Source organism: Barbus barbus, assembly GCF_936440315.1.
Source record: "Barbus barbus genome assembly, chromosome: 12".
Taxonomy (NCBI): Eukaryota; Metazoa; Chordata; class Actinopteri; order Cypriniformes; family Cyprinidae; genus Barbus; species Barbus barbus.
In genome coordinates, this window is record NC_136740.1 from 27,403,336 (window position 1) to 27,547,514 (window position 144,179).

The 144,179-nt window shown below is 36.7% G+C and overlaps 8 protein-coding genes across 19 annotated transcripts; 1 reads left to right on the plus strand and 7 right to left on the minus strand.

Moving 5' to 3' along the window:
* Nucleotides 1–2,154: 2,154 nt before the first annotated feature.
* Nucleotides 2,155–9,109, plus strand: upk1a (uroplakin 1a). Of its 2 annotated transcripts, none has more exons than XM_079430045.1 (8): nt 2,155–2,230; nt 5,820–5,940; nt 6,253–6,453; nt 6,599–6,673; nt 6,891–6,998; nt 7,510–7,683; nt 8,082–8,165; nt 8,423–9,109. In XM_079430045.1, the coding sequence occupies exons 2-8, from the start codon at nt 5,878–5,880 to the stop codon at nt 8,468–8,470; spliced, it is 753 nt and encodes a 250-aa protein (XP_079286171.1). In that variant the 5' UTR covers nt 2,155–2,230; nt 5,820–5,877; the 3' UTR covers nt 8,471–9,109. The 2 variants fall into 2 exon arrangements, with proteins under 2 accessions (XP_079286171.1, XP_079286170.1); XM_079430044.1 differs by lacking the exon at nt 2,155–2,230 and adding an exon at nt 4,293–4,472.
* A 757-nt stretch (nt 9,110–9,866) lies between these two features.
* On the minus strand, nt 9,867–63,718 carry LOC306877766 (uncharacterized protein). Its single transcript, XM_079429715.1, has 25 exons — nt 63,629–63,718; nt 44,902–44,970; nt 38,496–38,530; nt 36,684–36,775; nt 35,333–35,417; nt 33,208–33,294; nt 32,852–32,989; nt 32,022–32,114; nt 31,470–31,592; nt 30,319–30,396; nt 30,149–30,230; nt 29,858–29,923; nt 28,174–28,203; nt 26,477–26,626; nt 26,284–26,386; nt 25,935–26,079; nt 24,684–24,766; nt 24,480–24,587; nt 22,394–22,539; nt 18,090–18,246; nt 17,822–17,961; nt 17,645–17,719; nt 14,939–15,684; nt 14,613–14,793; nt 9,867–14,306 (listed from the first exon to the last, which is right to left on the minus strand). The coding sequence occupies exons 1-25, from the start codon at nt 63,705–63,707 to the stop codon at nt 11,581–11,583; spliced, it is 5,817 nt and encodes a 1,938-aa protein (XP_079285841.1). The 5' UTR covers nt 63,708–63,718; the 3' UTR covers nt 9,867–11,580.
* Nucleotides 63,719–64,021: 303 nt separating this feature from the next.
* Nucleotides 64,022–74,676, minus strand: rbm42 (RNA binding motif protein 42). 8 transcript variants are annotated; one of them, XM_079429542.1, is made up of 12 exons: nt 74,523–74,649; nt 74,159–74,291; nt 73,962–74,029; nt 73,707–73,830; nt 73,366–73,432; nt 73,201–73,269; nt 67,028–67,194; nt 66,753–66,911; nt 66,440–66,577; nt 65,583–65,700; nt 65,294–65,488; nt 64,022–64,534 (listed from the first exon to the last, which is right to left on the minus strand). In XM_079429542.1, the coding sequence occupies exons 2-12, from the start codon at nt 74,165–74,167 to the stop codon at nt 64,422–64,424; spliced, it is 1,227 nt and encodes a 408-aa protein (XP_079285668.1). In that variant the 5' UTR covers nt 74,168–74,291; nt 74,523–74,649; the 3' UTR covers nt 64,022–64,421. The 8 variants fall into 8 exon arrangements, with proteins under 8 accessions (XP_079285668.1, XP_079285669.1, XP_079285670.1 ...); XM_079429543.1 differs by having other exon boundaries at nt 74,159–74,252; nt 74,523–74,644; XM_079429544.1 differs by having other exon boundaries at nt 73,372–73,432; nt 74,523–74,644.
* Nucleotides 74,677–80,315: 5,639 nt separating this feature from the next.
* On the minus strand, nt 80,316–93,057 carry LOC306878387 (neural cell adhesion molecule 1-like). Of its 4 annotated transcripts, none has more exons than XM_079430716.1 (16): nt 92,843–93,057; nt 91,614–91,685; nt 90,607–90,804; nt 90,352–90,489; nt 88,311–88,454; nt 88,108–88,225; nt 87,235–87,389; nt 86,268–86,401; nt 85,915–86,032; nt 85,630–85,797; nt 85,425–85,544; nt 83,539–83,666; nt 83,258–83,423; nt 82,962–83,157; nt 81,791–81,916; nt 80,316–81,409 (listed from the first exon to the last, which is right to left on the minus strand). In XM_079430716.1, the coding sequence occupies exons 1-16, from the start codon at nt 92,913–92,915 to the stop codon at nt 81,370–81,372; spliced, it is 2,094 nt and encodes a 697-aa protein (XP_079286842.1). In that variant the 5' UTR covers nt 92,916–93,057; the 3' UTR covers nt 80,316–81,369. The 4 variants fall into 4 exon arrangements, with proteins under 4 accessions (XP_079286842.1, XP_079286841.1, XP_079286844.1 ...); XM_079430715.1 differs by having other exon boundaries at nt 88,093–88,225; nt 92,843–92,928; XM_079430718.1 differs by lacking the exon at nt 81,791–81,916 and having other exon boundaries at nt 92,843–92,928.
* Nucleotides 93,058–106,507: 13,450 nt separating this feature from the next.
* LOC306878043 (sulfotransferase 2B1-like) lies at nt 106,508–111,597 on the minus strand. Its single transcript, XM_079430137.1, has 6 exons — nt 111,263–111,597; nt 110,621–110,829; nt 108,225–108,351; nt 107,844–107,938; nt 107,591–107,771; nt 106,508–107,497 (listed from the first exon to the last, which is right to left on the minus strand). The coding sequence occupies exons 1-6, from the start codon at nt 111,399–111,401 to the stop codon at nt 107,382–107,384; spliced, it is 867 nt and encodes a 288-aa protein (XP_079286263.1). The 5' UTR covers nt 111,402–111,597; the 3' UTR covers nt 106,508–107,381.
* A 910-nt stretch (nt 111,598–112,507) lies between these two features.
* Nucleotides 112,508–118,403, minus strand: LOC306877582 (BOS complex subunit TMEM147). Its single transcript, XM_079429429.1, has 8 exons — nt 118,321–118,403; nt 117,971–118,082; nt 117,534–117,603; nt 117,366–117,431; nt 116,264–116,400; nt 115,998–116,082; nt 115,237–115,358; nt 112,508–114,043 (listed from the first exon to the last, which is right to left on the minus strand). Exons 2-8 carry the CDS (start codon nt 118,045–118,047, stop codon nt 113,923–113,925), a joined length of 678 nt encoding a protein of 225 aa, XP_079285555.1. The 5' UTR covers nt 118,048–118,082; nt 118,321–118,403; the 3' UTR covers nt 112,508–113,922.
* A 1,243-nt stretch (nt 118,404–119,646) lies between these two features.
* LOC306877770 (glyceraldehyde-3-phosphate dehydrogenase 2-like) lies at nt 119,647–131,576 on the minus strand. Its single transcript, XM_079429727.1, has 11 exons — nt 131,492–131,576; nt 125,071–125,130; nt 123,863–123,959; nt 123,237–123,343; nt 122,609–122,699; nt 122,399–122,517; nt 122,186–122,267; nt 121,337–121,488; nt 121,093–121,255; nt 120,895–120,992; nt 119,647–120,047 (listed from the first exon to the last, which is right to left on the minus strand). The coding sequence occupies exons 2-11, from the start codon at nt 125,097–125,099 to the stop codon at nt 119,978–119,980; spliced, it is 1,008 nt and encodes a 335-aa protein (XP_079285853.1). The 5' UTR covers nt 125,100–125,130; nt 131,492–131,576; the 3' UTR covers nt 119,647–119,977.
* A 6,382-nt stretch (nt 131,577–137,958) lies between these two features.
* LOC306878239 (dispanin subfamily A member 2b-like) lies at nt 137,959–141,964 on the minus strand. The gene is made up of 2 exons (XM_079430456.1): nt 141,570–141,964; nt 137,959–138,476 (listed from the first exon to the last, which is right to left on the minus strand). Exons 1-2 carry the CDS (start codon nt 141,885–141,887, stop codon nt 138,303–138,305), a joined length of 492 nt encoding a protein of 163 aa, XP_079286582.1. The 5' UTR covers nt 141,888–141,964; the 3' UTR covers nt 137,959–138,302.
* Between the last annotated feature and the right edge of the window lie 2,215 nt (nt 141,965–144,179).

Here is a 144,179-nt window from a genome sequence, read left to right on the forward strand (position 1 = left end):
TGCTTTCTGCAACAACTGTATGGCTCCGAATCTAAGCCTCAAAGGAGACACCAGTATGTATACATCACATAAAGAGAGTGTAGATGTTATGCGTTGAGCTTCAGAAGAGCTGGACACAGAGGACAGGCTGCCAAGATCACCTATTTTTCCAAGCCCAGGAAGGTCCCAAAGACGGACGTTGGGGGAAGGGTGGGGATACTTTACAGCCTCTTTTGTTGTTTCAATGACACCGGTTGAGGAAGCTTGTTCATCACCTTTCTCCAGGCCCAAGAGGGCATTGACCAAGCTGGAGCTGCCACAGCCCGTCTCACCCAACACACCGATATCCAGCCAGAAGTGATCGAGAGCTGCAAGGATGGCCTGAAGCTTGGAAGGATTGTCTGTGAGATCTCTCGGCTGCGAGAGCTTGGTGATCTGATCAAGATCATCCTGGTTTATCTTCCTGGACCGCAAAGCAGTAGAGACCACAAACCTGAGAGGCAAATGTAGCAAATTTTTTAGATAAATGTAGATGCTGTAAGAAATTATAGTCTGCCCCAACCCATATTCAAAGCCATAAAGCTTCATGAACAAATAATTTTTTAATGCTAGTTCAGACTGTTTTTATGCCAGATAGTGCTTGTTAACAACAAATCTATAAGCTAATGGACCAACATAGATTTCCTAATGAGCAAAATAACTAGTTAAATAACTAGCAATCAGCCAAGTAGGGACACAAGCAGACTGACATCCCATGTTGGGGACCAATGTCCAAAACACAACATGCTGCTCAAAAATTGAACCCTGATTTTGCAGAGTTATGCATGCTTCTGGCTTAACGTCCTTGTTGGTCTTAGAACATCATTACTATCTAATCAGATTTTAGGGTTAAGGGATTCTTATCAACCTATCTTTCCCCACTAGAATAAGGGTTGTCCAATCCTGCGTTTGACAGGCCATTGTTCTGCAGAATTTAGTCTACATTTTAACTAAACACAGTTAAACCAGCTAACCAAGGTCTTCAGGGTTTCTTCTAGAAATGTTCAGGCAGGTTTATTGGAGCAGGTTGCAGTTAATCTCTGCAGGACACTGGCCAGGAGCAGGACAGGACACCCCTGGGCTAGGTTATGGTTAGGTTTGAATTAATGGTAGGGATTGGATTACAATATATATTTTTGACAGTACAGTTGTTGCAGGATCTTGAACACCATTATTATCAGCCCAACTTTTACCTCTAGTTTAAGGGTTAGGTTAGGTTAGTTTAGGTTTAAAACTAAAACTAAACTACTGAACGTCTGACGCATATGACACACAAAATTGGAAATGCTTCAGGAGTTTCGAAGTCGTTATCGGATTGGTTGAATTAATTAATTAATTAGGTAACATAATTATTATAAAAGTAGCCTGCTTATATAATTTAATAAAAAATGCACAAAATAAATTTGAAATAATCGTGATGCATCGTGATATCGAATTGAATCGTTGACATGATAATTGTAATCGAATTGAATCGTGAAACCAGTGCTGTTTACTTTGCATTTAGCTGCATTTAGTCGCGAAACCTACTAACTAGCACATTATTAGAAAAGGCGAGTTGCCAAGATTCATAAAAAACCCTTATAATCACTTCATCTGGTGAAGCTGGATCACGAATGATTTGCGCGAACATAGATGCATTTAGGTAGATAGGAGGACGCAATCCCTTCAAAAACTAAAGTAATCCTCTGCGTCTTCAGCTATGTTCATTATTACATCCAACAACAAAACACCTCTATCGCTTAGGGGCCATTCTTGTCTACGTCCCTGCTCTGGCATCGAAACAATGGCGGTCGGACTGTTCACAGCTCACTCAGGGCGGGTCTAAGGTAAGACTGCAGTGTCAATCAACTATCGTGGGAGTGGCTTGGTCTGTGTGACGTCACACAGCCATGAAGCTGAGAATGGCTTGATTTGAAAAAGGGGATATTATTTATAGAGATTTAAAAAATACCACAGGGTGGATTTTTATCATTATAGGGTGGTTGTGTACACACACTGCCAACACCCATTTATGTTCAAACAACACGTTAAAGTGAGTTTTGCATCCGATGTCCCATTTAAGGGTTATGTTATGGTTGGGTTTGGATTAGGTGTAGGGATTGGGTTAGAATTTGACCAACAAACAAGTTGACCCCAAGAACTCCGGACATGTGTAACCAGCCATATTGTTATTTCAGTGAGGTTCAAATGGAAATCAAGTCTGTGTCACAAGGTAATATCAAGCATTTCAAAACACAATGAAGTTGACTTACTGTGTGTCATCAATCAGTAATTTAGGAATCCTAAGTTCCTTTGTAATCGCTACCAGAAACTGACTAAAAGCCTTGTTCCGAAGCTCAGGCAGGGCTTCAGCAAGCACCTTGGCGATATCCTTCATCTTCACTAACTCTGGATCTTGGGAAGCGTTTGAAGGATTCTGACTGTCTGCTTCTGAATCAGCCATCTCTCCAAATACTTCTTTACTTCTCTTTTGCAACTCCAGTTTGCGAACTCTCATTCGTTCCCAGGCGCAGGTCATGCACGGCCCTGTAGGCTTCTCCTCGACCACGTCCCAGTCCTGCTCAGCTTGAACCAGAAAAAAAGGCTGATCTCGGCCATGCAATTCCATTTTGAGCCACATGTGGTCCTCCTTGTGCTGTTCTGTAGTGAGAACCACCAGAACATCATAGCATGTGGAGGCATACTGCTGGTTGGTCTGCTTAATGATGGAATTTGAAGTTGGATGACCCTGAATTGTCCACACGCGAATATTTGGGATTTGATGGTGTAAAATCACAGAGTCAAAATCAGGAACGCCACCCCCTATATATTCTGCATGCTCTGCTATCCTAACACGTTTCCTCCTACTACTACGCTGATCATTAGTATTAAACTTAGACTTTATACTGCGTTCCTCATCTGCACTTCCATCTTCTTCAGAGTCTTCAGAGTCCTCATCTGTTTCTTCCTCCTCATCACCTTCATCATCAGTTTCCCATTCCTCCTCTTCGATTTCCTCACCAGGCCCACAGATTGCAGAAGCCAGCTGAGCATTAACCTCCGGTGTTCCTCCGGTCACAGCTATATCTAAAGGGAAACGTTCAAACAGTTGTAGAGCAGTCACCAGCCTGTTTTCAAATCCAGGTGCCCTGATGGAAAACCTCCAAGGGGCGAGCATACATTTAACTTTTTCATCCAAAAGTTTTTCTTCCATCTTCAGTTGTACCCTGAAACGAATAAAAAAACATTTAATAATATAGCTTACACTAGCTACCTACTGCTAACACCAGTGGTATACAGGCCTAATGACTGAAGTTGACACAGATAAAAATATGGTCAACAGAACATCAACTCTCACCGTTTTTGAACAACAAATAAGCTGCAAAAGTGCGTCCTCCGTCCTGAAGTTCTCCTGGATGAGTGTGTTTGCGGGACAGTCAGCTGTGCTAAAGTCAACACTTTGTTTGACAAGGCGTTTAAGTTTGTTACAGCATCACGGTGTACTTAATTCCGTTTAACCCATTTATCTCCACATTTCTTTTTTAAAATAAATTACTCCATTTGTGAAATTCTAATGGAATTTTGTTTGAAAACTAGAATACAGAAGAGTTTCAGGAGAAACACACCACAAGTTTTTATAACTCCACATATTATATTTCCCCACCAAATCTAAATATTAACTGTATTTTTACACTATTGTAGATTTTTTTAAATTGTGAGCGATGCTTGTCCATGCAAAGATTCCCACCATAATTAAGTTTTATAATTAAGTGTTTTCAAGCATATTGCTATGTGGTTGCCAAAGTGTTTAGAGCATTTTAGCACATTGTTAAATAGATACTTAGGTGTTTTTAGTATGATGCTATGTGCATTTCTTACTGGCCCAAGTTAAATGAGATCATTATAAAGTCTTAATCGTGCTTTGGTTCATTAGATGACTCGGATTTGTTCAACGCTATTTGAAGTATGATAAACAGTTTCAGTGATGCTTACCATAGTCATTACTACAAATAATAAGGGAAATAATGTGGTATTTATGAATGCACATTATATGGAGCTGTATGTGGTGTGAGTGTCCAGCAGAGGTCAGGATTTCTACTGTAAGTTTATTTTTAACTAAACTAATTTTTATATTAAATTAAATTTCCTTTATTAAAAGAGAACCAGTAGGTATCACTTTATACCAAGTAGCAGTATTTACTTTGTTCACATGCAAATTTAAATGTTCTGGAAATAGCAATGGCATCTGTCACAGCTTTAGACACTCCTAGATTCATTTCAATAAAATGTGATATGGATTAAGAGAAATTACTGGGTGGTGAAAACACAGGGAGTGAAGTTGTCCATCCCAATAACCCAAAAAAAAAAAAAAAATGATGACAAACAAGTTTGACGTCATAAAAGTTTCCACAAAAGTAGATGAACTGAATAGAAGCAGGTAGAGGACAAGCAGGTGCAATCTCAGACTGGAACAGGTGGGTCCCTGAGCAGCTACTGATTTCTATTTGTTTATTTTTTGAATGGGATTTTAGTCAAATTTGCTTTGTTTGTTTTCGGATTTATTATTGTAATCTATATATATATTTTCCGATTATATTGTCTACAATCAGTTTAAGAACTGTCCTACCATTTAGATTTATTTTTAGCATTGTGATTTTTTTGTTTACAGTTTTTATTAGTGTAGGCTCTGAAAAAAATGTATGTAAAGGCTTTGTAGACATCATGGTAATACCAGTGTATTCTCTGAAGTAAATAGCACGGTATAGGAATATGGAATTGCCATGGTATACCATCACTGTACCATCATACATCGAAAATACTTTATTTAATAATTCTAGTTATGGAGGAGTCACGTGATGTGCTCATGAACCTAGTAAGAGCTCCGTACGTTTGGCCCCTTTTTGCTGATTTTTTTCTGTTTTATTTAAAGTTTTATTCATTAATAATACTTTCCCTGAAATTGAAATATTGTATTTCTTTCAGTTTATGCCCCTTGTACTCCTGACCCTACTTTTTTTCTCTGTTTCGTCAACCTATCTCTTGAATCTTAATGAGGATATGCATATTTTATTTTCCGATCAGGTATGGGGTATGTTTAAATTATCTCTTAAAAACCCTAATCATCAAACGATTCATTGGAAATTGCCACATAGGGTTTCCTTGACTCCAATGAAATGTTTTTATACGAATCTGTCGTCTAATCTCTGTTCTCAAGGAGTTTTAGGCAGATTTATTTTATTTTATTATTATTGTTTTGGGGGGAGTGCCCCTCTCTCTCACGTTTTTGGACTCAGCTCTCACAGGAACTATCATATTTGTTGAGTACTGAGATATGTTTGACTCCTTGCCATTTTTTTTATGATTGACTTGTGGGACTTCACCTTGTCCGTCCAACAAAGATCTTTACTGTTATTAATATTTAATATTATAATATTTTATTTTACTTATTTATTTGTTTTATTATATTTTGGGGGTCGGCCTTGGGGGGGGTTCTGGATTTGCACAGCTGCTTTGTGTTTTGGGCTACTGTTCCCGGAATAAAAATCAATAAACAGTTGTTAACAAAAAAAGAAAAATTATAGTTATGCTCAAATACTTTCTAACTAGAAGTAGAACTAAAGTCTAACCAGGAATTGTATTCACCATAATAATTTCCTGATTTTCAATTTCCAGTTTTTGGCACGATTTGGCAGCTTTGATCAGTGGTACATTTTTAGCCCAACCTCAGTGACAACAGATCAGTGACACATAATCTTGAGTACTTTCCCTTGTGCTTGATATTCTGATCATTATTTCAGAATGATCTTTTACATATTTTTCAGGAAAAATAATAATTTCAGGAAAGTGTGACGAGGTCAAACAGAAAAACACACCACAGCCATGGGAGCAGAAGTCTTGACATGTTTGATGTTTCTAGTTGTTGGTCTGAATGCAATCGCTGCTGTAAGTCTGAAACGAAATCATGCAAAGATTATGTTTATGTTGTGAAATGTCATACACTGAAAAAAAGATACTACATTTTTTAAGGTAAGTGGTTGCAAACTATTTCTTTTAGCTACATTTAAATAAACTAATTTAGTTGAAAGTTAGTCATTTGTAGCTAAAATAAATGGATGGCAACCACATACCTTAAAAAAAATTTGTAAATTCAATGAATAATTTTCTTTCAGTGTATATTCCCCATTTTTTTTTTAAATTAATAGATACATACACAGTTAAAATGTTGTCACTTACTACTTTTTTATGCATCTTCAGGCAGCAGGACTGGCATTATTCGCAGTGGCCATTTGGGTAGCAGTGGACGGGTATAAACTCTACCCCATATCTGGTGTGTCTGGAAAAGATGACATCTTTGCTGGGGCCTGGATTGCCATTTTTACAGGCTTTGCATTCTTCCTCACATGCATCTTTGGCATCTTTGCTGCCCTGAAAAGGAGCCGTGCACTCATGCTGGTGGTAGGTTTTCACAGAGGACAATGACAAAGACAGCAATAATCTCACACAAATCACTATTATCCAATATTACCTTTAGCGAGACATTCAAATTTAAACAATCACTTTAATTTTGAACTAATCATCATCAACTGTCATCCTTCTACAGTACCTTATCATAATGTTCATCATCTTTCTGTTTGAATGCGCATCTGCCATCACAGCAGCAACCAACCGGGATTATGTGAGTACAATCACCAGCCTCTCTGTACTGTTAAAGACAAATTACACATCAGAGACGCTAGGCCCACAGGCATCTAGTCGTGGCCAATTCCTGCTCTCTCTTTCTAAATTTTTCTCTTGTTCGTATACTGTCCTATAAATTACAGTCTATAATCATATGTAATGGAACAACAGTTGGCCTTTTCTTCATTTTTTAAATCCTCTTTCCTTTATTATAGCTGGTTGGGAACAGTAACCTTGTAAAGAAACAGATGCTGCAATATTATGGGCAAAACAGCACACAAGGGATGCAGATTACACAGACATGGAACAGAGTGATGGAACAGGTAAGCTGAACACCAATGATGACCTCTTGGCTTTTATCGAACACAACTGCCTTACATCTGTCAAAGGATTGTGGCTAAAACGATAGCTGCATAATATTAGGAAAGAAAACCCTTCATTTTGACACAACATGCATCTGTTGCCTTTTTGTCCTCACATAAACCGCAGAGAATAACTGTTGCAAGAGATCTTCTTGATGGGTTGCTGGCTTAGGCCTATAACTAGTAGGGCTTGAGATATACTGAATTTCAGTGATTTTTTACCATATATGCTGAGGGAACCAGGATTGTTTTTAGCCACTATAACCACGGTTTAAACCGAACAACGTCGTCAAACAATTCTTCGAATTGCACACAACTTCATATAGAAGTCCACAAATGAAGCGCACTTCTGGTTTCCAAGCATCACAACAACTTGATAGATTAATATAGAATTCAACTGATGTACATGTGACTGGTATTTTCTCTTCACTACTGAGATCGATTGATTAATTGCACCTTTCTCCTCCATCAGGTCGAGTGCTGTGGAGCAGACGGTCCGAAAGATTGGTTAGAGTATAACTCCACCTTGAAACAGATCTATCCTACATTCAACTGGCCCCTCGGCTGCTGCAAGAGACTGAGTACCTTTGAGTTAGAAAATACAGCAAACTGTAAGCTTGGTCTGACCAGCACCCTATTCTCAAAGGTAACTTAATATTTAAGTCTCGTAACGTCACCTGACGTACAGACGACAAGAGACAAACTAATTATTTGGGAGTTAGTTTTCAACTGGTGTCACAAAACAAAGTGGTCTGTTCTGATAGGGTTCATTTGAATACAAATCATTTAATAACATAAATTTTGACAGTAAAAAAGAGAAAATCTTTCTTATTCACATGAATAATTCTTCATGGTCTAATCAGGTCATGGCAAGATTGATACATTTCCTTCTTTTTATTTTTAAGGTGCACAAATTTTAAAACTGTTTCCTGAGAACCACTGTGCAGAAGCACAACTTTGATGCTTATAAGTAATAAATATGTTACTTAATGGTGCTTCTGTGTCAATTATTGAGTTATGTTTTGTATTGTTTTGATATTTCAGGGTTGCTTCAGCTATATTGAATCTGTGTTAAGCCGTTACACATGGGCTGTGAGCTGGTACGGTTTCTCCGTTCTCATGTTGGTGGTAAGTCTAGATGTTTTCTAAATTACCTCTATACATTAATTTACAACAAAGATTTAGTGTGATGCATGTGTACATACACCAATAACCAAAAATAGCAGAGGGAATGTAAAAATGTGTCCTGATTGTTGACCTTTAAAGCTATTTTTATGTGCATTTATATTAATATGTAAGTATTGAAAGTACAGTTCTATTATAAGAAAAATTCAATTGCACTTTACTAGATATAGTCACTATTCTGATGCACTTCTGTCCTACAGTTTTTCACATTAGTGATCGCCATGATCTACTACATGTATCTTGAATAACTACGGACTCTGCATGATCCATCTACCAACTGCACAGATGTTTCCACTCTTGCCGTCACAGAACAATACAGATAACTGCAGATTGCACATGAATAACTGGTATTACAATTTCCATCCATTCCTGTATAATTATCATACATTTTTTTTAATGATGTCCTATAATTTGACCTCCATTTAGCACAAAAGGAATGTTCCAGGTTCAGTACAAGTTAATCTTGATCAAAAGCATTTATGGTATAATTTACCACGATAATGCTCAAAGTTAATTCAAAATTAAAGAGAGAACTAGTGAGCATCATCTCATTATGTTAGGTACAAATTTTAAGTAACTAATTCAAGTATAGCTTTCATATTACGTTTATAATTGATGCTTTTTTATTATTTTTTTTTGGGGTCCTTTTAAATTTTTATTAACAATATTGATGAAATAGTTTCTTCAAGTGATTGTATGTATTTTTCTTTTATGCCACAGACTACACTTGTATTTCTTCTTACATAAATATTTAATATCAAATTTGCTTTAAAATGCCTAAATACCAATGAACAGGACATTTGTTTTGTAAGATTCTTTGCTGCACGTTTGTATTTAAAACCTGCTTGACAAATGTTTCCTTTATCAAATAAATATACGTGACTGTGCTGATGACTCTTCATGTGTCATTCATTGACCGCTGATGGGAAAAAGTGACAAAACCTGTGGCCGGCTGCATGCTGATACAAGCCCTGGGAAATAAACTATCCTTAAGTGAGAACGAAAAAACAAAAGCCTGGCAGCTCTCTACTCCCTGAAACACCCAAACCGCTGCTGCTCGGGCTATTTATCTAATGCCAGTAGAGTTTGCACATGTATTAGCAGAGAACAGAGGAGGGCATGTTAGCTTGCATATGTCTGCTTTAATTTATACTCAACAGGGAGTGTCGCCTGATACTCAGAAACAGACTGGTTTTGCAGGATATCCAGCCAGGAAAGACATCAACTTCTCTCATATTACTGTCTACAAAAAATAAAGGCTCCCATCTCGGATGATGGAGACTGCAGCGCTGCATACCATGTGAATTAAAATCATCTCAAAATAACACAAACTAAAAAAGAAACACTTGCTTTAATAGCAACTTCAGAGATTCAGCCCCAGGACGTTTTGTCCAGGTTTGCCTCATCAACAGGAAGGTTATTTAGTCAAGTAAATATCATCACAATGTTAATTTTTTAAACACTGCAATTAGCATACAGATCTTTGCAAATTATTCATTTTAAAACTTCATTCCTGCATTCCAAGGAGATTTTCTGTAATACTTAGTTAAAAGTACATAATGCCCATCATTAGGCTAGCTCGTCTGACCTGTGTACAGAAATAATTATGTTCAAAAATAATCACCAAACTACAGGTTTCGTCACTGACGGCGTCCAAGGTTTTAATTCACATATTTGAAAATATTACAAAATAGGATGAACTGCCTTTCGCCAAATGCAAAAGGCTGAAGGGGAGATTGTTGAACATGTATATACCTTCAAAGCCACATGCATGACCTCTCTCACTGGAACATACACGCTCACAGGTCTGCTAACATACATAGGTAGCATTAATATTTAGTGTTTTTCAGGAACATATCCCCCTTGGTTATTCACTGCATAGATATGTATTAAAACAACAGAGATAACAGACATGCAAACACACAGTGTCATATTCTCACTCATACACACTCTTTTTTTTCCATTTTGAACTTACTAGTGTGGAACTTTGGGAAACTGTAAATAAGGGTAACTGGGCTAGGGACAGGGTTTGTATCTAGCTCTTCAATATTTGCTTTCTTAACGAAGGATTATTTAAAAGACGTTTAGTCATTTAAGAGAAGGCACGGATTACTAACCAAATTTTAGAGATTCCATCTCTGGTCAATTATGGAAGAAAATCCAGGACATTTTTAATGACCTGAAAGGTACTATAGTACGGAGTAAAAAACACTGGAACATTACTGAGCCCAGAAAGAGGTATCTGATAAAAATTACTTTTAAATTGGTAAAGTCATCCAAGACTAGTTTGTTGGGCATTGAAGGAATTTTCAGTGTTTTGTGGTGAATAGTACCAGGTATTCATTGTTGCTAGGTTGGGAGTCCTCCTTCACAGAAACCCAGGGATGTCTGGGAGTGACACATTGTGACATGACCTACCTGAAATACTTGCTTTGGATTAGAACGCCAATATTGATACACAAAATCATCTGACATTTGAGAATGAGCAGAAAACAATACCTCACAGAAGTATGCCAAAAAATCCTGCAATTACCGTTCCTTTTTATGTGCTTAACGTCAGACACTCTGCGCATGACACATTCATTCACACACAAATTCACACAGACTAAAAAAAAAAAAAAAAAAAAAAAAGTCCTAATCTTCACATTCTTTGAAACAAATTTAAGAAAGGCAAAATAAAACTATTTCACAATAACTTGTTTCAATGAAAACGTACAATAACTTAGGAAAAATAAGCATTTAAAATGGAAATAATATCACATTTTTGCCAAAAAATGAAGATAACAAAAACTAGCCATACTCATAAATTTTCATATAACCACCAGCATCTCTTGAGGTTATTTTTATCGTACTTTGTGGAGGAAGAAAGACATATCAAGCATGTGCCCCTGTACAGCATGACTTGGTGTCAAAAAGAACCTAAAACCAAACAAAACCCAAAGCAGAAAAACTAAAATTAGCCACTGAGCAACGTCCTGTCAGAGTAATAGCAGCTATGTACCCTCTCTGACTCCCTCTGCTGGACAGCACAGTGTGTTCTGGAATGTTTTCATATCTAAGCCACTTTATGGTTCACTTCTTTGATCCTTTCTGCTTCACGTCTTATTCTCGTACACTTTTTCCACTCCAATACACACATTAATCGCAGGACAGCAATGGGGTCTTTCTGAGACAGAAACACTAGTAAGGACATACCCCACTTAACTTTGTTTCTGTACATTCAGTCTCCCCTTGGGGAGGTTAACACAATTAGTTTCACAACGTGTTAACTTGTACAGGAAACATAAAAGTCTAGTGCTTATAACCGATCTACATCATATTCTCTAAACACACAGGATTTTTGTGGCAGTTGTGCTCTTTAGCAATAACTACGGGTCTGGCCCTCAGTTCGGATGGTCCAGTTGGGGCCCGGCAGGCTTCCCTGCCGGTTTAAGCCTCTCTGGTTCCGCAACCCTGGAGGTCGAAGAGAAGGATCCAGGACAACATCTCGTCGTGGTGTGTTGGGATACTGAGGAAGCATTGGCCCTGACTGGTGTGGGTACTGGTTAAACTGGTTGACCACGGTCTGAGGCCCATATCCTCTTGTCGATCCAAGCGCTAAGTTTGAGAAGGCCACTGTAGGTGGAGTGCTTGTGTGGGAAGAGTCTGGGAGGCCTTGAGGGCCCCAATTGGGGTATGGGGGGTCCTGAAAATATGGTCTTGGGAGATAAGGATTAGGGGTTGTGCTTTCTCCCTGGGCGCTTGGGATAAAGTCTTGGCTTCTGTAAAACTTAAGGACTTGGTTGCCAGATGGCATGACGTCAAAAGCTTGTCTATACTGGCCTCCGGAAGATCTCCGCAAGGGGTCTTGACGTTGGAAAGGTCCTGATCCCTCTCTAGGTGGCACCTGACCTTCAAAGCGCCCTCGAGAGGGTCCTGGAGTGTAGATATTATACGCAGGTGGAGGTTGTTGTTGCTGCTGGCTAGGGTAGGGATTTGGAGGGTGCTCAATGTGTGGAGAAGAGGATGAAGAGGAAGGCACAGAAGGACCCTCCCTTTCATCCTCTGCAAGCTTTTCAATTAGCAAGGAGGCAATTTCCTTCCCAGTCAGGACATGAGCAGGCTCCGAGCTGGTACTTTGGGGATCTGAGCGACTCCGGAAATGCATGGCATTGGATGCTGCTATATTGGTCACTGTGGAATCTGAGGACACATCATTCTGGGCAGGGCTGTCGAAACCAGCCGTGTGACTTTCTTGCTCTGAATGCTTCTGTTTGTCATCCGGTGGTGACTTGGAAGGTGGTTCCAGTGTCTCAGATGTTTGGTGATCATTTTCGTCGAGGTCTGTGGTGGCCCAGCCCTTTGAATTACCCCCAGATCCTGGAGGGTTTGTGAAAGGGTAATTGACGTAAATGTGTTCAAGCTGATCTTTTGAGATTCCTTGCACCGGTGAGGCCTGAGACAGCTTTAATACAGCATGCTGATGCTGATTCAGTGGCAAGTCTTCTGGTCTGGAAGCCTCAAAGTACCGGTAACACACCTTCCCGTTTTCAAAGTAGGGGTGAAGCTGGGAGGCTGTGTGGTCTGCAGAAGGGGAACGCTGGGAGCGATGCAAGCTACGTTGGTGCACAGACAGAGGCACCATGCCAGCAGCAGAGCCCACTCCAATGGATACGGTTACGGGATGCATTTCACTTCGAGGCAACCTGACGGATGACGATGTCTGACGCTGGGGACGGGGATTGGGAGGATGTCCTGATGATCCATCCTGAGAGCGATGGTGAGAATGAGAATGGGAAAAGGAGAAAGAGTGAGAGTGTGCTGCTCCCCAAGCTCGTGTGGCCTCAGATGACCAAAGCTGGGGAGCCCTTCCGCCCCCAGGTCCTTGGTGGTTGTAGGGAGGAGGGTAACCCCTGGAAATAGGCCTTTGATTGGCTGGATCAGTGAGACGGAGGTTTCCCTCCAGATCCAACTTCATATTTTGATAGCTGTGGCGTGCATAGCTGGGTGGCACTTGTGGATGCTCAGGTGCACCAATTTCGTAGTAGAAGTTCTCCATCTTGGAAGGGTCTTCAGAGGAGGGGACAACTGGTCTGATTGGTGTAGACTGGGCCAGTTGCTGTTGTTGGGAAAGGTGTGCAACCTGAGCAGCTTGGCTGGCCATCCTGGCTGCATGATAGCGAGACAGCATGTCAGAGGTATTGCTGATACGCTCAGAAAAAGCTCTGGAAAGTGGTGTGTTCCCTTGCGGTGGCCCTACCAAGCGTCGAATGCGACCGGCATCCAAGGAGCGACGCATGTAATCATGCCGGTCAGTCTGAGAGAGTGGAGCCCTCAAGGGAGCAAGATCAGGGGGCTTGGGTGGCACTTTAGGGCGAGTGGGCTGGAAGGCTCGTACCTGGGCCAGTGGAGAGCTCTCTGATTTAGAATGCAGAAGCTGAGTGTGTGGTTGGGCTGCAGGCTTGGACTGGCTGCTGGATTTCTCCTGCTGAAGCTGCGGAGCAGAAAACTGTCGCCCATAAGCTGGGGGTTTTCTTTGAGAAGAGATGGCTTCACTGGAAGAGGGTGGGCTGGATTTTAAAGGCTGTGCTGGAGAGGTTAGTTCTTCGTTCTTGTAAATGGGGCTTGGTGTTCGCTCATTGTCTTCAGAGGAACTGGCTGCTGACAACTCAGAATTGGATGTCCCAGAGTCAGAGACTGAGCTGTCAGAAGAGAGAGTCCCAGTGTCTCGCCCAGGTGGTGACCTTGACTCTGTACCATGCGATTTGTCTGCAGGCTTTTCAGCAACAGTTCCACCCTCATCATCATCATTATCGTCATTACCCTCAGTCTTCCACACAGACAAGGGGCGTACCGTGGAGTAAATCTGATTAGGATCAGAAGATAGCAGAGCACCTGCATCTGCAGAAAGGGACCTCTGGAAGCAGATGTCTGTTTCAGGGGAGGTTCCACTTTGACGGGGGTGGTATGGGGGTGAGGCACCTTGCCGCAGTGCCTTGTTGGCACTTTCAGCAAGAGCCAGAGCCATAAGGCGTGCAGGGTTCTTGGGGGGAGGAGGAGGGGGCTGCTGTGATGGAAGGGGAACACCAGTGGGACCCAAGATACCTGAAAAAAGGTTTGAGAGTAAGGAATTAGGAAAAAAGTAGGCACTTGAAAAAATTAACTATTTTTAACATTAAACCAGAGGTTCCCAAACTTGTGGTGCATGGAAAAATGTATTTATGGTAGAAAGTTCTCTCATTGCAAATGTATAGCAATCGAACAAAACCTGCATATGTTGGAAAATTACCCAAAATTATCAGGTTTTCTGACAGGGCAATGGTGGTACTTGACAACAGTCATAGATAAGGGTGTCCAGTCTGAAAAGTTTGGGAACCAATGCATTAGGCCATAATCAGAGTGTGTACTCACTAGGACCCTTGATTTTGGCGACGGGGCCCAACTTACTGTTGAGCTCTTGCTGGCAGCTCTCCGTGAGCTGAAAATCACATGACCTCAGGAGCATAGATATCATCTGGGGTGGCTGAGGTGGTCCACTACTTGCAAGTCCAGGTTGCAATTCGCCAGCTCGTCCACCAATCATTTCCAGAACCTTAAAATAGTTCAAATGGTTTACTCGCAGTTCTCTGCACATTAAATGAGGATAGACTTTATTTTAAAGTTATTAGTCCAAATAATACCACTACATTATGTTTGTGCCCCTACAAAAATACCAAATATGTTACGCTCAAATTCACCTTGGCAGGTACACTGATGGCGATCGGATCAGAGATGTCCAGAGGCGGGGATTTAGGCGCTTTAGGTGAAAGTGCATGAACCACTTTGCGTGTAAAAGAACGCTTCTCTTGGGGGGGCTGAGACGGGGGTGCAGAGGTCACTGGAGCTGGCGTCTGGCTATGGGATGGGCTTAAGTTTGATTCACCCTGCTGAGCTGTGCTTGCGGGAGCATTAGTGACAGCAGACGGCCTGTGCTGACAGAACACTTGCTGAGGTGGAGCTGCTGCAGCCAGGATCAAACTACGACGGGCTGCGACCTCTGATTGATTGAGAACGGAGTCTGGATCTTCTGTGATTGAGCGCTGACTAGTAGTCCGGCTGTGGGCTTGATGGCTCAGGCAGCGGTATGGAGGGGGTGCGGCCGCAGGAGGGGACTCCCTGCCGCTAGGATCGACAGCTGTGCTCCCCAACCCTATTGGCCCATCTTCCAGGAAGGTGGGGCTAAAGTCAATGACATCTTCTGCCATCCATGAGGCAGATGGTTCCTGGGAGAAATCAGGCAACATGTACACACCCTCCTCATCCTCTTCATCTTCATTTTCCTCCACATCACGGGTTTCCTCAGGCAGCAGGCTGTCGTAAGAGTGGCTTGGATGGATTCTAGATGGGGAGCGCTGGGGAAGGAGCTGCGGATCAACAGAGGCAGCCAGCGAGAGACCATCACTACTGGAGCGAGGTCTTCGTAAGCGTTGTATCTTTTCCTGACCTGAGAAGAAAACAAAGCATCACACATGACTCTTATTTTTAAATGATATAATTTCTAAAATTTCTATATTGAATTTTATTATATACAGGTGCATCTAAAAAAAAAAATAGAATATCGTGAAAAAGTTTTTTTATTGTAACATTTCAAAAAGTGAAACTTTCATATATTCAAGATTCATTACATGTAAAGTAAAACATTTCAAACTTTTTTTGTTTTAATTTAGATGATTAGAGCTTACAGCTGATGAAAGTCAAAAATCCAGTCTCTCAAAATGGAATAGTACTGCAAGTATATATAGTATACTTGCAGTATAGTACTGCAAGTATAGTCAGTAAGATTCTTTTTTTTTTATATTTTAAAAAAAGTCTATCACTTGACAAGGCTACATTTATTTGACCATTAACAGTACAAAAAATTATTATTGCAATTTAAAATAACTATTTTCTATTTTAATATACTTTAAAATGTAATTTATTCCTGTGATGGCAAAGCTGAATTTTCAGAAGCAATTACTCCTGTTTTCAGTGTCATATGATCCTTCCGAAATCATTCTCATATGCTGATTTGATGCTAAAAGAAACATTTATTTTTATTAGTAATGTTGAAAACAGACTCAAAAATCATTTTTGAGGTGACACTTTTTTCAGGACTCTTCAACTGAACAGCATTTGTGAAACAGAAATCACTTTTAATCAATTTAATGCATCCTTGCTGAATAGAAATATGTGACCCTGGACCACAAAACCAGTCTTAAGTTGCTGGGGTATATTTGTAGCAATAGCAAAAATACATTGTATGGGTCAAAATTATAAATTTTTCTTTTATGCCAAAAATCATTAGGATATTAAGTAAAGATCATGTTCCATGAAGATATTTTATAAATTTCCTACCGTAAATGTAATATGCATAGCTAAGAACTTCATTTGAAAGTGACGTGACATACGGCCAAGTATGGTGACCCATACTCGGAATTCGTGCTCTGCATTTAACTCATCCAAAGGGCACACAGCAGTGAACACACACACTATGAACAGTGGGCAGCCGTTGGGGGCGCCCGGGGAGCAGTTGGGGGTTCAGTGCCTTGCTCAAGGGCAGTCGTGGTATTGAGGGTGGAGAGAGCGCTGTACATACACTCCCCCACCTACAATCCTTGCCGGACCTGAGACTCGAACCCGCGACCTTTGGGTTACGAGTCTGACTCTCTAACCATTAGGCCACGACTTCCCCTTTTGGACATCTTTAAAGGCGATTTTCTCAGTATTTAGATTTTTTTGCACCCTCAGATTCCAGATTTTCAAATAGTTGTATCTCGGCCAAATATTATCCCATCATAACAAACCATACATCAATGGAAAGCTTATTTATTCAGCTTTCATGTGATGTAGAAATCTCAATTTCGAAAAATTGACACTTATGACTGGTTTTGTGGTCCAGGGTCACATAAATATTTCTTTAAAAAGAAGTCTTACTGACACCAAATCTTTGAACAGTATACATACACATTGTAAGAATCTATTAGACTGCCTCGTCCCAGCTTCCACTAGACAATATGTTTGATCATGCTCATTTCCCAAAATGGCTTAATTATTACAGAGAAGAAAAAAGTCAACAGTTATTGTTGTTTGTAGACCATTTGGGATGATCACATCCTGAGCAAATGGTGACCAATTGTAGAATGGGAGCAGGTGTGGGACACTGAGAACCACCTCAGGGTGTCAGAACTTAATTAACATACAGACTACAGCTGTTACAAAAGGAGCAACTTCATTTATATGAAGGGTAGTAAACTGTTGAACCCAAGGTACTACATGTACTTTGTCACTGCTATGCTGCGATAAACAAATTCATCAAGATCTTCAACGTCCTCATCACTTTTTCTTACAACATTTTAAAAGTACCAATCTTTTAGGTCTTTAATCTTATTTCATTGGTCCCTGTTGTTACCAAATGTCATTCATACCTGCTCCACTGTGCTGAGACGATAGGGACTCTTCACTCTTTGCTGACCTGAGTGTCACACTGTCCACCCTGCAACCTAAAGCACACATACAGCACTAAAAACTGCGCCAATTTCACATCAGCATGCAAATCTATTTAGAATGAAGTACGGTCTAAAGAAATGAGATATCTCTTATACCTGCATGAGAGGTAGCAGGCTGGAACAAAGAGGTGATCCTCGTGGGTTTGCGTCGCCCTGCCGCTGTAGGTTTCCCGAGGGCAAAAAAGGTCTTCCAGCTCCCACCCGCCGACTTCCGGACTTTCATCCCTCTTTTCCTCCTAAAAGAATAAAAATTTAGCACAAATGCTTGTATTTATATTTATAGTAATAGCTCATGAATCAAAAGAATTTAATCTGTTGGTTAACTATTCCTTTAAAAGTCATTAATTTGTTCAAAGAAACCCACTTGTCAGCAGGCAGGTCCAGTACAGTGTGAAACTGGCTGATAGCATGGTGAGGAGATCCCTGAAGGAGAAGTGGAGCTTGTGTGCGAGCCTGTGCCTCCTCCAAAGACAGAAGCCTGGTGGACACAAACGACTTGGGTCTGGTCAGAGACTGTCGTGCTGTGGAGCCAGAAAACCAAAAAAAAACTAAATCAGATTCAGATCCATTAATCCAAATCTCAAAAGCGAGTAAATACAATACTGCAGCGAAGAACACAGCGATTGACAACAAACAGGATTCAACATGATACACTGCAAAAAGAAGGACACCTAAGCATCAACAAAAAACATTAGCTCCTCCAAAATTTCCGTATTCCGTACAGCTCTACTGCAACAAGCTTTGTAGAAGAAATGCATGGGTTGGCCAACAGACTGGAAGTTCACAAAAACATAAGTGGTTGAGGCCAGAAACAAACTCTACGCAAGTACACAAATGCACATGCTTTGCTGGTGCTTACTCAGATTTAACATGCACAATTTGCAATATTGAGTCTAGTAAGGTAATGCGCCTTTTAGTGCCTCATTTAGCAATGTTGAGAATTCAGTACATAATAATACATGCATTAAGATTTGCAATTGAGCTAACATATCTAGGAAAGCTTGTACTTTGTACTTGCGTAGAACTTTTTTTGGGCCTCGGCAAGCCTGTAAAGTCTGGGACATCAGACAAGTAGAGAAATAAATCGAATACAAAGCCTGCAAAAGTATAACGTTTTTCACCTTGAGAAAGATTGTAACGCTTGTGCATAACATTTAAAAGCTGTTTGCTTAAAAGCAATATTTGGGGTTAATTTGTTGAAGAAACCTATGATTAACACAAAAACATAAGCTGACATACAGAAAAAAACTAAAAGACACTTTACCTGCTGTCAATATCTCAGAGTAGAGTCCACAAACACACTCTATAGTTCAGATTTTTACTTTAACGTCCATCCCATTTACCCATGTTACCTAATGATTTCCTCAATGTCCTACTTGAAATCAAATCGATCAATTAATAGGAACCATAAACATTTTGCCCAATATTAATACTTTCTCATACAAAAAATAATAAAAAGATTAAAAGAGATTAATAAATGTCAACAAAAGGATTTATTGCCTTATATGCTGTACAGTTTTGACATGTCATTTACATTTACACAGGCAAAATAGAAAGTAAAAAAAACAGCATTTATATGTATGAAATGGAAATCATATGTAATGTAAATTATAAACGTCTTTGCTGTCACTTTTGGTCACTTTAGTGTGTCCTTGCATAAAAGTATTAATTTCTTCCACAAAAAAAAATCTTATTGAGCCCAAACTCTTGTGTAAACATCCATCCATCCATTAATGAACATGTGAACATTGATAGTATCTTTTTGATTCCTGCTAAAAAAAAATAAAAAAAGATTTGCATGGTCTTTCATGGTCATTAGCTGGTTTAAATGGTTGATCAGCTGGTCAACCAACCGATGAACCTGATTTTGACCTGGTAGACCTTGGAATAGCAACAAACCAGATACCATATTCCAAGCTGAGCCATTCACACAGGACACACCTGAGTTTTTTTAATGGATGTCTATGCACAAATCTTACAGATTTTTCTAAAACAATACATGGGAGTTTTTAACTCTGCAGTATGTACTGTCTGTATGGCCCCTTAAGCTGACTTGACCAGGTTATTCCTGGTAGAGCAGACTGTGATTTGAGAGTCCACTGTAGAGGGTCAGTCTGGACCTCATAACACGGAGAAGCGTCGTAGCTCTGGGTCCAGATAGGAGGGGTCAGTCAAACAGGACTCCCCCCTCGCCTCATGAAGACTAACCAGGCGTGTTCGGGGCTGGCGTGAGATCTTGTGCTCCGCCCGTCTTGTCACTATGGAAACACACAGCTCGCTCTCAGTAAACCTCACTTACACATGGGTGAGGCTATTGTAAACATGTTCCACTGTGCTGTGTTAGCCAAGCTCATCACAAGAGGCTAACTTCTGAAAATAACTGGGCTGGGAGACATATTAAATATTTATAATTTATTTCCAATTATTTTAAAGGAAATTAATTTAACTTCACCTCCACCGTATTGCAATTTTCAATATTAAAGGGGTCATAGTTGATTTGATTCTTTAGGGTCTTAATGAAAAGTCTATAACATACTTTGGTTAAAAATTCTCAATGGGTGTGTAAAAAAAAAAAAACACCCTTTTTACCCTGTCAAAATCAACTCTATTTTTATCAAGTCATTCTAGTCAATGTTGCTTTAAATGTTAATGAGCTCTGCTGACCCCGCCCCTCTCTTCCGTGGGGTGACGACCAGACTGTAAAACTTGCAAACTAGCACATATTAGGAAAGGCGATTTGCAAAGATTCATAAAAAACCCTTATACTCACTTGCTGGATCACAAATGATTCGCGCGAACATAAACGCATTTAGGCGGATCGAGGATCGGCGCATTCCCTTCAAAAATGAAAGTAACGTTAATCCTCTGCATCTTCAGCGGCTCAGATGTCGGGAGTAAACGACGACTGCTATGTTCATTATTACATCCAACAACAAAACACCTCAATCTCTTAATCAGAGACATTCTTGTTTTCCCCTGCACCGGAGTCCACACAATGGCAGACAGCTCTAAGGTGAGACGGCCTTGTCAATCAACTATCGTAGGAGCGGCCTGTACAGAACTACGTCATTCTGACAGGAATCTCAGAACGACCTGATTTGAGAAAGGGGATTTCAAAATAGGGATTTAAAAAAAAAAAACACGGTGGATTTTTATCATTATAGGATGGATGTGTACAGACATTTCCAACACACATTTATGTTCAAACAACATGTAAAGTGAATTTTGCATCCGATAACCCCTTTAAAAAGATTTTAATAGGGTTTCTAAATTTAAAACTCACTAAATTGCAATAGAGTTTGGAAGTGTTTTGATCATTCATTTATAAAAAAAACGAAGAAAAAAAAACAAAAAAACGGATTTGGAGTTAAAAATATTCGCAGAAGTCCCCATGTGACATTTTACATAATTTAAAATGCTTTAATAAAACATATTCAAGTAAATATTACTGTAAGTATGCATACTCCATATTGGTGGATACAAATAAAAATTATTAACTGTTCATTTTTTTTTGTGCAAAACTGTGGGAAACATGCCTTGATAATTTTAACATAATCAACACTATGAATTTACATGTCAGCAGTGGCAGCTTGGTTGAAATGATTGTTCATTGTGCATAAAACATGACTATTTTAAAAACTTTTTCCGAGCAAATTCATTTACTGTTGCTCAAAAGTTTGAAGTCAGAAAGATTTTGAGTTTTTCCACCAAAATATAAATGTTCAAGAAACATTTCATATTATTATCAATGTTGAAAACAATTGTGCTGCTTAAATAGTTTTGTGGAAACTATTTAACTTTTTCAAGAGTCTTTGATAAATATACGTTAGGAAGAACAGAATTTATTTGAAATAGAAATCTTTTGTAACATTATAAATGTCTTTAGTGTCACTTTTGATCAATTTAATGCATCCTTGCTAAATAACAGTATTAATTTCTTAAAAAAAAAAAAAAAAATCATACGGGTCCAAAACTTCTGAACAGTAGTGTAAATATTAAGATAAATATAATTAAAATGCAAAAATATTACAAGAATATTGCAAAATAATTTAACTACATCGCCCAGCCCTAATATATTAAATTTATGTTGATTATGATAGGTATTTCATGTTGTGTCAAGGAATGGAAAAGAAAAGAGACGAGTGCACAGGCCTTGTTGTAAGAGTCACGTATCACTGTTAAATATGAAAACAAGCTGCAATTCAGAAGGGAAGAAAACACTGGAGAAATTAAGGCCCGAAGGTTGCATTAGATATCATTTTAAACCAAAGACTGGCAAAGGAAGTTATTAAATACATTCTCTATTCTACTATATATCGGTTTACCAGACAGCTCTGTTCCAAAACATTGTGTATTGTCTACATAAGCAGCATCCTTACTAAAGTTTGTCACTGAGATTGTCACATTACGGAATTGGTTTCTTCTTGAAGCATACAACATTGTTGCCAAAAGAAAGTACTGTATCTTTGAAGGCAGTATAATTAAAATGGCTACTTTTTTGGCTATGCATTACAATACTACCAAAGTAGGCAGCTCACTAGGTTTTGGAACAAAACCAACATCACTGACTGTTTAATGAAAGTGCTGTTTGAAGACACCGGACTGAATGAGTGGTTTACTGATGAATTTGAACATCTATAGAGAGACAGATGTGTTGGTTCAACATACCTGCACTGAAACGGCCAACAGAAGTGAAGGAGTCACTGAACAAAACTTCCACACTGCTGAGCAGAAACTCCACGACCACGGACTGGATGCGCACTTCTTTAAATGGATCAGCACCGCTTAAGCCCACTGCTTCAATTTCTTTGGATCTGAAACAAAACAACAGCAGATTCTGCTTCATAATCATGTACTTTAATTTGAACCCTGAGCCTGTACTAGTAAAACCCACAACAAAAATGCTTAAACTGCAGTGACAACGTCAATGATGACAATACAAATCTCAAACAAGTGTTTTCAGCAGTAAAAAATACAGATATTTTGGCTTAAAATATTATTTTAAAAGTAGGGATGCACAATATTATCGGACTGATATCGGAATCGGCCGATAATGGATTTAAATGTAAATATCGGCATCAGCCCGATTATGAAAAATTATGCCGATATGTCATGCCGATAAGAGGAATACATTAACTCACATGTGCTCAGGGTGTGTTAGCGATTAGATCATATCAGCAGTGTGGCTCATTCTTGAAGCAAAGATTTGTCTGAATGATGATTAGATTCACTGTTTTGGATCGCTGTATTTAATCTGTGAAAGCATGTACAGAATGATGCGATCGGTGTGTGATAGAGTAAACAGTAATAGCACATGCAGCGGCAGCCTCCTCTAGGTCCTAACGCCCGCTCTGTAAAGAGTTTTAATCTGTAGGGGGTGCTGTTGGCCTACTTCAAAAATAAATTAAAAGTAAAATAGCCTACACAGTAACATTTAGAGTGTGTTTCTGATTAAATAAAGCAGTAACTGATGTCATATAATAATGAGTATGTTTTGGTCAGAAGCTATAGCTTGCTTGAAAAAAACAAACAAAACAAAAAACAAATCACAAACATGACACTTGTAAATTAAATAATTTTATATATAGTAATTTATTAATTAATGTGTAATATGTTTTATTTTTTAAACAAATCATAAGCTCTAAAAGATTTTCAGAATTTTTACAACTCTTTTGCTTTAGACCATCTACAAATGTTAAATCTTATAAATAAAATAAAATATTACGGTTAACACTGCCTCTTTCTGGGGGGAAGAAATGCAGCGATTGATAAATAAAGTTTATTTATAGTTATTTTCAAAGCTTCAATGTGCTGTCAAAAAACCTTCATTGTGGTTTATTTAATTCTAACAAATAAGTTCTTGTTCAAACTAACCAAAATGATAAATATATTTTGCTTATAATTTCTGCACAGGAGAGACTTGGTGTTGTTTCCAAACAAAAAGAAAATATATCGGTATCGGACAAAATGAGTTGAAAATTATCGGCATATCGGCAAAATCCAATATCGAGCATCCCTATTTTAAAGTCTTGATAATCAATGAACATTCATATCACTTTTTCTGATATGACCAAAAACACTGCAAAAAATGCTTTTCTTAGATTTTTTTTGTCTTGTTTCCAGCCAAAATATCTAAAAATTCTTAAAATCAAGAAGGATTTTCTAGACAAGTAAAAATTGTCTTGTTTTCAGAAAAACATGTCAAAATGAAGTGAGCTTTTGCTTTGTTCTAAGCAAAAACTCTTCAAAAACTTTCTGAAAACAAGACAAAAAAAATCTAAAAAGAAAAGCAATTTTTCCAGTGAAGTGAAAATTCTGTCTTCATTTACTCACCCTTTAGTTGTTCCAAACCTGTATGAGTTTCCTCCTCCTGTTGAGCACAAAATAATATATTTTAAAGAATCTTGGTAACCAAAAAGTTAACTGTAGTCATTGACTTCCATAATATGGAAAACAACTCAATGGCTACGGTCAACTGATTGGTTACCAACATTCTTCAAAATATCTTCTTTTGGAACAACTTGAGGGTGAGTAAATGATGACAATTTTCATCTTTGGGTGAACTATCCCTTTAACTGTCTCCAATATCAACCTAAGCAGGCTGATGGTGATATATATAAAAAAATAAAATGTACAAAATAAAAATAAAATAAATGAAAATATACATCATAATATTGTTAACATTGGCTGAAATGGACACCACACTGTGTGTCACTGTGTGTTTATGTAGTTAAAATCCCAAGTTAGGGGTTACCTGAGCAGGTTGGGGGCCCAGACAATGGCCAGATTCTTAATGTGCATGTTTGTCTCTCCACTGCAGGTGGCCAAACGGGCCAGGTGTCTGATGAGGTACTCCAAAGTGCTGAGACAAACACAAAGATATCACAGCTCTTTCTGTCACACTTTCAATGACAGATCACGCTACTTGTGATCCATGTGTAGTGAGTATTGGGGTTACCGGTAGTGAGGAGGAGGAAGTTGCTGGATAACATCATGTACTTTCACCATTCTTTCTTCCTCCGTCATCTCTCCCATACATTCCTGGACAGACAGGAAATACAGCTTGCTTAGTAACTTTAGAAATTTGATCAAAAGTACAGTAAAAACAATCATTTCGAGAAATATTATAAATTTAAAATAAATGTTTTCTATTTGAATATTTTTTTTAAATGTAATTTATTCCTATGATGCAAAGCTGAATTTTAAGCATCATTTCACCAGTCTTCAGTGTCACATGATCCTTCAAAAATCATTCTAATATTCTAACATTTCTTATGATTATCAATGGTTGATGGCCTTCCATTTTTAACCAGAAATGTGCGCGCTGCTTTTCTGATGTACATTTAAGTTTTCCGTGTCACTTGAAATGTGTCCGTTTTGAATCATTGTGGTGAGACACGTGAGGAAAAAATAAACCATCGTTTGTGGGACTATTCTGTCATAAAATGCATACCATTCATATCTGAACTTTCTACTGTCCGTGACTGGAAATGAAATGACTGGTTGATATGTCCCAATCTCAATAAAGTTGGATCTCGCTCAGGACGTGCGCTGTCTGTGGAAGTTTGGCCAGGACTGGTTCCAGAATTAAATCCTTTTTGTCCCGTCCATTGCTTATCACTGCTATTTCGAGAATGAATCCAGCATCATCCCCAAAACTTTGCAGCATGTATGTGTCCGAAAAACGAAAGTTAATCTGAATGGATTATAGCCTAGAAAACAAAGCGCGCTCCCTTTATTATCACTAAAAGCATCACTCATCAAAGTTCATCGCGATCTCACAAAGTTCCATTACAATCAAGCTCTCTATACTAATGAATCTCTTATTTATCTTGCGTCTGCACTTAGTTAGTCATGAGATGATTCACGAGCGTGCAAAACTCTGGCGCTTTCAGCGGTGAGTGAATTCTAAAATACTACAACATTTCTGATTGGCCATTGCATTGAAGAAATCAACAGATGTCTTTGATTGGTTACATTGCTCAATGCCGCAAAAACACATTGGATAGTTTGCCAGATCTTTAATTTCTTGTGCTTTTGTTTGAGGGTATTTAGCAACGTCTAGTATCTCCGTACAACCGGGCTGGGGCTGACATCGGAATTCCATGACTGACGATATATGAGGGGGCAACTGGTTAAAAAGTTGCTTTAAAACCCTAATTTTCCAGAAGCTTTGAACAGAATTTATGCTAGAGCTAGAATTACTTACAGCAAACTTGTCGTAGAGTTGGTACGTGAGCAGAGGATTGGGCAGCTCTCTGAAGTAGAGTTTGCACAGCGAGCCAACGCAGTGAATATCCTGCATGTACATGTCTTTCGTCAGGTCTGGAACATTTTCACTGTCAAACTCATGCCTGATCAGGATGAGATGCAACAGCAGAACAGAACTCATGGTCATGCATATAAAGAGCATAAATGTACATAAATGATCGTTTTTAGTGTGCACAAAATAAAGGAGTGATCCATGACAACCTTTATATAAACTTCTAGAATGAAGTACATTGTTCAAAATCCTGAAAAGTAAATCAGGCCAGGATCTGGGACATTTTCGGACAGACCTGAGTTTCTGTATGTTGGAGGACACACCAGAGTGTCTGTAGATGCCATCCACCACACCATGCTTCTCTATGAACTCTGAGCAGCTCTTTAAGACCTGCGGCACTGAAGTTTGATCACACAAATATCACAAAATTAGACCTTCTGCAATGCTCCCATCTTAAAGCACATTAAAGAAATACTCTGTTTCTTTACCGTCTTGGCCTGAGTTGAGGAGATGCTCGCCAAGGTCACAGCCGAACACCCGTTCTTTCAGGATTCCCCTCTGCTTTAGCTTTTGTTTGGTGGGTCTGGACTTCATAAAGGTGCGCAGGAAGCCAATCAGCTTGCCGTGTTTCTTAGACACTGCCAAAAGGGGGCGACAGAGCTAATCAGGCAAATTAAAATATGGACTGCACACTTTCACACACCACATGTTGTTTACTGCTCCCTCCACACTCAGCAGGGAATATATGAAAAATACACTTCACTTGACAAAATGTGTTCATTCAACACCTGACGTACACAGAGGGGGGTTTAAGTATATAATAATAAATATATATATCCATCAAATTGAATTTATGTAAAATATATATTAGTACATTTTAAATTAATATAAAACATACACAATATACTTAAAACCCCAACAATTTATGATGTTTTCGACATTTAATATGTAAATAAATGGGATTGTAAATCTCTAAACTGCTTACTGGTTTACAACTCCTGAGGTATATTAGGCTGAATAAATGCTTCACAAATGCTACAAATTTCATATTTCAAAGCTGCTCATTTTCAAACTTTTTTAAAATTATTATTTAGAGAAACTAGGAGCGGTAATATTAAAATAAATAATTATAAATAACTAAAATAATTAAATTCTGTCATTTTAATAACAATTATCTTTAAATTAGGACTATACTTTTTGTTGCCAATGAATTTAAATGACTTTTCTAGTTTGTGATTACAGGGTTTTGACAATTATTTTAGCAATTTACACTCATTAAATTTTTTAATTGACAAAATAATTTAGGAAAAAAAAACTATGAATTCCAGGTCTAGAAATCATGCTTATATTCAGGTTTTAAAACCCAGTTTCTTAAACAAAAACGTAAGTAACTTCTTAAAGAAATAGGATTTTGCTGACATTTTTATTTTTAGTTTTAATCTATGTTTTGTCTTATTTGAAATCATTTTAATCTGCCTCGTGTCCCCTTGGAAGTGTGCTGAAGGCACCACTGCTATAGATACTTCACAAACCCCAGGGTCAATGACCTGGATGAAACAAATGTACAGTAGGTTAACAGTTAAACAGGTTAAATGAGGGCCCTTCAAAGCCTGTAGTGTAGACATCAACATGTCAGTTGTGCAAGTCATTAATGCAGTCTAATAAGCAGCACTTTTAGAAATTTAGCATCACTGTGGCTTAACCAGACGTGATCAAGACATCTCCGGAGAGTTTCTATTCTGTGATAAGCGAAACTACATTTAGACATTCCTTTCCACTGCCTTTGTCTAGTCATTTCCAGTGTTTGTTGTTGGAATCTTGTCGCATCGTGTCTGGTTAGGACACGGTGTTAAAGCGTTCAATATAACATGGATCAGGCACGACCAAAATCAATCCCCACAGCCTAACTAACAGATTCTCATTCATACAACAAGAGGCCTGTAATTCTTCAGCAGATGCTACAGAATTATGCCCAAATGAGCACTTGAATGAATTATACAACATTTTTGCTGCGTCTCCAACCTCCAACACCCAAGCTCATCCTCTCCGAACCTCCCACACTCTCTCTGCCTGCTGTATAAACAACCACAATCCGTGTTACAAATGCTTGTCTCAAAGGATAGAAGGCGTTAGAAAAAGGCGGATACAGAAATGTTAGTTTAGGTAAATCCTTTGAAGTTGTTACCAGCCAGGCTTAAGAACCAAGGATGAAGAACTGAGAGAAAAAGATAGAGAACACAATTGCCAGAAACATCAAATGCATCTAATACATTTACCATTAAAGCACTTCATTAGAAGATGCTGCTGTCATGTTTAGTAGACTAAACAACAACCTTAAAATCTTAAATCCAAATTTGTTTTGACTACAGTGCCTTTCAAGGCCATAAAAATGACCTTGAAAACAGCAGCCATGCTAATATCATCTGCACTAGAACGTCAAGTAACCAAAGCATGTGTTTTTGAGGAAAAAGACAACTAGGGCTGGGCGGGGATACATCTATGATATATCTAGCTATTCATGATTAATGGATGACCGATGTAAGGTTTTCAAGAACTGGTGCAAATAGTTTGGGGTCAGCAATATATAAAATTTTTAAAGAAACGTTTCTTCAGCAGGAAATTAGCATATTAGCATGATTTTTGAAGGATCTTGTGAGACTGAAGACTAGAGTAGATATTGAATTACACTTGAATATATTCAAATAAAAACTGCTCTTTTAAATGGTAATATTTCATTACTATTTTATGCTTGATTCTGATTGATTGACAATATTTTTCAGTAAATGCACAGCTAAAGTAGTTTTAGTAGTTTCTTGACCACAGTACAGTTCAATATGTATACTTAAACCAAATTATTTTAGTTATTTCAAAGACACTTGCAGCGAAAGAACTAAAAACCACAAAGGCATTGAAATAAATATGACAATTTCCTTTATTATCTATGGAATGCATGCTCTATCTCTGCTCTCACTCTCGTTTATGCACACACTTACAGACACTCGTGCACAAAACTTGTAACTTGATAAAAGAGTTTCACTATTAAGAGCTGTGGACATTTCTCAGTTGCGGTGGTAGTGTCATTATTTTTGAAGTAGTTAAATGTTCAGCTTCACTATTAGTAGAGGCGTTGCTGCTGAATGCAGCAGACAGCCACACAGACATTCAAAAGTGCCTTGAAATAAAACACCTGAAATGTCTTGTGGTGCATTAACAGTGTTATATTGTTATATAAGTAAAGTAACAGACTCCAGACTGTGAATTATACAAAAATATAGCATATCCAAGGTGGTAATGCAGCCACAACGTGGTACATATTGCCATTTAAACAGCCTGAAATTAAATCTATTTTCTAAATGCATTTTATAGATCTTACTGTGAACAATTCTTATATGACTAAGAAACCTAAAAAAAAATTTTTTTTTGAAATTGCACTGTTTAATTAAAATGCCTTAATCTTGCAGGCAAATGACAGGATTTCTCTTATGATGCATGCAGGACTTCAATCAGTTAATCTGCTTAAACCTGCTCCTGCAAGTTTGCCCTTATCTGGTTCCACATTTGAGTACAATCTAATCAACAACTGATGCACAGAATCACGTCCCTGTCGTATATTTTTTTATTTTTCGATAAACTGCACTGTAAAAATAAAAAAAGTTGAGCCAACTTAAGAGAACTCAAAAATCAGCTGAAGCTGGTTGCCTTAAAATTTTAAGTTGGCCCAATTTTATTTAATTTTTTTTACAGTGTGCTACACTCGGCTGTCACAATAGAGAAGAAAAGATCTGACTGTGGTTTTATTGTGACTTTAATACCATGCCCAGCCCTAATTGCAACTACTGAAAAGGAAAAAAAACATTATTTAGTGATACCTGACGTTGGAGAGGAAGGCCCAGTCGTGTTGTTAACGCCAGGTTTGGAGCCTGACGCATCCACCTCTGAAAAAGCCAATAAAGATGACCAACCCAATGATGTGTACCGAAGCATTGATAAACCAGCAAGAAGAGTTAAAAAAAATAAAAAAATGACAGCACACTTTTTCAGCAATACTGGTTCTGGTAGTACATTTCTCAATCAATTTTGCTATAGAGATTTTAAAAGGTATTTCTACTTCCAGAACCATCCTGATCTGTGGAAACTGAAGACGACCGTGTGCATGGTACCTTGTTTACTGACAGGAGCGCTGACCGACTGTGGCAACTTCTCATTGATTAATTCCACACACTCACTGGGAAAGAAGCCAACCTGAAGAAAAGAGAGGTGAAAGCTGGGCTCAAAGTTTACAGTGTTACTGAAGATGGCCCAGATCAGATCCTAAGGTTTAGATCGGTACCTGGAATCCATGCTTTCCTCTCCACCACGTGGTGTCCTCTTTGGGTGGCATGTCAATCACTGACAAAATATCACCAACCTTTAGAAAGAGGAACAAAGACACATGCAAGCGATTAGCATGCAAACACACACACACATCTAGTAACAAACATGCAAATTAATTGTGCATTAAAACCATCAAAAACTCTTCATAAAAGTATATTAGCATAGCATCGTTGATGATTGAGTTCATATTTTTCAACCACAAGCACGTCAACAGCTGCAATTACTGTTGTGTGTGCACTGCAGACTAAACATTTCATATCTTCTCAACAACATCCAGTCATAATCAGATTAACATCTCTATTCAAAAGCACTGTTGCGTGCCGAAATATACTTTGACCCAAATTGAAAAAAAGGAAAAGAAAAAATATCAGTTCCTATCTCTCAGTGGAGAGCAGAAAGAGAAAGCATTAAGCCTGAGATGAGAGAAAAGAGAAAAAGAACAAGAGAGAAACCAAAAAGGAAAAGTTGAATAAGGAAATAAATGTTGACGTTGGCTTAAAAAGCCTCGTCTAAATATAAAAATTCAACAAACACATCGATAAATACAGTGGTTGCTAAAGTGCTTGGCAAAGTCGTTAAGGCATTTCTAGGTGGTTGCAAAGGGTTTCGGAGCGGTTTTTATGGTCTCGCCATGTGGCTAGTTAGATAGATCAGTTTAAAAAATGATGTCATATGTATGCAAAGGAAGTGAAGTGTGATAGACAGACAGAAAGAAAGAGAGAGACAAAAAGAAATAGAGAGAGAAAGGGGGCCTCAATGTGTTCTAAGTTTGGGTCACCTCATTCTCTGGCCCAAAAAGTGTCGCTGTATATGGAGCAGCGTATAGGGAGGGGGGACAGGAATAGACATGACGGAGGAGGAAGAGCAGAGAGAACGAAACAGTGTCCCAGGACCAGGCAGGCTGTGCATGCATGTGCAGAATAAGGACAAGACGTGAAAAAGAGAGAACTCAAACTGGGTACAAGGTCTTCTGGAAGAGTTTGAAGTTTAATGTGCAACACTGAAAGGAGCTTTGAAAAAACTAGAAGCTTTCATATGTCTAATCTCAAAGTCCTGTTTTAAAAACAAATATCTCAACAGAGGGGAAAAAGTAAGTGGTCTGAGTACCTCAATAGAGATCTCATCGCTAGCCTGAGCAGTGTAGCGCTTGATGACGTGAGCAGCAGCGATGGCAGGGACGTTTAAAGATGCTTCTTCTTTCAGCAGGAACCTGTTGCCATGGTTGTCAATCTGTAGAGAGCATGCAAATCCATTAACTGTAATATTGCATGACTTCAGGTAGCCGAAATCTCAAAGCAAAAATCATGAAATGTATCTTAGCAAATCAGATTCTGCCATTTTTTTTTTTTTTTACAAAAAAGTGTGTGAGGGGGGAAATTGCCTGTACAATGTATAATTTCACATAATTTCATGCCAAAAAGAAGATATTTTGAGAAATATCGTTTTTTTTGGCCATACAACAGAAGTCAATGGGCTCCAATGTTTGGGTTCCAGCATTCTTCAAAATATCTTTTGTATTCCACAGAAGAAAGAACACAGGTTTGGAAAGTCATGAGGGTGAACTTTAAATAAGTTTAATTTGGACATACTTCCAAATTGCAGTTCTTATCTACTCTAATGTATGTTTGCATTCCCATCTTTGCTCTGTTTGCCTCTCACCTCCATCCAGGAGAGAACCGGCCCACAGTTCAGCTTATTGTCCACGATCATGGAGAGACGGTTGAGATACTCCGACAACAGTGGTGTGAAGATCTGCGTGAACAACATGCATGCTAAGCTCAATTGAAAGTCTCACTTATTTATCAAATGAAAATATTTTATGTAAGATTCAGGTCAGTTTGATTTTTTAGTAATGCAATAAATTTATTAAAAGTGTTAGTACATTAAAGACATTTATGTTTAAAAAGATTTAGAATGCTGTTCTTTTGAACTTTTGTATTTAAAGTAAAAGAATTCTGAGAAAACTATTAAGGACCGTTTTCAACATTCAAAAAATGTATCTTGAGCAGCAAATCGATATTAAAATGATTTCTGAAGGATCATATGACACTGAACACTGGAGTAATGGCTGCTGAAAATTCAGCTTTGTCATCACAGGAAAAATATGACATGAACATTTTAAAATAGAAAAGAGTTATTTTAAATTGTAATAGTATTTCTCAATACTATATTTCACTGTATTTTTGATCAAATAAACACAGACCTGCTCAGCAGACTTCTTTCAAAAACATTACAAAATCTTATTGAACCCAAACTTTTGTATCTAATAGTAATTAGAATCTACCAGATTGATGATAAATGAAAATACAAATAATAGTGACATGTGAAAGATTAAGTGTGGTAGCACTGTCCCTAAGGGTCCCGACAACAACCTACATAACTGGCCGACGACCTCAGTACAGAGCAGCTAACTCTGTTAGCGGTACGGCATGAGCTACGATGAAGCTAAATAAGAAAAAAACATTAGTGTCCAGCGGAGTTGAGCTCACCTCCAACCGGTCTCCGATCTCACATAGGGCAGGAAGGGCCAAGAGATGGGAGTAACGGCGGTCATAAATGCACTGATGCAGGTGGGCGTCCAGCGTCCGGAACTCTTCGTATGAACGCCGCACCATCCACATCTTACCCTAGATTTCAGCGAGAGAGAGAGATAGGGAAAGAGGGGCAGAGAGAGGAGGGGGAAGTCAACAAATGACATGCCAACAGAAGAGAGGAAGATGCACGATGCAAAACGATGTGTAGTGCACTGAATTCTTTCACGTTTGATACGGTCAGATGTGTTTTTATTTGAGGCAGGAGGGGGAGTTTATTATTAGCGCTGACAGGGGCGTGTGCACCCACTCACCTGACAGGCCACCTGCACAAGGAAAACCAGATCTTTGGCACTGCCCGAGGTCCAGCTGGCATCGCTCTGCTCGTCGGCATACTGAAGCTGAAGGTGTAAAGAGCAGACATTAATTCATGAAGGTGCGAAGAAGTTCAAGCACAGATAAACAAACGTTCAAGACTCATCATTTAAGACTGTATATTTTCACTATAACCACAAGGTATGTTGCAAGCCAAGAACAACTGGTTGGTTGATTGGTTGCATACATTAGCTGGTTGTGTGTTCACTGATCCTAATCTGACAAGTTTATCATTGGATAAGTGCATCTCAATGTGTGTGTACATTTATCGTGCATCTGCATCCCAACATAATTGTGCATTTATGTATGAGTTTACAGGGTGTAAATCCAATTTCAAGAGGCATTCGGTTGCACTTTCCATGTTTCATTTCTCTAACATTTTGAAATGAGTAGAACGGAACAACATAAAAATCAAAACATGTCCTGAATTGCGCTAACTGTAATAATCGCTTTCAGTCTGGACAGATGAATTACTAGAAAATTGCCCGTTACTCACATTTGATGAGATACAGCTACTTTCAAACACATGATTTTTTATGAGAAGCTGGGAACATCCCTTCACAATAATTCAGTCACCAAAATGCTGTTTCATATCCATGTAGCATGCAAACTTCCTCATTGCTTTGACAATGACTGTAATCAGTGAGACACTCACTTTTATCCAAAGCTGTTTTATACAAAACTCCTAAGTCTGGGAACAGTAAGTCATAATAATAATAATATAATAATAGTCTCTTCAGTAGCAAATCAATCTTAGAATGATTTCTGAAGGATTATGAGACATTGAAGAATGACTAAGATATATATATTTAAACAGAAAACATTTATTTTAAATTGTAAACAATCAACCAATCAAACAAATGTAGCCCTGGAGAGCATTTAAATAAATACAACCATAGTCATGTAGTGTACCATGGCATTTCAAAGCACCATGGTACTGGTATGGTACATGGCCAGAAATACTGTATTGCATTAGCAATTGCACAAAGAACAGAAGAACTGCAGAGACCTTTTCTGCTTCATAGGGTCAGAGTAAAAAAAAACATGTAAAGGTCTTTTATTTTTGTCTTCAGGGGGTTTAATCACTAATCAGACGGACTCACACTCCAGTCATGTTGTGCGGTCAGTGCGCTCCAGGTGCTCTCAAGTGTGTGTGTGTGTATACACAGAGTATAAACACAAAATGCAGCACAAACACACAAAACAATGCCACAGGGACACTGAATTACATTTTGAGAATGAATGTCTATCCTTATGGCTGGAAACGTTCTTAAATGGAACACAGATTTTAGACAAGCTTAAACAAAGCACTTTGTGGCTGGCGGTTTAAATGAGAAGAGCTCTGACATACTGCAGTGTATCTGCGAATCAAGTATAAGTAATTCTTTACTCTTCCCTATCAGACCACACAAATAGAATCGGAATGTGTGTGTGTGTGTGTGTTACTGAAGGTCACAAAGCAAGGGTCTGTATCAGCCCTGGAGATGATCTGGCTGTTTGCTGATATCTGCTTGTTTTTTTACTAGTACTAATTCCAGAAGTCGAACTCTAACTGTGGTGCACCTTGACAACTGATCTATTGCGCACACCTGATCAGTGACTGTTATCTTTCATCAAAATGTAAAAATGAAACCACATTTCTAAAGGTTATTTGGGTAGGGCAACATAATATTAATATTATAGCTTTAAATCTTGTTCTACTTCATTCTTGGTAAATAGTCTTTTTCCTAAACTCCTAAATACGGTATAAATATGTATTAATGCCTACATAGGCAATATTTTAAGGTATCATAATTGTGCTTCTGATGTAAAACACCTTCTTTTGGGCAAAACAATAATATGAATAATAATCAAAATTATAACAAGCGGAATAAATAAATGAAATAAATATAAAAATAAAAAAAATATATAATTATTACATATTTAATTATTATAAATCTACAGCAAATAACTAATTTTGCATACAAATGTGACCTATAGGGCTGGGTGATATAAAAAGTTTCCATTTTTATAATATTTTAGTGGAGAACTAACAAACGTCTGCTTAATTTGACAAGATCTTACCTCGATAGAACCGAAGTCCACATTTTCATAGTGAAAGTGGGCACAGTCAACAAGCTTGGGGAAGTGACCTTTCACAACAGAAAGCCTGGAACCACAATCAGTAGATGAAATGAGTTAACACATCTCATACTGTAGGTTTATCAGTGACAAGTAGAGAAAACTTTAAAACGATTGTTTAACTTATCTGGTTAATCAAATTAGTCATTATAATAAGTAGCACTATGACTATTTCTCAGCCTTAGAATTTTCATCTGGAAAACAATGAAATGAAACAAAAATCCTACAGACTTTTCAGTGCTCTGGCAAACACCAACACGTTAACACTGAGTTTTGCCCAGGACAGTAATGTACATTTTCTTTCAGCTTTAGTTTGTATTTTCAAGTTCCACAGAATGTAGAAGCTCTCTAGGGCAGCTTTCAGCTACTCATCGGCACCGCAGGGAAACTTTGCATCCCATTATCAGTTATTTCAGGGGGAAGTGAAACTCAGTTCTTCCTGTTTTACAGTGTGTTCAGAGCTTGACAAACCTGAAGCTGAACTCAGTTTCTGAGCTACAATACTGACAGTATCACGGCTCTTCACTTCATTAACTATTAAACCAAAATATAGTTCATCTCTTTTGTGTCTAAAACCTTTAAGGCTGTTTTACTCTTCATTTCAATTGCTTGGTCTACACCTGAGTTTGAGGGTCTTGGTTACAATTCAAGTGGGTGTGGTTGCTAGGTGGGAGAAATGTGCTTTATGATGTCCAATGCGAAAAAAAGAATCGTGGAATCCAGTCATAAATATGGAATTTACTGTGGAAAGTGGAATGTCAAGGAATTTGGCAAAGTTTGGATGAATAAATCAAAATGCTATACACTTAAACTGCTAAAAGACTGCTATTGAAATATAACGTATACATGTCGACTACGCAAGCTCAAGCATATGTGACGCTTGTGGTGTTTTCAGTGTCTGCCATCTTATATGACTTGAACTTCATCCCCAGAGCTGCTCTAGCTCACTCATTGAAACATTATTTTAAAATAAGATTATACACATTTTCATAATAAACATCTGTTGTGCAGCACATTATTTGTCAAAAAATTAAAGAAACTAATTAATTTCATTTGATTGCAATTTAAAAGATTTGCATTAAATCATAAAACAGAAACCAGAAAAATTAAAAGATAACAATTTCTTAAAAAATAAAACATCATAGGGCACTATTATTGTTACATTTTTTATATATTCTTAAATTAAATTAAGTTAAAAAAAAATCTAAATTAAAATAAAACACAGAGAATTAGGTAAAGAAATATATATATATATATTTCACAGGGCCTGATGGGGAGACATGCAGCTTCTCACCTTTTGCTCATCTTCCCCTTCAAGTTGGCAGTGGTTCCCACCGATCGGGTCCCAGGCTCCCCAGAACTGTCCAGATTATCAGTGCTTCGAGCCTGAAGGAGGGGGAATGAGAATACAGAAGAAACAGTTTTTATGATGGGTTCTGTTCATTCAATAACACAAAGATCAAAGCCATCCCTGTTTCAAGAGCAAAAGTATGCATCATCTGAATTCAATGAAAATCAACATACTTTGGAGAAAATCGATTAGAAATCCTAAATCAGCAGTGATATTACAGACATGATTCTCTATAAGGTCTCAAGCAGATCACTTTGATTTTAATGTTCAAATCAAATGTAGAAAATTACTAAGGGAGCAGCAAGCAGCTTGTGAAGTGACCGGGACAGTCGTCTGCTGACCTCTAGTCTCATTTAGAATATAAGCCAAGCTTTTATATCAAACGTCACACTTTGACCACTGGCGTGTGATCCAAGCGGCCATTTTCAACTCTATGCAAAATGAGTATCAGATATGAGATTTGTGACTGACCGTGCACAGCAAGCGATAAGAGCATCAAAATATGAATCTTCTAATAATACATTTCGGTAACACTTTATTTTGATAGTCCACTTTAGACATTCTACTAACAGTAAGTAACTTTGCAACTACATGTCAACTAGCAGTCATTAGAGTATTAGTAGACTCTCTGCTTAACACTATCTTCTCACGCTTTATTTTGATAGGTCCACGACATACAACATTTGAGAAAATCTGCAAGTATATGTCAACTTATTTTCTAACCCTAAACCTAGCCTAACAGTCTACTCAAGAGTTAGATGACACGCAGTTGCAAATTAACGAGAATTAGTTACAAAGTTACTTATAGTAGAATGGACTATCAAAATACAGTGTAACTTAAATTTTAATTATTAATGCTGTGTATAGACTTTAGGCTTTTAGAAATAGCATTTCTATATTTATAAATATCTAAAATAAATCAAAATATATGTATTCAGATATGTAAAATAGAGAGAGAGATCATTTTTTAATTATATTTACTGAGATGTATAGAGATAATTTACATTATTAGTAGTAGTATTTTACCTACAGAAACAAACAAATAATAAAAGGTACTTTAGATTATAAAAAGAACAAAATAAAAATACAAAAAGTCTTAATTTGTATCAAAAATTATCTCATAAAATATCTCATGGAAAATAAAATTTTATGCCAACTGATTTTCCGTTAAACGGCAAAACAGCTGATGTTGTTAAAAAATATGTGACGTGCAGCTCTAAAACGTTGAGAGCAGTCACTCAGTTTTAGAGAAAAACAGCGCTGCGTACACACCGGATGTTTCTTATTACATCTTTTTATTCTTGTCCTTGATGAATAAAAGCCCCTGTGAATTATGGCTCAGTCATGCAGATTAGTTCTGATAACAGCGGACCATGTCATAATGACTGTTTGAGTTTCATCCACCTGACAGCCAGTTTCGATGGAAACAATGCCACGGGAGCATTTGGTTGGGAGACAGCACTTCCCCGAAGCCTTCAGGGGAAGAACAGATCTCTGCAGTCCTCCTTTAGTTTTGCACAATACCAAACAGTCACGGATGAATTTAAACATTGGAATGAGGGATGACAAGAGTGGATCTGCCTGCTGCTTTATCCAAAGCAATGCTAGTTTTTCTTCCGCAAAGGGATGGCAAATTCGGAAAGGCCAGCGTATTGATAAGCCAATCATTTTAGAGGCGATGATCAGATTGATTGAAGCACTGTGCGTGTGGCAGTATGGGAGAAAAGAGATGTTGGACACTTCTGTCAAACTTACCTTTATTGCTAGCTGCTCTCCCCTGGGCAAGAAACCTTTAGAGATGGTCAGTAGTGCATAAGCATATTTAACAAGGATTAAACCTATACTGTACTGTTAAGCAAGCAGATGTGTGTGAACTTTGTGTGTTCCTATATAATCCTAATGATAACCTCAGTATGTGTGCTTACTTCAATAACTAAGCAGAATGCAAAGCAAAAGCACTGGTGTCATGTAAACAAATATTCTGTTTGGATTTGCATGCTGCACCTCTTAGAGGAGACAAGGAAGCAAAGCTGAAAACACTGACAGACTGATCTCAAAAGATAAAATCACTTCCGTCAACCTCTACCTGACCACAAGCCCCACAGCTCCCGATCAGAGTTATCATTGATAATGAAAACTATTACAAAAACTAGAAAGAAGAACACTAGCATTAAAAATAATAAGTAAAAATTAAATCATCTAAAGCTATAAATATGCACTAAAATATAAACAAAAACTACTGAGAAAATGAGCTTGTATAATAAAATATGCATAGTATTTTATTATACTATTTTAAATACTGACTTGCAATAAAAACCAAACCAAAACTAGGTGTTTTCCAAAAATACAAACAAAATAAAAACTATTAAATGAACAGAAAAAATTCAAACTAACATTTAAAAATACAATCCAAAAATAAAAGCTTTTAACTGGCCATTCACTATTAACAAAAACAAAATAACTTTTAAAAAAATAATTAAATGTTTTAATTTAAATATATATAAAATACAAAAATAGAGAAACTAAATCTAGAAACACTACTAAATGACAAAAAAAATAAGATTAGCAATTAAACACAAAAAAAAAAGAAAAAAAAGGCCATTTTATAATTATAATACTATTTAGGAATAATTGAAACTACATGAAACTGAAATTAATATAAAAAAGAAACATTTTCAAAAATATAATAGCCCTGCCCGTTTCGTTTAAAAATAAAACATTCCTCTGACCCAACCTGCTCCCAGAACCCCACCTTCTCCATTCGGCTTTGGATTGAGCACACATTCCTCAATCTGATGATATCTCGGCCCTCACAGCACACGGCTTGAAGATCAGCTGAGATCTCAGAGGAGAGATGTCGGCCAAATCAGTGACCGTGAGAAGAGCTGCCTGCCAATGTCTCGCCTATAAATCAGTGGAAATATATTGCACACTTACACCGCGGTGCATAGCCCTGTCTGAAGATATTAACTGGAGTTACACTGATTATGCGTCAGTCATTATTAAGCAGCGTTCCCTCTCTGTCCCTGACTGACACAAGCGTTATGTAGTCAACATTCCTGCAGCGAAAGCAACATTTTTAGACATTATCATGTATCTTTCTTAAAAACTGACAGCATTTACTGTCAAAACTATTTTTGTTCCATTACCACAATATAAATAAAAACAGACCCAGTTTACATTCTTAATGTCCCCTTGTCTTATTGAATATGATTCTGCAAGCTTTCTTAAAAATATAAATGTATTTCTCCAACTGATATTACTTTCTGCTGATATCAAGGATTGGGAAATATGATTATAACCAACATCATTTAGAACATATATACAGAAGGAAAATACGAATAATGCTTGCTGCAAATGAAGTTGTTAAGCGGTTGCTAGGGTGTTCTGGATGGTTGCTTACAGACCCAAGACTCTAAGATATTTTGGTCTCTAGATATGTCTCAGGGTTTGTCAAATCCCTAACCATGAGGAAAAGCAACAGTAATAGTCATGCTTGCGTAAGTATTCCCTTCTGAATATTGTGTTTCACTCAGAAATACACCACATCACAGAAGCTAAATATGCTGTGACTGCCATTTTAAGTTCTCTTGAAATGTCTGGTCTGACATTCAAAGAAATATAGAAGTACTCTACCGTTGAAACGTTTGGAGTCAGTAAGATTTGAAATAATATTTTCATTCAGCTAGGACATGTTAAATTGACCAAAAGGGACAGTGAAAACATTTATAATGTTACAAAAGTTTTGTATTTTAAGAAAATCTGCTCTTTAGAACGTTCGATTCAAAGAATTCTGAAAAAAAAAAAAAATATCATAGTTTCCACAAAAATATCAAGCAGCACAACTGTTTTCAACATTGATAATAATATAAATGTTTCTTAAGCGCCAAATCAGCCTATCAGAATGGATTCTAAAGGATCATGTGACACTGAAGACTGGAGTAATGATGCTGAAAATTCATTTGTGTCACAGGAATAAATTACATTTTTAACTATATAAAAAATTGAAAACTGCTATTTTAAATTGCAATAATATTATTTGTTTTACTGTATTTTTGATCAAATTAATGGAGCCTTGGTGAGCATGACACTTGCTTTATGAATATTTGTTCAAATCTTGCTGACCCCAGACTTTTGAACGATAGTTTATTTTGCATAATACAGTATAATATGCTTAAAAAACCCTGAAACAAATTAAAAGAACATCAAAATATTGTTTCCTCGACAAAGACAAACTGATAAATATCTATGTTGAATGCTACAGATCATTAAACTAATTCAAATCAATACACTGCTCCACTGCACATTGTGTGCTGAAACCACGGGACTTGCCTGTCCAGCTCTGAAACGGGCGAGTTTCAGCTGTAAAACAGTGCCGAACAAAACACCCCTGGAACTCCAAAGAGGCAGCAAGCTTTTATTCAACCCACAATAAAGACTAAATTTCAACCTTCAAGTGTTCCTCATACAATGCTGCGGGTATTACTGCGTGTAGTGACGGTAAACGCAGCTGGTTTTAACCGAGGCCGCAGTGATGTTATGCAAACACACACCTGACGGACCCGCTGTAGGATTTACAGCAAACAACGCACCTGGCAGCTGGCATACTGGTTCACCTGAGATAAACCTGCGATGGAAACATGCTAATCAACCACGTCCACCTAGAGCATCTCTTCTCTGCTGTACGATAAAGTAGGCATAACTTGCACTAGTCTACTTTTCTACCACACCAAACCTCTTAACCAGTCAGTAAAGCCGGCCAATCCATGGTAACCTCATACATGTTCTCCATGACTGGTTTATGTTTCTCTGAAAGATGCTGTTGAACACAACACACAAGTAAGCTGCTCTTGACAGCTGATTCAAATCTTGTTAACATAAATGCACTCAAATTTAAAATGCATTACCCAACTAACCAATTAAACCCTAAGCCAACTAGGCAAATATTTCCACATTCAAATAGTGAATCTTCCTTGCTCTCAGATTGATTCATACCTTAAACATTCTCTTCCTCTTGAACATTTCTTCTGTTGTTGATACCGTGAGGCAGAACTACGGAGGTCAACAAGGTCGAGTACTAGGCGCACTTCAGCTGTCATCACCTCTCTACGTCAGCTTCACAGATGCATCCGAGTTAGTTCTCCTGCGGTTGGACCCTCCACAAAAACGTGCAGGGATGGGTGGGCTTTCCTTGGAGATTCCCATAAGCACACTCTTTCTTCACATACTCGTCTATCTCGCCTTTCTAATCGTCTCAGACACACGAAAAGCTCACTTTCAGAGGCACCTGTTGAATATTTGATGTGAACGCTGGGTTAACGCCAGGCCTCTGTAACTCCTCAGCTGTTTGCAGGAAGAGAAGGGCTGCTCGTATGACAGAGCATTTGTGCCGTTCTCTCCACTCGTTTTTGGACGTTACGGATGTTCAGGCTCTCTTATTTAGGTGTGTCCTGATAGTTCAATAAAGAAATATAAATATGCACCAGTTTAAACTAGGGCTGCACAATTAATCAAAATATAACCAAAATTGCAATATGACGTAGTTTGCTAATCTAAACGGCTATAATTCAATATAAAAGTTTAACATTCAATAATGAAGATATTAAGAAAGCCATAAATATTAGTATTGTAATTTCTACAGTTGTAATGAAAAATAAAGTATTACTATATTATGTCTTAAATACTTTTTTATTTTACAGTGAAAATTCTCGTATTGTTTTTATTTAGTAATAATAATAGCAACAATTATTATTGCTGTTGTTGTTTTTATAACCATATTGAGGACTAAGCACAAGATTTTGGCCATATTGTGCAGCCGTATAAATAAACACAGCAAACCTGGATTTTTTGCAATGGCATTTTAGGGTGTTTTCACACCTGTAGATCGATTGCTTTGTTCCGAAACAGGGATTGAAATTATTACAATGTTGCTTTTTATTCTTGGTGTGGTTCGCTCTCACATGGCAAAGTTTCTAAATGGACCCAAATTGTTACTACAAGTCACATGTGAGTAAAGTGTCCTCTCATTGGTCAAAGTTCCACAGAGCTGGAATGACAATTAATGATTCATTTGGAAAGAGAGACAAACTCTCTCTCTCTCTCACAAAAACTAATCTGTCTCAGTCTCAGTTCGTTCAACAGAGAGCAGTCTCTCTCTCTCACACGTCAGGATTGAACGAACAGTTTTTATGGCTTATTTTATTTTTTGTAGCTGTCAATCTATTTATTAATTTATCATTTTGAGCAGGAGTCCAGGATTCGTCGGCAAAACATAGTTAAAATGCACCTACTACGAAGAGCAATAAGACGGCATTATAAAATGAAAAGGCGTGCTTTGATTTTGAATGGCGAAGACGTGCACACCCACTGCTTTTCACAGAACTTACATAATTACCCATTATACAGTGTGATATAGCCTGGTTCGTTGGTCCGTTGGATAGGATTGTTCTCTCGCTACAACCGAACCGCTCCAGAGTTCGTTTTCAATCGAGCTGAGACCACCTCGTTCAGGCGATCTCGGACTGATTGTTTTGGCATGGATCCAAGCGCTATAGCCGTGTTCACATATGCCCTAACGAACCGAGCTAAGGGGGGAGAAACATGCCAGGTTCCGAAACAACGGGCCAGGTGTGAAAACTAAATTTTTATCAGAAAAAAATTTCCTCCCCAAATCGTGCATCCTTCATTTAAACTGTTGGCTGAATGACTTAAAATGAGAAGCATCGATCAAGCATTGATCATTTCTCTGTAATCTGTCATATTTCTGAGCGAAACAGGATTAAAAAAAAATGGTGCTATATATATATATATATATATATATATATATATATATATATATATATATATATATATATATATATATATATATATATATATATATGGAACCAATAGGTTGAAGGAGTAAAATCAATAAGACACAATATGCATTAAGAAAGTAAATCGGGTTTTTGATTTCATTAGGACTTTAAAAATTAGATCACTATATCCTTATTTCTCCATATAAAATAAATGGCTTAGGCAACAACTTCTGAGCATCCAATCTGACCCTGGATTTTCATACATAGTCCTGACCACTCAAAGCCCATTCTGGTCATCCAATAATCAATGTCCAGTTGAAGCTATGCAGAGTTTACCTGTCTTTTCACCTGCTTTCCAGAAGATATGCACAGACAACTCGGGAACAAGGGCTCTTTCAACTAAGTCAGACATTCAAAGTAAGATACAGAAGGAAAGGCAAAAAAGGGACACAGATCAGGAACATGCACACAAACAAAAGACACGAGTCTCATTCACAAACATGTTTTTCATATAACCAGTGTTTAAGCCGGTTTAATGTGGAAATTATAATTAATAAAAGTTACATTTATTACTAACATTTATTTGAAATTCACAATAAAACTCATTACATTACAGAACTTTTGTAGCTTTGAAAATAAACTTATTGTAGGGTCACTTTATTTATTTTTTTAAGGTTTATATTTGGCATTTTCAAGAAAGGTCCTCCAGTGGGGATTCAAACTCGGGAAGCCGATATGTCGGCGCTGTCCACAAGGCTTATTGGCACTGATGTAGGATCACTTTTACTCAATTTCTTAGAATATATTAAACTAAATTCAATTAGACTTATTGTAGAGTCACTTTTATTACATTATAAACTGAATAACTAAATGACCCTACTAAGTCTAATTTCAAAGCAACAAAAGTTAGAACAGTTCAAGTCAGAATGGGTTCTGCATAAAAATGCAGTCGATAATGTCGTCTAGGACTATATGAAAAAAGTATTTTGCATTTCAACCATTTTTGAAATTGTATATGAAACTTGTGACAAATGGTTATATAGGAGAGGTTGTACAAAAGACCAATAACTAGCTAAAGCTAATAACTTTATGAAGACGTGCCCTCCCTCAATTAGAATAATTTGGATTGATCAACAAATGACGGTAAAAATCCATATGTGAATGAGACCCAATAATGCGAAAGCGACATGCACAGTTAAAAGGATGGGTTCAAACCCTGCAATTCGCCAAATGCATCTGAATCATCTTAATGCAGCATTTTATCAGTTTACTGCTCCTATCGCTCAGTTCATAACTATATAAATGGAGTCAGAGTTGATCCCATCCTGTGCGTGAAGTGCGTTTGGCTGCAGAGCGGCACTTACCGGACATGTCTGCCAGGCTCATCGCTCTCACAAACATGGTGCATTTCCGAACCCACTGGGGTCCTGACACTTGACACAGAAAAGGAGAATAAAGACCATGTCAGCCATGAGTCTTGCACTATAATCTCAAACACACAAGAAGCTGCCATAACCCAAACACTGTGGATTATGAAAATGCATGAATGAGCCAGCATGATAACAGCAAGAACAGTGAGGATGGCTTATATGGGAAGACATACTGCATCAGCTCAAATGTGCAACTAGTGGACACGTTTAATTCATATTTAGTTTTTTCAATACAGTTTTATTCACCTCAAGCTGAGGTTTTACCCTTTGTTGTTTAAAACTGGCTTTTAGTACCACAATATTTTAACTATACTCACATTTATGTTTTGTCAGGCCAGCGAGAGAAATAAAAGCAGTGCATGAAAGATTTTAAGAGTATGTCTTTAATTAACATGTAAATTAACTCCTGTAATGATGTGAAATGCCTTGTGCATTACGAGGTCAGTCTCATGCAGAGCTGAACTGCAGACTGCAGTAAACAAACGCAAAGAATCCATGAGACCTCCGGGCAGGAATTCTCTGGTATGGGGAGTATTCTGCAACCATGGCAACGAGTGATGTAGAAAAGAACTGTTTTTGTAAGAAGCACTTTTCGGCCCGTGTGAGAGTTGCGCCAAGTTCAGCCAGCTAACAAAGCCTACTTAAACACACAAAACAAGAACACTTGGCCAAGGCACTGCAAGCATGCTGATCCGTTCTACATAATACACATGCTTTATTGAGTTACAACAAACCTCTGTATATCATTTAACTAACTTTCTCAGCAAGAATATCTTTAAACTGGAGCTCCGTTATGACATTAGCTCGCCTGAAAGAGAAAACTAACCACAGATGGCATTCGTTTATCCTAATGGGTGGCATAGTGCTTCTTGCAGTAATGCTGATAGTGCAACATGTACCATTACTTGTGTTCATGTAGTTGTTTGGAGCACATTCAGGTCTTACTCTCCAAACAGCCAAAAAAAAAAAACCGATTTTAAGCTAGTTAAACTAGCACTTATTTTATGCATTAATAAAATAAAATAAACTTTCATCATCCATCCAAGCCAGTAATATATATATATATATATATATATATATATATATATATATATATATATATATATATATATATATATATATATATATATATATATATATATATATACATTAATAAACAAAATAAAACAATAATGTAAATAAATAAAAAATAAAATCTTTAGTCATCCATGTATGCTACTATAAAATGCCTAATAAAAAATATACAAGGAACAAAAAATATCCTACTAGATAAACTAAATCTGCACAGCAATCTTACTTGACTGTTACAACATTCTTATAAGACTGTAACAGAAACTAAATTGGCAACCCTTTATGTGCAAAGTGTTTTATAATCCAAAAACAGGCTTTACCTCATGCTGTTCAAATACAAATGTAGTACCAGTATAGTATATTACAAGTCCATTTTTACTAAGCGGATGGTTGTGGGTCACCATAGTAACACTGTCAGTTGTCGTTTGAACGCGGCTGAATTGAGCTGATATGGAGAAGAGCGAGAGAGGCTTATTATAGAGAAGTCGTGCTGTCAAAGTCCGTACCATCATGTGGGCAGCATCTCTATAGTAACAGCGCTGGCTTTGGCCATGAAGAAACGCTCAGCGTGTGTGTGTGTGTGTGTGTGAGAAGGGTGAAACCAAATGGCTGTTAAATAAAGAAACCAGGATGGATGTAGAGAGAGAAATATTCAAACAAACAGTGGGCTGTGTTTGTGTAAGTGTCACACAGTGTTTGAGGTGTACACTAGAAACGCACGGCCCGAGCCGCGTCCAGCAAAGCACACGCTGTGAAGTCTGCCTGTAGGTGCGCTGGATAAAATGGGTCACACACACACACTATTATTGTTACTTCCTCCCACCGTCTCTTTGTGCTGTCAGATCATGAGTAGTTCTGCTGTACACACACACACACACACACACGTACACAAAACACTACTGTGCCATTTGACCTTGAGAGCAGGGATGTAAATATTTGCTCTGATAATGATTCATTTGATTCAGCTATTTTTCGAGATATACTATCATTCAAAAGTCTGAGGTCAGTAAGTTTTTTTTTTCATTTAGCAAGGATTCATTTAATTGATCAAAATGGAAAGTAAAGACATTTTTACAAAAGCTATTTATTCCAAATCAATTTTCAACATTGATCAAATTAAAAGTTTTTTGAGCAGCAAATCAACATAATAAAGTGATCATGTAATATAGAATTTAGCTTGACAAAAAAAACATTTAAAAATATATTAAAATAAAAAATAATTCGTTAAAATTGTAATAATATTTAACAATATTGCTGTATTTTTTTTCTCAGCCTCAGTGAGCATAAGAGACTTTTTTCAAAAACATAAAAAAAATGTGACCGACCTCAACCTGCTGAATGGTTAGTATAAAATTAAGCAACATCATGAATCTGTTGTGATTTTAATGCACTTTATTTCACCATTATGTTTCCTAAAGAATGTTTTATTTTGTCCTATAGAGGTTTGAATTATTGCCATTAATCTGTCTGTTTAAATTTTCTGTCTGTTTACTCATTCTTAAATTCAAATTAAATTAGAAAATATAGTTAATTAGTTACTAATTTTAAAAATGCATTCCACTTTCATCAGATCATTGTCAGGTTGCTACATTTTTCCACCCCTACCTGCGATCCACATAGACTCTCTCCCTACAAGCTCTGCTTAAAGACACGCTGCAGGTAAAAAAACATGGGGTTGGAGAAGCTGACAGTGCTAACAGAACTAATGACTGGAAAACACAACCAGTTGTCATGGTTGAAACTGGAACTGGCCATTACGATCATTGTTTTTCAGTTGCTGTTGCTCACAGCAGGTGTCCTGGATCTGACCTCGAAACAATACAATAGGACAGCAGCCATTAAGTCACTCAAGCAGAAGAGGCTATACAGGCTATTGTCAATTGTCTTGGAGAGTCGCCACCCCAAAACCCCACCTCCAAATCTCCAAGACTAAGCAGCTTTTTCCCAAGACCATTATAAGCACAGTTTGTGAATGCCATTTCAGAAAAAGCCCAAGCGAGCATATTCCAGTAAGATGTAATGGTCTGATGAGAACACTACTCTTGCAAAGAAGTACCGTGTGCTACTATAGTAAAGTGATGGTATCAGGTGACATGATACTGAAAGACTACCATATTTACATATGATAATATTTACATGGAATTTTAAAGAACATCATGGGATTGCGATGGCGCCATAGGAACACTACTTTTAGTGGAAAGGTGAACCAGGTAAATTTAGAAATGGATGCACAAATATGTCTTGCAAGGTATAAGTATAGGCAGAGGGTGAACCAGCTCCAGGGTAAATCTATTAACTACAAACATCATAAACCCGTCATTTTAGGCAAGAACCAGATATGGTTGTCATGTAGGCTAATCAAATATTTTTAATGGGACTTGTATTTAACGTGAATACAATTTAATAAAAGCATTACAAATTGAGAATTATAACGTTTATTTTCCATGGTTATTCAAACAGCGAATAAATGATATAGCCTACAGAAAGCGAGTGAAGAACAAGATCACTAACTTTGATCTACGAGAGTTCAAGCGCTCACACACACAAAAAACCCAGAACTATCGTTATAATCTGAAGCTGCCTACACGGTGAAATTAATCTCTGATTTACATTGTACGTATATCTGTGCTTTGTTGTTTATGATGAGAGAATTCACGAGGGTCCGAATTCAGAACAGTGAGCGCGCGCACTCAACAAAACTCAGCGATGACTAGGGGTGTGCGATATTGAAAAAAAATGATATCTCGATATTTTTTAGGATTTTTTTAGTAACGATAATTAGACGATATGAACTGTTGTATAAAATCAATATCACAATCATGCATGAAATGAATGCGTGCACTCTGTAGGGGTGTTTTGACTGGTTTTTGCAAAATACTCGATAATGCCAAATTGCACATCGCTAAAACAACAATTACGATAATCGCAGACGATAATATTGTATATCTCGTATATAATATCATCACCTCTAGCGATGACTCATCTGAACGCCTCTGATTGGCCATTGCATTCCTAAGCTCAACAGAATCATGTGATTGGTTATAATGTGCAACACTGTAAGAAAAAACGGTGCAACATGAGCAGATCTTAATTTAATGCCACAATTGACACTTTCCATTTATTTCCCATTTGTTAGCAACAGACGTAATAGATTTGATTTATTTGTGCTGGGGCATTTTTGTCCCCGTGGCCCTCCCCAGCCTTACACATGCTCTGCCTGTGGGTATAAGCAGTATCTTAACCAGAAAAAGATAACAAGATAACAGAAGAACACTACTGATGAGAAAATTTCTTGAAATCAAAAGATTTGTTCAGTATTTTTCAGACATTCCTGCAAAGCATTTTGCATTGCATTTTTGTCATTTAATATTTTTTAGTTAAATACTACAGTTTATTATTGTTTCTGATTTCAGGTTATATAGACAAATGTAGTGTTGTGTATGCCACTCAAAATTTATCAACTGATTGTCAAATCTCTGAATAATGAATCGTTACAAATCGTTACAAATGAATCATTAAAAAGAATAGTCTCAAAAGAGCTATTTGTTTGTGAATCACTAATTAACTATACTACTGTTTATCATTATGTTTTTGATTTCTTGTTATACAGGTTATGCAAATGTTATGTTGTTTACATATCACTCGCCTCAGATTTCCAGTTCTTGGAATAATCAGTTCAATTGAATCATTAAAAATAATACTATCAAAAGAACTTTTTCCTCGCTAATTTACAACCATTGATTCAAACATACTGAAGAATGTTAGATCCGAGTATCAAAAGTGTCATAATTGGCCTAAAAATCTAAAATTCTAATAATAAAAACCATTTGTCATTAGCAAAGCTTACTTTCAATCAATGTTTCTCAACTGGTTTTGCTTCAGCACCCGGACTGTACATTAGAAATCAAGTAGTGACTCAATAACAGAATAATAACAGAATAAATCCTTAAAATCGAACATTTAAATGTTTAATATTCCTATAAACTGTATAGATGCAAAAATATGCAAAATTATAAACTTGACAAAAAATGCACAGTTTTAGTTTATAAATATTTTCACAACTATCCCAGCCAATTGAGCACAGACCAATGTCTCATTTTTGGGTCGTGACCCACCAGTTGAGAGCACTTCATAAGGTTTCATTTCTGCCATGCTGTAAGGAACTTCCTCTCCATCCCTCACCTCATATGGTCCTGTAAATTTCTGTTGTGTTCAACTCTCCCCCACGGCCCTTCGACCTCAGTACAAAGCAGCCTTGGCCTTCCCATTCACCCATGGCTTCTCAGGGCCACTGGCCCCCCCTACTCCTTCCTCGGCCCCTTCTTAAAGATCCCACCCAACCCCCAGAACGCTAAAGGACCTCATTCATAGATCTACTGCTATCCACATCTGACCCCGCAAGTGCTGAATGCTCACTCGGGGAAGCAACTGCTCCGAAACCTCCATCTACACACCCCTCAGATTCTAGCATGGGGCAGAACTCATGTGTCCGGGATGACAAGGGACAACTGGGGATTGGGTATAAGCAAGGTCAAATGAATCATGGACATTCCTGGAGCGGATCTTAGAAACTCTGCTCCCACAGTCCACTGTGGCGCTGTAACCCCCCTTCTCACGTTCTGTCATGCTTTCTATGGAGAATCAGGAAGGCTCAGAAGCGCTACCGGCATACTAAACACTCTCTCTGCATCCCAGCTGGGGCCACGTGAGAGTCGGAGGAAGAAAAGACGACAAAAAAAATGAGGAAATGATGGAGAGAGCCTGGGAGAGAAGAAGTCTCTGCAGTTAGACAAAGCGTTTGTCTGTTTGCATGAGCATATTTGAGTGAATAAGTGGCAGTGATGAAATGAAACGCTGTGAAACTCCGACAAAGCAGATCGTAATAGAATGATTAAAATAAATGCAATTAAATCACATTTTTGTCTTAAAGTTTAAAGTTTTATTTTAAACCGAATCAAAACTATAATCTAAAGGAGGGGGGAGGGGGCAAATTATATATATGTTTTAACATTTTAATATTATTTTTCTTTTATTAATAATAAATTTAAATGATTATAATTTAAATGAGTAATTTATTTTAAACAGGCAAAAAATAAGCATGTTATTAATATTATTATTATCGTCGCCATCATTAACAATATTATTATTAATTAATTATTCTAGATTATGAAGGTCTTTCTTTACTATTTATTGAAAAACCAGAGACATAACTATTATTCCAATTAAATACTACAAATGTCAAACTAAGGGAATAGTTCATCCAAAACATATCGTCATCTCATTTTGACCCCATATTCATTTTCTTTCTGTTGTGAAACAAAATGTGCTGTTAAGCATCAAAAAAAAAGTTTTTATAAAGCTATCAGCAGTACATATCAACATTCACTTTCATTTTATGGAAACAAGAAGCTCATAAGCTCACTTATTCAGCCTTGCTTCTGCTTTTGTGTTCCAAGAAAAGAAAATAATACAGGGTTGGAATGGTTAGATTTCTTTTGGGGGGGGTGAATTATTATTAACTGTGTGAAATGAATGTAAGGTTGTTAAACATCATTACACTCACAAGTTAGCACGTTAGCATCCACAGAAAGCTACATACTGATGTATGGCATGCATGTAGTAGCGGTGGGGTGTGCAATGGCCATTTGTGTTGGCACAAAGTTCCTCTGGGCACGAGTTCAAAGCAGCTGCTTTTACAGGACCTGCGACTGCTTTAGAGCTTTTACTTCATTCATTCAGAATAAAACACAGATAAATGAAGTGTAAAACCGCTCCATGCTGAACGCAGAAGCGAATGCGCGGCTATGACGTGATGGGAAACTTGGATGCTGAAACTTAAGATTGTGTTGAAACAGACTCTAAAATCCATAGGCTGTATGAAAAGACAAAAAACTCACCGTTTCCTCCATGTGTTAAACACGCAGACCTCACAGACATTAAATCCAGCTCTGAGCAGTGTGACGAAAGGCTGAGCCACAACATAAACCCACCGAAGGAAATGCAACACACCACCACAGAGAAGAGAGTTTACATGAGCTGAGAAAGACAAGATACTTCCACATACAGGCTAAACAATAAGGATTTTCTTTGCTGGACCAGTACTTCAGATTTGTACTAGTCCTGTCAACATTTTAAAATTGTTTTCTTGACCAAAATGTTTAAACAAATAATTTTTTAGTTTTCTACTAGTCTGCAATTACAGCTACTAATGAATGAACTTATTCTTCCTGAATAGTAAAAACATGATTTCAACACACAACTGATGAAGGACTATCACAAGTCAATCTTGCCATTTAGACAGCTAGATTTATTACTTATTTATTTTTATTGCCAGATCAGCAATGGCTATATTAATGGCAAGATCAAAGTAAAAAACAAATGGGCCTTTTTACGATTAAAAACTATATAAGATCATTCAGTTTGACATTTGCTAAAGAACATAATGTTTTCCTAGTGAAGTCTTCTAGGGAAACTCCCATTAAGGAACTTTCTGAATAAAACAATTGTCTTTTAGTATTTAAAAAAAATTGAATAGTTGAATAGCCTTACAGAAATCCCACACTGGGGATTCTTCAAACTCTTTAAATTAAAACGCGTTTAAGTCTTAAGTGTGGCCAACTACACATTCAAAGTTTGAGATCAGCTTTTAGGTTTAAAAAAAAAGTATACTTTCATTTAGTACGGATGCATTAAATTGATTAAAAGTGACAAAAACATCAATATATTACAGGATTACTTTTTCAAATAAATGCTGTCCATTTGAACTTTCTATTCAAAGTATCACGGTTTCCACACAAATATTATGCAGTGCTACTTTATTTTGAATTGTAATAATATTTAGCAATATTAACATTTCTACTGCATGTTTGATCCAATAAATGCCACCTTGGCAAGCATAAGAGACTTTAAAATCATTTTAATAAACTACCGACCCCAAACTTTTGAAAAGTGAATAAATGTTAATTCTGGGCCTACTTACACTTTTTAATATTCAATATTTTAAAACATCACAGAAAACCAAATAATTAAGCAAGGCATTAAAACACACATTGTCAACAAACCTGGGAAGTAGGGCTGTGCAACTGATCGGACTTTGACTTTTGCAAAATGGGACGTGCTTGATTTATTGAAGTATATTAGATTTATTCATGTTTTTAAAAGCGTGAAAGAGAACTTGTGCTTCCACAGGAGAATTTCTGTATAATTTATGTGCTCAGAGACATGTAAAGCCATCTTTTAGCTCAAGGTGCGTGCCTAAATGGTCAAATACACGCAAAAGTGTGTTAAAATGCAGCGCTTCGTGATTATTCACGTAAACCTTCGTCGGTCATGTAATAATGTACATAACGAGTTGAGAATGAAAATACATGTGCAACAGTAAATTGGATCTGTGCGGCTCTTAAAGTGACAGCGGGCTAATATTCCTGTTGCGACTGTGTGCTTAATATTAATCAAACAACAACAACAAAAAACAAAACATCACACACTGCTCAAGTGAAGGACTTTTGTAGCTTTAATAAGAAACAAGGAAAGTTTAATTTTTAAAGTGAAGACTATGTTGTTTTATCTCACATTTGATAATTCATTAGGCTGTTAACTGCGTGAGGCTTGCATAAAAAAACTTTTTATTCTATTGTATTTGTCCTATTGTATTTGTTGCTTTTTTTTCAATAATTGAGGACTTTTTGTTTGTTTGTTACCTAGTACTCTGCTGTGGTATTGAGAATTGTGAAATTTCATATAAAGTTTTGGTCATATGGCCCACTCATAATCGTGTCAAATAGTCGTGATTACAATATTGAACAAAATAATTGTGATTATGATTTTTGCCATAATCGAGCAGCCCTATACTAGGAAGCAGGAACAATGCAGCACAGGCCCGATAACCACCAGCTACAAAATTCTCTCTCACAACTTCATTATCTATCTTCATTATCATTATCTCACAAAATTATCTATGAGATAGTGAGAAAATCTAAAGATGTGCAAGAATGAGACGCGCACACAGTCTATGAGAAATGTGGACTGACAGGGCAGAACGACTCTAGTGGTTGAACTGTGACTCGGTGTCATTTGCCCCAAGGGCATCAGTGCCAAGGGCCACTGGAGCTCATATCGAAGCCTGGGAAAGAGGTCACTGGCACAGCTGCGTCTGCTCAGGAACAGGTCATGAAATGCGTAATACCACAGAATATTTACCACAAAACCAGTTAAAAGTTATTTCTTACCAACAACCTGTATTTGAAAACCTGTATTGTACCACTTAATTTGTTAATGTCCAACGGCAAAAATGTATAAATGGATTTCATCTTGATAGTTCTTGATCATTATTACTGATACTATCTGTAAACAGTTAATAATAAACAAAGACTTTAACTGTAATTGAACCTGCCAACAAGAACACTGTTTGTAGCTTAAAAAGCAGCCATACAAATTCTCTAGATTGCCTATATTGTCAAAAGGCTTTATGCACTTTTTAGTTGAGTGCATCAACAACATTGTCAGAAACTATGAAAATATTTTGTTTTTTCCGCAAAACATCTTTAACTAAACGTTTAACATATTTAGATCATTGGTCAATAATTGTGTCCGCTTGGCCAGTCATTATTAGTACTTGGTAGTTCCCCATCATGTCATTTCCACAATCTACTGAAAACCTCAGATTATGCATGGTTTCGGTTTTCAAATGTGAACGTTTAAGTAAAAAGTGCATAATATTTTTGGCAAAAATTCAGGTAATTTTATGCAAGTCTTCTCTCTAGTCCTCAGCCGTTCACAACTTTACCACATCTTTGTCATTTATAGTCATGGTGCATAGTGTTTGCTCTTAAAACTGCAGTAGGTTTTAGTAGAAAGTAGGGGTGTGCGATATGACGATTTTTGATCGTGGACGATAAAAATGTCTCCACGATCTGCTTTTGAAGAAATATCGTAGTATTGCGCTACAGCGCACATTCCATCACATCAATTACAGTTCTGGCACCGCCGTCTCTATACTGTACAACGCGACATACATTCACATCAGTGTTAACTCAGCGGTAGAGTAACTCTCACAGGACACTGCACTTATTCGCAATCACAAAAGTACATTATTTGCGTGTATTATTAGCCTTGCCGGTTAAACTTTTCATTCACGTGCTGGTCTGACGCAAGCATTTTCTGAGCTTGCACACCCGAAGCGCGCGAACTAAAAAGCCTGTCCAACAGCGCCTGATTACTCAACTAAGTTATCTTTTGAGCTAATACTGTGAAAACACACAAGGTTTACATATAGACATATAGTTGGTTATGTCTAAAGTGAAAGTAAACAGTTGAGAGAAAAACGGATGCGTGCCTGTGTTTTAGATGCGTGCAGGTCTTAAAGGGACAGAACTAAACATGCAGCAGACTGTCATTAAAGGGATAGTTCACCCTAAAACTTTATTTCTGTCATTTACTCACTCACATGTTGTCCCAGACCTGTATTAATTTCATGTGCTGAACACAAAAGAAGATTTTGAAGAATGTGGGTAAGCGAATGGAATAAATATAAAACACTATGACAGAATCGACAGAATTTTTATTCTTTAATGTTAAAACAACAAAACGCAAAGAGAAAAAAAAACTCACTACTCTTGACTGAAAAAAAGTTACTTTAATAGGAATCAATCTATATAGTGTTTTATTTTTATATTTGTTCATTCAATTTCTTGAATGCTACTGCTAAATACACCTACTGCACCTGAAAATTAAAGCACTCTTTGTTTTATTAGTATATTATGTGCATTGGTAATGTGTATCTTTGTTCTTATTTTTTAATAACAAAGATAAAATAATGACAAAGATTTTTCTCTTCGCCCACTTTGGCCTAGATGTTCTTTTTTTATTTTATATTTTGTTATCTTGTAAGTTTTTTTTTTTTTTGTTAAATAGGGAAATTAGTTTGGCTGTACTGCTTAGACCAACATGATAAAGAATCATGATAAAGTGAATAATGAATCGTGATATTCCTGAAAAAAAACTTTTTGCCATATCGCCCACCCTTACACAAAGCTACTGTGTAACTTCAAGACTTGGTATACAGAGTTGTATGGACTTTTTTGTACTCCTTTAACTTTTAAGAGCTGGGACCAAAGGCTACCATCAGTAACACACTACGCCGCCAGGGACTCAAATCCTGAAGTGCCAGACGTGTCCCCCTGCTTAAGCCAGTACATGTCCGGGCCCGTCTGAAGTTTGCTAGAGAGCATTTGGATGATCCAGAAGAGGATTGGGAGAATGCCATATGGTCAAATGAAACCAAAATAGAACTTTTTGGTAAAAACTCAACTCGTCGTGTTTGGAGGAGAAAGAATGCTGAGTTGCATCCAAAGAACACCATACCTACTGTGAAGCATGGGGGTGGAAACATCATGCTTTGGGGCTGTTTTTCTGCAAAGGACCAGGACGACTGATCCGTGTAAAGGAAAGAATGAATGGGGCCATGTATCGTGAGATTTTGAGTGAAAACCTCCATCAGCAAGGGCATTGAAGATGAAACGTGGCTGGGTCTTTCAGCATGACAATGATCCCAAACACACCGCCCGGGCAACGAAGGAGTGGCTTCGTAAGAAGCATTTCAAGGTCCTGGAGTGGCCTAGCCAGTCTCCAGATCTCGACCCCATAGAAAATCTTTGGAGGGAGTTGAAAGTCCGTGTTGCCCAGCGACAGCCCCAAAACATCACTGCTCTAGAGGAGATCTGCATGGAGGAATGGGCCAAAATACCAGCAACAGTGTGTGAAAACCTTGTGAAGACTTACAGAAAACGCTTGACCTCTGTCATTGCCAACAAAGGGTATATAACAAAGTATTGAGATGAACTTTTGTTATTGACCAAATTTTCCACCATAATTTGCAAATAAATTCTTTAAAAATCAGACAATGTGATTCTTTCCCCCCATTCTGTCTCTCATAGTTGAAGTGTACCTATGATGAAAATCACAGGCCTCTCTCATCTTTTTAAGTGGCAGAACTTGCACAATTGGTGGCTGACTAAATACTTTTTTGCCCAACTGTATCTGATTTAAGCACACCGAAGCACTGTTCTAGATGTTCAAGGGTGCGTTAAATCTATTCAGACTGCACAGTGAAATGGCCTACCAAAACTTACACAAAGTGATAACAAAATGAAATGGCAATCAGATGACTTTACACAAAACATTTTACCATTAAAAAGTCAATTGGAAGGAAATAGGTTAAATACTGCAAATTTGATACATTTTCACTATATTAATAACAGAACAGCGTAAAAAGTGAATCGAATCTTAGCTAGCACTTTTGTTGCATGGACAAAAAAACATGCATAAACATTCTGTGTAACCTGTTGTGTTTCACAGAAGAATAATTGGGTTCGGAGCAACAATAGGGCGAGTAAATTTAGGACTTCAACATCTGAAACGTAAAGGAATCTCCAACAGAGTCTGAATGAACTACAAACATAATTTTTTTTCTCTGAGGATTAAACCACACAATACCATCTCTTTAGTATCAGCTCTACACCTGTGTACAATATCCACCACTAATACAACAGCACATTGTATGTGGATCACTAAATTAACAGAATGCACTAGAATAGATGGATGTCCAACCTTTTCATGCAAGGAGAAAAAGAGCAGTCGGGGGGAAGTGTCTGAGAGACACACGACTCGAGCGGTAAACAGGAAATGGATGAGATAGATGAAAATGAAGATTGGCAGGCATTATACAGGCCTACCCTCTCTCTAGTCTTTAACAGACAGGAGATCTCTGTGTAATTGCAGCAGCCCTAGTGGCAGTGAAGGATGGAGGCGCAGGTTGCGTAACACAGCTGTCTCTGATGCAAACAGCATGTTCTCTGAGGTTATGAGCATGTGATGCTCTATTCATGTCTCCGTGTGGGGCTGTATTTGCATATTGATAGGCTCCTTTTAATTTCCATCCTCGCTTTATGGTTCCAAGCGGGCTGTTGCTTTTTGAAAGCAGTTTCAGATCCGTGCAGACGGCATTTATAGTTAGTTAGACGTGTAACCAACATGGAAACCAGAGAGGTGTCTATGGGTGATAAACGAGCAATTATGAAGCTGAGAGAAGATGGAAAAATCAATCAAACCATTGCACAAACACTGGCAATAGCAAATACTACTTTTTCAGACATACAAACATCACATAACAGCGCTGACAGATCCTCAATGAGATTAAAACAACAGTTAAAGGGACAGTTCACCCAAAAAAGAAAATTCCTTTCAAACCTGCATGTCTTTCTTCTGTGGAAAAAAACTAGGAGATATTAAATATCTTGTTCTGATAAATGTGGGCAACCAAATAGACTTTGACTATTTACATCCATTGTATGGAGAAAAAAACAAAACTACTGTGACAAATAGACACAAATATTCTCAAAATATTTGACCAGTCATAAGGGTCAATTTTTTGAAACTGAGATTTATGCATATATATATATATATATATATATATATATATATATATAAAATTATCTGCATTAGTCCGGCCCACTACCAGAAAACCCAGCAGTTCTTAAAAGCTGAAGAATTCCAAAGGAACTCCGTTATTTTGACAAGAAAATACAACAAAGGATATAATTTACATGTAGCGCGTCAATTCTGCATGATATGTAAGACCGCAAACTGCAGACTTGGCAACATAGCGTGCCAACTTGATGCTTCCTCTGAAGACTGCTTAGATGTGTTCGACTTGAAGCAGCGCAGCTAGACCGATCGCTGTGTGTCATCAAATACTGCGAGAGCGAGCGTCTCCTTATGCTTTCTCTCACCGTACTTTGATGTCATACACCGATCGATCTTCAAGTCGAACACACCTCTTTACTCTCGCGTGTCACGTGACCAAGTGTAATCACAGCCTCTGCGGATGAAAAATCACGTTTTTTCATATCGCGATATTATCACAAATGCAATTAATCGCTCAGCCCTACTTTTCACAGGCATTTTGTTTTCATAGTTAGACAGATATCGTGATTGTCTAGCAATATATCGATTATCGGTGTATCGTGATATTGTCGTTATCGTGAGCCATGTATCGTGATTATATTGTGTTGTAAGGTACCCTGCGATTCCCACCCCTACTAGATAGTATTCTTACACAAACAATTCACTTCATAAAGCCTTTAATAACCCTTCGGAACCTTGTGGAGCACTTTTTATGATGAATGGATACACTTTATTTTGCGACAAAATCTAGATCGCCATTCATTTGCATTATAAAGCTTGGAAGAGCCAAGACATTTTTTAATATAACTCCAATTATATTCGTCTGAAAGAAGAAAGTCATATAGACCTAGGATGGCTTGAGTGAGTAAATCATGGGGTAATTTTCATTTTTGGGTGCGCCATCCCTTTAAGCTTGAACTGGTAACCTTAATTTAATATCCAAGCTTTAGCTTTAGTCTATTATATAAGTAAATGCATTCTGGAACACAGCCTATGCTCTTTATATTCATTATTAATGAGAAAACTGTACCAGTCTTTAAGAACCGGTCATATGCGGGCTATACCAAGCTCTACCTAGACATTTTTCATCAAGGAGGAACTTTAGACCTCATTAGAGTCAAACTGTATTGATTTCTACTGCACATGCTGCCAAATGATTGCCAGTGTCAAGAAAATCCAATCAACGTAGTCACAAGAATGAAAAAGAACAGCCTTCTGACTCCCAAATATCCATCGTAAATCTTCCAGACAGGAGCGTCCACAGACACACTGCCAAGTTCCTACACATGATCTCCGCTAAACCAGGATGCTGTGGCGGTAATTAAACACCTTGATCGCCTAGAGCTTCATCACACCCAGCATCTCTCTCGCTCTAGTCATGAGTTTTCACCGTAAACTGTTCTTAAGTCTGACCAAGCCCACACTAATCCCAGTCTTAACAAAGCACTGATCTCCAATCAACATAAAGGAGAATTAACGTCTACGGACTTAAAACTAAGCCAGCTACTTAAATGAACAGTGCACCTAAAACAAATTGTCATAATTTGCTCATCCTTTCAAAGTCAGGCTTTCCTTCTTTGAAACACACAGCTGTCAAACAAGGAATCGTTCAAACAAAAATGAAAATCTGCTGAACATTTACTCTCCCTCAAGCTTTCCAAGATGTAGATGAGTTTGTTTCTCTATCAGAACAGATTTAGAGAAGTTTAACATTACATCACTCGGATCCTCTGCAGTGAATGGGTGCCGTCAGAATGAGAGTCCAAACAGCAGATTAAAAACATCACAATATTTTTAGAACAGTTTTGGACTGTTTTCACTAATAAACACTGATTGGTCTGTGTATAGTTCTCTCTTTACACCAGCGGTTCTCAATTCCAGTCCTCGCGCCCCCCCGCTCTGCATATTTTGCATGTCTCTCTTAGTTAACACACCTGATTCAGATAATCTGCTCGTTAGAAGTGAGCTCCGTGCATGAACTGTGTTTTCCGATTGACATGGTCCCTATACAGTGTTTATTGCTCCCTACTCCCTGAGCAGGGGAAATCCATTGAAGTTTACGTCACTTCGGAATATTCATTCATGGATTTGCACTTTGAATGGAACATATACGTTCACTTCGAACTGGAATCATGGTGCAATATCCTGTGATGTCCACTTCGCAGGGCACTTACGTTCGAATAGAACAAATGTATGAAGCGATAAGAGAAGCATACAAAATGTGCGTCTATATTATATATTGTGTTTTTGCTGCTTTGTACATTGCCTATTTGGTTAGTTGTTGTTATTATTCTATTATCTGTGTCCTGTCCTGTTGCTGTCTTTCTGTTGCACTGTGGAGCTTCTGTCACTAGAACAAATTCCTTGTATGTGTAAACATACCTGGCCAATAAAGCTCACATTACTTGTGGATCATTGTGATGTTTTTATCAGCTGTTTGGACTTTCATTCTGACGGCACCCATTCACTGCAGAGGATCCATTGATGAGCAAGTGATGCAACGATATTCATCCAAATCTGTTCAGATGAAGAAACAAACTCATCTACATCTTGTATGGCCTGAGAGGGCAAATAAATTCTCAGCAAATTTTTATTTTTTGGCTGATCTATTTAAATTTGAGCCTGAATTAAATTTTGAGTTACATTTGAATATTTACTGCAACATTAGTCAGTCCTACATATAAACCTGTCATTTGAATTTATAAAGCTTGGAAAAAGAGCACACAAATTATATGCATTGCTTTTAGGGACTTTTTTGTCTCTGTCTCTGGTCCCATCCACTTCTATTGTTTTCCGTAAATATTCTTCTCCTTTGGTGTTCCACAGAAAGAAAGCCATACTGGTTTGCAAAAACATGAAAGAGAGAGTAAACAATGACAACATTTTCATTTTTGGATGAACTATCCGTTTAAGCAACAGACGAAACTCTACAGCTAAAAGACACCACAAACAAATTTGGTTGGTTGGTGGTTTAATGAATGTAATCATCCCATTTCTTAACATGTCGATGTCATAGTTTCCCTTGTTGCAACTCTTTGTGGTGATTTACAAAGAACTTTAACTACACGCCATTGCATTTCAACCGATGACTGGTCTTAGTCAATGTTGACTGAGTAAGCATTAACACAGACAAGTGCTTTCCCAAGAAATCAAGCATACGCTTAAACAAAGTGAGCATGTTTGTCAGTTAGTTAGTCTCTAGAAGAACCGGCAGGTCCACTGCTTTTAAACAAACCACTGAGCAAACAGTAATTTGATCAACAACATTAGTATAGACGACTCACAGACCTTCTGTAGACTGTCTAAACGCATGTATCCTGCCGCCTGAAATATTCACGATGGGACAAGGAGTTTCAGGACATGTCTTTGTTAGATCAGAATGAGAAATAATGATGCAAGCGCAACAAAAGATGATGCATATGCCTGTCAACTGAAACGGATATTGATGATGAGCGCATCACAATGGCAGATAAATGAAATTATACCCTGAAAAGGAGCTGTACTCCCAAAGGAATAGTGCTGGGTGGGTGGGAATGGTTAGCGGGGAGGGGCTCAAAAACAAAAACAGTGAACCCCTTTCTAGCAACACGAGATGTGGGACAATAGCAGTTTGTCAGATGCAGTGTGTTGCTGATGCTGATCTTGTAACTAATGGCAACAACAGCATCAATACAACCAACTCGATCAGTAGGAGGAAAGTGGAGGCAGTTGAAATGGTCTGCTGTGGAAAACCAATAAACACTGAGACTGATTGTGAAGGGTTTAATACAGAAATACAACTTACCACCATCCCTATCTCCAGCTTAGGCGGGAGGGACCAGCAGGGCTCCGTGTTTGGATCAGGATGCGTTTCCAAAGTTCATTCCCACATTAACGCTTTTCCTTACATCCTGGTTTTATTTCGCAATAGTGTAGTAATAATCTGGACCGCGCAGAAGCACCAACAGACGCCAAAGACTGAGCGCCGTTTGAACGGAGAACCCCAATAAAAAGCAAAAAGAGGAAGAGGAGGAGGAAGAAAGGTCCAGTGCTCCCTCAAGCAGCTCCAAAAATCCCGCTCAGATACATAATGTCACCACTGTGACATCCAAAAAAACATTTACTCAGACCGTAGACTCAAATCAAGCAGATTCCCAGGAAGAGCGGCATCGTCCCCGCGTGTTCTCCCGCCCATCTCCTCTCTCTGCTCGCTGGGAGAACTGAGGGGCTCTTCGCCGCTCCCAAAACAACTTGTGGGCGGCCTCGCTTTACCCAAACGCGGTCGAGACCGTTTTTATGAGCTGTATCGACGCTTTGCAAAATATGTAGAACCTAACTGCGTCGTCTACTTCCGCTGAATGCGACAACAGCGCTGTTTGCTGTATAAAGTAATACTTTCTAAAACATAACCAAGCTGTTTTCCCCTCTTTTTCAGCATGGAATGTTCCACTGAGGTGGCCCGTTGGACAAAAGGAAGCCTGGATCAATGGGCGGAGGCTCGCAATCGTCATCCAGTAGAATTAACAAAATAATAAAGTCAAGAAATTAACCTGAATATGAGTTTTAAAACTATGAGACCCTAATTTTTAACCATTATTTTTGTGATTTATGTTGTTTATACAAACACTGGGTTTATGGACTTTTGTGGCATGTAAAATGATAGTACAATGGAATTCTTAGGATAGTACATAAATATGGTAATCAGTCACTACTATGGTATTAATAAAATAAATAAATAAATACGTTGGTATTATTTAAGTACCTTGGAGTACAATAGTGCATGAGTGGTAATCAAACATGGTATATATGGAAACAAAGTTCCCATACTTTTTTCATAATCGGTGTATCTCAAAGTACTATTCCATGGTATAAATATATCATGGTATTTTGAGGTATTTTCAACAAGACATGATGTAACATATTACAGGATTCCTAGGAAATACTGTAGTTTGTACATGAATATGGTAACTACACGAACAAATATGAAATGTTAACAGATGGACAACAAAAAACAGATTAATAAATGTGAAAGCATGAACAGAAATGGTACACACAGAGCAAGTATATTACAGTTTCCTGAAAACAACCAGATAACATTAAACTTAAAATATAGAGTTACCCTAATTTTGATTAATAATTAAAAACTCACATGTGGCTCTACGGTGCATTTTCTCGTGGTGTTGTGATGTGCGTATATTCTCAGTTGTTTGTGAGACAGGCTGATGCATGAGCCATTTCTGCTTTTTCACCCCAGCTTGGGGAAATGAGTCTTTCAGAAATACATGCAAGTGGGCGTGTGTGGTTTAGCTGGCTACCACCAGTAAACATGAGAGCTTTTCCCAAATAATTCATGAATGGTATTTTTATAATTATGAAAATTTACATTTAAAATTATATGCAATATAAACATTTCCAAGAGGTTTTAAAAATTATTTACCGTACAAAACGAAATAATTAAGTGACGCCCGCTGGTGGTTGTTTTCAGAATAATCAACTGAAGCATTCGATGTTTTGAATTGAAATGAGTCAAACAAAACAGGTTAGAATTTAAACTAAAGAAACTCCTCAGTTTATTGAAAAGATTTGCCTTTTTACACACATTACTTAAAACGTCCCACTTATATAGCAAAAGATGTAACTGCTTTGGTGAACTTCTGCTTCTGAGAGATTCGAATAAAAAAAAAATTGATAAAAACAAAACTGATATTATCAATAACCAAACCAGCTTCATTACCACACTGTTTAAAAATCTCTCGATAAGTGAAAGAATGTGCATGCTAAGAGAGGGTGTAATACTACACATGGAAATAAATGTAAGATTTATTAGTAATAAGGGCCATACGAGAAACTGGCACTTGTTTATTTGCAACTATTGATTCCTACTCCATTATACAGGTCCTGGGTGACACACAAATCGAGTCCACAGTTTCAGTACAGATGGATTATCTCAGTCCCAACTTCTTTTTCTCCTTCTGTTTCTTGCGCACGACCTCCATATTACGATCCTTCCATGAACTCTTCCTCAGTTTGATGGGCCTGCTGCCCACATACCTCCCTAAAGACATAGGCAAGTGAATGTGTTTAGAGCATGATGATCATATTCATTTTGATACAGTATCATATCAAAATGAAGCTAATTTTCCCAATTTAAGCCAATACGGATCTGACAAGTTTGAGTCAGGCTTTAGGCATTTTCACTCTCAATAAAAAGTCTAAATAAATAATGTGCAGGATCATTTAACATATATTTAGCAAAGCTACTGCAGTGTTTGCTTAGTTATTTTTGCACTGTATAGTTGTAAAATGTTAAAAACATACACTGACATTCAAAAGTTTTTGAACAGCAAGGCTGCATTAAAACTGTAATACTGTGAAATTATTTGTGAAAACTACTTTCTATTTGAATTTGAATTCAAATGTATTTTATTCCTGTAATGCAAAGCTGATATTTTAGCAGTCATTACTCTTTAGTGTCACATGATCCTGCAAAAATCATTCTAATATTCTGATTTGGTGCTCAAGAAACCCTTTTATTATCATCAATGTTGAAAATGTTGCTAAATATTTTCGTGATACATAGTTCAAAAGAACAGCATTTATTTGGAATAGAAATCATTTGAAACATTGTTAATGTCTTTACTGAAACTTTTGGTTAATTTACTGTATATTTGCAAAATAAAAGTATTTAAAAAAACTTATTTTAATTTAAAAAAAAAAAAAATCACCTTGGAACAGTATGTATATAATGATATAATCAACTGAATTTTTCTGTATTGATCTAAGCACACACTCATTGTTATCCTCATTAACTCACCGTTCATTTCTCTCATGGCGCGCACATAATCATTGGGATCTTTAAAGCTCACAAAGCCATAACCCTTCGTTTTCCCAGTACGTTTGTCTCGAACAACCTTTGCCTTCAGGAAGGATGGATAACGGCTAAACGCTCTCGCCAGAATGTCATCATTCACCTCATTCCCCAGATCGCCACAAAATATCCGGAAATCATCTGAGAAACCAAGAACGGCATCGCAATTTATGTTCTAGGCTTCTTTACTAAGAAAATATAAAGTGAAGACTGTATTTACAAAATGTCCACAAACCTGAATCCCACTCTGTCAGGCTGGTGTCCTCCCATGAGACACCAGCTGCTACCCGGATGCATTTCTTCATCTTTTCCTGTTTTCCTTTCTTCTTATCTTCTGTGCTAGTTTCAGCAGGCTGTGCACATGTTAATAAGAAATAATTAGAACAATATTCATACCAAGAATTCCTATAGAGTAGACTATTTTTATTTTTAAATTAACTTTCTTTATAACTGTAACAAACTGTTTTCATTAATAAAGCTGAAACAACAATAGTAATTTGAGATGAAATAATTAAAATATGAAATATTATTATAGTATTAATTATTAGTAAAACCCAATTTTTCCTTTTCATCCAATAGCCGTTTTATACTCTTTCATTATGCAATTTTTAAAGGTAAAAATGTGTCATTTCTGCACCCTTAATGGCATACAATGGAATAGAGATGGATTATCCAATGGAATGAATTCAGGGCTGCACTCTCTCTGTCTAAACAGGGGACAGTGTAACATGTAGGGCTGGGCGATATATCGAACGCGATGATCATGCACATCTCGTCAGTAAAGCCGGTTCTGTGATTAGGGTTAAATCTCCATCACCTGCTTTCAAATGGAGCGGCATTAACTACACAGAGCCGTAGATCACTGACAAGCTACATAATATCACGTTCATTATCGCCTTCAATAATGAACTTGATATCGTGCAGCTTGTCAGTGAACTACAGCTCTGTGTAGTTAATGCCGCTCCATTTGAAAGCAGGTGATGGAGATTTAACCCTAATCACAGAAGCGGCTTTACTGACGAGATGTGCATGATCATCGCGTTCGATATATCGCCCAGCCCTAGTAACATGTCATTCTGAATCTTATTAAACCTCCACATGTGTAGGCTCTGGCTCTGGCATGCTGGGCCCGATCACGCTGTCATCGGTGACCGACTCCTTCTTTGAGTCCAGAAGGCCAGCTGCAATGACTGCGGCCTGCTGCTCCGCCACCAACGCTGACAACTCCTCCTGAAAAAAAGATGGAGAGAAAAGATCTTAGACGATTACAACAGAAGCAAAAGGGGCTTGAAATTTATCACAGACACACAAACTAGTTTTTATTATGAGCCATGTCAAAATGGATGTCGTGGAATTGGTGAACAGGTCATATAGGCGATGTGTAAGTGGTGTGTTGATACTTTACCATGCGTGCTTGTTTCTGGCTCTTGAGGTCAGCTCTCTTAGGCGCAGGAGGTGCTGTGTAAACAGTGGGGGCCGCCTGTATAACACTGGGACTGATCTTCGGAGGATCTTGAGGCATGGGTCGAGGTGGTGCCGAAGTCATAGGGTTCATGCTTCCAACCTGCCAATAATTGAGAAAAACATTTGAGATACTGACATGACCATTTATACAGAACAAGGCAACCTTGAAATGAATATAACACCCAGACAGCTGATTAAAATTCAGAAAATACCCACTAGCGGCATGGGTCTCATGGGCGGTCCGACTGGAGTCATGGGGGGTTGAGGGGGTCCTGACATAGGAGGAGCCATCATCATGGGTGGGGGAGGTGGAGGTCTGGGAAGAGGAGGTGCTATCATGCCCTGAGGAGGTGGACCACGCATCATTGGCATTCTCTGACCCACTGTGGGGGGAAAAAAATAATAATTATGCAATATTAATATTTAAGGCTGTATAATAATACATAAAATGTATTTGAAAAATACTGAATAAATATCTAAAACACTTACACCAACTATTAATAATAACTATTTAATAACAGAAATATGTTATGTATGTACATATACACTCACTGGCCACTTTATTAGGTACACCTTGCTAGTACCGGGTTGGACCCCCTTTTGCCTTCAGAACTGCCTTAAATTCTTTGTGGCATAGATTCAACAAGGTGTTGGAAACATTCCTCTGAGAGTTTGGTCCATATTAACATGATAGCATCACGCAGTTGCTGCTGATTTGTCGGCTGCACATCCATGATGCGAATCTCCCGTTCCACCACATCCTAAAGGTTCTCTATTGGATTGAGATCTGGTGACTGTGGAGGCCATTTGAGTAAAGTGAACTCATTGCCATGTTCAAGAAACCAGTCTGAGATGATTTGAGCTTTGTGACATGGTGCATCATCCTGCTGGAAGTAGCCATCAGAAGATGGGTACACTGTAGTCATAAAGGGATGGACATGGTCAGCAACAATACTCAGGTAGGCTGTGGCGTTTAAACGATGCTCAGTTGGTACTAAGGGGTCCAAAGTGTGCCAAGAAAATATCCCCCACACCATTACACCACCACCACCAGCCTGAACCGTTGAGACAAGGCAGGATGGATCCATGCTTTCATGTTCTTTATGCCAAATTCTGACCCTACCATCTGAATGTCGCAGCAGAAATCGAGACTCATCAGACCAGGCAACGTTTTTCCAATCTTCTATTGTCCAATTTTGGTGAGCCTGTGCGAATTGTAGCCTCCGTTTCCTGTTCTTAGCTGACAGGAGCGGCACCCGGTGTGGTCTTCTGCTGCTGTAGCCCATCTGCTTCAGGGTTCGACGTGTTGTGCGTTCAGAGATGGTTTTCTGCATTCCTTGGTTGTAACTAGTGGTTATTTGAGTTACTGTTGCCTTTCTATCATCTCTAACCAGTCTGCCAATTCTCCTCTGACCTCTGACATCAACAAGGCATTATCATCCACACAACTGCAGCTCACTGGATATTTTCTCTTTTTCGGACCATTATCTGTAAACCCTAGAGATGGTTGTGCGTGAAAATACCAGTAGATCAGCAGTTTTTGAAATACTCAGACCAGCCCATCTGGCACCAACAACCATTCCACGTTCAAAGTCTCTTAAATCCCCTTTCATCCCCATTCTGATGCTCGGTTTGAACTTCAGCAAGTCGTCTTCACCACATCTAGATGCCTAAATGCATTGAGTTGCTGCCATGTGATTGGCTGATTAGCAATTTGTGTTACCAAGCAATTGAACAGGTGTACCTAATAAAGTGGCTAGTGTGTGTGTGTATACAGTGCCCTCCAAAAGTATTGGAACAGCAAAGACAAAATTGCTCTGTTGGCTGTGGAGTCAAGACATTTACCAATATGATTAAAAGATGAATATGAGACAAAACTACAGAATGTCACATTTTATTATTGGGTGATTCAACACATAGATGTTTTACCAGCTAAGAAGTTCAGCACTTTTAGAGTTTCATCCCTCTATCTGATGTGAGCATAAATATTGGAACAGTTGCCTCACACGTCTTTCTAAATGATCAGCTGTGTCCTGTTGCATTAATTCTTCAGATATTAAAAGCAGGGATTGTGTCGTATCAGTTATAGCCATTACTTCTGTATTCTGAATCTTGCATTCGATGATGACACACACAAACCAGGATGAAGATGAGGGAGCTGACTTTGAGAGAAAAGCAAGCAATTTGGATGCTAAAAGAATAGAGGAAGTTAGTTAGAGCTCTAGCAAAAACAAAGGGCATGGAGAAATCAAGAGTTTGGAAACCACCAGCGACACCAGCAACCAACAACTACCTGATCGGCTGAGAAAACAACAGTACTTGACAGACAAATCATAAAAGCTGTGAAAATGAATCCTAAAAGACGTAACTGTAAAATCACCAACAACTTCCAGAAAGCTGGGATGATGCTCTGACACTCCTGTACTCCCTGTACACACACGACTGTACAGCAACACACAGCTCCAACGTCATCGTCAAATTTGCTGACGACACAACGGTGATAGGCCTGATCACTGACAACGATGAGACGGCCTACAGAGAGGAGGTGAGAACCCTGACTAAATGGTGTCAAGAGAACCACCTCTCACTCAACATCGACAAGACCAAGGAGCTGGTGGTGGATTTCAGGAGACAGAGCAGAGAACACACACCCATCACCATCGACATGACACCTGTGGAGCGAGTAAACAGCTTCAAATTCCTCGGTGTTCACATCACTGAGGATCTCACATGGTCCGCTCATACAGATGCAGTGCTGAAGAAGACACACCAACGCCTCTTCTTCCTGAGACGGCTGAGGAAGTTTGGAATGAGCCCCAGCATCCTCAGATCATTCTACACCTGCACTGTGGAGAGCATCCTGACAGGCTGCATCACCACCTGGTTTGGAAACAGCACTGCTGGCAACCGCAAAGCTCTGCAAAGGGTCGTGCGAACTGCCCGTCACATTGTTGGAGGTGAGCTTGCCTCCCTCCAGGACATCTACACCAGGCGGTGTATAAAGAAAGCCCGGAGGATCATCAACGACTCCAGCCACCCGTCCCACAGACTGCTCTCTCTGCTGCCCTCAGGAAGACGTCTCCGCAGCATCCGATCCCGCACTAGCCGACTGAGGGATAGCTTTTTTCCTCAGGCTATCAGGCTAATGAACAGTAAAAACTAATACACCCTACAGCACACTCCCACTTTACAATATACCACGCACTGCACTTTAATTCCACACAGTTCAAACTGGACTACCAGTACACTACTGCACAAATACAACAATCTTTTTGCCAGCACCGGATACCGTCCAATGCACATCCATGACATTTGCACATCCGGTTTATATATAATCTGCTGCATCTTCGCATATTACTGTGTGTATATAACGTAGAATGTGTTCTACATACTGTGTATAATGTGTATCGGTAACTGTATGTCTGTCAAATAGTACACTGTGTGTACTGAGTATATGTATGTGTATATTACACATTGTCATCTGTATAAGTCTGTACGTATGTATGGTAATGTCTATATGTAAATAGTTTCTGCAGTGTCTGGAGCACGCTCTCAAGAATTTCACTCACGAAGGCACACGTGCTGTGGTGATGTGACAATAAAAGTGATTTGATTTGATTTGACAATTTACTGTCCTCAGGAGACTTTGACACAGAATTACAGATGCTACACAGCAAGATGCAAACCTCTGACCAGCACCAAAAATAGAAAGGCAAGATTAGAGTTTGCAAAAAAAGCACAAAAGTTTTGGAACTGTGTTTATGGATCGATGAGACAAAGATGAACCTTTATCTAAGTGATGGGAAAGCAAAAATGTGGAGAAAAAAAGGGAACTGCAATGATCCCAAGCATACAGCCTCATCTGTAAAGCATGGTGGAGGTGGTTTCATGGCATGGGCATGCATGGCTGTCTCTGGAACAGGCCCTCTCAACTTTACTGATGATTTAATGTGTGATGACCGTAGCAGAATTAATTTGGAAGGGTACAAAACCACCTTGCCTACCAATATTCAAGAAAATGCCACCAGATTCATTGGGAAGTGCTTCATATTGCATCAGAACAATGACCCAAAACACCCTGTCAGTTCAGTCAAGGAAGTTATAAGGGCAAAGAAATGGAAAGTCTTAGATTGCCCAAGTCAATCTCCAGATTTAAATCCGATTGAACATGAATTTCACCAGCTGAAGAGGAGAGTACAGGTAGAAACTCCCCAAAACAAGCAACAATTGGAATTGGCTGCATTAAAGGCTGAGAAAAGCATTTCAAAGGATGAGACCAAGAGTCTGGTGATGTCTATGGGTCACAGACTCACTGCTGTGATTGTGCGCAAGGGATCTGCAACTAAATAATAGCTTTTAATCTTTTATATCTGCCTTATGTTCAACTGTCCCTATATGCTCACATCAATGAGTGGGATGAACTCTAAAAGTGCTGTTCTTTTTATTTCGTAAAACATGTATGTGTTGAAACAGCTAATAATAAAATGTGACATTCTGTAGTTTTGTCTCATATTCATCTTTTAATCATATTTGCAAATGTCTTGACTCTACAGCCAACAGAGCAATTTTGTCTTTACTGTTCCAATACTTATGGAGGGCACTGTATATATACAGTGAGGTCAATAAGTATTTGATCACCCTGTGATTTTGCAAGTTCTCTTACTTAGAAATCATGGAGGGGTCTACAATTTTCAGCACAGGTGCATTTCCACTGTGAGAGACAGAATCTAAAAATAAAAATCCGGAAATCACGTTGTATGATTTTTTAACAATTTATTTGTGAATTACTGTGTCAAATAAGTATTTGATCACTTGAGTCAAAAATTTTTAATATTTGGTACAGAAGCCTTTGTTAACAATTACAGAGGTCAAACGGTTCCTGTAGTTCTTCACCAGGTTTGCACACACTGCAGGAGGGATTTTGGCCCACTCCTCCATACAGATCTTCTCTAGATCTGTCAGGTTTCGGGGCTGTCGCTGAGCAACACGGAGTTTCAGCTCCCTCCAAAAATTTTCTATTGGATTTAGGTCTGGAGACTGTCTAGGCCACTCCAGAACCTTGATATGCTTCTTATGGAGCCACTCCTTGGTTTTCTTGGCTGTGTGCTTTGGGTCATTGTCATGTTGGAAGACCCAGCCATGACCCATCTTTAATGATCTGACTGAGGGAAGGAGGTTTTTGCCCAATATGTCACAATACATGGCCCCGTTTATCCTCTCCTTAGAACAGTGCAGTCGTCCTGTCCCCTGTGCAGAAAAACACCCCCAGAGCATGATGCTTCCAGCCCCATGCTTCACTGTAGGTATGGTATTATTGGGATGATACTCATCATTCTTCTTCCTCCAAACACGGCGAATGGAGTTAAGACCAAAAAGTTCTACTTTGGTCTCATCTGACCACAGGACTGTCTCCCATGACTCCTCTGGATCATCCAGATGGTCCCTGGCAAACCTCAGACGGGCCTGGACATGGGCTGACTTAAGCAGGGGAACCTTCCGTGCGATGCAAAATTTTAAACCATGACGTCTTGGTGTATTACTGATAGTAGCCTTGGAAACGATGGTCGCAGCTCTCTTCACGGCATTGACCAGCTCCTCCCGTGTAGTTCTGGGCTGATTCTTCACCATTCTTAGCATCATTGATACCCCACGAGGAGAGATCTTCCGTGGGGCCCCAGTCCGAGGGACATTGACAGTCATCATTAGACTCTTCCATTTTCTGACAATTGCTCCAACAGTTGTTCTTTTTTCACCAAGCTGCTTGGCAATTGCCCCGTAGCCCTTTCCAGCTTTGTGAAGGTCTACAATTTTGTCTCTTGTGTCTTTTGACAGCTCTTTGGTTTTGCCCATGTTGCTACTTAGACTTTGGCTGATTTTTGGGGTGCACAGTTGCTACTAATTTAGAATCATGAGCAGAGTGTAGCTGGACTATTTAAAAGCAAAATAACAGGTCTTTGAGGGTCAGAAATCTGGCGGATAAGCAAGTGATCAAATACTTATTTGACACAGTAATTCACAAATAAATTGTTAAAAAAATCATACAGTGTGATTTCCGGATTTTTATTTTTAGATTCTGTCTCTCACAGTGGAAATGCACCTATGCTGAAAATTGTAGACTCCTCCATGATTGCTAAGTAAGAGAACTTGCAAAATCACAGGGTGATCAAATACTTATTGACCTCACTGTATATAAAAACACACAGACATACATGTGTTTATATTCATGCATATGCTTTTTTTTTTTTTTTAATCCTCAATTTATTTGTTTCCATGTTAATACATCATGCAATTACAGATACCATTGATTGATATTCTATATATTCACGTATAACCATTAATACGTAAATTAACAAAAGTGTGAAAGCAAATATAGGACTGAATCTGATTACCTGGTCTCTGTAAGACATGCGGGACAAATGCTGGACGCATCATTGGAGGCGGCGCTACTGCTGGCATAGCTGCAGATAAATAACAGATGATTGTCAGCGTATTTATATATATATAACTTTGTCTTTAAGTGTGTAATGAGAAAATGTGGGTTTATATAGTTGTACCAGGACCAACAAATGTAGGTGGAGGACCGACAAAAGTGGCAGCTCTTGCCTCCAAACTCTGCTGGACCTACGAAAAATAAAAAATAAAAACAATAACTAGCTTGTAGAGTAAGAAATTGATGAATGCTTTAAGCAATATATATTTATTTTTCATATAAAATATATATATTTTTAAACTATATTTCCAATAGTGGTTATTTCTTAAATTAAAGTTCACACTTAAGTTATTGTAATGATGTGTAAAAGTTTGTAATTAAATATTAATATTTTTGGATCTCAGCTTATAAAAATATACAACGTAAAATATTAGGGATATTATTTGAGTTAGAAAGAATTAATACCTGTCTGTAGGTGTTTGTACCAATGATGGGCCTGATGATGGGTACGGCCGGCATCGCCAGAGCGACTGGCACAGCTTCAACTACTGTAGGTGCCACAGGTCCTCCCAACACCTCCTGCTCAAACCTACGGGAGAAGCATGCATGCTGTCAGAAACGTCCTATTCTACTCACTCCAACACTGCCCTGAGAGCAACAATATGCTGCAAATAAACAGCTGCAACTGAACATGAGAGAAATCAAATGTGAAGAACTCACAAAGCCATCTCTGCCTCCATCTCCTTCAGGCGCTCCTCTCCAGATTTTAACGCCATACTGAGGGTTATCTGCAATAAATAAATACAAAATTAAGTCAATAAATATATAAATAAACAAACATCATTAAACAAATCACTGGCTGTGCCTCAAATCAAATCGCAGCAAGCTGCTTGTCTAGCATTTTGGGGATCACAAACCTGTTTCATTGCACCTTTTATGGCCAAAAATACTGCACACTCCTAGGATGGCTAAAAAGATGCAAACTCTTGCACTCAAAGCATGCTGCACACCCTTGAAATTCAGTTTTGAGAAACAACCAATGTATCTACACTACAGAAAATAAATAAAAACTCAAATCAAGAAGAATAAATAAAATGGTCTGTGTAAACTGTGCGTAACGGTCTAGTTTACAGAAAAAAACACTGTTTGAATCGATTAATTATTAGTAAAGTATCGAGAAATAATGTTCAGATGCCACATGATTCTGTTTTAAAGCTCCAGGCTGAATTAAACTTTATCTAAAGGCCCGCTACAGTATGCTAGTTTTAACTAAATACATACTCGCCGTGAAATCAGTCCTGATGAAGAAAATCAAGCAAATATGCAGGGATTAAATAAAAAGACAGATGAACAGAACCGGATCATTTGTTTTCCTCAACGTTACCGCTCCTCTAGGCGCGGGTGAATCACGTCACACGTTTGGGCCTTCTTCAGTGAAGACGCAGGAAAGTGACATCATGTTAGGTCTCAAAATTTTAAGAACAAAATATTTGAAATTTCCAGTTGCACCAAAGGCAAAGGTCAAATTCTTAATGGAGTATATCCTTCTAGAGAATGTTTGAGATGTCGATTTGGCCTTGATGTTAACAACTGTTCCTTTTGTGATGATCAAATTGAATCTTTTTTATGATTGTAAATTTGCCTGTGCTTTTTTTGGGAAGATTTGCATTACTGGTTATTTCCTCAATTTGAAGATTTACATGTTTTAACAAAGGAAAATGTATTATTTGGTTTATTTTTGAAAGATGAAACACATTATTATCCTTGGGAATTTTTTTTTGCATAAGAACCGATTCTTGAAAATTCTTCCAAATTTCTATGTATTTCACAAGGAACTGTGTCATTATTTTTTGTCGCTTGAAACGAATGAAGAAGAAGAATGCTGTAAATTTCTGTAATTTAGTCGGAAATCTTCAACTTGCTGCAAACCCCTAGTATTTATTTATTTATTTTTTCTTCTTTTTTTTTTTTCTTCTCCTTTATGTTATGATGCTTGTCTGTTGTCTCATTAAGAAATTTAGCATTTTGTACCAGGCCATTTATGGTTGTAAAGTTTACACTGTTCAATAAAGTAAAAAAAAAAAAAAAAAATCATGTTAGGTCTCTGGTATCTCTTCGTTAAAAAAAAAGAACAAAGAGTATTATTTAGACCGTACGGCAAAGTATAGTGATTACATAAACAATATTTAATATACATCAATGATATTTAATACTAACGCATTGATTATTATATTATTTAGACATATATTAGCCTACTAACAACAGGATTTCCAAAGTCATGGAAAACTTGGAAACGTAGAAAAAAATAATGAAATATTAATAACATCTTTTAAAGGATCGTAGACATTTTAATACTGAATTAAGAAATCGTTATAAAATATTTAGCTATTACACATTGTAAGAGAGATCTATATAAAATGCAAATAAAAAATGTTTTATTATTAAAAGAGATTTTTGATGTTAATAGCAAAACTTTACAATTAGGCTTAATATATTTAAGACCAAAAATAAAATTGATAGATTCGTCCTCCTCTTGGCAAAATACATGCTTTTATTGAATTTAAATAATTAGGGAATTTAGAACTGAATGAAGCTTGTTTTGCCTTGACAGCAGGGGGCGCTATAGACTAGCAATGCGACATGGCTTTGAGCCTGAAAGCCAAACTGAGAGATGTGCTGTCAAAACATTCACACTACACCCTCAAGTAGGTATCACACTAATTAATACAGTCATTTTTTGAAGATGTACAATTCATGTTATTCTTACATGGAGCGGCTTTCCCCTTTTCAAAGAGAACAAATATGCAAGGTGGGCAAAACAGACTTGATGTAGAATATGGAGAGGGAACTTTCTCTCAATGCTTCTGACAAGATGAGAATAACATTTACTGACCTCCATCACCCTTTTCTTACATCATCTCACATCGGCTGTCATCCCCTTCCTGTTTAAGATGCTGTTTAAGAGTTAAAAATCATCAGCAGAGTTGCACTAAATAAACATTATGGATGTAGACTCTGCCTGCCATGATTTAAATCATACCAAACAAACATATTTTTGTTCATATTTAAGCATAGAATAAAGATATTAAATTACAAGCAGAGATTTAGGGAAGTTTTCCACCATGGAACAAGGATATCCGTTTACTGATGAAAGCTTAAGCATATTAGGCCTGTTGTGGAGTAAGATTGAAACATACTGATGCATATAAAGAAAGTGTTTTCTTCTAAGACAAAGTTGCTAAAGGGACAAAACATGTTTTACATCAGCATATCATTGCAGCTGCTTGTATCAGGTGAGCTTTTGTATTTGAGTATTTATTTTTTTTTTTTTGTAGATTATGTTATTTACTAAATAGATTGAGTGGTTCTCAGCCTTTTTGACTCTATGATAATATTATATAAGCATAAGGCAAAGATATTTCTGCTGTATTGACAGAACTGCTAGTTTTCAAACTTGTTGTATATATATATATATATTAGATTTATATTAAAATAATTAAATATATATTAAAGTAATATATTAAAATAAATGCCAAGTGAATAGTTAAGTAATACAAACTAAATAAAACAATTATAAATAATAAAAATAAAATAATTACCATAAATTCCAGGCATTACAAGAAATTGACTTTATGTCAGGGTTCACACTGATCAAATAATTGATATTATTGTTCATGATTATGGGATAAAGTGTTAAAATATTTAAGAGCTTGATATAATTAAATAAATCTATTGCATTCTAAAAATTCCATGTCTGGATTTCACACTTTTAAAATGACCAGGTTTCCCAGCGTAGAAATTATAGTTTTTTTTTAGCTGATTAAGCTTATTTTGAAGCTTCTTTTGTTAAATTTGAAATCATTTTAAGCCATTTTGTGGCCACTTTGTAATTGTGCCTATAGGTGATTCCCCTGGTTGAGAACAACTAAACAGTTTGCTGCTGTACATTTTGGTCAGATCTGGTCACTGCATTTATTAGAATAATGGTGACCTTTTTTTGTCTGTATGTTTAGCTGCAGTGGCTTCATGGTCAGTTTCATACTATCCTGGGAGCATATGTGCTTTCGAAAGATCATCTGTGGATTTCACCTGCACGTTTGATTATCCGGATTATCACACAGTTAAAACAACAAACTGGTTCAAGCCAGATGCTCATCAGAACCAAGACGGATCACAGGTGGGGATATCTGTCTATAACTCAGAAGCAGCAAAGATTCACCAGCTGTACAAAAACAGAGCAGCTTATGCAAACAAAGACAAAAACTGCTCACTGAAGTTACACAATGTCTCCAAAAGTGACACTGGAAAATATTTTTTTCGTTTTGAAACCAATTACTATAATGGAAAATTCACTGGACCAGGTGGCATAAAACTCATCGTAGCAGGTAAATGAAAGGCTATGTTTGTTCAATGACTAATAAAATATCAGCAAATCACTATCTCCAGCATACTATTGTAGCATTTTGGTTCCTCAAATAACCTTTCTGTGAACAGTTCTTAAATGAACCATTTTTTAAGAACATTTGAATAATCTGAATAACATTTTTCCACTTTTGAGCAATGGAAAGGTAAAGGTTCTTCATGGAACCATCAGTGCCAATAAAGGATGGGATGCTGGGATGCTAATGTTGGTGTAACCTAGTCTTTTTAGTTTTTAAACAGGTTTCTGGTTACATTTCATTAATCTACATTACCTTTAACAGTTCTACCTTTTAGAGTAACAATGAAAACACAAAAGGTGAATGGACACATCCATGAAGGAGACTCTGTGACATTGACATGCAGCACAGAAAACTGCACCCCAAAACAAGAGCCTTTTTCCTGGTTTAAAAACCAACGGCTGATTCCAGAAGCCACTGACAGTGTGCTCCAAATCACCTCTGTCTCTTACGATGATTTTGGCAACTACTCCTGCGGTCTGAAGAACAGCAGCACAACTTCAGCAGATGAAATACTGCTTGACGTAAGATGTATGTTCAAAATCTGGTGAAATACCTTTTAAGGCATAAACACAGTTTCTGCAAAAATATTAATCAGCGCAACTGTTTTTAATATTGAGAATAATAAGAAATGTTTCAGCAAATCAGCATATTAGAATGATTTCTGAAGGAACGTGTGACACTTGAGACTGGAGTAATGGCTACTGCCACATTTTCAAATATATTAAAATAGAAAGCACTTATTTTAAAGTGTAATGTTTGTGCTTCATACATAGTATGTATGGTTCATATATGTATGAGATGCTGCATTTGAAATTGCTACAGACCTCTGTGTTAAATAAGCGCCTGTAAAGCCCCGAAATGAGGAAGTTGTGTGATTACACAAGATTTCGCCAAACCCCAGTCACCGTTTTTGATGCAACATCTGCACCATTGCATGCCAATAAGTTCTCTTGCAAACACAGATCCTGTTGCTTTTCCCCGCAGATAGTCCAAAGAACGTCAAAATAGCTGTTTTGCCATCTGGAAAGATACAAGAAGGAAACTCACTGACTCTGATCTGTATGAGCAATGCCAATCCTGCAGTGACAAACTATAGTTGGTTTATGACCAAAGAAGCATACGTCTCTTATATAGGATCTGATCGTGAATTCTCCATCAAATCTGCTAGTCAGAATGATGATAGACAGTACTTCTGCACTGCTAAAAATGACATGGGTTCTCAAAACTCTACAGCCATAGCACTGAAAGTCAAAGGTAACAGGGAATATTTCATTCACAAAGAAAGAATGCTTAGGTTGTGTTTGAAATGGAATAAGCTTATTGCTTACTAAATATGATGCAGTATATATAGTTGCCGCAGTGCATGAAAAATATCATGTGAGTGGCATTGTTCCCATTTTTAGTTCACAACTTCGAGTAAAAAATTATGATTTAGAACATCAGTAATGTTAAATGTGACTGGTTTATTTATCACACTGGATATAACATCATCATACTGCGCATTTTTGGAAAATATCACCTAGGTATATTGCATAAGACAAGTTTACCCAAATTTATTCATTTGTTTGTTTCGATAGTGCCTAGTCATCGAAATTTCTTGCCGACTGCAACAGCTGTGTTTTTGTTTCTAATGGCTGTTCTGTTACTCATGTTTGGTCTCAATATAAGGTAAGTGGATGCACAGGATTGTTGAAATGCTAAGAGAACATAAAGTTCATATGTGTTAAACGTGAACTGATTGCATGAGTTTGTACTGTGTGTAAATGACACTACACATTTACACAAGCCCTAGATGACTTCCCCATCACTGCGTTCAGTATTGCACTGTTCTGATTTCATTATGAATGAGCCAGTCAAACATCGGTTTACGCAAATCTTGCACTTACTACTTAATAATTGTTGTGACTAGTAGTGTAGTACTGAGCATTATTAACTATTAACACATAATAATACAGTATGATTACTTTTAATGGAATCTAGTCAGGTTAGACGGCTTATTGAATTTAAAAAGGATGAAATTAAACTTTATCTGCTTACATCTTTACAGGAGGAAACGGTTTACATCAAAGAAGCAGCCCACAGAAATGGTATTAAATGTGAACGGTTCATCTCATTTGAAATGAACATGAAGATTATGTACTTATAATTGTGCACTAAATCAACAGTGGTCATTTTTCATCTCTGATCAGACACCTGCTGTCACAGAGGAGATCTATGAGAACCTGAGAAAATCACCTGAGTCTGAGGAAAACCTTACCATTCATGTGACATATGCAGACTTAAGGCTTCCTCCATCAACCTCAGACAGGTAATGATTAAAAAATGGCAATGTTGAGTATTTGAGAAAAGCTGTTGATTTAGAAACCCCTTGAATTGGCTGATTTGACATCAAGTATTAGTTAACATAAGACATTTTTTCACCATTTTCTAAAAGCAATAACAGGCTACTGTAAAAAAATAAAAAATAAAATAAACCAGTTGCTGCCTTTTAGAAATAAAAGACTATCTAATATGTATTTATTTTGTTTTGTAGACCACGTTGCAACAGTCAAGAGGATGGCACCGTGATCTACAGCCTTCTTAGTTACAAAGACTGAATGAAACTGTGAATAAAGAGCTTTAGCAAGCTGCTGCTGTATGTATTAGTCTCTTTTTATTTAAAAGAATCAAATGTCTATTTATGAATACATTTACACAGAGTACAAAATTACTATAGGGTCACACTATACAATGAAATAATTTATACAATGTACAGTGAAGATCAAAAACTATTAATAAATCTCTATTTACATCTTTTTGCATGCATCTGTATTTACATCCACATTTAACATCACTTGACCAAATCATTCATTCATGGTTCATAAATGTAACAATATATGATGCTGAAACAAATCAAATGCGAAGTAATATCTATATCTAACAGTTATTTTTATCTTTACAAAAGGCATTTTCATTTACATTAAACTGAAAATTCATGTCTTTCTAAATCCATTGGACGTTCTTTCTTTCAACTGTTCTTTCAAGATAGTATACAAGCTACAAGCATATGTTAAACACGCAATAAATTAACACGACACTAGTGATGCTATGCTATGATATTATGCTCCCATTATGATAGTAATATTACACTTTAGCACATCAACAGCATATTTATAGAAAAAAAGTATTTTGCTGTTATCTGCTCACTACTGACATACATTCAGCTCAAGCAGCAGCATTTGTCATGTACAGTATTTACAGTGCTGGATCACACTCATAATACTCCTACATTTCCATATACGTACGTAGCACAAGCACAATTTAATGAAAGTGAAAGTGAATAAGTTAATAAGTACAATCTAAATCACACGGGACTTGAACGTTTTCCTGCGAATAACAGTCGTCCTTTATGATGTTTGTATGTTTGTTCCAGACTGCATCACTTTTTGCATGAAGTTTTATATCTTACAAATAGGTTTCTCAAACACTCCCCATCTGTCATTGGTCGGACAAACAGATGGTCCCGCCCCACAACTCATGCTATTGGTTGAGCCATGTTTCATAGCACCTATAGTTTAAACATTTTGGGATACAAATAGCTTACATGGAGTATTTTAAAAAATGACACTTCACTCATAATCTCACGAGTTAAGAGTGAAGTTCCTTCATTTTGTGAATTCAAATTGTGTCTTGTATAATATCTTCCTTTAGGCCTCTGCTGTTGGATCATCAGATTCTGGTTTCTTCCTACACAAAATAGAGAATATATCATTATTTCTACAATGAATGTGATAGAGGAAATAGAAGCTGTTTTCTGTGTTAGTGAGGCAGCTGGATTGTTTGTTTTCTGGGGCAATGGATAATAGAGAAAATAGTGAAAAATGAGTTAAAAAATGGCATAAATTGTGATTTAAAGCAATAGTTCACCAAAAATTTTAATTCTGTGATTATTTACTCATTGTTTACTAGTTGAATGTCATATGCAGTTTGAACAGCTTGAGAAGTAAATTATTTTTGGGTGAACTATTCCTTTAAACCTGGTTGCATAACATAAAGTCCACATGCCATTTTTTGTGAATGACAGCTTTGATGCCCAGCTGCATTCAGCCCTTTGAGGTTGGCACCTACTCGAATTTGGTAAGAGGCGCTTTGTCACACGTGACCTCTGAATGAACGCCATTCACTGCCCCACTAGCTGACTGAAGCTTTGGGATGCTGCCTCGTGGTAGTGTTAGTCCGCTCAGCTTCATGTCTCTGTATCAAAGGACACAAGAGAACTGAAGCTTAGGGGGGTGGAATCACACACAGGAAACAGCAAATCCGTCTAAATGCAAAGCTCTAAAATTGGTCTTTTAGATAGAAAATGTTAAGTTTAAAAATCTTAGGCACCATCTTAGACATATTATCAAAAGTTCATAAGGGCAATTGTTAAGAAACATCTTTAGGAGCTTTTTGGGAATTATTAATCATATGTATTCTAAAAAAGAATATTCAAAACATTATTTAATAGCATTTAACAATCTTGGTTTGTTAGTTAAAAATGCATTAATTAAAAATATTATTCTGATATAAAATATGTATTTTTTTAATCTAATTTATTAATTTATAGAATACATTTACCTTGGTTGTTATGCTAGTAAAAAAAATATTTCTAATTTAGTGTAGAAATTAACATTAAACATGGTTCTTAGAAAGTAGGTAAAAACCCTGTATTCTTCATAAAGCATGTCTCAACTTTTACTTTGAACATTATACAGTCTTATTGAGACGTGTTATTTCAATTATAATCAGCTTTTGATTTTTAAATTATTTTTTTAGTATTATTATTGCTTATTATTTTCAAATTCCAGTTCATAACAGTAGTGAGGAATATAATTATTTTTTTTTAACATTATTTAATTATTTACACTTCTATACCAAAGTAAATCTTTGCACTTTCTTGATGTGCATGTACCTTACATACAGGAATAGTTCACCCAAAAATGAAAATTATGTGAGGACTTTTCATCATATGAATTTAGAAGACTCATACAAGTCTTTTAGACTTCATTTATGACACCTTTAGTGTGCTTTTTGTCAATTTTGGAACGTTTTCCATCCACCCTCTTGTGTGAAAACTTTTGAAATTGAGGGAGGGGTTCAATTTTGAGGTGAACTATTCCTTTGAAGAACTATATGCAATCACCATAAACTAACATTATGTGCAAACAATGGCTCTTTGTTGGAAATCTAGGACAGAAAAGAACAGTCCTTTTGTCAATCTCTAAAGCATGTGTACTTGAGCATGAAGTTGTCTTACCCAGTGGAATTATTGGCCTCTTCATCCATCCCTTTAGACTCTGAAACTTTGTGTCCAAATACTTTGTAAGCGAGGAAATTAAGCAAGCCGCAGTGGTTGGTGTAGCAACAGAAAGCATCTACTGATACCATCAGCACCAAGAAGATGAACATTACAATTCCCACCACACCTCCTTTCCCTAACGCCGGCTGACTGACTGCAAGGAAAAGAGAAATCAAATCATATCACTAAAAGGGTGAACTATTTGTTAGGCACATAATGCACGATATTATTATGTTTGCTCTAATAAATCCTACCAGGTTGTGGGACGGTGAAGTTAACTTTGGCAGTATAGGAGGAGCCATTGTTGTTTACTGCATACACTTCCATTTGATAGTTAGCATCGTACTGGAGATTGTTCAGCTGGATTTTGCTGGCATTTCCAGGGATTTCTTTTTCAGTCCATTCCTCATTCTCCTTGTTCTATTCCAAATGAGTGACATTTAACATTTAGATATATTGTACTCCACGTACAACATGAAAAATACATAAACTACAGAGATGAAGTGAGAAGTTTTTGGCTAGACTTCAGACTGACCCATTTGTAGCGTACAACATAGTGTAGGACGGGAGAGCCTCCATCTTTCAGCTGTTTAATGGGGATGGAGACTGAGTCCTTGTCCAGCTTTTTCTCGCTCAGAGACAGAATGGGGGTGTCAGGTTCCCCTACACGAGGGAAAGAGGAAACATCAGATAAAAGGAACAAAGAAACAGTGTAACAGGTTGATCTTAGGGCTGGGTGATATTGATATTAAAAAATGTATTCTTTTATTTTATATCTATTTTATTTTGATGATATTTGTTGTACACTATCATTCAAAAGTTTGGGGTTGGTACAATTTTTCTTTTAATTTTTTTTCTTTTAAATAAGTCTCTAATGTGCATCTATTTGACCAAAAATGCAATAAAAATAAAAACAGCGAAATATTATTAAAATTTAAAATAACCGTTCTCTATTTGAATATATTTTAACATTTATTAATTTTTGACTGAATTTTCAACATTATTACGCCAGTCTTCAGTGTCACACAATCCTTCAGAAATCATTTTAATTTGCTGATTCAATGTTGAAAACAGTTTAATATTTTTGTGGAAACTGTAATACAATTTTTTCAGGATTCTTCTTCAAAAGGATTCAAGTACAAATGAACATAAACACAAAAAAATCCTACTGACCCCCAAATTTTGAACGGTAGTCTAAATATTGATATTTAATTTGTTCTTAAACAGCTCATTTCTAAAATGTTTAACGCAAAAACTAAAAAGCAGTAAAGATACAGTTAAAATGCATGTTTTCTGTACTAATTTATTTAATAAGGAAGAGATAAAAAAACAAATCACTGCATCAGTGACTGAGTGATTTTGAATCACAGAAATTAATCAAATTTACCAACCCTAAGACTGTTTGTTAAATTTAAGAAAAGTGTGTGATGTCATTGGCCAAATAAAAAGTACCTTAAAATGATTGTGAATTTTTATCACCCAACCCTAGTTAATCTAACAATGCTATATTTAATGTTTCACTGTTGGCCTCTGTATTATATCATAAAGTTATTGTCAGCATCATACTTAAGTAATTGACAATCCAGTGGATAATCTCCAAAATGATTCAATTATTACTGAGTATAGTATAGTATATTATAGTATGTTATTAGAGTATATTATAGTATATTATTCACCATGTGTGAGAGCTGCAGACCGACATTGTTTTCAAGCTGAAAGAACCCTGATGTAGCAATTTTCTCTGTTCTCGGTTTCTCCAGCATTGAAAACATGCAGATAAACTCATTTTCACACATCTATATCACAGTAAACAATTAGGCTTGTGTTTTAGCCTATCAACTGGAGATGTATGCATTTAAAATTTTGATTTACCCTCTACAAAGGAAGGTCAGAATAAGGCAATGGACGGGCCCCGGGACCAGGAACAAGTCGTCATCATCAAGCAGGTGGCAATTAGAGGAAGAATAGGCAGCGGAAGCAAATCATGAAGATATGTGATGAGCAAACAGGCATTGATGCATGACAAGAATGACAGCATGACATGGTATCAACTGCAATAAAAATTTATTATTAAAATGTATTTCATTATTGAAAAATAATAGTTGGGTCTATAAACCAATAGCCAGGCCAAAACGGAATCTGCAGACAGATACATATGTAGATACAGATACAAATATTATATAGTCCTAATGATCCAAATGGTGTGACAAATTAATGTTTTGTTTTTTAGAAAGTACAAATAATGCATGTAGCCTCTCATGCATTATTTGTTATAAGCTGCATGCTAAATTGGGTGCAGATTACATGTGGCTGGCCGATGGCATAAAAAGTCATAATATTAATAATAGCTATCAACATCAAAAATGGTGGATATGAAGCAGATGAAGTGAACAGACAGAAGAGTACTCTGCTGATACTCACGTTGGGACTGTGTGAAGATCTTATGTTCGGTGGAGAAGTTCCCCTGGAAATGAGAGTTTTTGGCCGCAAAACGAATGAAGTACTCTGTGTACGGCTCAAGGCCCGTGATCACCAGGGGATCTACAAATGTAAGTGTTTTCATCACACATTTGAATTCACAAAACCATCAAAACATAAACTTCACTTCTCTGAGTGACTTGTTTACTTGCGGGCTTGACACTGCTTTGACTCCAGGTGTTGTCAGACGGTTTCTTCCACTGAAGGATGTACTGGGTAATAGAGGACCCTCCATCCTGCACTGAGGCACTCTGGATAAGGACAGAAGATGAGGGCCCCGCAGCTAAACTGAACTTAGTGGGTGTCCCAGGCCAGGCTTTTGGGAGAGGAACAAAGTTATTAATGAGAAGCAAGATTGAAAGTTTATGCAGAAATTAAAAATATCAACAAAAAAGTTTGTTAGCCATTACTGAAGCCACTACAAGAGCCTTACTTATCAGCTGGAAGTCCTCAGTGGTTGTTCCTGCCGTATTGCTGGCTATGCATGAGTACAAGCCGCCATCAGAGGGCATTACATTTTGAAGAATCAGCTCAGAACCCTCCACCGTTGTCTGCCCACACATGTTCGTGCAAACAGGAAAGACAATAAGAGACAGGAAAAAGTAATTAAGACTGAAGAGAAGAGTACGTCGGTCAAACTTCCTGTAGATATAGAATCCCTCCTAGTCGCCACCACCATCAATTATAATCCAATTATAATAATATTTCCCTTAACCCATGCATATTCATATACATATTTCCAAAATGTTTTTTGAAATTGCAAACAAACATTTTGATGTTTCTCACCATTTTTTCTTTGGTAGTCTTCCTGACCCACTGTATGGTTGGTGCTGGATGTCCTGTGGCATTGCAGATCACAAATCCAGTTTCTCCGGGAATAACCGTCAGCTTGGGTTGATCCAAAACTACAGTTGGACGCTCTGAAAAATTATCAATACGACAAATATTTAATGAAATTATGCATGACTAAAATGGCAATCATTGTAGAACATTTTAGGTGTGAATAAAGACAATTTCTCATGTCGATTCCAATAAAAAAAACCTACCTATCTTCAATAGTTAATCCATAAATATGAAATATATACATAGAGCCATAAATATATAACTACTGTGGAAAGATATTCATTTATTATCTATTTTTATGTTTTACAAATGAGTCAAAATGGGTTTTGTTTGGGTCTGGCCCATTGGAGAGTATAAATTTGATGCTTGCATGGCACCAAATTCCCCATATCTGTGTTTGTGACTGTAGTAAACGCCTGACTTCAAGAAGACAAATGTTTTCTTGGAATAAATCTTTGGCTAAACAAAATTTCCAAGAAAGGACATCCAATAAAGTAGAGGAAAAAACAAACAGTGTAGCCGTAAACACATAGTTTACAGTCAGCATAATACACCTTTCACAACCCATTTGACTTAAGAAGTGAAACGAGCTATTCAGAAAGAAACAAGCTTGTATTGATTTTGTTCTTCAAGAATTGATTGATTGGATCATGAAAAATGGGTGTTCCAATCTAAAAATGCATTATGTAACATTTTACAACTAGTACGTGCTAACTGCTAAAACTTTCTGGCCATAAAGATAATTATTAGGATAGTAAACATCAATTTTGATAATCATGTTAAACTCTGGTACTGTATATTGACACAACCCATACTATGCACACCTGCTGCCCTCATTTGATGCCTGTGCTTTCAGCAAAGTACAAACACACTACTTCGTTTTAAGCCATCTAGCAGAGCCTTGTCTCACCAGAGGCATCCAGAATAAACGTGGCGGTGTTTTCCCCGATCTTATTGGTAGCCGTGCAGACATACTCTCCAAAATCACTCTCTGTCACTGCAGAGATGGTGAGCTCACTCTTATCAGAGTTGTATTTGTAACGGGAGTCGTCAGAGGTGGAAGGGCTGAGGGGAAAGATGCAGAAACACAGTCTGTTTGCCTCTATTGTTCATTAATACAACGCAAATGGGAGGAAAGCTAACAACTAAGAGACAAAAGATACAAAACAGCAAGATGGACTCTAAGGCTAAAGATTATGTGTGAACACATGCCGTATAGGCTCTGTTCCAAACATTAGTGAGCTGCCTTGCCGTCTACAACTGATTTCAATCAAATTTGGCATATGATTCTAAGCTAACAACATAAGCACAAAAATGCTTATGGGTAAAACAGTAATTTTATTACTTGATTGAACAATTTTTGCAGTATTCATGATCAATTTATAATTTCTTTTAAATACATTTTAAATCAATTTTTCCCTTTTTTATCTCTGGTAATTTTTATTTCTCATGCATCGCTTTTATGTAAAGCATTTTGAACTGCCATTGTGTATGAAATGTGCAATGCACATAAACATGCCTTGCCTTAGAAATTGGCCTAAAGAAGGTCTCTTAAAAGGCAGCAAGCAGCTTGTCGGTAATACCTATTATGTTGTCTATGTAGATAGCGCACTAGATTTTGAAATGGAGCCATAGCAGTAGTTGGGATGGATTATTTGCATGTAACATGTAAGAACTAGAACTTTTAACTTCAAAAGCAGATTCACAAATATAAAAAGACTGAGACTAAAGATTATAGTAAGCATGAAGAAAATATTATAGCATCTACTATTGATATTCATACACTATCCATGAAATATTTGGATGGGGTACTCCTTTGACCGGGCAGGATATAGACACAGTGGTGTTGGGTCCAGCAAAAACACTTTTTCTGTGCTGATGAATCAGGACGGTCGGTGGCTCTGGAGAATGGGATGTGTAAAGCAGATATTAAGAGGATATATTCAGCCTGACCACATTAAAAACAAAAATGATTAATGTCCTCACCATTAACAACAACAGTGATCTGGAGATCCCTTTTTGTTGGGCGTTCCTTGATCTTGCCTTCACAAGTGTAAGTTCCACTGTCTTCCTGCTGAATTCCCAGAATCTGCAGAGAGTTATCTGACTTGATTCTGAGACGACCCTGTCCTATACAAAGAGAAGACGGAAGGTAGAGTGTGAGGAATGTCAAAGATGCAATAGTATTACTTTAAATTCATGAGACAAAGCCTTTAAAAGCCCACACGCACACTCTTAAAAGGTCAGTTCACCCCAAAACCAAAACTTGTATCCTTATTTAGCAAAATAGGCTCACTGGAAAAACATGCTCTCCAAAAATTCCAACGCGATCACCGACAGCTTTTATTACTTCTCACAGAAATGATGATTCCGGTTCATTTTGAGTCCCTGCACAGTACGTTTGCATCTCCATAGATCTGGCTTATCTTACATTGTAAACTTGCTCAGTAGCTCACCTGGTACCGCACTGAACTTTCGATGTGGAGTGCTTAGTAACAAGTCCCGAGAAATATAACTCAACACTCTACAGTCAAGTCACCTTTATTTATATAGAGCTTTTAACAATACAGATTGTGTCAAAGCACTTAACAGTATCAAATTGGAGGATATAGTGTCGTAATGTATAGAAATAAGATTAAACACTCAATTTTCAGTTAAGGCATTTCATTATTGAATTCAGAGATGTCATGGTCTAGCTCAGTTTAGTTTAAATAGTATCTGCGAAATCAAATTGACGATAATCACTAGAAATTAAGTGTCCCCAAATGAGCAAGCCAGAGGCGACAGCGGCAAGGAACCAAAACTCCCTCTGTGACAGAATGGAGAAAAAAAAAACCTTGGGAGAAACCAGGCTCAGTTGGGGGGCCAGTTCTCCTCTGGCCTATCAAAGACGCAAGTTAAAATGGCATGGTTGCTTCAGCAAAAAAAGCGTGTTTTTATTTCATGCTTGCTTTTGTTAATAGATAATTGAAGGTAGTAGGGGTTTTTATAGAGCATTTTCAGTGCCATTCACCAGACATTTCAGTTTGTCGATACATTCAACAACCAATGTAATAAAACATTGCCAGATTCATGTTCATCTGTTTTGGATAAAACTGAACATGCTTTTAGCTGCACTGGGCATTTCACTTTGAAAGTGTTGTGAAATTTGCAAAAAGGAACGGAATGAAACATCTTAGCGAACGCGATTCATTAGATTCATTAGCCACTCATTAGACATTTCAAGTGTTTGAGATATGTAAATACTGAATGCAATAAAACGCTGCCAGATTCATCTGTTTTTCGGTTGGAATTTAGCGCCAATCACTGGACATTTCACACTGAAAGAGCTGTGAGACATGTAAGCAACAACATAATATCACTAAGTAGAAATGTCGCCACAGGTACGTTTTTCCAAAGAGACCTCATATAATTCCAAACCTGGTGGAACACAAAAGGAGAAATGTGAGTAAATAATAATAGACTTTTCATTTTGGGGTGAACTGTCCCATTAAGGTTGTCATTGGGGGCATTTACTTGAAATGGGGCAGGGCTTGATGTTTTGGAGCTGTTTCTTTTGGCCTCACTGTCAGACAGGAAGAAAAAAACACTAAACCAGGGGTCACCAAACTTGTTCTTGGAGGGCCAGTGTCCAGCAGAGTTTAGCTCCAACCCTAATCAAACACACCTGAACCAGCTAATCAAGATCTTGCTTGGTGTACTTGAAACTTCAAGGCAGGTGTGTTGAGGCAAGCTGGAGCTAAACTCTGCAGGACACCGGCCCTCCAGGACCGAGTGTGGTGACCCCTGCACTAAACCAAACTGTTAACAGATGTTTCCCAACTTCTAGCAAGAAACATCTCTCGATTTGGTTGCAAATCGGTCAGAGATCGAATGCACAGGCCCCTCCCACCCCATCGCCGGATCGTCCACCATCGCCATCCTGCCATTCTGCCATCTACAGGCATCATTGATAGCTAGGAAGGTGAGGAGACCCCCATACCACATAAAAGAGCAGAGGAACCTGCAGCATGGCCATCCCCCCTACCGTCATCATTCACGATGCGATCGTTCCGAAACCAGTGAATCTCCACCGCAGGCTTCCCAGACACCACGCAGGGAATGGTCACTGTCTGGTTCACCAGAAATTCATGGTACGGCTGTGTGGTGCCAAAGTCCGGTGTTTCTGATTGTTGGACAAAATTTCACATGAGAATTATTCACAAATTTTGTGAATTCAAAAGTAAATGTGCTCAGGAACATATGAGTCTTCAGGAACAAGAACCAGAAGAAGGGAACCTACGGTAGACATGGATCTGGTAGCTCATATTCTTTTTGCCGTTATCATTTTCAAACACGCAGGTATATATTCCAGCATCATCAAATTCAACGTTCTTCAAGATCAGGTTACTTGAGGACTCATCAGTTTTCTCGACTACATGGCGATCTTCATCAACTTCTTCATCACCTTTCAACCAACGAATGTCTCCCTCTGTATCAGCTGAACCACGCAACAGAACATAGAAAAGAAAAAATAATTTTCACTTTTCACAGTACATATGTTTAAAAACATCTTTCCAAAAACAACTTGTTTCAATGTTACAATTGGGAAGCATTCTGTTATCAGCCAGAGATGAGCGTATGAATTTCCATATGGCATTAATTAGATATAATATAATACAAGTTGTGGTCAGTTAAAGTCATTTATTCAGTTAAGCAGACACAACAAATGTGGTAGGCAGCAATAACTTGTGCCTGTAATGATGACAATATATGGATAATATTACAATTTATAATTGTAATATTTAATATTTATTGTAATACTTTGTATTTATTTAATATGCAATATTGTAATATTTCACAGATTAACACCAAAAACAACACCTTCTTATTTTATATGTTAGTTTATAACAGTAACATTATATGAGCAATTTAAAAAATGTTTGGACTAGTACAGATTGTTGTATGACATTCAAAGGCCTCCAAAAGCATTTGGACAAAATAAAAATAAAAAAACATCAAACCAGGTGCCATTTATTTTAAAGAAGCACAAACAAGCTTTTCAAACAAACTACTTCACAAAAACATTTTTCAAAATGATACTTCAAAATGAAAGCAAAAAGTATTGCTGAGGAGAACTCATTGAGCTCTGATTTGTTCCCGAAATAGCATCATTTATTTCCACTTAGTCTGATATTTTGTAGCTAATGCAACTGCATTAAGACATGTTTAAGTGAATTAGTTGTACAGATATAATTTGGGGGCATTATTAGTGTCAATTAGTCAGTTCTTAGTGCTAAACACACCAACCTTTGCACAAGAGCAGAGTTTCGCCTCCCACCATCACATCTGGGTCACTATTGATGATGTCTAATTGAGCATCTAAAATGAAATAAAACATATAACCACAAATTATTAACAAATGAGCTCTATACTCTTAAAAAAAAAAAAAAGGGTTACAAAAATTCTGGTTTCCCCAAAGAACATTTCGGGTGATTTTTTTCGGTTGTGTAAAGAACATTTTAGGTTCCATGGATATCAAAGGTTCTTCATTGGAACCATATTTTAATAAGGAACCTATTATTTTTAAGAATTTGTGTTTTAATCAAATCAGCTTTAATCCAGATTTTTTTTTCACTCCAAAGGATCGTTTTATTGCATTACTACCACAAATAGCTTTGCTGCTAATATTGGCTTACAGATGAGGAAAAGAGTAAATGGACATTGGAAATGACCGGCTTCCCTTGCAAAGCAATATTTCTTCCTGTAGAAGCGATCAAAGACATCCAGCTACAAAGAACAGAGCAACACGGTTTTCTTTTCAAAGGGAAATATTCTCCTTCACACGAGAAAGGGATATTGTATGTAATCTGCATTTATATATATATATATATATATATATATATATATATATATATATATATATGTTGTTTTTATGCATTTTGATCATTTTGCATTTTGCACTTTGATTTTGAATTATTGAAATAATTATGTGTCAAAAATATAGTTTGAGTCATCCTCTGGTTTATGCCATGTCAATTTTCATAGCAAGAGAAAAAAAAAACATCAGTTAAAAAAATAAGTAAATAAACAATTCAATAAATACATTTATTAATAAAAAGAGAAACATAAAATTCAGATAACAACAACAAATAGGATAAATTAGAATTATATACAGATGAAATGTATTTTAATAAAATGTATATGCACACTTGAGATAAAAATTGTAGATTAACAAATCAAATGCTGAAAATGCTCATTTTGGATGTAATCCACGTTTTTCATCACAAATGATATTGTCCGTATATGAGTGAAAACCTTATATTAAAATGTAATATTAAAATTTGCTTTGTTTAAAATCTAAATTGTATAATAAATCCCATACTTCCAAACAAAAAATAATAAATAATATTGTATATGTGGCGGCTATATTTATATACACATTTCTGAAAATGTGAATATTTTTCTGATGTCATATAAAACAACCTAACAGAGAAATGAAACACAGTCAAATATTAGGGAAGTAAATTCTTGCTTACCTATTAGAGTTGAGCATATAAGAAGGAGTCCACACAGCCTGAGCATCATCATGCTTGCAGTCATCTCTTCCATAGCACCTCTCTTGAAGTCTAACAGGCAACGTGTTCCCCATGATTTTATATGCTATGACAGAGACAGACAGGAACCTGGTTATCTGCAGGATCTGACCCCAGAACTCCCGATGCTTCATTCAGACGATGAAGCGCAGGGATGTGGAGACGGGCTCCGCCGATCAGACGCCAGCGGCCCTCCCCTCCTGCGCACCGGATGAAGCTAGCCTTGCCGTCCCCTGACACTTGATGGAGGAAGATATTTTTATCTCACGATCTTACATTTGATTGAAGATGATTAAAAGCATGTGGAAGATAAAGAAACACATGCACATACATGCCACTGACTAAAATAGAAATTAAATGTCGTTATTTTTATTTTCTTTGAGTACAAAAAAGTATTTTTGTCGCTTCATAAAATTCAGATTGAACCACTGATGGCAGATGGACTATTTTTTTTTTTTTTTTTATACTTTTCTGTGCCTTGACAGTGTTATTTACTTGGCAGTCAATCGGACAGTCACAGGCCTCCCGGGTTTTCATCCAAAATATCTTATCTGCACTCACACACATTATCAACACATCTCTCCTTACAGGCATCTTCCCCACAGCATTCAAGCAGGCTCGGCTAACCCCACTGATCAAAAAACCTACATTAAACACTTCTCTTTTAGAAAACTACAGACCTGTCTCTCTCCTTCCATTTGTAGGGAAAACACTCGAACGAGTTGTCTTCAACCAGCTCTCACGGTTTCTTTCACAGTACAACAAACTGGATGCTAAACAGTCAGGTTTCAGGAGTGGCCATTCAACAGAGACTGCGCTACTCTCAGTCACCGAAGCCCTGCGAACTGCAAAGGCTGATTCCAAATCGTCAGTCCTCATTCTGCAGGATCTCTCTGCTGCTTTTGACACTGTCAATCATCAGATTCTCCTGTCTACCCTCTCATCACTGGGCATCACTGGAATTCCACTTCGCTGGTTTGAATCCTATCTCACCGATAGATCTTTCAGGGTGACCTGGGGAGGGGAGGTATCCAAACCACATCAACTGGTCACTGGAGTTCCTCAGGGATCTGTTCTTGGACCCCTCCTCTTCTCCACATACACTACATCGCTGGGTCCCATCATACATGCACATGGCTTCTCCTATCACTGCTACGCCGATGACACACAGCTCTATCTCTCTTTTCAACCAGATGACCCAACGGTAGCTGCACGGATCTCAGGCTGCCTGGCGGACATCTCGGCGTGGATGAAAGAACATCACCTACAGCTCAACCTGGCAAAGACAGAACTTCTTGTCTTCCCTGCCACTCCGACTCTACAGCATGACTTCACGATTCAGTTAAGCTCATCAATGATTACCCCATCAACTTCGGTCAGAAATCTTGGTGTAATCTTTTGATGACCAGCTGACCTTCAAAGAGCACATTGCAAAGACTGCTCGATCCTGCAGGTTTGCACTACACAACATCAGAAAGATCAGGCCCTTTCTGACAAAGCATGCTGCACAACTTCTTGTCCAGGCCCTTGTCGTTTCTAGACTGGACTACTGCAATGCTCTTCTGATTGGTCTGCCATCAAACACAATCAAACCTCTACAAATGACTCAGAATGCAGCGGCACGGCTGATCTTCAACGAGCCCAAAAGAGCGCATGTTACACCTCTCTTCATCTCCTTGTACTGGCTACCAGTGGCAGCTCGCATCAAGTTCAAGACACTGATGCTTGCATACAGAACTACCACAGGCTCAGCACCCTCCTACTTCCACTCACTATTACGAACCTACATCCCCTCCAGAAGTCTGAGATCTGCTAGTGAGCGACGCCTTGTGGTACCATCACAGAGAGGCTCAAAATCACTCTCCAGAACATTCTCGTTCACCATTCCTGGCTAGTGGAATAATCTTCCCATCCCTATCCGGAATGCCGGATCCTTGTCAATCTTCAAGTAACAACTGAAAACTCATCTCTTTCAGCAGTACTTGACTTCATCCTAAACTCAAAAAAACAAAAAACTCACTCTTTCCCTCTATCTTTCTCTCCCTCCCTTACTAGCTTGTACTTATTTGAACAATGACTGAGACTTGGTGTTACGAGCACTTCCTCTGTCTGATTGCCTCTTCAAGATTAATCGCTTTTTGTATTCCCCAATTGTAAGTCGCTTTGGATAAAAGCGTCTGCCAAATGACTAAATGTAAATGTAAATATCTTAAATTGTGTTCCGAGGACAAACAAAGCTTTTACGGGTTTGGAACGACATGGGGGTAAGTGTTTAAAGACAAAATTTTCTTTTTGGGGTGGAGTAACCCTTTAAAGAAACAAAATTACATTTATATTCAACATGAAAAGGGAATTTTGAGCGGAAATAATATAGCCTAACCAAAATATACAAGGAAGCGCTGACAAGTTTCTGTGCTCCTGAATGTTTCTTTGTGTACACCGGGCGATCTACAATCTCTGTTTCAAATCGAATCCCTGTCCAACACACAATGGACGCTTTTCTCTGAAGCAGAAGTCGTCAAAGTAAACTTCTATAGCAGTATAGAGATATTTTTGCGTTTCCATTTGATCAAACTCTACATGATTTACAATGCCGATGATCGCTGAAACACGTCATCACAGTCTGTGAAAAGGGTCCATGTGTTGTGGACAATATTAACCATTAAGAGCATGCATGGATCTGCAGTTTCAGTTTCTTCTAGAAAAAGTAAACTCTGGGATAATCACTTCAGAAGGCCTGCTACAATTTGGGATACACTAATTCTAATTTAAAATGCTATTTAGGGCTAATATTATATAAATTGGATGCCACAAGAGATCAAGTTTGCGAAAAAAAGCAAACTTGCCGACCAACCAAACCGCTTAATAGCTGCAAAATAACGCATTTCCATTCGTGAGAGAAAACCCAAATGTTTCAGCATTAAAAAAACACACCCCTTTTGCCAGGCACATCTGCATCTTGTCTGGAACTATACATTTTTTTAGATGAAATATTTATCATAAACCATTTATAAACATTATATCTCATCAATTTATTACAGCCTTGAAGATGGTGTCACGACTACTATATATCAGTAAATAGTTTTTAATTCAAATGTGTTCTCTCTATGTGTGAATTAGAATGCATTCTACCCTCTAAGCTAAAATTGTGTCATATTTTTGTTTGTTTGATTAAAAATGACATACATTTAAATCTAATCTATTAATCAATGTAATGGTATGGATTAATATAACGGAAGTGTGAAAATTCTGTAGTGACCAAAAAAAGGAGTGTTCAACAAATCAGAAATGAGATTCAATGAGTTACAATCCATTACAATGATGGAAGTCTTCATTCTAACACAAGCATGTCTTCCTAAAGGATGCAGTGATTACAGTCACGTATCGTAGTAGTGTAATCAGCAGAAGAGATGGTTAATAAACAAACAAAAGGTTATTTTTGTCTTTAGCAGAACAATGTCAGTAGTTTGACTCACCTGCTCTGATAAATTAGAGCTCAGCACGTTTGCCTGCAGAAAACAATAGCCGTTGTTTTAGACCCATGGGATGTACCCTCACGTATCAGTGATCACCAATGAATTTTAGCTGATTTTGGCTAATTTGTCTAATTCATTTAATGAATTAAAAAAACAACAACATCAAAGCACTTTACTGAAAACAGATCTAACTTACATGATGATTTTCATTTTGGTTACAATATGTACAATAGCCAACAAAACTAAACATTTATTCTAGCAAGATATTTTAGAATATGTGTACAAACAGCATTTTTTAAATAATATTTTATTGAATGTTTATTAAATATTAAGTTTTATTTACAGGAACATTTATAAAACAAAGTTCAAAATCAAACTTATGTTGGCTTGACAAAGCATTGCATACATTGCACAAGAATGTTGAAAATGACAGAGAAAGCTATATTTTTTATAAAGCTTTGTAATATAAAAGTTCAGGGCAGATTTTGTGGTTGTAAAAAATTATTTAGATAAAAATATTAAATCACTGATATTGTATATTGACAGTTTGATAATTAAAACTAACACTGACAAAATTACAGAGTGGTGTATTTCAAATGTTACATTAGCAACACAAAGGTCATGGAATCATCCAGGTAACACATGATAAAAGCTTCCCTGAAATAACAGAAGAAAGGTGATGGTCAAGGTCTACATGACTGATAAGTGGCAAGTTTACTGCCTGCTATTCTCACTCTGATATGTTTTCAAGGCAAGAACAAATGACAAATCAGTCAGAAAGACTGACATGAAATCTCCACTTTACTGATGTGAATAATTCTCTGTCTTTCTGTAAAGCATGAGCATCTTCAATTACCCCAATTGCTCTGTGACCTATATAAGAAGTTTTATATAATGCTCCGCTGTGGAGGATGTCTTCTTTTTGGCAGTGATTGAGCACAATATAAATGGGTTTATCTATTATTGTATGGCTTCAGATGATTTGGAATATAGTGCACAAGTCATAAAATGATTGTAATTTCAACAGTAAAAGACTAGAAAAAATTATACAGTAAAAATATATTTTACAGTAAAATATTTACAGATTTTACAGTACTGTTAAATTAACCTCTTTTGTTTTTAAGTTTTGAAGAACAAGTCATCTTTATCATAATTTATAGTGGGGAAAAAAAAGACATTTCAAGAATGGTGGTTTATTTACATGCATATTACAGCATATTGGCTGTTTCTTGGTACTTATAAAGCACATACAGTATTAATGCCTTATTCTGTATGACCATATTTTAGATCCCTTAATCCTACCCCTAAACTTAACAACTGCCTTACCAACTATTAATAAGCAGCAAATTAGGACTTTATTGAGACAAATGTTGTAGTTAATAGTTAGTTAATAGTGAGCATTGAACCTTAATATAAAGTGTGACCAAGGAACAATATGTTATTGAAATGTATACCATTTTAACCATAAAACCTACAATGTTGCTACCATCATTTTTATGGCCACCACATAACTGACATTGCTTCACAGATTTTTGCACTGTATTAGACTACTTCTTTGGTGCTTTATTTGCTCTTTTTTATAGATAAAAAAACATGTTTCTTTTTGTGTTTCACAAATGAAACAACACTGAAGGGTGAGTAAATGCTGACAAATTTTTATTTTTGACAGAACTCTTTGAAACCCATTCAAAATACTCTCGGTATAGCAACAAAGGCACTATACAATCTGGTTTGCCACCAACTGCGAGATCTGTGCCACTCCTGTTCTCTCGGAGAGACCTCCACACCTCTGACCTTATCAGCAATGAGGCCAACTGGCACCTCGATGCTTGATAGCAGGTCAATCAGAGGCAATGCATGGTCTCATGCAATGGTCCTTTGGGCCTCTGGGAACGAGTCCACCCATTTAAGACCTCATATCAGTGTGATAATCGGCCCCACTCATTTTCTTTCATTATGAGGGAGCATGTGCTTTCAAAGCTGGGCAGTGGGAGATGAAAAGAAGGTTATTTTTTGTCTTTTTTTCAACACTTCTCTACATTTTAGTGCATTTTAGATCTTTATTATAATGTCTTTTCAATGTTTGAATAGGATCTCAGGGAAGCTCAGATGATCTGTTGTACATGTCCCAAGCATTTGCCAAAAAATGCAGATTGAAGGAACTTCCCTTTTAAGACCCCCAAAACAATGAGCCCACACCCACCAGTTTGGGGATGCCACACGACGCCAGCTCCCAGAAGTGTAGACCAGCAGCTGTTCCCGTCTTTGTCCTTCTCTCGGCCTAGTAAACAAACAATAGTTGCACAGACAATGGGGTGTTAGTCTGGAGCCAGTAGCGTAGTGCTGACATATAATAAAAACACGCTAATAAGAAATGCACACGTAAACACGCACGCAGGCGCTCAAGTTATTGTCTGAGACAGCTGCACTGGGCGTGAACAGATGCTTCAGGAAGAGCAGGCAGACGCCAGACAAACTCCTGCGATATCTACACACACAGCCTAAAATTACATTTGCAAACATACGGATTCCATAAAGACAGTGGGTAGATGCCATAAATGGATAGACATTATTTCATTTTATTGGGTTGGCAAAATCCTTAACTTGAAACCAAATTTGTAATTTACCGAGCTGTCAGGATACATCCAGCAAGCTGTTCTATCTTAGAGTAGATATTTTTCAACTGATTGAACTTACAAATTTCTTGTAGTGGACAATCACATCCTAAAAATAAACCCATGGATTTCTATTGAAAAACATAGCTCAGAAATGTAATTTCCAGAAAAGGGGGAAAAAAATTAATTAATAAAATAAATTAACGTGTCATTATGATTAGGTGCCACGAATCCTGTCCATACACTTCCGTTTGCTCACCACCAGATGCCGTCTTCTCTTTACATTACCTCTCGCACCACACAGACTTTTACATGTGACTCCAGACTACAGTTCCCATGATCCATTGCACTGATTGCACACATACAGCTGAATGCACTGATTACACATACACAGCTGAATCCATTCAGACACGCTTTATAAGCCTTGGACTTCCTCTTTCAGATTGCTGAGTATTGTCTAGCGTATATCACTCTTCTAGCGATAGCGACACTATGGAGCCATTTCACATTTCCAGTCCTAGTTTTTAGGTCTAGTCTAAGTCTAGTCATTTCGTATTGCCTTGTTGTTTCCTGTTTCTTGATCTCCTGCCTGTGTATCTTGGATTAACCCTTTGCCTGTTGTTTCGGACTCTGTTTGCACCTCGCTTGGACTGTTGCTCGTGTACCTGGATTTTCTCATTGCCTTGCCCTGATGAATATTGTTCGTTGATCGAAGACCCACGCTTGTCCTAGGATTACTCTTTGTCTTGCCTGTGTTGTACCTGTTTGCCATTATTGAATCCATGCCTGTTTCATGATCACATCTCTTAATAAAGCTTTGCACATGGATCCGTATGTCTCATGTCTCGTCTCGTAACATTAGGTTTCTGTTGGAAACTATAGCTCAGAGATTTTTAGCTTTATTACTTTATAAAGACAAGAACGCATATTTATCAGAATGATTGTGGTTCTAAAAATCACCAATGGTTATTATTGAAAACTATAGCTCAGAAATATAATTTCCAAAAATGTTAAATAAATGTATTTTATCGGAATGATTAGGTTTCTACTTTCTAGGTTTTGAGAAAATATAGCTCAGAAAATTTTAGTGCTCAATCTTTTTGCCCCCAAGACCCCGTGTAAGGAAATATTCCAGGGTGAGACTTTTTGACCTCAGAAAAACATGAAAGTGTTCAAAACAGCTTTTGCCATTGTAGTAAATTCACATTCATAACAAACATATTAGAGTTGAAAACATATCTAAAATCTAAGGAGGTGAACGGGGTTCATGTTAAAGTTCTACATAGCACAGGTGACAGGTGCTATATAGCACTTAAAGTGTGTAATTACCATGATTATGCAAAAAAAATAAATAATTATATTCCAATTTATATTTCTTTATATTTGAGCACTTTAAACTTCAGAACCAAAGCAACTTATTTTTGTGATATAAAACTTCAAAGAATAGTAATAAAAAAATTGGCATCATTAACTGAAAAAGAGCAGCATGGACATTCTTCAAAACATCTCTTTTGCATTCTATGGGAGAGAAAAGTTTATAAAGACATGAGGGTTTGTAAATTATGCCAAAATATTCCTTTCTGAGGTGCACTAGCTTTTAAAACTATGCACTGATGAGATTAACAGTAGTCTAAACATTCAAACTTATGTATAGTGCATTACTCCACTTGTTTAAAGTTAATAGAAACTTCCACCACTTGGCACTGAAGCCCATCTAAACTTCACTACAGGATATCTATAAAGAATACACTTTGTAACTCAAAATAGAGAAGGCAGCTATATATAGTTTCCTAGTACGTGTCATTGGTGTATTAGAGGAAGGAAGGTGTCCTCTCTTACTACAGTGTATTTATGACGTACAGTGGACAGTCAAGGACAAAATATCTGGCTTGAAACTAGCGCAAAGGTCACTGTAAACTTTAACTTTCACTATGATTAGAAATAGTTTATAATATTTCCCAGTATCACTATAAATTAAACAAACACAAAAAGGAAAGGCAATTTTGAATGTTACGGCTTTTAGGTTATTGCACTTTATCAACACAGCATTTGTAAGACAAGTAAAGTTTATGTTTTTAGAATAAAGCATGTGTTCCTCTGACGTCAGTGTCACTGCAGCTGCTCGTCTCTGCCATGCTGTTGGACATTAGTGCGTAGTCAAAACAAAGGTGTGGTGTCCATCTGATTGAATGTAAAGACTCATCTTATCACACAGGTGAAGATAATCATTCAGACAATAGCAGGAAGACCAAAGCATTTCAGCACTAGTAAATAAAACCACACGAATAAATACGAACAGGATTAACGAATGCCGCAGAAGAGTAAATACTGAGCTAACAATAAGATGTAGCAGACTGGTTGTGATGTTGTTAAAAATAGTTCAGTGTCTGTATTATTAACGGAAGAAATTTGATGCAAAAGGCAGCTTGAATAACTTCTAAGGGGGCACGTCTCCTGTATTTTTATTTTTTGTTTTCACCTTAATTTTAGTAATTTAGTTGTATGTTTTTTTCTTTTTTATTCATTTTTTTGGGATGTCTATAAAAATATAAAATAATAAATACCTAAAACAGTTTTTGCCTATAGTGTCTTACCATTTTCTTAATAACGCAGTCTTGATGTCCTCATGAAATTTCACAAAGCATAAAATATCAATAAAATATATATTTTAAAACAAATACAAATCCATTTGTTTCTTATTGAACAAAAATCATATTTAAACTATCATTTGGAGACATTTATTTCAGGTTGAATTTATTATATGAGAATTTGATTAAAAATTGGACAAACATTTGCACACAAGTTGACTGTGACTTTTGGCAAATGAACTGGCAACTGTCAGGTGTTTTTGTTATTATTATTTTATTTTTATTTTTTACATAACTAAATAAAAGACCTAAAAAATGTGTGTAGGTCTGTTTAGCCTAAAAAGTTTTGATTTAACTCTGACCTTTTTATGCATGCATAGACGTAATAATTTCTCTTTCTTTTTTTTTAAACAGTCTAAAAAGCTTCTGATTAGCCAGTTAGGTTATTCTGGAGTCCACTATGTAAGCGAGTAAAAACATTTTTACAAATAATTTTGTTAAAGTCTCAAAAAACGTACAAGTATAAAAATCCATTGCAAATTTGTGGACTGCAAAAAGTGCATATGAATGATTGTTGATGAAAACTGATGATTCAATTTAAGCACTTACAAGTCAATGACAAATTTTAAGTGTATGAAAACCGAAAGTCTGTAAATAAAAGCTGAAATAAAGTTTCTGAGTGATTATGGAATTAGAGGCTTTAATTTAACACAGGAAGTCATCATGAAATGGTGTGAAAAACTGAGTTTGAATGCCTTTAACCTAAGTTTATGTAAACCTTTAGTCTCAGCTGTATACTAACAAGGCACTGGATGATGACGGAATTACACAACTTTACAAACATGACCTTTAGTGCTGTCTTTAACATAGACTGCTGTCATTGAGTGGACTGGCTATTGGTCATGGGGTCTGTGATGGTCTGCAATGTTTTAACCCTTCAGTAGCCAGCCTGAATTCAATGCATGATGTTAGTTATCAGACATAATACAAAGACTATATGCTTTGTCTGCTGAAGGTAATATTTGCTCAAAGCATGAGGCCTAAATCTTTTAGTGCCTTTGAATCAAATGAAGTTGGAGTTATTAATCTTTCACCCTACATGCAGTGGCAAATTCAAACCCATTTGCTTGTCTTTGCAAGTGGTATATCAGTAAACCTGTGACCTGTTGAAAGTCTTCTGCTACTGTGGACTTGCACTAGCCTGAATTTAAAAGAAAAACAAGGCCCAATTAAATACCCACAATGTAATGTTTCTTCAGAGGCCACCCACACGTCCAGGCAGAGATCTCAGAATAGCAAAGAAAAATATACTTAATTGGCCCGATTAGGAAACTACAGCACTAGGACACATGCTGACCCAGATAACAACACCTAAAAACAAGCCTGAAATAACCCTCTGTCAATTTCTCGGTTTTTCCGGAACATTTTTCTAAATTGGCAACTGCAGCATGTTTTTGTTGTTATTATTATTATTTTTTCTGAAAATAAAAAGCCTAAAAAAGTTTGTGTAGGTTTGTTTAGCCTAAAAAAGTTTGTTTTGAGGGGAGCCTTGTGTTAACTTGAACCCTTTCATGCAATATTACAATATCAAATTTTCTATTTGAATGCATTTTAAAATGTAATTTATTCCTGTGATGTCAAAACTGAATTTTCAGCATCATTACTCCAGTCTTCATTGTCACATGATCCTTCAGAAATCATTCTAATATGCTGGTTTGCTGCTCAAGTAACATAGTATCAATGTTGAAAACAACTGTGTTGCTTTATATGTTGGTGTTTTTTTTTTCAATATTCTTGGATGAGTAGAAAGTTCAAAAGAGCAACATTTATTTAAAATAGTAATTTTTTGTTATGTTACGAATGTCAAAACTGTCACTTTTCTGTCAATTTAATGCATCCTGCGAAATACATGTATTGACAGTATTGTATTTCACGATCACTAAATATTTGTTTATTGCAACAGGATGAAAAATATTCCTGATGTACTAGATGCATATAACTCACACTGAATTCAAAGGTCATCATCCATCTTCCGTCAGATTCACCATCCGTAGCTTGGAGCTCGAAATACTTCAGGATTTCATACCCGACCCCTTCTTCATCTGAATATCATTGGCTGCTCAAAAATTACAATATTGAAATCCGACACAAGAAGGGAGTAAATAAAGTTGCTGAAGCTCTTTCTAGAGCATAATTGGATGAGAGTAAATATTGTTCTGTGTACAAACATTATTAACATGTATAATGTTTGATTTTAAGGGGTGGGGTGTGTTACGTGTTAATTAATAATTCAAAAATAAAATAAAGAGAAGAAGAAAGAGATTAACTGGACCAGACAGAAGAACAAACATTCGTCCTGTAGACAAATATCAATTGCACTTACATATAAAATTCTTAAAAAAAAAAAAAAAAAAGCTTTATAAAATACAATAGAATAAAATAAAATAAATGGACCAGTTAGAAGAACCTTTGAAGAAACTAAAATACAGCTTTGATTGGTTTCTGTATAATGTATTTCTGGTGACTATAATCTCCACACTTTCACATTTTGATGACATAATCATAATAAAGAAAGTATAATAGATGAGAAAAGTCAAGACTGACTGGTTATGTAAATGTTCTGAAGATGACTGATGTTTTCTGCGCTTTTCAAGTAAATCTTCAGTCAGCAGATTGGGGAGGATGACAACAGAATGACAGAATAAAGGAAACAAATTTCTTTGTATGGTTGATTTAAATGAGCATTGCCAGTCTATGTCAGACGGCCCTCCCTTTCTTTATCTCTGCGTCCCTGGACACTAGTCCAAATACAAGCTGACCCTTTGTTCTTGTGAGACGCTGTCATCCACACCCATGGACACCCACCATGCCATGCTGGGTCTTCCAGGGACATCAGAGAGGAGACACTTTGATATCCGTCTATTCTAGTGTCCACCCTGTCCTGTAATGATCTAAGCTGATCTTTTATCTGTGTCCGTCTGCATGTCGATGCACATGCGCACTGCGAGCGCAAGTACGCCAGCTGTCCAGTGCAGACAATACGTGAGGATATATGGTTCCTCCATCCAATCACGAAGAAACAATGTCAGCGTGCCTGACATCACAGCCCCAGCCTATACGCATGAAAAATGGCATCAACATGCCTAGACGATGCCCACGCTCACATGTGTGTCCCGCCCAAAGTGCCCCAATTACAGGAAATCACAGGAAGTTCATTAGCGTTATCAGTAAAGAGGGAGGCGCCGAACCCCAGCACAGTCACGTACGGCAGAGGCCCTGGGATGAAATGCCCTCACAGGAGAAGACGTACGCTTTACCAGTTTAACATACACTGGTCAGTACCTACACAACAATACAAGTGCAAACGTGAGGGCTTTCATATATGTCAATGCCAGTTTACTTGAAGCCAATCTGGCAACCAATTACAGTGCAGAAAGCTTCATTGAATAATCTGGAAGTGAATGACATGGACATGTTTGTTTACAATGAAAATGAATGTATTTAGGCACAAAGCATCTCTGTCTGTGATGATGGCATGCATTTCAGTGATAACTTTGGTAAAAACACAACCTTGAGTAGACAATTGCTTTATATCAAATAAACATCTAAACAACCTATCATTCACACTAAAACATCTTTTTACAATTTTATTATTTTATATTTTCACAATAAAATCAAATAATTGTCATGAAAAACAGTTTTAGACAAAACCAGAAGTAATTGACAATTAAATAATATATTAATTATTTATATTTAGATTATATATATTTAATATAATAATTAAATAATATATGTTAAATATATACACACTTCCAAAATCCAGAAGCTTTATAGATTTTGGAAAGGGTTTTTCATGCTTGTTCGGTGAATTATAAACTAGTATTGCACATGCACCTAAGGAACAGTGCTCTAAACGTTTACAGACTGTAGGCAATAAAGTTCACAGTTACAATAACTTAAGACAGTAATGAAGCCTTTCTAGTGACCCTGAAGGGTTCCTGATCACCTGTGAGAACATGTGATGAGAACTGCCAAATCATGTGCATTCAATGAGAATGAGATTAATCGTAGTACTCAAAGCAGTTGATGCACCCAAGAGACTTTTGATATTGACCCCTCCTTAGGGACTCATTATTCCATTTATGTTTGTTAAATGTCTGTGAAACATGTTCAGCTTATCTCAAGGTAATACAAATATTAACACATGTTCAGAAATTTGCTGGAAATAAAAGCAATTGAATGTTTTGTGTGTGTGTGTGAGCACCATGTCAAGCAATGTCCACAAACAGCAGAAGCAACATAAGTGCTTTTGGACAGGCTAATGAACAGTGGTGTAATGTAACGAAGTAATAATACTCCATTACATTACTTAAGTATTTTTTGGGAGTATCTGTACTTTACTTGAGCTTTTATATTTCAGCCAACTTTTACATTTCCTAATTAAAATGTATACTTTTACTCCGTTACATTTCCCTGAAGCATATTCGTTACTTACTACAACATAGTCAGAAGTCAGAAGAACACGGACTGCAGGAAAGCAGGTTAGACTCCTAAAAAGACCTTTGCTCAGTGCAAACAAGTGTGCGCACAACCACAGATGATTCATTTTCCACTAAAGTTGACAGTGTCTTTCAGCAACTGTGTAAATACATCTAAATGCTAGATGCAGATTCCAGAAATGTTTTCTTATGTTGGAATGAAAGACACTAAGAACCGGATGAAGTGCTTCTTATTGTTACCCAAAAATACAAAATGGAAGAAAGAGTTCAAACTGAACACATTCTTGCTACTCAAGCGGTGTATGAACATATATATTTTCTTTATATAGTTGCTTCTTTTCCATTTTGCATTTACTTGTTCTTTTACTTTCAATACTTAAGATTAAAAAAATACTTTTCATACTTAAGTACAATAAATATCACATACTTACAAGAAAAATTACTTTTATTCAAGTAATATTCTAAACGGTGACTTCAACTTCTACCAAAGTCATTTTCTGGTAAGATATCTGTACTTTTAAGTATGGCTAAAGTTCCCTTTGGGGAAAGAGCACTGGTTTTCTCAGCCCATAAAAATGTTATGAATCTCCCGTACATTTTATATCCCGTATTTTATAGCTAATACATCACACCTTTTTAGCGAAATTTCTATATATATAACAGCAAATCTGTTCTGCAGAAGAAACAAACTCATCTACATTTCTTTGGCCTTAAGGTGAGTAAATGCAAATGTTCATTTTTGGGTGAACGATTTCTTTAAGGAATGACAAGCATCCTCACAGATACACTGGTAAGTCAAAAGGATGATTGCGCTGCTTGTTTTATATGCATTAAGCTTCATATAAGCATAAACAGTTCATATACTTTACATGGTTTTTGTATGTAGGTATACTGAAATATTTCTTATGCTTAATGCAAAACCACAAGATGCTGGGTTACCCTGATTAGATAAATATATTTCATTGTGAAAATCAGTCCATAAATATGACTATATATAAGTCTCATTATTTTGTGGTCACATTCCTGTGTCGAGAGTTTGCAACATCTCTCAGCAACACGAAACAGATGTTACATGTTGCACCTTAACTGTTAAGTTGCAAAAACCCAAACGTGGTCTAACTGTCTTACACTTTAACGTCTTATCATCTTGAGCAATTCCAACATAGCTTCAGGTCAACAAGAGAACATTGCTGCAATAACTCTGCAATAAACTTGAATAAACACACAGGGAATTAAACGATCACATGTTCCATCTATGACTGTTTATTTTGATGTGCACCGAGATGTCATTACAAGAGATTCGCTCATTCCTCATCCCACGGGAATTTGATGTTGCTTCCATTCATTTCCTCTTGAATTACAGCTGTGAACTTGGCATCAAGTTCAGGGCTGAAGTGATTCTTCCAGTCTCCAGCGATACCTTTAAATAATCAGAGAGGTTTCATTCAAGAACAAGTATCATCATAATGTTTAAAAAAAACTGCTCTCAGCTGATGCTTTAAAACCTGGGTACCTTTTCTGAGGAAGGGTGACTTTTTCTTGTCCATAAGAGTTTCTGGCACCAGAGAGTAGTTTGACATTTTGTTTGTTTTCATATTTTTGAAAGTGCCATGACTGACCACGTGATCCAGAGCCTCTGAGCTGAGCTCCCGGCCAAGAAATGTTAAAATCCGGCTCAAGACTTCACGGAGGTCCTACAATTACAAAAAAACTTAATTACACCCATTCTCTCTGATTTCTGAATGATCAGTATCTCTTCACTTTACCTGAAGCATTTCTTCGTAGGTGATGTACAGAATTCTGTCGCCGAGCTCAGGGTTTCGCCAGCTTTTCACATGGTCAGTCCACTTTCCGAACAAAACTGTGCAAGCAATTGTAACTTGATCATTTGAGTATTTATATTTACACTCTCCATCTACACATATCATGATGCATGTTTATTGTTAAACACAGAATTTAATCTGGGTGTTTTTGGGCATGATGCTAAGTGGCCTTAAATATGGTAGCAATATCGATATAAATAAATACACCAACATTCAAAAACAAAAGTTACATTTAGCATTTTTACTAGTCACATGTATACTGAATACTTAAAACATGGGTCATCCAAGCAGAATTGATTTTAAACACATATTTGAACGTCTCACCTTTTCCTGACAGGAATTTGTCAATGAATTCTTCAAATGTTCCAGGGTCTTCAAGGAATCTGGCCATTTGATGAAAGTGGAAAGATGAGACTAAAACATCTTTAGGATTACGAGCGACGTAGATTACCTGAAGATGAAAAACACAATATAACAATGACACTTTGTTTTGCTTTACTGAAAAAAAAGATAGTCTGGAGTGTGAGAAAATGCAAGTATATTTTAAATATACATAAACACACACACACATACACATATATATATATATATACAGTGGGGAAATAAATTATTTGATTATATTATACGTTTGCCCACTGACAAAGAAATAATCAGTCTGTTGTCACCTTCTCACCAAGCTGTCAATGTTGTCATTGTTGTCACCTTCTCACCAAGCTGCTTGGTGATAGTCTTGTAGCCAATTCCAGCCTTGTGTATGTCTACAATCTTGTCCCTGACATCCTTGGACAGCTCTTTGGTCTTGGCCATGGTGGAGAGTTTGGAATCTGATTGATTGATTGCCTCTGTGGACAGGTGTCTTTTATACAGGTAACAAACTGAGACTCCCTTTAAGAGTGTGTTCCTAATCTCAGCTCCTTACCTGTATAAAAGACACCTGTGAGCCAGAAATCTTGCTGATTGATAGGGGATCAAATACATATTTGACTCATTAAAATGCAAATCAATTTATACATTTTTTGAAATGCGTTTTTCTGGATTTTTTTGTTGTTATTCTGTCTCTCACTCTTCAAATAAACCTACCATTAAAATTATAGACTGATCATTTCTTTGTCAGTGGGGAAACTTAGAAAATTAGCAGGGGATGAAATAAATCTCCGCACTGTCGCTGTCATTCTGTCGCACTGTGGAGCTTCTGTCACTAAACAAATTCCTTGTATGTGCAAACATACCTAGCAATAAAGCTAATTTTGATTCTGTATATTAGTGCTGGGCAACGATTAATCACATCCAAAATAAAAGTTTTTGTTCATATGTGTGTGTACTGTGTATATTTATTATGTATATATAAAAACACACACTTATATTTTGAAAATATTTACATATATTTATATTCATATTATTTATATTATATATGAATATATAATATTATATTAATATATAAACAACATATTGTTCTTAAATATGAGAGAATATGAGATATGAGAATTAAATATGAGAGAGATGACAGTTGTAATGTACCTGCTTGCGCTCTCTCTACAAACAATTAACGTTACTTAATTACTTAACGCACGCACGCACGCACACACACACACACACACAAATATATGTTTCGCTTTAGAGGCTGTGTGATTAGTTGATGAATGGTGACAACTGACATTCTAATAAAACAAAGTGAAACAACAACAACAAACAAACAAACAAACTGCTGAATAAACCAGCATTTAGTAAAATAAACAAACAATTCATGTGTGCTGAAGTGCATGCTGGGAAGTGAAGTTGCAACATCACATTATTAAAGTTAATCTGCAAACATGATTCGTCATTTATTTGTAAGAGACTGTAGAACTTGTACTAATGTGTAAAAAGTGCTGTGAAAATATGGCATCAGCTGGAAATAGACTGTAAATGATATGAGACCCCCCCCCACAAAAAAAAGCTTTGTGAATTTTGAATTTTTTCATGTCATTGCATTGTTTAGAGCATAAGAAAAAAATTGAAAAATAACCTTTTTGAACATTTTTATTTTATTCATATTTTATTCTAGGTCCTCTGTAGAGGATACCAGGATTCAGTTTTTCTAAAAATAAAATGGCATGAACAGACATCAAAAAGGCAAAAACAATGGGATTTTTTTTAAAATCACCAATCAATTTTCAGGTTTCAGGATTTTTTTATACTAAACTTTGTTTAAGGATGACTCTCAACTATGTTATAAAATATATAACAAAATTATTTGTTATACCATTTTGTTTTATGCAATATGTGTGTAAAAATGTCCATAAACTGGTTTTACCATTAAACACAGTGTATCTATATACTGTATATAATTTGCATATTAATGTGTTGCTGTTGGGACAGCATGTTGAAAAAAGAATTGTCATAATGGGAGTAATAATTGGCCAGATTTTCATAATAATATCTAATATTTCATAAGAAAATTGATATATAATTTATTTTCCTATTCAATTGTTATGTCTCCCAAAATGCATCATAAACATGCTTTTATTCCTGGTGTCCTCCACAGTAGACATGAATGAAATGATGTCCTGTTTAATAACAGGAAGTCATATTTGAATTTGAAAACCAATAATATTTTCCTGAGATGTTGCTTTATGACAAACAATTTGAAAATTTGTTTCCCAGTGTAATGTCAGAAGTAAAACATTAACTATACAGTCTATATATATATATAAATATTATTGTTCTGCTGCTTTCTGTACCTTGGCCTTGGACTTGAAAAAGGAAGAAGGCATCAAATTATAAGGCATGTGGGAGACCATGGCTCGTGGTGAAGGGAGCTTATCTAAGACCACTGGAGCTCGTGTTTCCTCCAGCCATGGAACCCTGTCCCAGTTAGGGATGGTTTCCACAGACGTCATGTCTCCTCCATTCAGGAGCGGAGGAAGAATCTCCTGCATCCATGTGGTACCTGAAAAACACAGGCAGGGACCAATGGAGGATAGACTGATCACCTTCACGAATAAAATAACACAGAATCTTAATTTGCAATACGAAGAATAATGAACACATCATTATGCAAAACGCATGAGCCAGTGAAGTTCAATATTAAAATGTCATTGCATAGAGTAATTAGTTGATGGATATTCTATAAAATAGAACAGAGTGAAAATCAAAATGCAGACACTTGGACTGCATTCATGACAGAGTAATAGTCAAATATTTAACTGCTGCATGATTTGTTTTGCAAACTGTACAATTTTTATATGTGCATAAGCATATAAAACGTTGCATCTTTTTTAAAGACTATAGCAATATGAGGAAAAAGTAATGCAATAAGTCTGTGTTGTTGAGCGCATAAGGAGAAATCAACTGCATGCATTTAAAACAAAGAATGATCTTACCAGATTTTGGATAGGTAACAGTGAAGATATCATCATCTTTGAATTGGAAATTCTGGAGGTAGTTGAGACTTTCCTCTGTATGAGCTACCTTAGGTAGTAGGAGACCATGGTAATCCAGATACAAATCGCAGTCTGCCATTCTCTGCTGACCGGACTGAAAAACCAAGGAAGTTCACCGTGTTCTGTGTGAATTCACTTATGTTTGGAGAGGAGGAGAGAAGGAGAGAGAGAGAGTGAGTGAAAGAGAGTGAGAGTGACGTTTGACTGTGAGAGCATTCATTGACCCAACAGAGAGCTGTATCTCTGCTGCTGTCATTGACAGGCGAGTTTGGAGGAAAGGTTACTTGGGTCCAAGTGCACTTACAAAGTGAGATTTTATGTGCAAAAAAACTGAAAAGTGAAGGGATAGTTGCAGTCTTCTATAATGATTTTAAAGAAAGAACAAAAGACGTGTAAATTTGCAACAATGTATTGCAATGTCCAAATTAAATAAATAAATGAATAATAATAATAAAAAGATTGATTTTGAGATTTTAAAAAAAAAGTGTCAAAGTGTGGGAGGAGACTGGCCAGGAATCAGTTTCAGTTGGCTAGTCATATGATCAAGACGCATAAATGGTTGTTGCAACAGCAGATGGTGTTTTTGATGTTGTGCAGCCCTTTCACATAGGTATGTTATTAGCTGTGTGGTTTTGTTTGCGTTGAATGAAATTAATACACTTTATTGAGGCCGATTGCTTATGAGTTTGATGCAATTAGTGCATGAGAATTCATTTGATGTGGTTAATATCTATGCGGAGTGGCACTGCTGTGTGGTGTGCACTGAAATGGTCATTTATTTGCGGTGTATGCTGTGGGTTTTGTTTTTCTTTTGTCTCTTACAGGTGGTAGGAGGTTCATAAGAGCAGGCCCGACCCTCTTGCAGTCTAGAGGAGAGCCATTTCCTACTTTTGTGGATTTTATTATTGAAAATCATGTTAACATCTGATGGTCTGGGTTGGACAAAATAGTGATTTCTTACAAACTACATTGTTGCCCAGAATCAAGTATTGTGATTTGAAAGAATGAAAGAAGAAAAAATTCCCTGAGAGATGACCACACGTGACAGAGTTTGCGTGACTGTTTATCAGTATAGCATTGAGTCAGCGGTCTCTGCAGGTAATATAATACATGTGAGAGAGTGACCCTTAATCCAACAGTGAAACCCCACTGGGCTTGGCTCTATTCAGTTCTTTTCACAAATGTCATTGAAAAGGGAAAACAAAAGGTCTTTTTATTTCGAATCTGCAAAGCTTGTTTGTAACTACACAGTCGTTTACTGCAGGTAAAATAGTATGTAGTAATAGATAAGAAGGGGAAAACAAGTTCAAGCTAGTGCAGCAACCTTTCTATGAGGGCAGAATGAAGAGAGTGCACGTGTAGATCTTAACATAACTGAATAGTTATAATTATGGTAAACAAGTTTATTTTTTGAAAAGTTTATTAACAATTTATCAAAACACATATGTAACCATTCATGTCCTTTACATTCCCAGCAGATTTATGAGTTTTAATGTGCCAGGAATGTGAAGCTCGGCTGAACTGAAGTAGTTGGACAATAGTTGTGCTGTTAAGAGATTAACCGGTAACACTTTATTATAAGGGTTCATTTGTTAAAGGAATTGTTTATAAAGTTACATTAGTTCGAGGAAGTTCACCCAAAAATTAAATGAGCAAAAAAAAGTTCTCCCTCCCTCAGGCCATCCAAGAGATGAGTTTGTTTCTTCTTTGGAACAGATTTGGAGAAATTCAGCATTACATCACTTGCTCACCAATGGATCCTCTGCAGTGAATGGGTGCCGTCAGAATGTTAACAATGCTTGTTCTAGATGTATATTTCTCCCGATTCGTCACACTGGAGAAATAAATATTATGGATAGAGGATTCTTATTTTAGCCGGAAGCAATGGTTTTAAGTTAATTTGTTTGAATTTGTTTACTATAGACGCACAGCTTTTTGCTTCAAAAACTTATTTCAGCTGTCTGGACCAACATTCATTAACCTTTATGTTAGTTAAGGAAAAAACAATACAATTGCTTGTTCATGTCAGTGCACAGTGCATGAACTAATGTTAACAAATACAACTTCTCTTTTTAAAATATTAATGTTGAAATTAGCAGATTAATAAATGCTGTGGAATTTTTTTGTTTGTTCATATTTACTAATATAGCTAACTAAAGTTCACAAATCATACATCTTTACCAATAAAATTTTTGTAGTTAGTTTCTTGTCAAGGAAGCAAAGAAAAAAAAACGTACAAAAATAAAATAATGCATGCTGGGTTCGGTTTGCTCATACAATATTAAAATCTACCATCCAAAAACTGCAAATGATTTTTGTCCCATGTGGCCTTTATTAATAAATTAGTTTGTCATTAAGAAGGTTTTTCTTGGAGTAAGTTTCACCATAACCGGTTGCTCTCCCAAAACTGTCCAAGTATTCCTTCATATTGAAGTCAAATGTTTAGTTATCTGAATAAAGTATAAACACATGTTCACTAATAACAGTTATAGTCTCACAGTCTCCTTATAGCAGATGCAAAAGTCCACAGTATTCAAAGTAGGAATGTGGATTTGCTCTTGAAATGCCTCTTGAGTGGAGGCACTATACAGTATAAGCGTTTAGTTGCTGTGAACGAGTGTGACGAATAGGAAGAGTGAACACAGGGAGATGGCACCAGTGAGCACGGCCTTCACCAGGAGAGCTGTCCAGCTGCCCAGGAGGAAAACATGAACAAACAGCCTGGAGGAGACACACAAACATGGAAACAAACAGTTATGTGCAGTAAAAACTTAAAACCAAGAGCATGAGATTTCTTTAAAAGGACACTGTGATTTCATACAGAAAAGTATATCAACATATTACACTTTGTGAAACACCCGGAAGACTTAATACACAACACTAATGCTGTAAACCACAATGCAATTAATCTGAATTTTCCTGCAAAACTGAATTTAAAATGTGAAATAAATGCATAAAATGTTATTTGACAACTCGGCATAATAATGTATTAAATATTTTATGCCGTGTAATGCATTCCACATGCCATTTAAAAAAACAAAACTAAGCAGTATACAGTGCATACTGTGTGATAATTTAAATAAAATGCTAGCATTTAATTCCAAGCTACATTTGCAATGGCAATAATATCTAACTTAAGGCAACACTGCCATCTCGAGGAGAGACGAACAAGTGCATCAGCTTTACTGTTTTAAACTGTACTGTATTAAAAGCATTTTCAATGATTTGTGATAAATAAAATTAAATTAATTAATGAAAAGCCTATAATTATTATTCAAATTGAACATCTAATTGACTTCTATTTACAAGTTAAATCAAATGATATTTGTAGATTAATGTAGGTAGATACAGAATTGAACTGATATGGAAATGCTGTCCCAATACTGAAAATGTGAAAATTATTTTTATGCCACGGCCAAAAATGTATATAACAGCTGATATTGTGAATCACAACGGTTTGAAATATTCATTCATACAGGGAAAATAAGCAATCAAACGTAATAAATGTACAGAAGGTAGAATGAATAACAGTTAAGTACTTTAAAAAAAAATCTTCTGTAGTTTAGGAAAAATTAAGCACCATTATTATCCTCATCCAATATTTGTCTAAACATACTGATGCCACCTTTTTTAAAAAAAGCAAATAATGGTCAATATCAATTTGGTCAAAATATATTGTGAATCCTTCCTCAAATTTAATTTTTTTCATAAATCATAAACCCTGTTTACCAGAAATGTGCTACAAATTTGAATACATCTTAATTTTGACTAAACAATTATGTAGACAAACTAGAAGTACTGATAAAACACCAACTTAAACCTGCTTTGTTGTAATACTTTAGATGAAAATTTGTGCCAAAAGTAGTTTCTCTTGAGGCAGAATAAAGATAAACAAGTATGACTGTGATACTCACTCCATGAGAAAGCCCTTATAGATACACAATCCCAGCAGGATGGTAACAGGGAGCCGGAAGCTTTTGGGAAGGTCGTATCGAGTGAACATCCATACTACTGCTGCCATAGCAATATAATGCACCTAATGATTCAAAAATTATTTTAAGTTTAGGTACAGAAAAAAGAAACAGTAGTGAGTAAATCAGACTTAAAACATTGTGTCCCAATGACACACCACATTTAATGTTATAATATTATAAAACAATGAGTAGAAAAGCTCTGTTACAGTAAAGTAAAAAACATATGTGACCCTGGAGCACAAAACCAGTCATAAGTAGCATGGGTATATTTGTAGCAATAAGCTAAAAATACACTGTATGGGTCAAAATTATTATTTTTTCTTTTATGCCAAAAATCATTAGGATTTCAAGTAAAAATCATGTTCCATGAAGATATTGTAAATTTCCTACAGTAAATATCAAAACAGAATTTTTTATTAGTAATATGCATCGCCAATGACTTCATTTAGACAGCTTTAAAGGCAATTTTCACATTATTATGATGTTTTTTTTTTGCACCAGATTCCAGATAACAATAGTTGTATCTCGCTCAAATACTGTCCAATCCTTATTTATTCAGCTTTCAGATTATTTATAAATCTCAATTTTGAAAAATTGACCATTATGAGGGATTTTGTGGTCCAGGGTCACATATTTGCGATACTGTTCCTTTGATGCATGCAAACATAAAAACTACAGCACAAAGAAAGCACGTATCTTACCAGACTAATGTTGGAATCAAAGCTCATTTGAATGTATTTCCAGTCAAACTCAATGCCACGAGCTCCCACCCATAACGGAATACATCTGTGTAGAATGAACAGATCTTTTTTTTACAGTACTGATCATTTCTTAAACTTGGGACTTCAAAATCTTGAACAAAAGTGCATAACCAAACCATGTACGTGCATTTCTACCGATTACTGCCAGGGAAAGTCTGTCATGATTATGATTGACAGCGTATCTCTCAGGATGCTTATCAGAATACCTTGACATGATGAGCTCCGCTGTAGCCCAGCCCATAGCTGCCACCATGATCTTATATTCACCCTTCCCAGCATTCCTGGACATAACCAGATGAAGACCTAGAAGATCGGCCATGTCCACTGTGGCCTTCATGAACTCCTAGGGTAAACAGGACATGAATGAATGAAGTTTATATGATTATTTGTACGGGTGTCAGCATGGATGAAATAATAATGTGTGAACAAGTTATGAGCACAATGCCTTAAATGAATAGTTCACCCAAAAATATACATTTGCTGACAATGTACTCGCTCTGTTTCTTTATCCCAACAGATTTGGAGAAATTTAGCATTACATCACTTGTTCACTAGTGGATCCTCTGCACTGAATGGGTGCCGTGAGAACGAGAGTCCAAATAGCTGATAAAAACATCACAATAACCCACACCACTCCAGTTCATCAATTCATATTTTGTGAAGCGAAAGGAGAGGTTTTAAACTTCAAGCAGTTTGTTCCGCCTAAAACACAAGTCTTCTATCCATAATATCAATTTCTCCAGTGAAAACGTTGTCTCGTCTTAATCAGGAGAGAAATCTGCACAGATCAAGCACTGTTTACAAGCGAAAACAGCTCTAAACAAATATGTTGGTGGAGATATGTTTGAAGTGAGCGAATAACAGGGCATGGAACTTTTAACTGGAGGAAGTATTATGCATTATGGACTCATATTATGGAGAATATTTTGGTTTTAAGTTAAAAAAATCTTTATGAAATGATGTTTCTTAAGAAATTATGTTTCTTCAAACATGCAGCTTTTTGCTTCACAAGCTGTTAATTGATGGACTGGAGTCGTGTGGATTACTTGAGGATTATTGTGATGTTTTTATCAGCTGTTTGGACGCTCATTCTGACGGCACCCATTCACTGCAGAGGATCGCTTGGTGAGCAAGTGATGTAATGATGAATTTCTCCAAATCTGTTCTGATGAAGAAACAAATTTCTCTACATCTTGGATGGCCCGAGTATATTTTCAGCAATTTCTACTGTTCCTTTACTTTGCCTTGTTTATATATCAAAGTTATCTCTATAAACGCATAATGAAAAACTCAAAAATAGTGGCTCACCCCAACAAAATCATACACGCCAACTCCTCCCTCCCAGGTGGGGAAAAATGTGGCAAGAAACAGCATCTGAAAGTAATATCACACATTTATACAGGAAACCTCATAATATTCTCTCTTCGACCCACAAACATTAGAAAAATCTTTGTGAGGACTAAAGTGTTCACTCACCTTGCACAGCTGCACAAAGAGGTAGGTAGCACCTGCTTGGACACATTTCCAAAATGCATTATATTCAGATCTGGATAAACAAACAAACAATAAATAAATCAAATAAAAGGGTGAAGATTAGATTACAGAAGTTTAGAACAGTGATTTTGATCTTTGTAGCATACATCATCAACAGATGAAAACTGTTGGAGGATTATACAGTATAATAGAGTCACAATTAAAATGATAACACATGGAAGAGTAAAACTAATTGTGCATAAAATGTATTATTTCCTGACCATGCCTCACATTTAACACATTAGTTTGTAATATGGCATGTGAAGATTGACATACTACAGAATATAATGCAAATATCTTAAATAATACACACTGCAGCACCAATAATATATATATATATATACACACAATTCCATCAACATTATTGTCTAAATACTTACAATCCACTACATTTATACGCAATGAAATATGGGAAATAGGCCAAAGACAAACAGTTTCCGAAATGAAAAAGCGTCATGGTAGAGCTTTCAGTGTTTTATTCCCCCTCAGATCCTGTTAATACAGAAAAAACACCTGATATATTCATACGTTTTGATAATTCTTTAGTTTATTAAAGCGTCAACGTGTTAAAATACCACATTTACTACATCGGAATCAGACAAGCGTGCTTAAATCATGAGAAAATACTCGACATGTAATTGTTATATAACTTATTATAAAATAAATTTGTTTCTGGAACTATTTTAATACCTCTATCATCAATTATTTAAAAGATCGACTGTTTTCTTACCAACAAAATCGTGAATTTTAAACGACAGGAGCAGGTCGTATAATCCTCCGGTGCATCACCGTTAAAGGTCCGAGCAGAAGCGCGCTCTCTCTTACTGTAGTTCCGCTTCTCATTCTGAACATTAGACACTAGCTTGAAACACTGTACACAACACAGCTGTTAAAACTGCTAGGTTTCATGTGCATATTGTTCGTCCTTGCTATACATTGTGCAAAAAGCAGTATGTCAGATGAGCAGGATGCTTGGATATTCAGTATTCACGAAGACTCGTTCACAAGGAGAGAAATAGAATGGATAGGGATAATTATGAATGCATAAACATTGCTGAACACCATAAACGATTAAATGACTGAAACGTTTATTTACTTATATTATTTATTCTATAGCTTGACATCAGTCAGTGCCAAAAACGAAAAATCAGCTTTTTGTTGTCGTTTGCGCATTAAATATTGAAAACAAGTCAACGCATTTAGTGTCTGCCTATATAAATGTATATTTATATAAATTTCAGGATATACCATAAGTCGTATAGTTTGTGCATCTGTTGCATATAGGAAAACGAGCCATTTCTCTGTGGCGTCATAAAGGTACATTTGAGTTTCAAAGAAAACAGTTAAAACAGCATTTTACTTTTAAAAATAGAAAACTATTTAAGTCAAAAACAATATATATGAAATTTTTTTTTAAAAGCTTGCATATGTGTTTTGTATAATTTTTATATTTGATACTTCAGGCTTTTATGGCTGATTTAATATGATATAGTAAGAATATGAGCTCATCTTGAGGAAAAATCACCTTAATCTAATTTAGAGGACTGAGCAAAAACATCAGTTTTTGAAATTCTGAGAGCTTGCAATGTAAATCAGTACGATTTTAGATAGTATGATGCATATAAATACCAGTTGTCACTCTATACTTCCCAATAGTTTATTATTTTTATTATTATCTGTGTAATCTGTGGGGGCAAAACATAAAATGCTATGAAACACAATGATTGAACACGTAATAATTCCTTCAAAACCTTGTTTTATCATATTTGACTCTGATGGTTTATTCTTACTATTATTATAAAAAAATGTTGTATGGGTGATCAAGTAACCCTAAGTTGCTTTAGTGCAAATGCTCACCTTTAAAATGTTACTAACAATATAGTTATTCGACAGAAGATGAGTAGAGTGTGTACAACAAGTTTTCCAGCAAAGGTTTAATCATGTTCATAATGTAGAAATTAATTTATCAAATATAATACAGTAGGCTTTATAGGGTTAAACTATTACCATGATGTATGTTAGTACACCTTATAAGAGACAGAATAACTGGAACACATTTGTTTTTCCAAACACTTTAATTAGTTTCTTTTTAAACTGCAATACAGTAGCCTTTTACCTCATGTAACTTTATATCAGTTATTCTCTTTACACCAACACAACGTGATTACACCCAGAATGGCAACAACTACAGCAATGCTTGTTGAGTGACACTGACACAAATACCGTCAAAAGAAACTAACACGCACACACAGACGTCTACAGAGACGAACGCGTCTCGTAGGTGGGAACAGGAATGTTAAGGCGTGTCACTATGGCTTCAGCTATGAAATGAGTGCGTTGAAACGAAGGAATGGTAGGGCCTTTCTGCTGTGGCAAAACTTGGTGAGTTACTCTTTGGAGTGCATGTACACTAACAGGTCAGCAACGCGATGGCTGTAGCCAAATTCATTGTCATACCTGTGAGAAAGAATAAGAAAAGAAGATTAGAGCACTATTTTTTTTTTTTTGCATAGGGTGATAAAACAAAAATCTTGATATTTTTCCCGACATTTGTACATATGTACCAATATTTATGCACTGTATTTTTTTCCTGAAAATATTTATTTTGACCTAACAGTAATTACAGCCAAAAAAATATTTAAATTAAATATTTTATGCAAAAAGTAAAAAATTATCTATATTTATTTTTCACTAAAATAAAATCAGATTAATATGATATGGGGGAGTCAGTTTTGAATCAATAAACAGAAAAGGACCATTTGAACTGAGATACAGAATTAAACTGAAACGTAGAGTTTAAAGTAAAGACACTATTATACTTGTGTGTACTGTCATACTTGTAGTCTGTGAGGTTAGAAATAAATTGTGAAAATGCTGTCTTTAGAAGTTGAAATGATTGTAATATTCGCAGTGAGGCTTTATTTTATATCTCCATTGGAAATGTTTTGTGATTATTTGATCCAGTCCATCCAAAAATCTAAATTCTGTCATCATTTACCCTCATGTTGTTTCAAACCTGTACGAGTTTTGTTCTGTATGCTGAACACAAAATAAAATATTTAAAAGAATGTTGGTGACCAAACAATTTCAGGTCCCATTGACTTGCATAGCACTTTCTGTCCATACTATGGAAATCAATGGGACCCAAAACATTTCGTTACCAACATTCTTCAAAATATCTTTTGTGTTCCATGGAATACAGAAATGCACACAGGTTTGGAATGACATGAGGCTGAGTAAATGATGACAGAATTGTCATTTTTGGGTGGACCATCCCTTTAAGCCATGTTGTTTTTGAGCTTACCAGGAGATGAGTTTGACAAAGTTGTCATTGAGGGAGATGCCTGCACCAGCATCAAAGATTGAGGAGTGAGTGTCACCAATAAAGTCAGAAGAAACAACCTAAACAAAAACACAAATTAAATATGATTCCAATTTCTGTCCATTACATGAAAATATGCATGTTGTGGAATTCTAAAAGAATTTCACTGCTAGCACTTACGGAATCCTCTGTGTATCCCAAAATTCCCTTCATTGGTCCATGTGCAGCCTTCTTGACAGACTCCTTGATGTTAGCGTAGCTGGCGGGCCTTGAGAGGCGGCAGGTCAGGTCAACAACGGACACATCGGCGACTGGCACACGGAACGCCATACCGGTCAGCTTGCTACAAATCAGATAGAGATGGTAAACTTCTCCAATTGACATCACAATTGATCAGTTGTCTTTTGATCTGTCTTGCACTGACCCGTTAAGCTCAGGAATGACTTTGCCCACAGCCTTGGCAGCACCAGTGGAAGCAGGGATGATGTTCTGGTGGGCGCCGCGTCCATCGCGCCAGGCCTTGGCAGAGGGGCCGTCCACTGTCTTCTGTGTGGCGGTGTAGGCATGGACTGTGGTCTGTGAAGAGGTACAGAAAATAATTCTATTATAATAAGTCTATTATGCTCAACAAGGCTCAAAACATACGGTAAAAACAGTAATATTGTGAAATATTGCAATTTAAAATAAAAAAAATAACTGTTTTCTACTTGAATATATTTTAAAATGTAATTTATTCCTGTGATGCAAAGCTGTATTTTCAGCATCATTACTCCAGTCTTCAGTGTCACATGATCACTCAGAAATCATTCTAATGTACTGATTTGGTGCCCAAGAAAAATGTGTTATTCTTATCAATACTGAAAACAGTTGCACTGCTAAATATTTTTGTGGAAACTAATAAATGTTTTTTAGGATTCTGTGATGATTCTATTTATTTGAAGTAGAAATCTTTAGTAACATTATAAATATACTGTCACTTTTGATCACTTTGATAATTTTATTCAGCATCCTTACTGAATAAATGTATTATTTATTTAAAAAAATTGACTGCAAACTTTTTTTTTGTTTTAAGTCCAAATGTGACTTTCACACATCGTGTTGCCCATTAGAACTGTTGTTTCAATGATGTCATGCTTTATGGTTTCCTTTTAGCCTTTATTTTTAAGAAGGGGATGTTAAATGTTTGTGAGTTTGTAAAATAGTTGCAAAATGATTTTTTGACCCAATTGAGCATATATAAGTAGGACTCATGTCACACCAGGCATCGACTTACCATGAGGGCCTCCTCAATACCAAAGTTATCATGAATAACTTTAGCCAGGGGAGCCAAGCAATTAGTGGTGCAAGATGCATTGCTGTGATGTTTTCAACAAAAAACACACGTTAATATGGTTATCTCCTAATGTTGCACAAGTCAGTTACGTTCACATGCATGCATTAAATATTTCATTTGTATGCTGACATGTATTAGACTTGATTTGCTCACCTGACAATGGTCATACTGGAGGGGTCATACTTGTCCTGGTTGACTCCCATCACAAACATGGGAGCGTCAGGTGATGGGGCGGACACAACCACGCGCTTGGCACCGCCCTGGATGTGAGCCTATGGGGACAAATTTCACAAAATATCAGTATTATAAAAATATTTTATGCTATACATTTGCCCTCCAGATCCTGCTCAGGTGTAGACTTACTGAGGCCTTCTCAATGCTGAGGAAAACTCCGGTAGACTCGACTACATACAGGGCACCAGCATCACCCCATGGGATCTCCGCAGGCTTCATACTAAGAGCAAGAGGGAAGAAGAATTAGCACAACACTACAGGCTATGTTTGAAATTCCTTATAATATTTCTGCAGCATTTTTTTTCTATACACATAAAATAATCATATTAATTCCCACAATGTAATACACATTGAACCAGTGAAGAACCAATAAAGAATCTTGACCTTCTACTTCCAGTGTGATGAATGAACCAGAAACAATATCAACTGCAAATGTTTAACATCTATTCAGTGGTTCATTGTTTATTTGGCCAAACAATTTTTCAAAAATAGGATTAAAACTACAAAATAACCATATTTTTATGAGATGATAACTGGACGCTACTTTGAATTAAACATACAATGTTTCTATCATGTACGTGATATTGTTTACATTATTTTTTCAAAAATAGTGCCTAGTATGCAGTATATACTGTGCACTATGATGTATAAATCTTTATTAATATGACAGTGTTTACTATTCATTTAAACATACTTGCACTCTATGTGTCAAGGTTGGAGTTATATCCTGATGGGAGACTAGACCAATAAAACGTACCACTGGAACACAGAGATGGCTTGACCATCAACGATCAGCTTTCCATCCTCTTGGTGCACATCTCCCTTGTGGCGGCCATGAGTGGAGTCATACTTGAACATGTAGACCTGTTAAATGGTTTCAAGTTTGAGATTACTAGATTAGGATTAAGTTTTATAGAGATAGGACTCACAGGAAAAAAAAATCTATTTTATTTTTAAGCTTGAAATGTACATTTAAAAAATAATTAGAAAAATAAGAGATTTGTGACATAATTAGAAAGGAAAATAATTTCAGCAGCATCAATTTTATAAAAAAAAAATAAAAAAAAAAAAAAAATATATATATATATATATATATATATATATATATATATATATATATATATGCTGTGTACCAATGAATGGTGCACAATAGGACCAGGAAAATGCATTAAGAAATGAATATAGTGCTAATTTTATTTTTACTTTAAGCATGGATGCTATAATAAATGTTAAATTCACAGGGAAAGCTGCATGTTTGAAAGCGTCTAAAATCTCATACTAAAAAACTCTTTATGCAGTGCAGGCCTATAGATATGTTAGTTTAACATGGCTGCTGCTTTGCACAATGCCAAGAATCATCATTTCTGCTTCAGTGAATCTCACCATGTACTGCAGGTCGATGAAGGGGTCGTTGATGGCGGTGACTTTGATTCCCTTCTGCAGGCAGGCCCTGAGGACCAGGCGGCCAATGCGGCCAAATCTACACAAATGCACAGCAGAGTTATTTAAGATGTTTCATAATGACACAATCTGTCTTGTATCTGTTATTTTGAAAGATGCCTCTCATTCTCCCATATCTGTCTGCCTGCAGGAAACACGATGGAAAATTCCACTTAAGGACTGTGTGATTTCATTGGGCACAACAAGGGAATATCTACATGTTTTTATTAAATATGCCAGCATATGAAAGGTAAAGTGAATAATTCATGTTTGTCAGTTGATATCTGATCGGTTAGACACATTGCCTGAAAGACTATGCAGCAGGAGTGTGTGTACGTGTTTGTGTGGATGGAGGCTTAAGCTCATCCTGGGTAATCCTGTTCTTGCAATCATTCTGAATCAGGCCTTTTGCTCTCTCTCTCTCTGTTCATCTGCATTTTACAATCTCTATTTATGGATTTATTAGCTCTGTCCCAAAACCTAGTGAGCTGCCTTGCTGTTTACTGCCTCTAAAAAACCTCAAAGAAAAAGAAAATCAGACCAACTCTGAATGTTCTTCATAGTACGCAACTTAAAGTACAAAGCACTGTCAATTAGATTTAACTGTCTATAGTTAACTAGATTATCATTATCAGAGATTTTTTGTCAGCCAAACTCCTTATGCCTAAAAAATATACTTGAAAATATATACTATATACTAGGTAATATTAAATAATACTTTTAGATGTTTACAGTTAATGGTTAATGGTCACATAAAACAAAATATGTATTTTTTTTACTAATTAATTTGACTTTTTATTTTAAAATTGTTTACTTAATTTTATTCATTTTTATGATTTAATACATTATTAGCTTTTCATCAACTCAAACTTTTATGAATACATTCAGGAACTGAATAAATTCTAAGTTTAAGAATTTAGAATAGATCTTGAATTTTTTTTAATTGATCTTGATCTTTCTTTGTCCACCGTCTCTACCACTGTTTATTAGGTATAGCATCATTTTTAGGTGGTTCACTACATTTTGGAACAACAGACAGACCCTTTGTCAAAAATAGACTCAAGTTTTGCATTTAGTATTTTATATTTTATGATGTTGTTTAATCATATATTAAAGCCTTAAACATCATTACAGATCAGATGTAAACTCACCCATTGATTCCAACGCAAAGCTCAGACATTATTGCAAGAGTATAGATTGTGGTCCTGAACCTGAAACAAGGGAAGACAAAAACAAAGCAGGCTTTTAGAACAATTGCATTAGCTTTATAACATATATAAAACTTTATAATAGCATTAGTTTTACTGTTGTTTTAAACTCAATATTTAATAACGTGTAGCTGTTTTTGCACAGAATCTGCATTTGTGCTCATCAACGTCCAGAAAATAAGAGAAAATAATCTACTATCATGAAGTACATTTCATTTTATCTTGTGAAATAATATCATTAGTGTGATATAGATTGAAATGTATTTTCTGTGATTTCGATCATATCGCCCACCCTTACTAGCAGCTCAGTGGTCTGTCTAAACACGCTTGTGGGACTGAACGTCATGAACTTTCTCTGAGCCAGTGTGTTGTTTTGGATGGTGGGTGGAGGCTTGAACTGTTCTCTAGTTTTTATTGTTCTTGGGCCCATTAGCATGCTGTCTGGGAAATTTCCAAACCTCGGCCTCACTGGACCTGCATACTTTATTAGCCTGGCAAAGCAGAAGATCTATTGTGTTAAGACACGTCTTTTATTCTCCTCTCTTCATGCAGAACAGGGGCAGCAAGTCATGCACTAAACAATTTGTCCTTAAACTTCCTTGTGCACACAGGAAGTTGCTGAAATACTGGCAGTGTATGTGCATTGCCAAACAATCTTCCCAGTGGGCTTCAATATGCAACAAGTCGTCACATGCCCAACATCGTTTGCAGTTTTCTCTATTATCAGAGTGCCACGGTGTGTGAGGACGGATCTTACGTAATATGAGCCTGACAATTGGACCAGAGTCAAAAATTTGTACATTATGCCATAAATGGCTAACGCCTGAGAAGGATCAAAGGGAAGAGGAGGATGTTGAACTGCAACTGGAAACGGATATACGTGCACATGAAACAGGGGGATGTGACTCACACTTGAAATGCAAAAGTGAACAGATTCAGTTAAAAGTGTAATGGATTTCAGTTGACTTAGTTCTACCTTTTAATACAACCTGGCAGTCTAAATCAGTTTAGACTTTAGAAGTGTTTAGAATAAGATGATTTCTGCTGTCGCTCCTTTTACAGCTGTCCCTGTGACTTTACCGTAGTATTTAAAACACTACGAGACTGTGTACGAAATAATTCAAGAGAGTGTCTCTAATGCGTTATAGTTTGTTTGACATTTTAAGATATAAACACATTTTAGCTAACAGAGTTAGAATGTTTATATTTATAGTCACAACAAAATATAGCCTTCTAAAAGCCCATAGATGTGGCTAGTTGACAGAGAACGTCTCATGATCTGTTGGGTTTTAGTGAGCTATGGTTTGTTTTGAGTCCACATGTTTATACTTTCATCAAGACAAGTGGTGCACAACCGGTCATTAACGAGACAAATGAACATGTTTTCCACAGACACCATTGATTGGACCTCATCTGCCACTTCTGTCTCTGTGCACCACTGAAATGGCCAAAAATGACCTTCACGGTCTGCTTGAAAAGATGGTCTAAGCAGGGTGATTCTAGTTAACTAAAACTTAAAGAAGTGTTATTGGAATTAAACAAGTGTTATCTGTAATCAAATATTAAAGAAAAACCTTAAATATATTTTATTTCAGCTGGTTTCCATTTATCATGTTCATTTAGTGTAAATTGATGTACTAGAACAACTTTAAACAAAATTACCAAACCTAAAACCTATATAGATATATTAAATGAAAAACAATCCAAAACTGATAAAAATGACAAAATCACAACAAAAATACTAAAACCCTAACTAACCCAAACTATTAAAATTAAAATCTGAAATGAAAATGTTCAAATATGAATAAAAACTAGAACAGAATCTCAATTATACTAAAATATCACTGGGTATAGGATATGGTTAATGTGAACTCTGTTACAGTTTGCAAATGGATATGAAATAAATCCTGTTCTAAATTGCAGAATTTGGAAAATTGGCTTATTAATAGGCAGAAAATACAAATGCCGTTCTGCGCGCATTTAATTTCTAAATCCAAATTGGCAAATAGCTGAGATTATGAGGTTAAGCCCTAGAGTTGGACACAACGACAGGAGATTTTTTAGGGAAGAGCGCTTGGGAAGTTTTTCATTAGAGTTTTATTTTCCAGGCGCTGAACGATCCATTTCCCAAAGGTAATGGCAGTTTCCACGAATACAGAAAAATCACCCTCAGGCTCAGAATATAGCAACCAACCTTGACCGATCAACCTAAAATAAGTTCAAATGCTTGTCTATAACAAAGGAAACCATCTCACTCAGATGGATCAAAATCAGTTCAGTTAGTGTAAAGCATTCTTTGAAAAAACAGTCAGCTGCTTTTTAACATTTCCTTATCTGTATAATGCTGGCTGTACAAGATGAGCGCTGAAGCCCTGAACTCAAATGCAAGATAATGCACCACAACCAATGGCCCACATCGCCAGACTGGATGAAATAAGGTCGTTTTTGCTCAAGAGCAATGTGAAAAGAGATGAAGGTTGTGGTCTATGTAGACAATAAGGTGACTTATTTATTTTAAGGCCAATTTACATGCCAAGATTTCATAAAATTCAGCGTTTAAAAAATGATTTAATTTTTGTTCAGTGTGTTTAGTTCGGCCATAGGATGCCCAAGGGCAAATCTAGATGAGGTCTCAACTCCATCTAAACCAAGCAAATAGGAAAGTACTAGCAATTGCACTGTTACATAATCAAGAAACTCTTGATTTTGTCAGTGATGATGAATGAAGGAAGCTCAGACTTTCACAGCATGCATTAAGACAGACCGTCCTTGCAGCTGGCAATGTGTAACTGGAGACTGTAATCTCCTAATCAGCCCATGTGTGTGTGTGTGAACCATGTACTGCACCTGCCCTACCCGAGTAATCCTAATCCAAGTCCCCAGTCTTGTTAAGGACTACCAGAATGCACTGCATGTGAAATGACAGATCGCAAATTCAGCTTGAAGCTAAAATGCAGAAATTTGCTGCTGGTGCAGAAATTATTTCTTGTTTTGCAAACACTATCTGACAAAGTGGCTGCTGATTAATTTAGAAATGAAGTTTATAGATGCAAGGAGGTGAAGCAAAGAATTAATCAACATATGGTATTTAGCTGAAAGCCTTAAAAGCCAAACGATCTGATGAAATTGCAGAGAATGATCACATGACGTTGACAAGGTCATTCAGTGCAGGAAAACAGTGGCCGTATCGGCATCTTTGGTTTCCCTTCCTCTCCTCTGACTTCTTTTCTTTGGATTTTTGATTCTTTTGGTTTCTTCTTATTCTTCAAAGTTTTCCTAATTTTGCCACTATGCATTTTGGTTAATAGATGTGAATATCCCTCTTTGTGTTCTTGAAAATTGGGTTAACAAAAAGAACAGTGGAACAGAGTCATTGAGAACTGGTTTCCGGCCAAAAGTCTGCTGTCTCCAATTAGACCTGGATCAAGTGACACACACACAGACACACACACACCTCTGAACTGACCCTAAATTCAATTCCCCTACTGTTCTGTTTTGCGTCTCTCAGTCTTGGCAACACGGTCATGTGCATATCATGTGTAACATGACACTAAATATTAAATGCTAATTTTCAAATCATAATTTCATAATTAATTCTAGCTCCATAATCTGATTGGATAATATGCACACGCCTGTGATTACACAGCAACAGAGAACAGTCAAGTAAAAATGACATTAATTTTCTTCATAGAAAAATGTGTAAATCGAATAGACAAGACCTTCTATGGAGCTTTGAGACTGTTAAAAGTCAGCATGAAATGTATTTGACCTATTCATTTTGAATCAAAATAACTCTTCCAGTCATGACTTTAAGTGAAGGCATTTCCTTGTGTAGAAGCCACAAATATGTGACTTCAATTTAATTTAAATAAATGGTTTAATTGCTAAATTCCTGAAGAACTAAGCTACCCATAATGCTCCTGTCAACAGTATATGGCCTACAGTTTAACTAAGTTATTTGGCTGATTAATTGTTTATTATGCCTATTATTTTTTTTACATTATTATATAAATTAATCATATTATTTATGTTTTTATCATATTGTTTCAGGCTCTCTGTATTGATTTTGCTCTTATTTGGCAGGATTACTCAATCTCCTGATGCAGTAGGAAGCAAGTATTGACAAACCACAATGCCACACCTCTTCTGGAGACAAGACAGCATTTCCGCTGAACCAGCAAGACGCCATTTCCTCACACCAAAAACACCCAATGTGACAGAACAAGGGCACACAGACAGGCATAACCAGGACAGTTTTCTTGGGACACGCAAATGAATTTCAGTGGAAAATATCTAATGCTGTGTAGAATAAAATGAAACAGGAACTTCAGCAGTGTCACTTTGCAAAAAATAGCATGCAACTAAAGACCAGTTATGGCCCTGTTTTTATTAATAATATAATTAATATTGAGTAGAGAAGTGTTGTATTTCTGGAGGGTTTGCCTATAAGGCATCCTGAGGAAGTGCCGTGTCAGTCCAGCCAGACAATAGCAGCGGGAGAAAGCAAGTTTTTAGAGAACGGATAAGCACGTTAACTAGTGCAACACATAAATATCTAACATTAGGACCATTATTTGTGTGCAAACGGTCACATTTGGCTTCAGTCACAGTGCAATAGGTATGATGTAAGAAAATTTAATTACCCCACACTGCAACCCACTGTTCCCATTCTTGGCTCCGTTAAAGGACGTTTGAGAAGGGAATGGTATTTTAACTCTAAAAAATGATTCCTCCAAGGGTGCTAATAACAGCCCAGAGAATAAAACACCCTAATTTATATATCATTAAACATGCAATATGCATGCAAATTATTTTAATAATGCACAATTCAATATTTCATTCTGTGAAATCAGTGCTCATTGTACAATAGTTTAATCTGCCTGTCATTTAGACGCCTTTGATGAAGCAGATGCAAGTGTCAAACCAACGAACGTCACATGCTGTATGGTCCATCCATTCAATGGTCCATCCAACACCTGAATAAATTTATACTGGCTTCTTTTTTCGACTAACTTCATAGTAAGAAATCCAATTTTGTCATGGTGTGAGGTAACATCTACTATAAGCGACACTTAAATGGCCAGTTGAAGGCCCTTCTGGTTGCCAGTGGCAACTGCAGAGTCAGACTGCAGAAGGTCAATGAAGGAGGGATGGAGATGCGGCCTGCATGTCACTTCCTCGCATACACATATATTATATTTCATCCCACAGTCTTTGAATTACACTTAAGCATTACAGAATTTGATAATGCCATTATTTATTTCAAATGATCATAGCATAATTGTTGTTAATGATGCATACCCTGCTGAAAAACACAAATCTGACCAAACCTATTCAAGTGGGTCATTTGGTTGCATGAAAACCACCTTAAACCAGATAAAACTGGTAAACCACCTCAGGCTGGTTTCATATGTTTTATTCAACAGGGAATTTGCAGGAAATGACAATAGAAGTAAGTTCTGAAGTTCAGTATTGCTCATGATACCCAAGGTTTTCAGATCTGAGTCAGGCTCTCCACTGCAGCATGGAACATGCGGCCAGTCACGTACATGAGGGAGAAAATCTCCCATGATGCTCATCGTGTAACATGTGTCCTGTCCAGATTTATATTTAAATACAGGTATGGCATAGTCTATCCTAACCCTATTCTCGTATAACGCATTCAAAACCTAAATGTTATGAGAAAGAATAAGCACAAGGAATTATATCATTTGACCTTGACAGCTCGTTCGACCTTCATGGTGCGAGTGATTCAGGCATTATTTCTGTTTATGTGCTTTTATATGCATTAGAGCGCAAACAGCTGCGTTTTTGTTCATCAAGGGGGAGTGCGTTCCTTCTTCATTCGTTATTTGTCAATGTCAATACGTAAAATAACTATAATAACCATCTGACTAAAATACGTACTCCACAAATGCCCTGAAACGACAAACGGTCGAGTTTGGAGAAGTTATTTAAAATGTTTATTTTTTTTATTAAATCATACCCCCTCCCCTCTTTCGCAGCATCCTAGCAGATGGTACATTCTGGAACGATATGACGCAATGAGTTCATTCTTCAACATTTTCATATAATAAAATTCTAAAATGTCATAAGTGTGAAATTAATATTGTTATTCTGTAATAAAACACTTATATATTTGCATAAACCCGCATGGAAATGCATGAATGAACCACGCCTCCATATATTCGTGCATTACGCAGAAACTGACGGATTATATAACAACTTCCTTACAAACCCAAACGCAGCAAACAACATCCTGCAAAGCTAAACGTCGTCTTTAAAATGTTTAATATATGTATACCATTTTGCAGTCTATGAATTCGACACAAAAACGATGTAAAGTCAATAAGGAAGAACTCACCTCCTTCAGTGATGCTGCTGCGGTTCTGCTCGGTTTCCGCGTAATGCTGCACCATTTTATACCGGACACGTGCCACCGGTCACCCTGGCAACCTGACGTCACACCGTGTTCGTGGGATAATTTTAAAGAACTATCTATCAAGAAAAACATAAAAATAAATAATAATAATAATAAATAAAAATAAAGAGCTAACTATCAATAATAAAAAAATAAAAATAAAATAAAGAGCTATCTATCACGAATGCTATGGAAACGCTGATGGGAGACTGTGTAAGACGATACTATACAAGGACATGGAGGGGAGATTTATAACACGCATGAAACAGGTGCTGTATAGATGTGCCAGTCTTCCAAAATGCTAAATTAAACTCTAAAAAATGCATATCCTCCATGCAGAATCGTGTTACCTTGATATCTTATTATATTTTACCCTTCACAAGATAACCAGTGCCATTTAATTGAAGTTTTCGCCACTGAAAATTGTTTTCTGTGTCAAAGCTCCATGAAGGGATGCAAGTACAACGTGTCAAGTTACAGATGCAGTATTAAAGATGCTCAAAAGACACCTGATCACAACTGTTACCAGTGAATAAACACAAACCCTCGCTTTGGAGGCAATAGTTGATAAAAGCAATGCTATTAAAAGTAACTTTTGCTTTATTAATCAATTTACCCCATGGGTACTGTGAAAAAGCACTGTGGTTTTAATTGTGACTGAAAAAAAAATATCACGCACTTTGACTAAAAATGTCATGTAGTTCATTTAACAGTCCAAAAATAATTTAAACGTGCATGCATTTGGGATTAATTTGTTTAACATAAATCTTTTTTATAGCCTTCTATTGGATATTACGGTGCCCGCCCTAGTCTCTGTGAATGCATGAATGTAACGCCAGGATGAGGAAAGCGTGGATTGTGGGATTCCGGACGCTGTTGCGCGTGACTGTGGCGAGAGACGGCGCGTGCTGCAGAGTGGGTGGGGTGTGCTCAGACATACTATACAGAGCAAAATGTCTAATTAAACATGCAAACTAAACATGAATGTTGTCCATATTGACCTATTACCGATTTTGAATTTTTTCTCTCACTCTCGTTTAAACCGAAGACCAATTGCGTTATTTTTCATGTTAGAGTCAAGGAGAGGAGACGACGCCTGTCACTAAGCGCCCTCGTCTGGTGTAAATATGTTAGTTACAACAGGAGAGAAAATAAAAAACAACAACAACAACAACAACAATAAAACGTAATTCCCCGGTTTCACAGACAAGGCTTAAACCTAGTCCTAGTCTTAGCTGTTTCAACTGAAATAAACTTGCACTAACTGATCTTAAAATATATCAGTGCCTTTGTTTTGTCTCAACATGCACCACAGTAATGTTTTTTTTTTCTAAGCATGTTTATAAAAATTACTTAAATGTCCTAATTGAACTATGGCCTAATCCTGTTTTAGTCTAAACCCTGTCTGTGAAACCAGGCCAATAAACCAGTATAAGCGATTAAATACCTAAATTGGTATTTTTTTTCTTTCTTTTATTTTTTTCCCCTTCTTTTTTTACAAATTTTACCTATGTGTGCACATTGGGATCGATTGGAAATAGGCCTATACTTTGAATCAGTGGTATAGTTAACATTAATAAACATAAACTTAAATAAAAATATAACAAACTAACTTTTTTATTTAAACTTAAACTTCTCAAATTTATTTCAGCTAGTTGCCAATGCAGCATTTCTTACTTTAACTAAAATAACTAAAACTAAAATGTAAATAAGGCCTACAATAACAAATAAAATTAAAATGTTAAAATTTTTAATTAAAATGTAAACATAAGATATACAATTAAAACTACAAACTAATAAAAAGTTATATTAGCAGCTCAATTAGGCCTATAATACTAAAATAATACTGCCCTGAAGACCTTCTCAGACAAATGCATAACTGTAAATAAACTGAACTGTATCATGTTGTCAATATATACATAATTTATGAATGAGATTATTTGTTGGCCAAGACTATGGTTTGATATTTCTGTTCATTAATTTATACATTCTGCTTCTTGTGATAAACAGATAATATCAATAAATATGCTACAGATAAATACAGTTACTAGACTTTTTTTTATTAGGTCTTTAACTGTAAAGACTGCCACCCCATGAGTTTAAAAAAGAAGAAGAATAAGTTGATGATGAATTAAAATATAACTAACTAAAGTAAATTAAAAACAAGAGAAAATGAAATGTAAGCGTATCATGGAAAAAAACAGACACTTGTAAAAGATAAAATATGACATTTGTTATTGATTATGCAAGTTTTATGTAATAGAAAGACAAGCAGAAAAACAAACTGATGCAAAATTTATGATAACAATTAAAGTTTTCATTTTTTAAACATGAAATAATTAACTTTAAAAAGCATGTGTTATAATTATGTATAAACAATGATATGGTGATGAGTCGGTGACATTAAAACATGCTGAATAATTCCTCTTTGGTCCTCCAGATGGAGCTCCTCATACAGTAAAAAGTCTAAAAGCTATCACACAAAAAATAACTTGAGCAACACTAACATTTAAAAGCAGAACCACAAATGTGCTTGTATTTGATTAGGCATTCATGTTTTTCTAAAACTTTCAACTTTCATCTTCAACTTTCTGGTGTCCTACCATGAGATTGCTTACAATTATGGTCTAAAAGCTGTGAATGCGTTTAGCTCTGACAAAAGATATTATGTGTTTTATTTAAAATGATTTTCTATGGGAGGAAAACGTTTAACGTGCAATTTAACGCATTGCGTCCTTTTAATATCACTTAATGCATTTCATAATGCACGTTCATATCTGCTGGTCTGTATGTCAACAAGACTTATAGGCGAATTAATTGTCTTTATCATCTTAGTGAAAGACCCTTTAGTCCATTAGTATTATTATATTATTATTAAATTTAGTCCATTATGCCACAAGCGTTTTGCTGTATGGGAGGACAAGTGGAAGGCCGTCTGCTTGCCTTGTAGTAACTGTTACATTTAATAATAACTATACATCGAATTTAATCTTTTAATTGCACTTAATGGCCCGGTTTCATAGACAGGGCTTAGCCTAAGCCAGGATTAGGCCTTAGTTCAATTAAGACATTTAAGTACTTTTTATAAACGTGTCTTAGAAAAAACATTACTGGTGTACATCTTGAGACAAAACAAAGGCACTGATTTATTTTAAGATCAGTCAATGCAAGTTTCTTTCAGTTGAAACAGCTCAGACTTACATTTTAGTCTAGGACTAGGGTTAAGCCTTGTCTGTGAAACCGGGGGAATGTATCTTAATACATTAAGCCATATTAAGTGTTTATGGTTTTCTAGAAACTTTGCGTATTGCGTTCATTTTCTGCTGTTCTGTAGCCACAGATTTGCAGGTCTTGTCTTTTTCACCTACAGATGACTTGCAGGACCCTGTTCGTTATTGCACTAAATTAGTTTTAATCGATTAAGCACCACAGCGTCTTGGCAAAGCACACGATTCGTGACGAATGCAAGTGCCGACGCAGGTAGCGGAAAGTGCAAGTGGCAAGTGACATTGTAATTTAGTTTCTTTTTTCTTATCTTCACCACCTGGCTACTGTTGTAAAATGTTGAGCGATTCAAACTAAAAATAATCAATAAATAGAACAAAATATAAAATTAAAAAGCAAGTGACGTCACTCGCGGAAGCGCAAGTGTCTGAGCGTGCAAGTACTGAGAGTGCAAGTCTGAGAGTGCAAGTCTGAGCGTGCAAGTACTGAGAGTGCAAGTACTGAGCGTGCAAGTCTGAGCGTGCAAGTACTGAGAGTGCAAGTACTGAGAGTGCAAGTCTGAGCGTCAAAGTACTGAGAGTGCAAGTACTGAGAGTGCAAATCTGAGCGTACAAGTACTGAGAGTGCAAGTCTGAGCGTACAAGTACTGAGAGTGCAAATCTGAGCGTACAAGTACTGAGAGTGCAAGTCTGAGCGTCAAAGCACTGAGAGTGCAAGTACTGAGAGTGCAAGTCTGAGCGTGCAAGTACTGAGAGTGCAAGTACTGAGAGTGCAAGTCTGAGCGTCAAAGTACTGAGAGTGCAAGTACTGAGAGTGCAAAGTACTGAGAGTGCAAATCTGAGCGTACAAGTACTGAGAGTGCAAGTCTGAGCGTCAAAGCACTGAGAGTGCAAGTACTGAGAGTGCAAGTCTGAGCGTCAAAGTACTGAGAGTGCAAGTACTGAGAGTGCAAGTCTGAGCGTCAAAGTACTGAGAGTGCAAAGTACTGAGAGTGCAAATCTGAGCGTACAAGTACTGAGAGTGCAAGTACTGAGAGTGCAAGTCTGAGCGTCAAAGTACTGAGAGCGCAAGTACTGAGAGTGCAAAGTACTGAGAGTGCAAATCTGAGCGTACAAGTACTGAGAGTGCAAATACTGAGAGTGCAAGTCTGAGCGTCAAAGTACTGAGAGTGAAAGTACTGAGAGTGAAAGTACTGAGAGTGCAAGTCTGAGCGTCAAAGTACTGAGAGTGCAAGTCTGAACGTGCAAGTACTGAGAGTGCAAGTACTGAGAGTGCAAGTCTGAGCGTCAAAGTACTGAGAGTGAAAGTACTGAGAGTGCAAGTCTGAGCGTCAAAGTACTGAGAGTGCAAGTACTGAGAGTGCAAAGTACTGAGAGTGCAAAGTACTGAGAGTGCAAGTCTGAGCGTGCAAGTACTGAGAGTGCAAGTCTGAGCGTCAAAGTACTGAGAGTGAAGGTACTGAGAGTGCAAGTCTGCAGCCAGACCTTATTGGGGAATACTAAGAAAGATTGGTATTTTACATATCTGTGTGTTTATTTTTTTATTTCATTCAAATGCCGCGAAACAAAACACATTTCTGAACTTGAATGCTGACAGGCATCAGTAAGAAGTAATAAGAAGCCAATTCAAAAATAAGAAAATACATAACATCAGTTGTTTAAAGATGAATCTAAGAGTAAAAATGTATACCTGACTTCAGAAAAATACATAGTATGGAACATGAAATACACTCCACACTACGGGCTGATCTGGCTACAGAATCGCAATGACTGATTTGCAACTTTCCCTTAAATACTACCAAAACAAAAGGACCATAAACATTTATTCTCGGCCCCCCACAGATTAGTAGACACCTACATTTCACTGCTGGTTATACTCTGTATAATTGTGTATGTGACAAATAAAACTCTTGAATCTTGATTACATCTCTGTATGGAGAATGAGAAGCCTCTGTAGGAGCTGTTCCCGCGCCCCAAATGGTCACACCTGATGTAGAGCAATGTTTATCAGATTTTGAAAGGAGACCGCCCATAACAGAAGTACAGAATTCACTCAAGTTCTCAATATTTCTCATAATGTAAGTGACTACTGTGAAATTGAGACCAGTTTACCAATCGCACGGAGACCTTTAAAATGATACCAAACATGAAAGGAAAAAAACAACATTGAACACTTGTGGCATATGGATATTCTTGCTTTTTGGGGAAGAAGAGTGAGGGAGGAGGGGCAGAGAAGGGGGAGGAAGGGGGTTGTAAATGATCAAGGAGATAAGTTTGGTCAGGGTGGTGTTGTTTGTTCTCTATGGAGATTTCGTCTCCAGATTAGTTTTATGGTTGTATTTCATGGCATCTGTGAATTCCTGAGTTTTGGCTTCATGAGGAGTTAATTTCATAAAGGAAAAAATTTCACTCCCTACAGGGACACTTCATTTCCATCGATATCGTCGACCTGATTGCACAGACACTATTTAAACTGAACTGAGCTGGACGTTGACATCACTGAATTCAATAATGAAATGCCTTTAACTGAAAATTGAGTGTTTAATCTTGTCATTTTACATTATTGACACACAATTTTCCTTACGTTACTAACTACAATTTTTGTTATGTAATTTGGATTCAGTAATGGATCACAATTTGTAAGTAGGTAATCTACCCAGCTATGTGTATCTGCGCCCAACGATGCCTGTCTGTCACAGCGATACACATTAAGCGTCTTCGTATGGTGTAAATATGTTAGTTACAAAAGGAGAGAAAATTATGTCAAAAATAAATTGCATTATTGGTTTAAATCACTGAAAGCGACTAAAGACCTAGGTTTCCCGTCTTTTTACAAATTTTTACCTATGTTTGCACATTGGGATCAAATGGAAATATATACCTTGAATCAGTCAATGAACTTAAACTCAAAATGAAACTTTTTAATTATATTTCAGCTAGTTGCCAGTGCAGCATTTCTTATTTAAATGTATTTTATGTACTAAAATAACTAAAACTAAAATTTAAATAAGCAGAAATAAAAACCCATGGTTTAAAAAGGTAAGAAGAAGAAGAAGAAAAAGAATATGTTGATGATGAATTAGAATATAAAACTATCTAAACTAGAATAAAAACATGAGAAAATGAAATGTAAGTGTATCATGGAAAATGGCAAAAGTTAAAATATGACATCTGACATTTGTTATTGATTATTCCAAATTTTATGTAATATAAAGACAAGCAGAAAAACATATAAACTGATGATACATAAAGCTTTCATTGTTTTAAAACATAAAATAATTAAAAAGCATGTGTATTCAATGATATGGTGATGAGTCGGTGACATTAAACATGCTGAATTATTCCTCACTGGTCCTCCAGATGGAGCTCCTCAATCAGTAAAAAGTCTAAAAGCTATCACACAAAAAATAACTTGAGCAACACTAACATTTAAAAGCAGAACTGCAAATGTGCTTGTATTTGAAACAAGGTGTTCCTGTTTGCACAAGCCAACTTCAACTTTCTGGTGTCCTGCATGAAATTGCTTACAATTATGGTCTTAAGCCGTGAATGCGTACAGCTAAAATAACGGCAAAAATGATGTAGCCTACAAAAATCAAACAGAAGGTTAGGCCAACAGCAACACTGATATGGTTGATGATGCGTGCCATTCTGGAGTTTCTGCTGGCTATTTGCTGGTGTCCAAACATGTTAGCATCTCGAGTCTGTAAAAAAAAAAAAAAAAGAAAAATTAATACTAATGTTACCTATAGCACCTTTCTTAAATAGCATGCACAAAAATTAAATTCACGGGTCACATATAAAATCACTAAGAAAACATTATACAAGAAGGAACACTAACAGTGTAAAACTATAGAAAGCAAATGGAAATGAGAAAATCAAACATATCTTTAAAGACTGTTTTCTAAGAATGTTTTTTTTCTTACACACTAAACCAGAAAGCTCCACTTCCTTGTTTATACTCTGAAGGCTGTTACAGAGAGGTTTTTATTATAAACAAAAACTTTTTTTTTTTTCAGGCTGCTGACAGTATTTTCTGATTTATAGAGTGATAAAAAGAGAAACGAAATCACTTTTGCGTAAAACACAACACAACAAAAACAAAACAACAACTGTATGTCAAACAAGATTTTTCATTTATTCAATGTTCAAATTTCTGTTCTGGAAATGTATGCAAATTGTATATTTAATTAGATAATTCCTCATTTTCATATTTCAAAATTTCATAAAATATATTTCATGAAATTTCTAATACAAAACAGCTGCATTAATGTACTTTGATTAATCTGCTGGGAAGTGGGGGGATATCTATTTGGTTAAATTTAGCTCTTATATTTACACTTCATTTCGATAGTCCACTTTAGACATTCTACAAACTATAAGTAACTTCGTAACTTCATGTCAACTAATTCTCATTAATTAACAACTACATATCTACTAACTCTCAGAGTAGACTGTTAGGGTAGGTTTAGGGTAAGTAGAATAAGTTGACATATACTTGCTAAGTTTCTCATAGTCAGTATGTTATTGCGTTGTGGACCCATCAAAATAAAGTGTTAGAAGATATTAAGCAGACAGTCTACTAATACTCTAATGATTGCTAGTTGACATGTAGTTGCAAAGTTACTTACTGTTAATAGAATGTCTAAAGTGGACTATCAAAATAAAGTGTTACCAACTTTTTAAATCAGTTTCACAGTCATTCTAGTCATACAATGACTTGTAATAAAGCAAATGACTTCTGTTTCTACCCCACCTTCCCTACAAGCATCTGTTCTGTGTCATCAGTTTGAATATTAGAAATGTATTATCCAATCAGTAACAGTCAACTGAAAAGAAAATATGCTTTATGCAAACACCTTTTCATAGATGTAAGTATTTAAAGGTTAAAGGTGCCATAGAATGCATTGATACAATATTTTAAATTATGATATCTACATAGAAGGTATGTGGCTTAGGTATGGGCAAAATTTTTCCAGAAACAGTTTTACATGTCGATTTACAACCCTAAGAGTTCTCCCCAGAATGAAACGGCCTGTTATTGGCTTATTTGGAAGGGTCATGAATAATAATGTTGAGCTCTGCTCTTATTGGCTGCTTATTAGTGCAGCTCATTTCAGTAGCTTACATGAAGAAAATGCAATACTTTCTTGCTCAGTTATATCATTGGGTAATTATACTGTAAATAAAATGCGGGGCATCAGGGAGCTGCTATTAATATGCTGGGCATTGAAACTGTTTTCAAATGCACGATTGCATTTTACTTTTTTTTATACTATGTGTGGCAAAATGTACTTACCACACATTTTACAAGATTAGATGTTTGTCAGTGGTGCTCAGGATCTGTAAATCATTCGCCATCACCCTCAGGCATCTCTCCTTACTCTGTTTATGTGGTAAGTGAAATCTTATGTACTGCAACAGGCTACAGCTAGCAAGGAGCTAACCATGTCCCTTCAGTGGTTCGCGTTATTTTATTAGAACGCGTCATTTGTTTTTCGTTCCTTTATGAATACAGACACCAACCCTGCAATTCACATCCCCTGCACAGCCTGGAATATAACATTTATTTAAATGATCTGCCATTTTCACTGTTGTCCTCGCTCGTATTTCTTAACAATACCTGCAGAACTTCTGATGGTTCGGCTGGCCTAGAACATGGGCGGGTATATGCAAATGTTGGGGGCGTAACTATTAGTGATCCCGACTCTTACGTAACAGTCTGTGTTATGTTCTGATTCGCCTATTTTTCAGTGGTCTTTTTTTATTCACGAGATTTACATAAGAACAATGGTGTTTGAGGCTCACTGTATGTCATTTCCATGTACAGAACTCTTATTATTCAACTATGCCAAGGTAAAGACAGTTTTCCACCTTTAAATCCCATTTCAGCAAATGGAAGAATGAATGGAGGTATTTGCGGCTACTTTTCATTAGGGGTGACCAGTGCACAAAGTAACGCACAAACTAATTCACTTTTTGTTCTGTGGTGCCACACCTCTTTCTCTATAAACGAAAGTTACGGGAAGCCACAAAACTGGATTTCTGAGTTTCACAAATATACAGAGACACACCTGTCATACTCTACATGCAGTACATAATCTGAGCAAGTTAAGAATAATCAAAATCTTGAATGAGCACGCATCTTTAGATGTAACCCAGTCAGCATGTGACTAACCTTTAATGCTGAAATGTGGTTGAAATACTGTCAGTTGTTATTTTTTATCATTAAAAACATTGGAACAATGTTTATTGGAAATGCATGAGGGTAAAAAATATGAACATATAAATCCTATGTTACAAATCAACGTTAAATCTGTGAAAAATTACAATCAAAATATCAACATCAATCCATGATTTTAAATCACCAGTAAATAAGTGATCCTGAGTGGGTGTGCAATCCAGGTGTGCATACCCAAAAAGACTCGAGGCTGTAATTGCTGCCAAAGGTGCTTCAACTGAATACTTATGTTAATGTGATATTTCAGTTTTTTCTTTTTAATAAACTTAAATTTAAATTCTAAAATTCTGGTTTCACTTTGTCATTATGAGGTAGATTAATGAAAAAAAGAAAAGAATTTAAACAATTGTAGTATCAGACTGCAACATAGCAAAATTTAAAAATGCGAAAGGAGTCTGAATACTTTCTGAATGCACGGTAAAATATACTGTATACAAAAGACAGGTATGTACAGTAAATGTTAAATGAAGTAAGACAAGTATATTGTAAGTCGCTTTGGATAAAAGTGTCTGCCAAATGACTAAATGTAAATGTAAGTATATGAACTAATACTTACTGTGAGGGAGTAAACAAGGGCAGCCGATCCCAGAGGCATACAGCAGCACAGCAGGGTAAAGATGGAGTAGCCCAGGTAATCGGGCAGTGGATTGGCCAGTGGAGTGAACACTTCAGCCGTAGGCTGCATAGTGACCACATTCTGCAGGCCAGATACCGCTGGAGCTCTGTATTGCTGGGAACTGCTGGGAAAGTTGTGAGAGGGAGATAATCCAGCTTCGGAGTATTCTGGAGGGTCCAGCTTCAGTGAAAGCAAAGGCTGCCCTCTTTCTGGATTCTGAGATGAATTCCACTCTGTTGGAGACTTTCTTGAATCCATGTTTCCCTTGATTGTAGTTACAGTGTCTGTCTCTAGTCAGTGAAAATTAATCTATTGCATTTGTGCACATTCCTCTTAAAGGGGAATGGTAGGTTGGGTTGTTTTGTAAGGGGAGGAGTGACAAGATTTTGGCATAGATTTAACTTTCTGTAAATTCTCCAGCTTGCAAGTTCCACCTGGTAGAATCAACATGCATCTTGACGAGTGCAGGACAATTATGTTTCATACACATCGACTCATTCTTCCATAACACAAAGGTTGTCACCCAGCAAGCATGCTGTCATTCAATGACCTAATTAAAATGTCCTCAGAAAATAACAATGACACCTAGAAAATTCATTGCAAGTATATATTATGTGGTCCAAGTTTACATTACAGTACAAAATTATTCACTATAAAATTATTGATGGCTTTGCCTTTTGAATATGATAATAAAATTGAAAGACTAACACCTATGTGTTCAGATAGCCAACATCTAATAGTTTTGAAAGTATTTTATTTTATGTTGCCAGTTAACAAAATAAATCAATTGACACAGAATCAGGTTTTAGTTTTTCTAATTTATTTTGGTAGTTTAACTCAATCTGTTGTTTAGATTTTCTTAGTTGTGATCTTAGGCGATTTTTACTCAATGGTTCAACAAATAACAGGTGATAATTCAATATCAACTAACATCAAAAATAATACTCAGATTCACCACACGGGGTCACTATAACTGTGCTTAAACTCCAAACGGAGGTTTCACCAGAATAATCAAAATGTAATTACAGAAAAAGTCAAAGTGTCAATTTTTACAGATGCACAATTATTCCTGATGTTAGGGCACACTTTTAGGGTAAAACAATACTCTTTAGGATTACACAAACACGGTAGTGGCAACCCTGTAAGGTGCAGGAAATGGTCCTTAAGGTGAAAACTGTGGACCTTTATTTTATTTTAAAGGTACAAAATCAGTTCTGACAGCAAAGGGTACAAATAATTGTACTTTTAACAAGCTTAAGGTATGTTAGATTATATCATGCTCTCTGCCAAATATTTCTCTGAGTTTGTCTGTTTGTGTTCTTTCTTTTTTGCATATAGTCTAATAACAGGATGCATCTGGGAATAATTTTTATGTTATTCTTATATGACGCACACAGGCCTATGTAATGCATATCCTATTGGATGAGAAGGGTGAGCCTGGTCTCATGAAAATGCGTATAAATAGTACGCCAAATACAAAGAGAAAATTGTGCTATATGCAGACTTTGGCGTGCTTAGGCTATGATACGTGTTTGATGTGCATATAACACGCAGTGTGTTGGCGTGCATTTATTATGCAGTTTTCGCGTTCATATGATCCGCATCTCGCCCACACCCTTGATCCTACCCATTAAGCATCATATGGACACCTTCTGCTTATAAATAGTCACTTTCTGTGTATAAATCGTACGCCAAATGGAAATGCTATTGATACATAATTTCATGAGATGGGGTTAGAGGGGTACCCCCTCACAATGTATCCAATCTGTTGATATGAATCCTTAAATCTGAGGAGAGTTATTACTTTTATGGGTTTTATTATAATAGGAGTGGTTTAATTGTTGTTTTAATATATCAGCATCTGTGTTAGAATCATAAAAATCATTCAAAAAATTGAACTACCACGTTCAAGATCCAGAAAGGTAGTAAGGACATCGTTAAAATAGTCCATGTGAAATCAGTGGCTCAACCGTAATTTTATGAAGCTACGAGAAATTATACTTTTGGTGCACAAAAAAATAACGACTTTATTCAACAATTTCTTCTCTTCCAATCTGCCTCCGCTGCCATTCACGAGAGTACCACGATGCACATGTGTGATGTTGCTGATGCAGGAGCCGGTGTTCTAATTTAGAACACGCAGATGCTGTGCCTTGTTTACAAGCAGAAACTACATTTTCAGTATGGTATTACTGTAAAAATGTAGCAAATTGCTGTCTTATTCAGAAAAGTGGATTCTAGCCATCATAAATACTAACTGAAGTTTCCTCCTCTCAGCAGTCCATGTCTATACTCACAACTTTACATGTGTTTTAAAAGAACATCTTCATCTCTGATTTAAAAATAAAAATGTTTGTGTTTGTGCTTTCTGATTTAATTATTTGACAACACTCTCATTTCTGTTTAAGTTGGCTGATCTCTGGAAACTGTCTTTGTAGTATTTTTGGTTGTTGTGCTTTTCTGATGACTCCATATAAAGTGGCCGGTACTGTAGGTAATAACTCAAATCATATCATCATTTATTTGTTTATTAATTTATCCTCACATTGT

Excerpts from the sequence above, each read along its gene's own strand:
- upk1a (XM_079430045.1), top strand. The coding sequence starts at position 5,878 with ATGGGAGCAGAAGTCTTGACATGTTTGATGTTTCTAGTTGTTGGTCTG. Across the intron at positions 6,999-7,509 it reads GGAACAGAGTGATGGAACAG|GTCGAGTGCTGTGGAGCAGA; the intron begins GTAAGCTGAACA and ends CTCCTCCATCAG. Across the intron at positions 8,166-8,422 it reads TCTCCGTTCTCATGTTGGTG|TTTTTCACATTAGTGATCGC; the intron begins GTAAGTCTAGAT and ends TCTGTCCTACAG.
- LOC306877766 (XM_079429715.1), bottom strand. The coding sequence starts at position 63,707 with ATGCATCAGCCTGTCTCACAAACAACTGAGAATATACGCACATCACAA. Across the intron at positions 35,418-36,683 it reads AAGGGGAAGATGAGCAAAAG|GCTTTCTGTTGTGAAAGGTC; the intron begins GTGAGAAGCTGC and ends TTGTGGTTCCAG. Across the intron at positions 22,540-24,479 it reads TGGGCCCCCAACCTGCTCAG|ATCCAAAGAAATTGAAGCAG; the intron begins GTAACCCCTAAC and ends GTTTTGTTTCAG.
- rbm42 (XM_079429542.1), bottom strand. Across the intron at positions 73,270-73,365 it reads ACCTACATTTGTTGGTCCTG|CTATGCCAGCAGTAGCGCCG; the intron begins GTACAACTATAT and ends ATTTATCTGCAG. Across the intron at positions 65,489-65,582 it reads CCTGACAGAGTGGGATTCAG|ATGATTTCCGGATATTTTGT; the intron begins GTTTGTGGACAT and ends TTGGTTTCTCAG.
- LOC306878387 (XM_079430715.1), bottom strand. The coding sequence starts at position 92,915 with ATGGAAGAGATGACTGCAAGCATGATGATGCTCAGGCTGTGTGGACTC. Across the intron at positions 81,917-82,961 it reads GAGGCCAATAATTCCACTGG|AGACATGAAGCTGAGCGGAC; the intron begins GTAAGACAACTT and ends CCTTTGATACAG. Across the intron at positions 81,410-81,790 it reads GCGCCTCTTACCAAATTCGA|GAAGAAACCAGAATCTGATG; the intron begins GTAGGTGCCAAC and ends TATTTTGTGTAG.
- LOC306878043 (XM_079430137.1), bottom strand. The coding sequence starts at position 111,401 with ATGGCAGACTGCGATTTGTATCTGGATTACCATGGTCTCCTACTACCT. Across the intron at positions 108,352-110,620 it reads TTTTCAAGTCCAAGGCCAAG|GTAATCTACGTCGCTCGTAA; the intron begins GTACAGAAAGCA and ends TTTCATCTTCAG. Across the intron at positions 107,498-107,590 it reads GTCACCCTTCCTCAGAAAAG|GTATCGCTGGAGACTGGAAG; the intron begins GTACCCAGGTTT and ends GATTATTTAAAG.
- LOC306877582 (XM_079429429.1), bottom strand. The coding sequence starts at position 118,047 with ATGACGCTTTTTCATTTCGGAAACTGTTTGTCTTTGGCCTATTTCCCA. Across the intron at positions 117,604-117,970 it reads GCGTATAAATGTAGTGGATT|ATCTGAATATAATGCATTTT; the intron begins GTAAGTATTTAG and ends TTGTTTATCCAG. Across the intron at positions 116,083-116,263 it reads GCGGAGCTCATCATGTCAAG|ATGTATTCCGTTATGGGTGG; the intron begins GTATTCTGATAA and ends CATTCTACACAG.
- LOC306877770 (XM_079429727.1), bottom strand. The coding sequence starts at position 125,099 with ATGTCTGAGCTTTGCGTTGGAATCAATGG. Across the intron at positions 121,489-122,185 it reads GTATTGAGGAGGCCCTCATG|ACCACAGTCCATGCCTACAC; the intron begins GTAAGTCGATGC and ends ACCTCTTCACAG. Across the intron at positions 120,993-121,092 it reads TGGGATACACAGAGGATTCC|GTTGTTTCTTCTGACTTTAT; the intron begins GTAAGTGCTAGC and ends GTTTTTGTTTAG.
- LOC306878239 (XM_079430456.1), bottom strand. The coding sequence starts at position 141,887 with ATGGATTCAAGAAAGTCTCCAACAGAGTGGAATTCATCTCAGAATCCA. Across the intron at positions 138,477-141,569 it reads CCCTTGTTTACTCCCTCACA|ACTCGAGATGCTAACATGTT; the intron begins GTAAGTATTAGT and ends TTTTTTTTACAG.